Source organism: Carassius carassius, chromosome 19, assembly GCF_963082965.1.
Source record: "Carassius carassius chromosome 19, fCarCar2.1, whole genome shotgun sequence".
Lineage (NCBI taxonomy): Eukaryota > Metazoa > Chordata > Actinopteri > Cypriniformes > Cyprinidae > Carassius > Carassius carassius.
Window position 1 is genome coordinate 20,008,408 of NC_081773.1, and position 144,179 is coordinate 20,152,586.

At 38.2% G+C, this 144,179-nt stretch overlaps 6 protein-coding genes across 9 annotated transcripts in view; 4 read left to right on the forward strand and 2 right to left on the reverse strand.

Annotated features, from left to right (window-relative positions):
• Positions 1–15,845: 15,845 nt before the first annotated feature.
• LOC132095326 (hemopexin-like) lies at positions 15,846–18,804 on the reverse strand. The gene is made up of 8 exons (XM_059500189.1): positions 18,600–18,804; positions 18,181–18,338; positions 17,928–18,081; positions 17,595–17,807; positions 17,388–17,489; positions 16,822–16,946; positions 16,551–16,698; positions 15,846–16,445 (listed from the first exon to the last, which is right to left on the reverse strand). The coding sequence occupies exons 1-8, from the start codon at positions 18,787–18,789 to the stop codon at positions 16,216–16,218; spliced, it is 1,320 nt and encodes a 439-aa protein (XP_059356172.1). The 5' UTR covers positions 18,790–18,804; the 3' UTR covers positions 15,846–16,215.
• Positions 18,805–23,830: 5,026 nt separating this feature from the next.
• Positions 23,831–37,790, forward strand: LOC132095327 (ankyrin repeat domain-containing protein 50-like). Its single transcript, XM_059500190.1, has 6 exons — positions 23,831–24,295; positions 27,098–27,356; positions 28,009–28,730; positions 32,041–32,288; positions 33,173–36,772; positions 37,031–37,790. Exons 3-5 carry the CDS (start codon positions 28,261–28,263, stop codon positions 36,769–36,771), a joined length of 4,317 nt encoding a protein of 1,438 aa, XP_059356173.1. The 5' UTR covers positions 23,831–24,295; positions 27,098–27,356; positions 28,009–28,260; the 3' UTR covers position 36,772; positions 37,031–37,790.
• An 18,267-nt stretch (positions 37,791–56,057) lies between these two features.
• On the reverse strand, positions 56,058–98,349 carry fhip1b (FHF complex subunit HOOK interacting protein 1B). Of its 2 annotated transcripts, XM_059500192.1 has the most exons (14): positions 98,157–98,349; positions 77,294–77,382; positions 76,225–76,683; positions 75,513–75,651; positions 75,138–75,400; positions 74,236–74,466; positions 72,559–72,804; positions 72,239–72,406; positions 72,012–72,091; positions 71,695–71,864; positions 70,280–71,587; positions 69,992–70,170; positions 69,521–69,683; positions 56,058–57,978 (listed from the first exon to the last, which is right to left on the reverse strand). In XM_059500192.1, the coding sequence occupies exons 3-14, from the start codon at positions 76,351–76,353 to the stop codon at positions 57,668–57,670; spliced, it is 3,387 nt and encodes a 1,128-aa protein (XP_059356175.1). In that variant the 5' UTR covers positions 76,354–76,683; positions 77,294–77,382; positions 98,157–98,349; the 3' UTR covers positions 56,058–57,667. The 2 variants fall into 2 exon arrangements, with proteins under 2 accessions (XP_059356175.1, XP_059356174.1); XM_059500191.1 differs by lacking the exon at positions 77,294–77,382.
• Positions 98,350–98,891: 542 nt separating this feature from the next.
• Positions 98,892–104,551, forward strand: cnga4 (cyclic nucleotide gated channel subunit alpha 4). Its single transcript, XM_059500193.1, has 7 exons — positions 98,892–99,094; positions 99,303–99,404; positions 99,658–99,764; positions 99,968–100,637; positions 102,939–103,098; positions 103,272–103,437; positions 103,782–104,551. Exons 1-7 carry the CDS (start codon positions 98,973–98,975, stop codon positions 104,405–104,407), a joined length of 1,953 nt encoding a protein of 650 aa, XP_059356176.1. The 5' UTR covers positions 98,892–98,972; the 3' UTR covers positions 104,408–104,551.
• Positions 104,552–116,979: 12,428 nt separating this feature from the next.
• nhlh2 (nescient helix loop helix 2) lies at positions 116,980–120,177 on the forward strand. The gene is made up of 2 exons (XM_059500194.1): positions 116,980–117,494; positions 118,364–120,177. Exon 2 carries the CDS (start codon positions 118,415–118,417, stop codon positions 118,781–118,783), a length of 369 nt encoding a protein of 122 aa, XP_059356177.1. The 5' UTR covers positions 116,980–117,494; positions 118,364–118,414; the 3' UTR covers positions 118,784–120,177.
• A 3,539-nt stretch (positions 120,178–123,716) lies between these two features.
• vangl1 (VANGL planar cell polarity protein 1) overlaps positions 123,717–144,179 on the forward strand; it is a 32,003-nt gene continuing 11,540 nt past the window's right edge. The window contains exons 1-3 of one of the 3 annotated variants that reach the window (XM_059500195.1): positions 123,717–123,883; positions 134,921–135,136; positions 139,227–139,362. In XM_059500195.1, the coding sequence (XP_059356178.1) occupies positions 135,066–135,136; positions 139,227–139,362 (207 nt within the window). In that variant the 5' untranslated portion in view covers positions 123,717–123,883; positions 134,921–135,065. Of the gene's footprint in view, positions 123,884–127,563; positions 127,818–133,080; positions 133,219–134,920; positions 135,137–139,226; positions 139,363–144,179 lie in introns of those variants that run through there. The other 2 variants (XM_059500196.1, XM_059500197.1) reach the window with 2 other exon arrangements.

Consider the following 144,179-nt stretch of genomic DNA (forward strand, 5'->3'; position numbering starts at 1 on the left):
CATCATCCACCCTGGAATGGCTCTCATGGAAGTGAGAGCAAGGTTTTTTACAAAAACACAAGGATTCACTACAGATGGCATTTTTTCACCCCCTGGAGCAGTATGAGGCACTTTTTATAATGAATGGAAGCGCTTTGTTTGACTACTGTTGAACTGTTTGAAAAGCTTAGAAGAGCAAGGATAATTTTTCATATAATATGATTGGATTCGTCTGAAAGAAGAAAGTCATACACACCTACGATGCCATTAGGGTGAGTAAAACATCCATTTTTGGGTTAACTAACCCTTTTAGAGTCATGCTTTACTCTGGAACATGCAGTGCAACAGTCTATTATTTAAAAGGAATATCTCTTCACACCAAGATATTTTCAGATCATTATTAGATTGAATTGCAAGCAGGCAAAATTGGATCAAGGAAAAAAACTCATAAGTTGCATCGGTTTTGTCACATTTTATGACATTCAGAAATCATGTATAATACCTGTAAAAAAAACAACATGCAACATTTTCCCCTTTTTTAGCCTAGTTGGTTCCGGAGGTGTATTTTCCACTTATTTTCCCATTGGGATTTTAAAGTCTTTGTGTTCATCAGAACATTTGTACAGGCTTTTAACAGTTTCATACAGGAAGTTATTTTGAATGTTTGTAACCAAAACAGTTGAGGAGCACCATTGACTTTTGACTTTCATGTTCGGTTACAAACATTTCTCAAAATATCTTCCACTTGAGGGTGAAGAATTTTCATTTATTGGTAGCAGTCTTTTTACTAAAACATACAACTTTAATAGTTTATGTACATATGTGTGTTCAGTTGTTATAAATTTAATAAGTAATGCATTATTTTGTGTTTTCCCATCCAGTGAAATTGAGGATGTTGTGAAAGAAACTAACAAGGGCATTCTGATTATAACTGAGGAGCAGCAATGTGATGTGCTTGCCGAGGAATAACCAACATTGCTCTCATTTGGACATCCTGTCATCACTGACATCTTGTCACTCTGTCTGGTCTCTGTTTCCCTGAGTCTCCACTAGTGGTCTCACTTCCCCATAGGCACCTCACCGTAGGCACTAAAATTCCCTCCCTCCTGGTCTCTGTGTTCCTTGGTCTCTTCTTGGGTTCGGGTGGAGCATCTGGTAGCTGCTCCGTGGAGGAGGGGGTAATGTTACGCTGTCTGGTCTCTGTTTCCCTGAGTCTCCACTAGTGGTCTCACTTCCCCATAGGCACCTCACCGTAGGCACTACAATTCCCACAAAGCCTTGTCCCTTCATCACAGTAATTGCACTCCTGTTAATTGCACTCAGGTGTCTTCACTTGTTAGTCATTATCCTCCCTATATTAACCAGTCCTTTTCTGTTTGTCTGCATGGAGTCCTTTATTTCCGTAACCCAGTTTCCTCGCCTTCCGAGTTTCGTGTTCCAGTTCCTATTCCCGTTCCTGTTCCTTCCCTGTTTGTTTGTTGTTGGATGGATTTATGGTTTTGACCCCTGCTTGTTGGACTCTGATTTGGATTACCCATTAAAACCCACACTGCGATTGGATCTCTCATCTCCTGTGTTTCCCTGGGTCTCCGATCTTAACAGAAGGACTCCATCCAGAGGCGTCGTGCCCATTCGAAGTGAGGGGGCACGTGCCCCCTCAGATTTCTGAGCCAAGTGGATTTTAAATGCAGCTTCCAAACGAAAAAAAAAAAATTGCAGAATAATTGAACCTTCCAGAGTCAGGTCTAGTCACCGTTGACCTTCCAGATTCAGGGCCAGTCACCGTTGACCTTCCAGAGTCAGGTCTAGTCACCGTTGACCTTCCAGATTCAGGGCCAGTCACCGTTGACCTTCCAGAGTCAGGGCCAGTCACCGTTGACCTTCCAGAGTCAGGGCCAGTCACTGTTGACCTTCCAGAGTCAGGGCCAGTCACTGTTGACCTTCCAGAGTCAGGGCCAGTCATCGTTGACCTTCCAGAGTCAGGGCCAGTCACCGTTGAACTTCCAGAGTCAGGGCCAGTCACCGTTGACCTTCCAGAGTCAGGGCTAGTCACCGTTGACACTCCAGAGTCAAGTCAAGTCACTGGTGATCTTCATGGGCAAAGTCAAGTCACCGGTGTTCTTCATGGGTAAAGGCAAGTCACCATTGATCTTAATGAGCAGAGTCAGGTCACCAATGATCTTCATGAGCAGAGTCAAGTCACCATTGATATTCATGGACAAAGGCAAGTCACCATTGATATTCATGGACAAAGGCAAGTCACCATTGATCTCCATGAGCAGAGTCAGGTCACCAATTATCTTCATCAGCATTTATAGACATTCTGAACTCTATTGTTGTCAGACATGCAAAAGAAATCTAATGTATCTCTTGCTCTGGCTACTGTGTATAGACCACCAGGGCCGTATACAGAATTCCTAAAAGAATTTGCAGATTTCCTCTCAGACCTTCTAGTTACAGTTGATAAGGCGCTAATCATGGGAGATTTTAATATTCACGTTGAAAATGCAAATGATACATTAGGACTTGCGTTTACTGACCTAATAAACTCCTTTGGAGTCAAGCAAAATGTCACCGGGCCCACTCATCGTTTTAATCATACACTAGATCTAATTATATCGCATGGAATCGATCTTACTGCTATAGATATTGTACCCCAATGTGATGATATTACAGACCATTTCCTTGTATCGTGCATGCTGCGTATAACTGATATTAACTATATGTCTCAGCGTTACCGTCTGGGCAGAACTATTGTTCCAGCCACCAAAGACAGATTCGCAAATAACCTGCCTGATCTATCTCAACTGCTATTTGTACCCAAAAATACACATGAATTAGACGAAATTACTGACAACATGGGCACTATTTTCTCTAATACATTAGAAGCTGTTGCCCCCATCAAATTGAAAAAGGTTAGAGAAAAACGTACTGTGCCATGGTATAACAGTAATACTCACTCTCTCAAGAAAGTAACTCGTAGTCTTGAACGCAAATGGAGAAAAACTAACTTGGAAGTTTTTAAAATTGCATGGAAAAACAGTATGTCCAGCTATAGACAGGCTCTAAAAACTGCTAGGGCAGAGCATATCCACAAACTCATTGAAAATAACCAAAACAATCCAAGGTTTTTATTTAGCACAGTGGCTAAATTAACAAATTACCAGACGCCACCTGATTCAAATATTCCACCAACGTTAAATAGTAATGACTTTATGAATTTCTTCACTGATAAAATAGATAACATTAGAAATACAATAGCGAATGTAGATTCTACAGCGTCTAACACTTCAGTTTCATCCATCGCACCCAAAGATAAACTGCAGTGCTTTACAAATATAGGACAGGAAGAGCTAAATAAACTTATCACTGTATCTAAACCAACAACATGTTTATTAGATCCTGTACCCACTAAATTACTAAAAGAGCTGTTACCTGTAGCCGAAGAACCGCTTCTCAATATCATTAACTCGTCGTTATCTTTAGGTCACGTCCCAAAACCATTCAAGCTGGCGGTTATCAAGCCTCTTATTAAGAAACCAAAACTAGATCCTAGTGTACTGGCAAATTATAGGCCTATTTCAAATCTTCCATTTATGTCTAAAATTTTAGAAAAAGTTGTGTCTGCTCAATTGAGCACCTTCCTGCATAAAAATGATCTGTATGAAGAATTTCAGTCAGGTTTTAGGCCCCACCATAGCACAGAAACTGCACTTGTTAAAATTACAAATGACCTGCTTCTTGCGTCAGATCAAGGCTGCATCTCATTTCTAGTCTTACTTGATCTTAGTGCTGCGTTCGACACCATAGATCATGACATACTCATAGATCGATTACAAAACTATACAGGTATTCAAGGGCAGGCTCTAAGATGGTTTAGATCCTACCTGTCCGATCGCTACCATTTTGTTTACTTAAATGGGGTGCATTCTCATTTATCATCAGTAAAATATGGAGTGCCACAAGGATCCGTCCTAGGTCCCCTTCTATTTTCAATATACATGTTGCCCCTTGGTAATATTATTAGAAAATACGGAATAAGCTTCCACTGTTATGCTGATGATACTCAGCTATATATTTCAACGAGACCAGATGAAACTTCCCAATTATCTAAGCTAACAGAGTGTGTTAAAAATGTAAAAGATTGGATGACAAATAATTTTCTCCAATTAAATTCAGATAAGACAGAGATATTAATTATTGGACCAAAAAACACCACACAGAATCTTGTAGATTACAATCTGCAACTAGACGGATGTACTGTTACTTCCTCTACAGTCAGAAATCTGGGTGTTATATTAGACAGCAATTTGTCTTTTGAAAATCATATTTCCAATGTTACAAAAACTGCATTCTTCCATCTTAGAAACATTGCCAAGCTACGAAACATGTTATCTGTTTCTGATGCAGAAAAGCTAGTTCATGCATTCATGACCTCTAGACTGGACTATTGTAATGCACTTCTAGGTGGTTGTCCTGCTTCGTCAATAAACAAGCTACAGGTAGTCCAAAATGCAGCAGCTAGAGTCCTTACCAGGTCAAGAAAATATGATCATATTACCCCAATTTTACAGTCTCTGCACTGGCTACCTATTAAGTTCCGTATCTGTTACAAATTATCATTACTTACCTATAAGGCCCTAAATGGTTTAGCTCCTGCGTACCTAACTAGCCTTCTACCACGCTACAACCCATCACGCACCCTAAGGTCACAAAACGCTGGACTTTTGGTAGTTCCTAGGATAGCAAAGTCCACTAAAGGAGGTAGAGCTTTTTCACATTTGGCTCCCAAACTCTGGAATAGCCTTCCTGATAATGTTCGGGGTTCAGACACACTCTCTCTGTTTAAATCTAGATTAAAAACGCATCTCTTTCGCCAAGCATTCGAATAATGTATCTCTTAAATTGTGAGTGTAGTTGCATCTGCATTTTTATTCTTTAGCTTGGGTTAAACTAATTTTACTTTGTTGGATCAGCAGCTATGCTAATGATGTCTCTATCTTGTTTCTATGTTTTGCCACGGGATTTACATCCCGTGGTAACTAGGATTTACACAAGCTCCAGTCTGGATCCAGAACACCTGAGAAGAGATGATGCTGACCCTCAGAGGACCCCAGATGATCCTAACCTTGAATCAACAAACAGAACTAACAATTATTGCTACATGTGTGACTGCATCATATAATTACTATTAATTAATAATATTGATAGTTCATCATCTAGCTGACTACGTCTTGTATTATTATTATTATTTTTAATTTTCTGTAAAGTTGCTTTGTAACGATTTGTATTGTAAAAAGCGCTATACAAATACACTTGAATTGAATTGAATTGAATATTGGTGTTAGACAACACATTTCAGGACCTACTCATTGTCGAAATCATACTCTAGATTTAATACTGTCACATGGAATTGATGTTGATGGTGTTGAAATTATTCAGCCAAGTGATGATATCTCAGATCATTATTTAGTTCTTTGCAAAATTCATATAGCCAAAATTGTAAATTCTACTTCTTGTTACAAGTATGGAAGAACCATCACTTCTAACACAAAAGACTGCTTTTTAAGTTATCTTCCTGATGTATCCAAATTCCTTAGCATATTAAAAAAAAAATTGCAGAATAATATTTTTAATATATTTGATACAATCACAGCGGTGTGATTAGATCGTTCAGTGCACAGCATCAGCTGCTAAATTCAAATCTGCGTTCGCTGGCTGGCGCTGAGCCAGAGACAGACGCGTTCGTACAACGATTCATGATAACCAATCAGAAACTATTCTGTTGCGCTTATGGATGCAATGGCCAATCAGAGACGTCCAGAAGAGTCATCACTGAAACGCAGTGTTTTGTTCACTTGCTCGCTGACTGAATTATTTAGCGAATTCTCTCATCAGAAACAACAAAAAGTGCATATGTGCGTACGAATGTAAGTAAGATATTCGTTTCATAATGTAAAGTGCTTCAGTGATTTTAATGGGAGTTTTTGAGAGTGCCTGAACTCTGGCTAGACTGAATGAAAATGTTTTTTGATAATGTAAATGTTCTTTACTCTCTGTAAAATGAAAGTGTTAAAATAAGTATCTTACAATATTGTTAATAAATTTACATTAAATGCAAATTCAGTCGTATTAAAAATATTTTATGGCATGATATGGCACTTAAGTAAAAAGTCAGGTTTTTATGTGTAGTTAATAGATTACACTACATTTCCATATATTGATCAAATAGCAATCTATAAAGGTGCAAAACGCGTTTACCTACACATATTTGAGAAACGAGATATTTCCTGATATATTAAGCATGTTTGGAATTGTTTTGAATAAAAAGGAAAAAAAAATAAAAAAAATAAGCCTATATCAGTTATACAGTGCTTTCGTAGAATGACTTATACCCCCCCCCCCCCCCACCACCACCACCAAAAAAAAATATGCCCCCTCAAAAATCATGAATGCATGACGCCCCTGACTCCATCCATGTCGAGATCCAGCGGTGTGGGACTTCATTCTGTTCCCCAGCCAGTATGGCCAAGAGGGCAATGAGGTGGGTGCCATGGCACAAATGTTCTGGTCCCTAGCTGAGGGGATGGGATATAATGATGCGGCCCTAAAGGACACTTTCAATACCGGGCTGGATGACCCGGTTCCTCGAATTGAAATGGAGCAGTTGGACGCCTATAATTTCTGGGAGTTTGTATTTTATTTACAACATCGGTCTCCGTGGAATACCCCTTCCACACCTGTCTCTTCCGGTGGGATGGCCGATTCTAGACCGGGGTCTACAGACAGGAGGACCGCCAGCCCAGCGCCACTGCCCAAGATGGCCGCCGGCCCAGCGCCACGGCCCAAGATGGCCACCGGTCCAGAGTCATGGCACAAGATGGCTGCTTCTCCAGCACCTCTGCACAGGATGACAGCCACCATTGACCTTCCAGAGTCAAGTCAGGTTCCCGTTGACCTTCCAGAGTTGAGTCAGGTTCCCGTTGACCTTCCAGAGTTGAGTCAGGTTCCCGTTGACCCTCCAGAGTCGAGTCAGGTTCCCGTTGACCCTCCAGAGTCGAGTCAGGTTCCCGTTGACCCTCCAGAGTCGAGTCAGGTTTCCGTTGACCTTCCAGAGTCGAGTCAGGTTCCCGTTGACCTTCCAGAGTCAGGGCTAGTCACCGTTGACCTTCCAGAGTCAGGTCTAGTCACCGTTGACCTTCCAGAGTCAGGGCCAGTCACCGTTGACCTTCCAGAGTCAGGGCCAGTCACCGTTGACCTTCCAGAGTCAGGGCTAGTCACCATTGACCTTCCAGAGTCAGGTCTAGTCACCGTTGACCTTCCAGATTCAGGGCCAGTCACCATTGACCTTCCAGAGTCAGGTCTAGTCACCGTTGACCTTCCAGATTCAGGGCCAGTCACCGTTGACCTTCCAGAGTCAGGGCCAGTCACCATTGACCTTCCAGAGTCAGGGCCAGTCACCGTTGACCTTCCAGAGTCAGGGCCAGTCACTGTTGACCTTCCAGAGCCAGGGCCAGTCATCGTTGACCTTCCAGAGTCAGGGCCAGTCACCGTTGAACTTCCAGAGTCAGGGCCAGTCACCGTTGACCTTCCAGAGTCAGGGCTAGTCACCGTTGACACTCCAGAGTCAAGTCAAGTCACTGGTGATCTTCATGGGCAAAGTCAAGTCACCGGTGTTCTTCATGGGTAAAGGCAAGTCACCATTGATCTTAATGAGCAGAGTCAGGTCACCAATGATCTTCATGAGCAGAGTCAAGTCACCATTGATATTCATGGACAAAGGCAAGTCACCATTGATATTCATGGACAAAGGCAAGTCACCATTGATCTTCATGAGCAGAGTCAGGTCACCAATTATCTTCATCAACATTTATAGACATTCTGAACTCTATTGGTGTTAGACAACACATTTCAGGACCTACTCATTGTCGAAATCATACTCTAGATTTAATACTGTCACATGGAATTGATGTTGATGGTGTTGAAATTATTCAGCCAAGTGATGATATCTCAGATCATTATTTAGTTCTTTGCAAAATTCATATAGCCAAAATTGTAAATTCTACTTCTTGTTACAAGTATGGAAGAACCATCACTTCTAACACAAAAGACTGCTTTTTAAGTTATCTTCCTGATGTATCCAAATTCCTTAGCATATCCAAAACCTCAGAACAACTTGATGATGTAACAGAAACTATGGACTCTCTCTTTTCTAGCACTTTAAATAAAGTTGCTCCTTTACGCTTAAGGAAGGTTAAGGAAAACAGTTTGACACCATGGTATAATGAGCATACTCGCACCCTAAAGAGAGCAGCCCGAAAAATGGAGCGCAGCTGGAGGAAAACAAAACTAGAGGTATTTCGTATTGCTTGGCGGGAAAGTAACATATCCTACAGAAAAGCATTAAAAACTGCTAGATCCGATTACTTTTCTTCTCTTTTAGAAGAAAACAAACATAACTCCAGGTATTTATTCAATACAGTGGCTAAATTAACGAAAAATAAAGCCTCAACAAGTGTTGACATTTTCCAACACCACAGCAGTAATGAGTTTATGAACTACTTTACTTCTAAAATCGATACTATTAGAGATAAAATTGCAACCATTCAGCCGTCAGCTACAGTATCACATCAGACAGTGCACTATAGACCCCCTGAGGAACAGTTCCACTCATTCTCTACCATAGGAGAGGAAGAATTGTATAAACTTGTTAAATCATCTAAACCAACAACATGTATGTTAGACCCTATACCATCTAAGCTCCTGAAAGAGGTGCTTCCAGAAGTCATAGATCCTCTTCTGACTATTATTAATTCCTCATTGTCATTAAGACATGTCCCCAAAACCTTCAAACTGGCTGTTATTAAGCCTCTCATCAAAAAACCACAACTTGACCCCAAAGAACTAGTTAATTATAGACCAATCTCGAATCTCCCTTTTCTGTCCAAGATACTAGAAAAGGTGGTATCCACACAATTATATTCCTTCTTAGAGAAAAATTGTATATGTGAGGATTTCCAGTCAGGATTTAGAACGTATCATAGTACTGAGACTGCTCTTCTTAGAGTTACAAATGATCTGCTCTTATCATCTGATCGTGGGTGTATCTCTCTATTAGTTTTATTGGACCTTAGTGCTGCGTTTGACACAATTGACCACAACATTCTTTTGCATAGACTTGAATACTTTGTTGGCATCAGTGGAAGTGCATTAGCATGGTTTAAATCGTACTTATATGACCGCCATCAGTTCGTAGCAGTGAATGAAGATGTATCCTATCGATCACAAGTGCAGTATGGAGTACCTCAAGGCTCAGTACTAGGGCCGCTACTCTTCACGCTTTATATGTTACCCTTGGGAGATATCATCAGGAAACATGGTGTTAGCTTTCACTGCTGATGATACTCAGCTCTATATTTCTTCGCAGCCCGGTGAAACACACCAATTTGAAAAACTAATGGATTGCATAGTCGATATAAAAAACTGGATGACGAGTAATTTCTTACTGCTAAATTCTGAAAAAACAGAGGTGTTAATTATAGGACCTAAAAACTCTGCTTGTAATAACCTAGAACACTGTCTAAGACTTGATGGTTGCTCTGTCAATTCTTCGTCATCAGTTAGGAACCTAGGTGTGCTACTTGATCGCAATCTTTCCTTAGAAAGCCACGTTTCTAGCATTTGTAAAACTGCATTTTTCCATCTCAAAAATATATCTTAATTACGGCCTATGCTCTCAATGTCAAATGTAGAAATGTTAATCCATGCATTTATGACCTCAAGGTTAGATTATTGTAATGCTTTATTGGGTGGTTGTTCTGCACGCTTAGTAAACAAACTACAGCTAGTCCAAAATGCAGCAGCAAGAGTTCTTACTAGAACCAGGAAGTATGACCATATTAGCCCGGTCCTGTCAACACTGCACTGGCTCCCTATCAAGCATCGCATAGATTTTAAAATATTGCTTATTACTTATAAAGCCCTGAATGGTTTAGCACCTCAGTATTTGAATGAGCTCCTTTTACATTATAATCCTCTACGTCCGCTACGTTCTCAAAACTCAGGCAATTTGATAATACCTAGAATATCAAAATCAACTGCAGGCGGCAGATCCTTTTCCTATTTGGCGCCCAAACTCTGGAATAACCTACCTAACATTGTTCGGGAGGCAGACACACTCTTGCAGTTTAAATCTAGATTAAAGACCCATCTCTTTAACCTGGCATACACATAACATACTAATATGCTTTTATTATCCAAATCCGTTAAAGGATTTTTAGGCTGCATTAATTAGGTAAACCGGAACCGGAAACACTTCCCATAACAACCTATGTACTTGCTACATCATTAGAAGAATGGCATCTATGCTAATATTTGTCTGTTTCTCTCTTGTTCCGAGGTCACCGTGGCCACCAGATCCAGTCTGTGTCCAGATCAGAGGGTCACTGCAGTCACCCGGATCCAGTACGTATCCAGACCAGATGCTGGATCAGCACCTAGAAAGGACCTCTACATCCCTGAAAGACAGCGGAGACCAGGACAACTAGAGCCCCAGATACAGATCCCCTGTAAAGACCAAGTCTCAGAGGAGCACCAGGACAAGACCACAGGAAACAGATGATTCTTCTGCACAATCTGACTTTGCTGCAGCCTGGAATTGAACTACTGGTTTCGTCTGGTCAGAGGAGAACTGGCCCCCCAACTGAGCCTGGTTTCTCCCAAGGTTTTTTTCTCCATTCTGTCACCGATGGAGTTTCGGTTCCTTGCCGCTGTCGCCTCTGGCTTGCTTAGTTGGGGACACTTCATCTACAGCGATATCGTTGACTTGATTGCAAATAAATGCACAGACACTATTTAACTGAACAGAGATGACATAACTGAATCCAATGATGAACTGCCTTTAACTATCATTTTTGCATTATTGACACTGTTTTCCTAATGAATGTTGTTCAGTTGCTTTGACGCAATGTATTTTGTTTAAAGCGCTATATAAATAAATAAAGGTGACATGAGCAGAGTCAAGTCACCAATGATCTTCATCATTGATCTTCCTGAATCCAATCTAAACTCTGCGAAACTACCAGAGCCTCTCCACGCCTCTGCGGAACTACCAGAGCCTCTCCACGCCTCTGCAGAACTACCAGAGCCTCTCCTCGCCTCTGCGGAACTACCAGAGCCTCTCCACGCCTCTGCTGAACTACCAGAGCCTCTCCTCGCCTCTGCGGAACTACCAGAGCCTCTTCACGCCTCTGCGGAACTACCAGAGCCTCTCCACGCCTCTGCTGAACTACCAGAGTCTCTGAGTCTGTCTCGACCGCACGGATGTGGTGGTCTTCTGCGCCGCCCTGGTGGGCTTCTGTCTCGACCGCACGGATGGGGTGGTCTTCGGCGCCGCCCTGGTGGGCTTCTGTCTCGACCGCAGGGCTCCAATTCTACCTTGCTCCTCTCTGGATTCCTGCCCTGTCGGTTCGGCCCTGGGGACTGAACGTTATGTCCTTCCTGGACTTGTGTTTTGTTGTTGTTTTGTTTTTGTTTTTGCTCCTCTTCTCTCTGCTTCCATCTATGGACCTGGCCCTCCGTCCCTCCCCCTGAACCTCCGCCGGTCCACCTCCCTCCTGGGCTCCTTGTCTTTGTTTTTCTCTCTGTTTCCCTCTATGGACCTTGACCTCTATGGATCTCTCGTCTCCTGTGTTTTCCTGGGTCTCCGATCGTAACACATCTCCCATGTCCCCAAGGCATTTGGACTCCTAATGGGTCTGTATGTAGTGAACATCCACTACCGCAAACACATGAAATACACCATTGAGGCTCTGCAAAAACTGAAGAACAGCTGCTCCCACCAATGTCCATGATGTGTGCATGGGCTCCACAGCACGCTCTTTCATAAAAAGTAGGGTTTTTAAGGAACTTTAGGTTCTTTTGAGCCTTTGACTACTTTTTAAAATGCACATTTAAAGTTTTTCATGTTATGACTTGGAATATTCATGTTCAACAAATGTTGTTTAATGTCTCTTATACAGTAATGTACTCATTATTCTTCAAATTGACAAGTGCTTTTGTTTTATTTTTCTATCTGATTCTTGTATTATGACCACTAAATTGCATTATGATGGGGGAGAGTTTGGAAACTTTCAAGATCCTTTGGAAGTTAACTCTGAAGTTGTCTGTCATGTTGCGCTATGAAATTTAGAATCAGGCCTTTGTGTTTCTATGTGCATTCCGTTCATATTTTATTATACAGAAGTACAGTACACTTTTTTTAATAACTAATAACTAACCGTGATTGTTTTTGCCTTATATATACATATTTATACAGTGGTGGTCAGTAACAGAGTAGCTTTTAGTAGATTTTTCAAGTAGGTTATCTGTACTTTACTGGAGTAGTTTTATTTTGAGTAACTTTTACCTTTACTTCACTACATTCCAAAGCATAAAATCATACTTTTTACTTTACTACATTTCGTAAAACATATTGTTACTCCTTAGAATATATAATGTGCTCCAACACGCAGAAGAGGTTTCTGATTCATGAACGAACTGATTCTTTTCAATGAAGCCTTTAAATCAGATCACAAATCGCACTAAACGATTCGTTTGATGCTGCTAAAAGTAAGTTATTAATGTCAAAATTTAGTATTAATTATTGTAACTGAAAATCATATTTATTCATAGCACCAAACAATTCGCTTGATGCTGCTAAAAGTGTTATTAATGTCGAAATTTAGGATTAATTATTGTAACTGAAAATCATATTTAGGCCAAAAAAAGTTGTTTGTGAACTAAATCTGCTGTAAAGACTGATCTATTTAAGCCCATTGAAATGCTTCAATGCAGACGATGCAGACACATCAATCAGTGTCTCTACGTTTTAGGTAAAAAATAAAAAAATAAAAAATAAACTTTTTTTTTAAGCATAAAATAGTGGCAGAACTCCACATACAATGCATTGCAATAGTCCAGATGAGACAAAAGGCATTAATATCCTTCTCTAGGTCTTTCCTTGACAGAATAGGCTTTAGTCGAGCAATAGACCTAATCTGGAAAAAACAACTCTTTACTACAGCATTAATCTGCTTGTTAAATTTCAGCAACATATACAAGGAAAAAACGGCCAATAACAGAACCCTGGGGGACCCCACAAGTAACAGGCGCTGCCATTGAAACAAAGTTACCATACTTTATAGTGAATGATAAGACTTGAACCACTCTAAAACTATTCCCACAAATTCCAATTAAATGGGGTAACCGATTTATATGCATCACATGTTGCCGTGTTACCTGCATCTCTGATTATACGGAAGTCATTAACAACTCTTAAAAGTGCAGACTCAATGCTGTGACCTGCCCTAAAACCAGACTGAAGTTTGTGTAAGATCTCATACCTACTTAAAATTGACATTAAACCACCTTCTCTAAAATCTTTTTGATAGGCATTGTAGTTTTGAGATGGGCCAATAATTCTTCAGTTCTAAAGGGTCTAAATTAGGCTTTTTAATAAGTTGCTTAATAACCACCTGCTTAAGGCCTGTTGGAACAACTCCATTATGAGAACTACTGCTAACAATAGAAGTAATACTCAGCCCAACAACATCAAACATCTCCTTAAGAAGATGTAAAGGAACCACATCGCAACCACCAGATCTATGCTTCAAACACATAATTATGTCCATGACTTGCACCAGAGACACCTGTTCAAAGAGCTCAAAACTCCTCACACAAGCTGGTGATATCACAGACTCAACTGAAGATGTAAACAGTCTAGTTCTAATCTTTCTTACTTTTTCCACACAAAAATGTCTGAAACATTTCACATACCTCCAATAAGGGGGTCATCAATTCAGACTGAGAAGTTGAAAAAAAGGCTGCATTATATTTCTGTGCAATGACACTCGATAAATAATTTTACCTTGCAGTTCTCACAGCAGCCTGGTAGTCTGAAAAACACTGCCTCATAAATTTAAGTGAAACCTGTAGCTTATCCTTTCTCCATTCCTGTTCAGCCTTCCTGCATTCCTGCCTCAGAGAACAAGTATAGTTATTAAGCCATGGAGTTGGATTAAGTTTAGGTTTCTTAACTTTATATGGGGCCACTACATCTAAGATATCTAAGCAAACAGAATTGAACAATATCAACAGCTTGTCTGGGCCCACAGAAGGAGAAGGAGACTTAATCTCATTCACAAATGAAGAGGAGTTATATACCTCAGAAAATTATACAGCCATGGATGAAGTAATAAGATGAGAACAAAACACCTGACTGTGGCAAAACTGGTTTTCATGGCATAATAGCATTTAAAATTACAGACATGTGATAAGACAGACCATAATTGAAATGCTTCATGCTTGCTTCTTTTTTGTTTTGTATTCGTACAAAATGAAAGTATTCAATTATGTTTAGAAATAGTTCTGAACAGTTCTAGTTAGTTTGACGTATGCAGCAGTAGGCTACAATAGACACTTGTGTATCGTAATTCTGACTTTTGCCATATATTAACTTGCTACGTGTTCAAATACACCTTAGCTTAAATAACAGGTTCTTTCCAGTGGTCCCTGTAGACCTCTGCAGCCATGTGAAGAGAGACAGATTAATCAGTAGATCTTAATTAAATTCCAAAAGGCTTCTTATCATAGGTTATTTATTATTTTATTATGTCTGGGTTTTTAATGAGAAGCACATTCTCTAAATGTATTTATGACCCCGTATTTAATTGAGCCTACTCCCTTCGAATAAATGAATTCTAAATATTGACTGTCATAGATGCTTCGATCTTCCAAAATGTGTAAGCGAAACTGGACCGCAAGGCACATCTGGTATTTTTGTATAGACTGGAGACATATGACCAATATCTCTTATCTATACTGAGACATAACTTCAGTTTCGATCACAAGATCTTTTGTTTTGAAGGAATATAAAAGAGTCGCAGACACCCTCCCTTTGTCAGACTTAAATTTCTCATCTTTGATTCCTCTTCTCGCTTTTGCATCTTCAATTTACTTTACTTTTATTACGGGCTCACTTTGAATATTCTGACTTAGAACTTTTACAGGTTTATTCAACTCAGATACTTTGACTTTAGATACTTTGAATTTTAATACTTTGACTTTTGAGATACTTAGAAAGTAAATAATAATAAAAAGTACATAAAAATACTATTTTTAACAGTTTGAATGCTTTTTGGATACAATAATAATTTTTTACTAATCTTAGATGGGCACAATCCATCATATATGGATTGCTTTTAAAACTATATTAATTTTGGATTTGTATTTTCTATATTTGAAGCTGATTATGATACTTAATAATTTTGTTTGCAAGTTATGATTTGTAGTTTCATTTTCTATATTTTTCTGAATAAATTTGCATACTAAACCACCACCCACCGTCTGAACTGAACATTAAAGGTGTGTTCATATAAGTCCTTATAAAACAGATCCAGAGCATTCTTAAATATATATCAAACGAAAATATATTCATTGTTTCTACCACCTACATTATGAGAACATCCAGCTGTCCCCATAAAAATAAATAATTATTCATACACTAATTACAAATGCAGAACATGTTCTGAGAGAATGTTGACGAGTGTGGTTAAATATTATTAGTTCAGTATAAAACCATTATGCATATGGAAAAGTCCTCATAATGACAGGTGTACCTGTAACTGTGTTGGAGAGTGTTTTTCCTGTCTTAAAATTGCCATTGTTGTATCTGACAGGGATACAACAGGATAAAACAAGGGAGAGAGGAGGATGAATCATATGCCAAATATATCACAACTTGGCTTTGTTAGCACTGTTTTTAGTGTATGTTCACATCTCTCACACGTGCACACTATAGAATCCACAATGAACAGATCAATGAAAAGTATGAGATTGTTTATTTACCACAGAGTACAAAGACCATGGTAAAATATTTAAGTCTTACATATTGATGGAGCTTCAAAAAAAAAAAAAAGAGGTCGGTGGCAATAGACTCAAATACATGAGTAAGCACATGGTGTAATGGCAGCAAAAGCCAGGATTGCTTGTATATGTTCACATGCATGTGGTGGGATAGATTTTTCAGACAGAACTTCAGAGGTAGGAATTTTCTTTTGAGATCAGGTTTGACAAATGTTAGAGAAAAGTGGATATGTAACTGCTTAAAAATCCTAGTCAGTGCAGTTACTGTGGCTATTTTAAGAGACACAGTCTGTACAGTCTAGGTCACTCCTCTTCTTCTCTGTATGCCTCCCTCTAGTGGTCACAGCCAAACAGCTCCTGAGACACCCTGTGCTGTTCAGGCATTATTTTGGCCATCATCATAATCATGGGACTCCCAAATTGGTAGTAATGGTTACCAATCACAACTGTCACACCCTTGGGTCCACACATTGCCGTATCAATCTTTTTTAAGTGTGCTATGGATCCTTCCTTCACAGGCACGCGTGGGGTGGCTTTCAAGTCAACATCATAAACTGTTTGACCTGAAGTAGAAAAGACAGTAAGCTCTCTGTCACTAGATGACAAGCACTTGTAAGTAGGATAGACAATTTAAAGTATTTTACAGAACAAACATGCCAATGTTATACCTTTGACGACATGAGCAATGTGATGGTCTGCACACACAAAGGCAGCATCTACAGGACCCTCAATTCCCAGGACATCCTTCAGGGGTTTGGGGTAACCTTCCAGGTGTGTGTGTGGCTCTCCAACTTTGTACACAAACACCTCATTGTCCTGCACAAGGCACAGAACATATGAGAAGATAAATGCAGACATTTTCACTTCACTGAGTACAATAGTTTAAGAGACACCTAATATTATAAAGTCTCTTGAAAGTAATTTACTGCACAAATGAACCTTGATCATGTAGAGATGACCTTCATAAGAGAAGACTGCATCCACTTCACTATGCAACTCTTTGAAAGCACTCTCAATTGTGTCTGAATGAAACTTATCACCAGTTATGCTGAGGAAGTGGTGCCCTAGGGAAGAGAAACAAGGATTTGTTTTACAGATGAATGTGTCAGTGAATCTTCTGAAACTGCATTTGTTAAATTAGTGGCTTGCATAGGTATATTGGTATACATATTTAAGGAAAGGACAAGAGTAAAAGGTTGAATATAAGGTTGTGATTCTTCCATAGGCTGCATGTCATCGCAGTCATGCTGCTATTCAAAAGGCAGTACATATGTGATTTTCTTTAGCAAGTGGTTTTGCCAGCTACATTGTCTTTTTACTAATCTTGAATACTGTTTAAGTCAGTTAGCATGTGAATTGAGATGCAGGATCTGCATTTTTGAAGGAATTGTTTGAATGAATGATTGACTCACTTATAAACGCCACCTACTGGCGTAACAATATAACCTGAAAGAGTCACTGAAAAAAATCCCCATCACTATTATGCTGTCTGGATGAAAACTCACCTCGGAAAGCATATATGCTGCCATCATCATCAGATGTAATAGCATCCAAGTGGACCCGGCTGCACTGTTCTCTCTCAATGTGTTCATCAGTGGTCTTTTGTCCTAGAGAGACACCAGACTCCAAGTTCTCCTTTTTTTTTTTTTTTTTTTTGTAATGCTAAATTGCTTTCTCCATCCATATACTTGCATATTCATTTTTGCACTTACCAAAATGTGGGCATTTCATGAAGTAATCACGGGTCTCTTTTGGATATTTGCCTTGGACTTCTCCTGTAATTGGGTCAAACTTGGAGAACTGATGACCATGAAAGCAGTAATAATGATCCATGTAACGGAAGGCTCCGGTGCAATTGGGCATGCTTTTGAATTCCTTTTCATCAACCTTCTTGGTCTTCATATCGAAGTGGTAGATCTCATCACCTTTGGTGAATTATGAAGGAATTTAAAGAAAACAAAACCTTGCATACTTATTAATTTCCTTACAAGTTTTCCTTAACATTTTTACCTATGCAGAAGGTAAAAGACCACAATATATAATACCTTTGAAAAAGATTATGGTGTCATTGGTACAGTCTGATTTTGGACACTCCACTGCAGCATCCAAATGGTCAGGAATTCCAGGGAAAAGTTCAGAGATATTCTTGGGATAGTCCTTCTCCAGCTTGTGCTTATAGTAGCTGAAGACCTTGGTGTCCTTTAATAGTGTTAAAGAAGAAGTTAGTTTACATGTTTGATACATAAAGCAAACATCACAATGGATTAGAAACTGCATTTAAGAGAATGTTAAACTTACCAGGAAGAAGAACTGGTGGTCATGGTGGTCTGGGCTGTCTTCAGAGTGCATGCGGAACGCAGCGTCCACATGTCCCAGGTGATGATGGTCATCCAACTCAGGGAAAGTTTCATTAGACAGCTCAGCCTGGCCATGGAATCCCTTGAACAGGTGGTCGCCTTCAATAAAAAAATCGAACAGAAAGGTCATTATACACACACACACACACACTGACACACGCAGATAGATAGATAGATAGATAGATAGATAGATAGATAGATAGATAGATAGATAGATAGATAGATAGATAGATAGATAGATAGATAGATAGATAGATAGATAGATAGATAGATAGATAGATAGATAGATAGATAGATAGATAGATAGATAGATAGATAGATAGATAGATAGATAAATAGATCTGATCAACCATCTCTCACCTTTGAAGAAATAAGGGATTCCCTCCTCGTTCACAGCAATTGCATCAAACTCCATTCCTCCACAGCGGTCAAGTTTAGCACCATGGTGCAATTCATGCTGATGTCCTTGAGGTTCGTCTGGGAAAAAAAAAAAGGTTTTATCATGAAATATGTCTTTATGAAATCTGAATATACTAATATATACTTTCATTTACTGCCCACTTAGGGAAATTGTTTTAATTTTGCCATTTACAAGACCTACCTTTTTGAACATGGTCCTCCGTATGATGCCTAAACACAAAGAAAAATTATGAAGTGGATGTTAAAATTAGATATTACAACACAATTTTTGTTTTGTAATTTGTTTGGGGAAAAACAGACATCAAGCAGTTCAGGTAATTTGTAACAAAAGAGAATCTTAAAAAATATATGTGTCTGAGATAATTGTTTTAACAATTTTATTAATATACCTTATCATTTAATCTTGCCATTGTGGCATAGGCTACTGAAAACAATGGTTGGCTCATGTGCATTGTTTAATTTGTTTTTAATCTGTAAAGTCCCTTTTGATAAAAGCATATAGTAAATGAGTTACAGACAAAGCAGTCAAAAGTGAAGAAATCAAAATGTTGGTTCACACATAAAAACACTTCAAACTTGCAAAAAATGTTTGCAAAAAAGTAATTATTATTATAATAATAATTATAATAATTTATTACATTTTTTTCCTAGGGACTCAAAGCGCTTTACATTGTGAGGGGGGATCTCCACCTTATTAATAATATATTTTAAAGTTGCATACTCGTAACACAATAGCTATTTATACATTATTTAGTATTATAATTAATTTTAAGCCTGTAAACTATGTGTTGACAGGTGTGTGTGTGTGTGTGTGTGTATACTCACGAGGGAGCAGCGAGACTCAGCGAGAGAGCCAGGCAAAGAGTGAGCATCTGAATGAGCTTCATGGTCAGCAAGGTCCTCTGGTGAGACAGAGCTCAGCTGGAGAAGGTACAGCACAACCTGATGTTCCCAATTTATACCCTCAATCAGAGACTATCTTGCAAGCACGCTGAAGATGACACGTACACCCCCGTTTGCACAAAGCGTAGGAAGGGACATTCAGTTACATGCCCACACCAAACAACACACATACAAATGCACGTTTGCACATTTGACTCCCCCATCCACAAGCTGGTCAAGGTACAAGGAATTTTCTGGTGAGGTATTTGGGTTGATACAGGTAACACCAGTTGAGCAATGCAAATACGTATAATGGTCTAATGAGACTTAGCATGTATTATGAAGTATTATCAGAAACCCCTTGCAGATCAGCAGTCAGTGGCATGATAGTTCATACATGCAGTAGCATGTATTTTTAAACTTTCTTACTTAGAAATATACAGAAGAGTACACGGTATTTCATACTGTATATAGTAATTGCATGCACTCTATTCCTTTTTATTATTGACAAATTCATGTAATTGTTTTTTATTTTTTTAATAATGTTCAAAACAGAATAACATGGAGGCATGTGATTTCCCTTAAGTTTACAATTCTAAATCTTAAAGTCACATTAATGTATGAAGCATATAGTGTAAAAATGATGAAGCTATCAGATAGGTTGGTCACTATAATAAAAAAATATTCAAAAGGCTCTATAGATTTTTGGCCCATTGTTTCAATTTGTTGGGAGATTTCTTACAATTCTAAATATGCATTTGAAAGAACCTAACATTGAAAAGCATGCATAAATTGTCTCTTGCAGTTAGTTTACTGATGTGAACAATTGCTTGCAGAAACAGAATTTACTGATGAAAATGTATTGATAAAAAGATGATGAAAAATCTATGTGAACAAAAATGCTGACCTCTGCAGTTTAGTTTGATATGGTGATCATTAACAGAGTTTTGCTCTGTCAAAATAATCATGGAAGCAGGTACAATAATCACACCAGTGCAGTATGCACTGTATTAAGAGCAAGAGTGTGTTGCTGAATTCAAATTAATACAGAAATGAAATACTTCAAACTGCTTATCAAACTGTTACATCAAATTATTTTGTATTATTTAGTTGATCAGTTTCCAAACGTTATAATGCAACAGAACCCCCAAATGCTGATCCCTTTTTGTGGAAGGAGCGACCCCCTTCCTAAAGGCTATATGTTTTTAACAACATTATAAATACTGTTAATTGCAATGAAATTTCACATATAAAAATCTTGGGGTTACATCCAGACCATCCATGTTTTGTTGTTGTTGTAGTTGTTGCTGCTGTTGTTTTATTCCTTGGTCATTTATTTATGCAACCATTTTAAAATCTAGTCATTATTAATATTTCATATATTTTAATTTGAACAATTAATTATTTTGGAAGATTTCAAGATTTATAACAAAAAATAATATAACAGACAAGTAATTATATTCATATTATTATTATTATTATTATTATTGTAGAAACATTCTACAGCATTTCTGGCCCTAATGAATTACATAAGTGTGACCTTGAACATGATATGCATGTACGTGCATCAAAAAGTATTACATAAGTATAAAACAACTGGGATGTACTTCGCAACATGCATGTTTAGTTTGGCTAAGCCATACTCAAAAGTAATAGATAATTATAAGAGATAAATATAAATTTATCATAATAAGCATTTCTAAAGAAAAAAACTGTAAGTGCACATTTTAGCATAATTAAATATTTATTAACAATATTTTATAATATGAACAAATTTCTTTTGGCAAAATATTTAGTTTGAAAAATCGATATCGAGGTAATGCAATAGTAATCATGTGCACGTTTTAGTACATTGAGGGAACGAATTAGTAAATCGTGCGCACAATTTATTTATTTTTTCTTGCATGTAGTGCGGGGCTCCCGCACATAGTAAATCGTGCGCACTATTTATAAATCGAGTGAACGAAATAGTAAATCGAGGGAACGCAATAGTAATCGTGTGCACGTTTTAGTACATTGAGGGAACGAATTAGTAAATCATGCACACAATTTTTTTTTTTTTTACTGCATGTTATGTGCGGGATAAAGAAAGATAAAGAAAGATCAACAAAAACTTGAAAATGGTTCGATTCCATCTAACATTAGAGTGATTTTAAATATTACCAACACACAGAACAGCACCTCATGCCATCCTCTCTCTCTCTCTCTCTCTCTCTCTCTCTCTCTATCCCTGTTGGTCACATAGCATTGAGCAGCACATAGAGGAGTTTTGGAAATCGTTTTGCCCACCACAGAACCAACCTCTAAACCTCTGGTGTAAAAGTTTGTCTAAAGCATTAACAATGCTGACCAGCGAACAACTGACCAGCGAACGGTGGCTTGGAAAAACAATGGTTAAGAGACTGTGGCTCCCCTTGCTGGACAAAGACAGTTCTGCATCCTAACCAACTGTTTGCTTTGTCACTGCTTGTCCATTGCACAAATGTTCAAATTAATCAATGAAAATGAATGCCCCCAAAATAAGTTACATTAAAGGTAGTATCTACCAAAATATTCCTTCCAAGCCACTAATATGTGTGTAAAAGTCATAAATATTGTTGACTTATTTTTATATATAAAAAATGTCCTCACTGACATATACATTATGGTTCGATAAAGAACCTTTAACCCATTATGGAGAACCTCCGTTCCACAAGGTTCTTTTTATTGAAAAAATAAAAAATAAAAAAAAGTTTTTAAAGACTTTTTTTTAAGTTTACAGAAACATTCTTTGAGGAACCAACAGTTTGAATCATTAATTTTTATTCATTTTTCAAAAGTATAATATTTCATCCTGACACATTCTGTGTAGTGTGAGGTTGTCAAACCATAAAGCAAAAGGCAAGTAATGTAAGCAAAGAGCATTATGCATAATGCCCACTGCAAGTGGTTAAGTAACACACGGGGTCAAGGTTTAAAATGCAAACCAAACAGAGGTTGTGAAAAGAACAGCTTCACATCATCAGTATATGTGAACAAAATGAAGCTAAGTAATAATCTAGCAGAATAAAAAATCATAGATACAGACACTGTGCCATCTGCCCTATCACTTACAGCTGACTCCAGAAAGCTGAAAGCACCTGGGGCACAGAGGGTAAAGTCGATCACAGAAGTGACACAACTGTGTTTTCCTGACATGGCCAGAGTGTATTACAGCGGTGTCTGGGCATAACAACAAAAACCCATTGGTAAAATTACGTAACATTATCATCCCCTGCAGCCTTGAACTTGCCTCAGTGCTCAGTCACAGCATCCAGAAACTGTTAATGCACAATCTCATATCTGGCATGTCTGGACTTTGTCTGCTCAATGTTTACATAGCCTTGTGTTACACAGAATGGTCACAGATTTGATCCTTTGTGAGGTGAACCATCTCTGCTCCATTCTCTTAAGAAAATATATCTGTTCTAGTTGTAAAATTGAGCAGAGCTCCGCAGGCAACAAATGCAAATGCAAAGTTATAGGCTTGTGTGGGAGGGAAAATTGATTCATGCGAGATGGAAAATAGCTGAATGCATTGCTCAGATCCAGATGCAATCATTTTAACATCTTAGATCAATTTCAATCTATGTTTCTCTGTGTGCATTATATATCTTCCTTGCTCCTGTTAATTACAGCATTAAAATGGAATCTGCTGTAGCCTATCTAGAAAATATAATAATTATAATCAAAGTGACTGAAAACTTTGTAGACATTTTTCCACAGTTTGCCAACTGTGAAATGAAAGAGGAAGAAAACTTTAGGTGCAGGTGTGTTACTGTCAGGAAGCTGGCTGTGAATGAATTATTCCAAGCATTATTCTCTGAATTCCTGGTCCTGCCTTGCAAATGCAAAAATCACAGCAGAGGATTTCCGATGCATCCCAGACAAAAAAGAAGACTATTGTAAAGAATAGCCTGTGCCAGAAAGGTCAAAACATTCTCAGCAGGCTACATAATTCTCAACAGAAAGGGAAAAAATGTCACAATTTGTGTAATTAAGAGCTGTCAGGATAAAATGATATCCTTATATTTCAACAACTCATTTTAGTAAACAAAGAAAAACATTTATGTGAGTGAATTTCACACAAACGTCCGGCTCTTATTGTAACCACCCAATTATATGTTTCTATATTTGTGTCTATTTATATTTACAATATTACCAATAGGTTTACCATTATGAATTATAACGGCATTAAACTGCTATCTCGTACTTCTTAACAAACGCGCCCCCTCGTGGACTGTATGTGAGATCACGATCGGAAAAAACCAATCAAGATGCATGAAAACTTAGAGCTGCCACAGACTTCCATGGTGGGAGCAGCGCCTGATCTGTTCTGTTTTTGCGGACATTAAGTCATTTGCCTTTGTGCAAATCTTCAGGAATTATCGACGAGCACGACGTAGAATGACATCCCGCTTCATGTAACCAAACACCCACCGTACACTGTACAAAAGCAACGCGTCTGAGTGTGTGGATTCGACCACAGATGTGCCTTGGAGCGATATTGTGGACACGCGTGGATCTGTTTCCATGCTGACGAAAAACGAACCGGTTATTCAGTTTTCCCGTTGTGTCGTGAAGGATCCAAAGGCTTAGGGTTCCTGGCTGCTGTCCAAGTAGTGCGGCGGTGGGCGTCAGAATGATGAAGATGCGGCACCTGTAACCTGCACTGAGTCTCCAGTTCTGGTGAATTAAACGCTATTCAGAACGCTGGAAACGAGTGTACAGGTGAGGTTTCTAAATCTTTTCATTGCGATCAACTGTGTTCTTATATTGCTTCCTGGATCATTTATCTCACAGAATTTAGTTGAACTTGGTGTAGTCTAATGGATAAAAATGGTTGGTTCTGAAAGGTGAGAGGTTCACCTGTAGAGGTCAACTAGGTTTTTTTGAGATGCGTAACCTCAGATTACTACAGGAGGGACTGAACCTGCCACTTTGATAAAGACTTCATCTAAATTATAAGAAGGCTGTAGCATAAGTACTGTTCTGCGTTTTATTCCATATTAGAAAGGCAGAGTTTGATTATCCTGATCAGCCACGGGCAATAACACTTCAGCTGTTATTGCCCGGGAATTATGATGCATTTCTCGTAACACTGTAGGCTATGTCACAAAACTTTTTACCGGAAAGGCTGTCAGATTGAAACTTGTCATTAAACAGCCTCTTTCAGCAATATTCAAACAGCAAAGCATCTATGAAACATTAAACAATTCCTGAGACAGCAAAATTTTAAAAAGTATAATAAAGTGCATACATGCGTAACATTAAAACATGTAACAACTTGCCTCGCCCTGAAAAAACCCTTATCTGAGCACAGTTCAAGTAGGGTTGCAAGGTGTGAACATTTTTCAATACACTTCCAACAGTTTAAAAAATTTCTGGTATGTTTCTGAAAAATTTACCAGAAATGTTCCACCTCTTCGCAAACTTAAGTTCAATAATTCAGTCTTCATATTTTAATAACCATTTTTACTTAAGATGCCATGCCATTTCTGTTGATACATGTAGTATGCCACAAGACAGAACTATGCTGTCACTCCTGGGGTTTACATGTCAACTACCCATCTAATCTAACACAAAGAAAAATACAGGAGTGTTGTTTGTCACAACTGTAATTATAAACAGGTGAGGGATAGTAAGTAACAGCTATATATCTGTCATATATAGATATTTAATGAGTAGGGGTGTGACGAGACACTTATCCCACGAGACGAGACACGATTATTAAATTTTTTTGAAGAAATCTTCAATGATTAAATATAGGGGAAAATAGTCTTTTATTCAACTGAAAAACACAAAAAGCTAAAAATGTATATGCATTTTGAAATCATCTTGTACTTTATGAAATTAAACTTCTATTTTAATGAATTATTTGCAGCAATAAACAACATGTAAATATATATTAGGCCTATGAATTGGAGATCACGATTTCTCATGATTCTAAAGAAAAAAAGATTAGAAGAATAAACAAAATTAATTATTTTTTAGTGGTTCTGAAAGTCTTTTAAATATATATATATATATATATATATATATATATATATATATATATATATATATATATATATATATATATATATATATATATATATTAATTTGAGCAAAAAGTGTCTCAATTCATAAAGTTCTGTTTCTTAATTACAATCTTTTGAATGAATGATTCAATGACAAATACTTTTTTTAAATGGTTTGTCGCCACCTCGTGGCGGAAGAGGATATTGCGTTACAATACATGCACGTGTTAAGATACTTTCGTTTTAATCGCTAATGTAGAGAGAATAAGTGTTATAGCCAAATATAAACGTTTATCCCAGTACTTCTGTTATCTAAATGTCTGTAACACAGAAATAATGATGTGTGGTTGTGTTGCTCTTTCTGGATCAACTGCAGCATGAATGATTAACATGGGCAACGACAAAACGTGCTTCTCGCGCTCCACTGACACTTGCGATGTGAAACATAAAAGACATAGATGAATCGTTGTAAATCAGAAATAAGATTGCGTGGGTGTTTGAATTGAGATCGCCATATTTAAACGATTAATCTTGCAGCTCTAATGTAAACACTGCAAATTGTTTTGCTAGGATATCATCACGACACATCGTCTCTTGCGAGAATCTCAGACTGAGACTGATATACAATATAATATAGATATTCATATTATATATCTTATTTTTTAAATATTTTATATATTTTCACACACACACTTTTTCGTGTGGACAAGTGTAGTGCCGAAATTTGGACCCTGCCAGATTATGCACCCCCTAGTATTGGTAGGTAAAGGAGTATGTGTGGGGGAAGGGTTAGGATTAGGATGGAGTGGGGTTGGGTTTAGGCAATCAGGTAGGGACTTCTATGAGGGGGTGCATAATCTGGCAGGGGACACTCCAGGGCTGAAAATGAGTCCCCCTCCCTGCATGCTGACATAGTTAAAACACATATTTTACTTAACTACTTATTCATTTGAGTAATTAATCCAGAGAAACCCTCAGTACAGTAATTACAGGGAGAGTCCTCCAGGAGCAATCTTGGGATGGGTGCTTCCCTCGAGGATGCAATGGTTAGAGGATTCATGGATCAACCTTAACAATTTGATCCTGTGACCTCTAGGCAGACAGCCTGTATCTTCAACCATTACACTGTCCCACCCCCCCACCATATGTTGTTGATTAGTTGGTTGTTGATTTAGACTGTGTAAAAAAATACACTGTCAGCACTGCATTTATTGTAATGAGGTTGCTTTTCACTGAAGGCACTGCTGTTTTGTTTTATGGCTTCTAATAAATTGCAGACATGTGAGGTATATTTAGAGCAACAATCTGGATCCTGTCCATGAGTTCTAGCTCTCTTCAGAGAATGGTACGGACAAAGAAAGCAAGAAGGAAAGAGAAACACTATATGATCTTGCATCTGTGTTTAAACTTTGACCCCAAAGCCTAACTCCTCCCTTACTCATGCTCTCTCTCTCTCTCTCTCTCTCTCTCTCTCTCTCTCTCTCTCTCTCTCTCTCTCTCTCTCTCTTTTGCAGTCAGCTATTTCACTTCATGCCCTGACATGTTAAGGAGCAGGAGGGGAGGAGATAAAGGACTAGAAAAACCGGTAAGCAGCTGGGAGCCGAGAAGAATATGTGAAAGGAGTAGATTTCAGTCTCTCCATTAAAACTATAAGACCTGTGAGCAGGAAGAAAGGAGCAACAGAAAGACGTGAAAAGAGAGTAATACATTTGAGGCGAGACTGAACACAACCATGGAGAAAACATAAAGGAAAAACATGAAACCGCACATTTCAAAGGTAAGATTTTGTGTTGTCTTTCTCTTTCACTCAGTGTCTTTCTTGATCTCTCTTTAACTTTATTTCTTTATTGCTCAGGACAGTTTGAGTTGAGGGTTGGGTCAGCACCTTGACTCACGTGCATATCCGAGCTCTCGCTTTCATGGGAGTTTGACAGACATGTTCTACCTCTATTTCTATTTCTGTTTCCATCTCAACCTTTCCTTCTCACATGTCATGGCTGAGTTAAATGCCAAGCTTTCATTTAAAGGTGAAGTGTGTAATTTCTGTGCCGCTAGCATCACCAAATTGAGTAATTAATGATTGTGAAAATAATGATTGTTTTCAATCGGTAAAAGCTTCCATGTTTTTGGAGCATAATGGCTAAATGCAGCACCACCGTATTGCTTGAGATTTACATTAAAAGAGATCTACACTACAGTAGACTATGCCAAGAAAACATTCATAAAGTAAGCCACTCAAAAATGAATCTCTGTGAATGTTGTAAACACTTTTTTTTGCTGACCTCTGAAGCAATTGGAGCTCCATTTTATATATGAAATATTATTATTACGACTTGTGTCTGCATATTAAACTGGGTTAGGAGAAAGTATTTAAACATTGACCAAATTACACCCTTCTCATCAAGCTTTATGTTTGTTTTGTCTTACAGGGCTTCTGACTAGCAGCATGACTTGGACCTACGCGATTGCAAAATACAAACACACCTGCAGCCAGCAGTCATCTGAGGACACTGTCTCTGATTCTCCATGCCGGAAACCTTTCAGTAGCGAACATTTGCATACAGCCCAACCAAACCCCACTGCTTTTTGTCTGTTAACATCAGTGCAAGTTGTTTGAAGAGATTCCAAGAGCCACCTGCTTCACTTGTTCTGTTGGGGACTATGGAAGAAGGTAAATCCTCATGGTCCTTCCCTGTTCATCTCCTGAGGACCAGATGAGGAGCATGTCACCCAGCTTGTTACGGGGCCAACGGTTCTACTGCCGTGAATGGGCCCTTGAGAAGCTACAAAGATGCCTAGAGGCGCGAGACTCCACCAAGAGCACGGAGGGAACAGCCCGTGTCTCTCCAGGGGTCCTAGTGACTGGGGGCCCGGGCACGGGTAAGACAGCCCTCCTCACAGAACTTGTTTGGCCTCAGTCGGAAGCATGCAGGGCAGCAGGACTGGCATCACGGTGTTTGTCCTGGCACTATTGCCAGCGAGAGGATGCAGGCAGTATTGAAGTGTGGAGATTTGTCCTGGGACTGGTTGAACAGCTGAAGGAAAGTCCACTTCTGGGACCGAACTATGTGAAAGCGATAAGCAGTGCTGCTATTGCTGCTGTACTGGAGCCCCTCCACTGCCAAAGAGAACCTGATGACACTTTTAAAAGGTTGGTTTATACATCACAATGTCACTTGCCATAATTGGATAGAAACCAGAGTTACAAAGCTAGATTTCTTTAGATAGCCTGTTTCTTCTGAACTGTAGGAAATTATGAGAATGAACACATAAATGAATTATATTTAAAGTTAAGGAGTAAATACAGTGCGATTTTTATTAGAACCTGATCTATCAATGCAATATCATGAGGAGAAAATATATAATAAATATATGGCATATGTAACTCTGCCATAATAGTACTACAGTACTTTTACAATACTTATTTTTCAGTAAGTACTTAGTTTCTTCTTGAAAATAGTTTTATCTAATGTACAAATTACAACATTTTAATATAGATGACAAAACTTGAAATTCACTATTTCAGTATATCTAAAAAACACTTTCCTCTCTCTGAATTTCTCACATTTTTCTCTTGCTTTTGCTCTGCAACAAATCACTCACCGTTCAAGATCCCTTTGAACTCATTTCTGTCAGTCTTTAGTTCTCCAAGCATTTCATGTTTGCTCTCCAAGCATTACTCCTGTGAGAAATCCCAGATGTTTCACAGCTAGGCCTTTGGTGTACCTTACACTCTCCCTCTGTATTTCACATTGTTTGTGCAAGGAAAATGACACTTGAGTGGGGCCTTTAAATGACTTAGACATTTTGCTGTGTTTCTTGTCTAACACAGAGTCAGGCTCCAGAACATTTTAGCATTTAACATGGAATTTTTAGATCAAATAATAAATTATACCTTCAATTTGTGACATTTGTGTAACAAATAAAGCGTCATTGCAGAAGACGCTTGTTTTGAATATAGTCCACACAACTTTTTCTTAGTCTTTTTTTAAAAGACAAAAAATGAGTGCATTTTGGTCTGTGATATTTGGTTGTTTAAGCCAAAGGGGAAAAAAACGTACAATTTTAAAATCATGTTAACACTTTTTCTTGCATTTTCTGGTTATTCATAGTAAGCTGATGTTTTTAGTGTTTGTTGTAAATGCACTCAGTGACATTTTGCTTGAACAAGGTTTCTTTTATTGTTTCCTATTAAACCCTCCCACCCCTTATATTCTCCTCCTTCATTTTCGTCTGATACCCCTCAGAAAGACTTTGTCAAAAGCAGGAAAAGGGGCTATTGTTCTGCTTTTCTGCCACATATATTTATTTATTTATTCCTTTCGTCGCAATAATGATGCCTATTCACAGTTATCACAATAGCCCAGCGTTCAGTGCAGATGGATGACGCTATTTACAGCCTTCGGGGGAAAAAAGGGGGTGAAGACCATGAGTCGTGCCACTATTTTGTGAAGTTTGTGTCCTTCGGTGAGGTCGCCACACTGACAACTTTCTCTATTCTATCTATCTTCTTTCCGTGTTTGCTCTTTCACTAGTTCTTTCAGTTTTCTCTTACAGATCTGACGTACAGGCACACATTCCACATTTGCCTTACACATGCTGACAAACTGTTGTGATGTTTTTCTTTGGTCCTGGCAAGAGAATGTAAAAAGGGCTCGTTTAGGAGTTAAATGCGAGCATCAGTCCCTGCTGTATTCAACATGCTCTCTGACGTAAATAAGTTATCATTAACATTGTTTATTGAAAAGGCAACCAATGATGAGGACAGTTTATTTTATCAGGACATTAACTTCTGTCATCAGGAAATAATTATGACTTGTTCATAATTTTGAAGCTCTATAGATAGAGATATGTTTGTAGTAAACAGAAAATTATTTTAAGAATATTGTATTGTAAGTAGATTAAATGACTAAATGTTTTGCCAAGCAACGGTAACCTATTCTCAGTTCAAGTTTGTACTTCATCTGATTTTGGCAGTGAGGAGTTGCAAATGTTTCCAGCTGAAGCAGTGGTTGGTTGTAAATCCTGTAGCCTAACCTTCAAGTTGCCTGGCCTTGGCCAAAAGCCTTAAACCTCCCATTTTGTTCACTATATAAAAAGTTTCACATAACTCTTCTTTTAGGTTTGATCTTTTAACCCTTCTCTGTTTGACGACTTTAACTTGCATGACCATTCCTGGGGTCAAGACAAGCCCATAGCTTGTCTTTGTAGACAGAATGAGTCAGGAAGAACATTTATTAGGTTGTTCGGCTCAAGCTGTGATCTGTGAGCATGTTAAAAGGGCATTAGCTCAACAAATTGTGTGAGCCCACGTGTTAGAGATAAGGAACCGATAAACACGGCATGCTTATAACTATGTATTTTATGGTGGATGTATGAGACGGGAAGTTCGATACTGAACCATTTAACCAAAACAGACAAAATAAGGTGTGCTGTTTAAAATGCTATACTATTAAAGAAAACAAGTGTTGATATTAATTATTATCAGAACTATGAGCTATGCTGACTCAAAACAGAATGTAGTATTTCCATTAGGCTGAGTATTATTTTAATTCATTTTCAATAAACTAGAAAAAAACAGGAGTGTTTTTAAAACAAAACTTTTCCTCATTGATTATGAAAATAGTATATTTTACATGTATTGGAAAATATTAAGATGAAAGATGTTGAAAGTTTAAATAGATTCATTATTTGGCTGTATCATGATACTCAAACTAACAGAGTACCTTGGTGTTTTGGGAAATCAACCTACAAGTTGTTTAGTTGCCTGCATATTAAGCTTGGAAAGATGAAAGCATATTATCATAAATCATATCACATTTAAGTGTTGATTAAAAGGGCAATCATACCAGAGTCAAGTGGGTCAGTGATAAGAGCAACACATATATGTGAATGTGAGTTTGATAAGGAAGCAGCACCTTCACACTGTCTGTATGCCCTGGAAGCAACAGGAAATCACTGAGCTTCCATAACACTGAGTCACGATGCCTCTGGAACCACACCTCAAGTCAGATAAAGTGGCCAAAAGAAAAAATGCTGAAGAATAAGACATCTTTGAAAAGCTGGGAGTTCATTGGATGGTTTTCCAAGGATGTTGTATATAATTCCAAATAAATCCCTCTCATAATTGCATTCTGTACAAAACAATGCCACATTTGTGCACTTGTTTCCTTCTCGGATAAGCTCTTTTTTTAGGTCTGAATTGACTTTCATTCATATGTGATGACATGTCTTTCATATTTCTGATTCTTAAAATGATTGAATTCCTCATTTACTCACTGTTGTTGAGAGAAATATGTCCCTCCTTTCTTCTCCTTCTTCTTCCTCCCCCCTGGATTGACTTAATTTAAAAATCATCTGTCTGTGTGGTTTAAGATGAGATGATACTAGCAGTGGTAACAAGGTTATGCACTTGTATGCTTTATTATTTTAAACACTTTCTCCTTTTCATTTTTCTTTAGGGCAGTATTAGAGCCCCTCTTGTCCTTGACACCACCAGCTCACAGTGTGTTTATTGTGGTTGATTCACTGGACTCGGGGTATTGTGGAGGTAATGGAGTTGGAGAAGGTTTAATATCAGGAGCTGCGGCCACTCAGAGTTCCTCTATTGCAGAGCTTCTGCTAAAATACATACAGCTCCTGCCCCCCTGGATCTTGCTAGTCTGCTCTGCACGCCGCCAAAACAAAGCCATTTGCAAGATATTCTCAGGTACACTCTTAGATGATGCACAAATCACTTCATAAGCACAGTGAAATGTGAGATGGTTAGCTTTATTGGTTTCTTGAAGTGTTGAGCATTGTTTATCTTAGTTAAGACTGTGTACAGGGACTTTATGTTCTGTGTTTAGAAACCCATTAAATCACAAATGAATAATGTTCTCCACACTTGTATGGCCACCCAAACATTCTGTATTCCCAAACATCAGTCACAACAGCTTGTGTCTCATTTTTCTTTGCTTTTTGCTTATAGCAATATATTATGGCTTTGTAGTACTTTGTTTTTTACTAGATTAAATGACCTGGTCTTATGAGATGAGGGTCCCACACACTCATTAGCTCTTGTGGATGACATCTGAATTATAGCGTTAAGAGGCTACAATCTATTGTGCACTAGTTATGTGGATATTTCTGCTTTCATAAACACATTTGAATTCAAGGTCCTTAACTTTTGCTTGGAAAGCCTCAAGAGCCATCATGTTTTACCTCAGCCTACGAGATGAAAAGACTGGAAAACAAATAACTGCAGTTCGCTAAAAAAAATATTGAAATTATTCTGACAAATGGTTTTGTTGTTCATTTGTATAGTAACTTGAAGTAGCAAAAAAAGGTTGGAATTACACAAATGTCAAAAAAATTCAATGAACTAGAGTAATAGTACTGCATTCATAATGCACATTAAAAGTAATCAGATCAGTTGTGTGTAGCCCACCCATACAACTCAGAGACATGCTGCCGACTAAATGTATTTAAAATTAAATCACAGCTTTTGTTGTATAAGGCAATCTCAGGGTTAATTGTGCAACCGTAAAAAATCATTGTGATGCTTTAACAATTGTTGTGTCTTATTTTATCTCTTTCCTCTATACCCTGTAGGTTTCAGGAGGTTGTGTCTGGATGACTTAAGAAAGCCTGCAACTGTACGAGATGTACAACAATATATCCTTCGCAGACTTGACCAGGATGGGGCTTTGAGAAGACAACTTACACCAGAGACAGCTGAAATGCTTAATCTTTTGCACATCAAAAGCGGTGGCTGTTTCTTGTTTCTTGAGCGAGTACTAGATGGTGTTGCACATAGTCTAGTAGGACTTCGAGAAATTCGGGACATTCCTGGCACACTGAATGGCCTCTACCTTTGGCTATGTCAGCGCCTCTTTCCTCGAAGGCTGTTTGTCCATATTAGGCCTTTGCTGAATATCCTTTTGGCATCCCCACAACCACTAACAGCTGAGCAGCTCTACACTATTGCCAAAAGCCGTGACTTCTACCTTGGGATTGGAGACTTCCAAGCACAGATGGGGGCTCTGGCATCTCTGTTTGTAGATGGCCCTGAGGGCAGTAAACTCCTCTTTCATAGCAGTTTTGCAGAATGGTTAACTGATGTTAAATACTGCACACAGAAGTTTCTGTGTTGTGTGAAGGATGGTCACCTTTCTTTGGCCATGTCCCTCTCTCTTCGAGCCAGTAGTCTGGGTACAGAGGACACTTGCCAGCTGGCTTACCACCTCCTCAACAGTGGAGTCCATGAAGGGGAACCAGCCCTCCTGGCACTCTGGTTGCTATGGACTGGAGTTCCAGCACTTAACGGTGCCAAAACAGACTATTCATCTAGTCATACTCCTGCATTAGTTCAGCAAGATGTACTACAACTCTTAATGAAAAGTGGAATTCACCCTGCAAGCTGTTCAACTGACAATAGCTCCAGTGTCAGGGTACACTGTGTAGGAGGAGGCGGCAAGATAGTTCGGCGAGCATTACAGGGGGAAGACTCTGTCAGAGCACTTCTTGACAGTGGAATCAGTGTGAACTGTACAGACCAATCAGATGGACGGACTTTACTGGCAGCTGCAGCCCATGCTGGACTTGTAGATGTAGCAGCATTGCTGTTATGCCGTGGAGCAGACCCTTTACTGAATGACAACCAGGGGCAGACTGCACTGACGCTTGCTGCCAGACAAGGCCATGTTGGTGTACTGCTGGTTTTGCTAAAGTGGGTGCAGGAGATAGGGGCCAAGAGTCCTGCAGCACAAGCCCTGCTGGAGCATGTAGACAGTGAGGGATGGACTGCTCTTCGCACCGCTGCATGGGGTGGCCACAAGGAAGCTGTGCGTCTACTTCTGGAAGCAGGGGCAGAGATTGATGGCTGTGATTCAGATGGCCGGACAGCCTTGCGAGCAGCAGCATGGGGTGGACATGAAGAAATTCTGTTGACCCTTCTTGATCATGGTGCTGAAGTAGACTGCTCAGACCGTGAGGGACGTACTCCACTAATAGCTGCAGCCTACATGGGTCACAAAGAGGCAGTGGAGATCCTTTTGAATGCTGGGGCCGATTTGAATTTAGCGGATGGGGATGGACGAACCGCTCTGTCTGTTGCTGCATTATGTGTGCCATCAGCAGCTGGAGGACGAGGCCATGGAGAGATTGTAAGCCTTCTGTTAGAGCGAGGTGCCAATCCAGAACATAAGGACAGAGATGGAATGACACCTTTACTACTGTCCTCTTACGAAGGGCATGAGGAAGTGGTTGAACTCCTGCTGGAAGCTGGAGCAGATGTAGATGAAAGTTCTGGATCACATCCATCTGCTATCACTCCTCTTCTTGCAGCTGCAGCTCTGGGGCATGCTGGCACAGTTAACCGTTTGCTGTTTTGGGGGGCAGCAGTGGATGGCATCGACGGAGAAGGGCGCACTGCTCTCTGCTTGGCTGCAGCCAAGGGTAGTGTTGAAGTTGTAAAAGCACTGTTGGACAGGGGTTTGGATGAGAATCACAAAGATGACCTGGGCTGGACTCCATTGCATGCTGCAGCTTGTGAAGGTCACAAAAGTGTGTGTGCAATATTGACAGAGCAAGGTAGCATGGCACGTGTGGGTGAGCTTGATGTAGAGGGTCGGAGCCCTCTAATACTAGCAGCACAAGAAGGTCACTGCAGTACAGTCAGGCTACTTCTAGAGCGAAAGTCACCCATTGATCATCGTGCATATGATGGACACTCTGCTCTTAGTGCGGCTGCTCTCCAGGGTCATCGGGAGATTGTGGAGTTATTGATGCGTAGAGGGGCAGACACTGATGTCCGTGATGCTGAAGGAAGACCTCTTCTTTATTTGCTGGTCCTGGAGGGCCATTTAGACATGGCAATGCTGCTCATTGAAAAAGGGGGTGTCCCTCTGGAGTCAAAAGATGCAGAAGGGCGAACTGCACTACATGTAGCAGCTTGGCAAGGAGACCTGGAAGGTATTGAACTGTTGCTGAAGTATGGTGCTGACCCAAATGCTAGAGATCTTGATGGTCGGCCTCCTTTGCACTCTGTGGCCTGGAGAGGTAATGCAGCTGCTGGTAGGCTGCTGCTTAGGGCTAAAGGTCTTAATGTAGACCTGCCTTGCAAACAGCAGGGTGCCACAGCCCTTAGCATTGCTGCTCAGGAGGGGCATGCTGAAATTGTGGCCATGCTTTTAGAGAAAGGTGCAGAACCAGACCATGTGGACCGTTATGGCCGCAGCCCAGTCAAGGTAGCAGGAAAACAAGGTAATTTCACAATTGTGCGACTTCTGGAGAGCTATGGCGCAAAGCCCTTCTCAGGTCTCATACCGTTTACACCTAGTGGTCCTCCCAACAATTCTTATCTTTCAGCCATAGTCAAGACCCAAGCATCCATTAGTTCAGGAGAAGTGGGTGTTGATGGAGTCCCAGCCACATCTTCTCCATCTTCGACCTCAGTTTCTGCCTCCTGTTCCCCAGCTTCCACTGCAGAGCGCTTTCATTCCATGCCTGCCTCACAGACTTCCTCCTCCACCTGCCACTCCCTGGCCACAGTACAGACTGTGCCTGCTGACAGCCTAAATTTCATCCAGCAAATTCAACAACATTCGCTTCCTCGTTGCCGCAGTCGGCCATCCACATTGCCTCTACCTGGTTCCAATCTAGCCAGTCTTCAGGGCAGAGCTTCTAGGCACAATCAAAAAGCTGTTCCCAAGAGCAGTCCCACAAATGAACAGTGCACACTCTCTGAACTCCTGGACTCAGACAAACACTTAAAAGGGCTTGGATACTCGGGGAATGGCAACTACCTCTTAAAACCTAAAACTCCTTACATCATAGAGGATGTGATGGAGAAGAACCTCAAACAAGCTGGTGGAGTAGATCTAAAGTGGAACTCCGTTATGGCTTCCTTAGGGGTGATGCCAAACCAAGAGGGCCCAATTCGACAAACAAAAATTGGGGAAAGCCCCCCTTTGGGATACCCACATTTTCACTTCCAATCCCATGCACAAAAAGAGGATTGGGGAGGAATTCAAATGACATCCAAATCTCCAATTGACCTTTCAGTTATTTCCCCACATAGTGCCTTATCTAATGAGTCTGTGTTTAACATGACAACTACTGATCCCCAGCTGAATCACAAACAGGCAATTAAGCTGCAGTTTGAAGGGCCAACCAGTGCAGCACTTTACAAGCGGGAAACCCCTCTCTGAGGTGAGGCATTATGTTTCTCAAAATATAGAACATTAGATTTGTCTATATTTAATTCTAATTTGCTGATTGTCTTGTAAATGTAAAGTTTATTTAATTGATCAAAGACAGGGTTATTTCTTTGAATGTCCATAATGTGTCTTATCAGGCAGTTGTCAGATATGCCAGATGGAAGTGAACCACATTTGACTTTTAAGCTGCAGTCTTTATGATTGTGACTTGGAATGTCTGGAATTCTAATGACAACTTTGTCTTTTGTAGGCAAACTTGGACATTTAGGAATTCAAGGAGGTGAGGGTGGTGTGGGTAATCACTGTACTGTGTGTGGGAGGAGTTGAGAGTAGAGGAAGATGGCAGATGAGAGAGTCGTAACACACTGACTTCCACCTCTCTTTAACCCATTGACCCCAAAGCACAAAAGAAAAGGGAAAGACATAGGGAGCATAGAGGAACCGGAGTTCAAAGGCTCAAGCTGTGTACATTCCAGAGCTTTTCCTCCTCATGCTGTCACAAAGGGGTCAGCTGGCACTCTCTCATACTCTGTCATACAATCACAGGAAAATATTTTTACATTAAGATGAACACATATGGATATTTGCTCTGCTTGTGTTATGCATTTGCAAAAGTCAGCATATTCATACCCCAGGTATTTTTGTGCACATAACTCAACATAAATGACAACTTTTCATAGACTAATGAGCTATTCACTCTTTCATCTTCTTACACATTGTGGCTCAGCAGTGCCATCTTTGTTTTTATGTTGGTGAATTATAAGAGCTAATAAGAATGCTGTTGAAATTGGAGTGCATCTACATTCAGAACAGTCTTTTTGGGTGACCTGCTGTACATTGCTCAGACTCCCAGACTTGGACTTGCTGGGCCAAAAAAAAGGCCTTTTCAAAGCACCACTGTCACTTAGTGGCTTTATACTCCAGATATGTTTTCATGACTAATGGAAGTCATCAGCAATGTTTATGTCTTTTAAAGATGTGCTAAATTAAATATACTATTTGTTTCAGAACATAGACGTATCCATAATTGCAATTCCTTATTTATGTTATTTTTTTAAAGGGGTCATATGATGCAAATAAAATGTTTCCTTTATCTTTGGAGTGTTAAAAGCTCTTGGTGCATAAAGAAGATCTGTAAAGTTGCAAAGACTAAAGTCTCAAATCCACAACTAGAAATATTTTAAGTAGTATTTACAACACTCTTCCAGAATAGTTCAACCCAAATATTCAGATGTGTGCAGCGCATTTTATGGTAAATTGTTTCCTGATCCTGGGAGAGTAGATTACAATGGAATGTTCTGACTCACAGACTGTAAGTACGTTTACGTATTTAAAGCATTTGCCACAGATGATTCAAACGCAAGTTTTGAGCAGTGTAGAGTAGCACTTGTTGTTTTTCGTTTCTACAATCAAAAATGCAGACATGGTTTTATGTTTACGCAGCGTGATGCAATGCAACACGTTAAAAGACTGTATAAGTCAGCGGTTCTCAATTTCAGTCCTCATGTCCCCCGTTCAGCACATTTTGTATGTTTCTCTTATCGCTTCAGATGTTTGTTCTATTTAAACGCAAGTGCCCTGCGAAGTGGACATCACAGGATATTCCTCTATGATTCCATTTCGAAGCAAATGTATATATTTCATTCAAAGTGCATTGAAGTGTGCGAGATGTGAATTTGAATTGTATTTATTTACAGAGGTATATGATGTCACACTTGTCCATGTGTGAAGACGTTGCGCAACGCAAATCCGTGAATGAAAGTTCCGAAGTGAAGTAAATTTCAAACAGATTTCCCCTGCTCAGGAAGGGAGCAACGAACACAAGAGGACTGGAATTAAGGACTGTTGGTATTGTCATTATAATCTCTAATTATGTCCCCACTGGATGCAACAAAAGCCTTGTTTTTAATGGGTTTTAATGTTTTTATCTCGGTTTTCCAGGACACACGGCATCAGAGTATAGTAGGGGCGTAACATTTCTGTCACATGCTTGAAGTATTCAGCCAATCACAACGCACTGGATAGCTGGCCAATCAGTGTATACCTCCCTTTTCAGAACGATGAGCTTTATAAAAATCAACTCGTTTCAGAAAGGTGAGGCATAAAGGAGAAACAATAATGTACATTATGTGGAAATTAATGTTTTTTGAAAACGCCTCCGTCTTTCCATGTTCCAGTATGTTCTTCCCTCATCTTAGATGAGTTGATACGTACCTCTCCCATCCTTGCGCATGAACTCAATCGCTGTAGCATGCGATTAGGATCCAAACGGATAAATTTAGAAGCTACGAAGCACTTCCATGTTTTCCCTATTTAAAGACAGTTACAGAAGTAGTTACACGAGTAAGTATGGTGACACAAAATAAACAGCAGAAGAGAACTTCGCAGCACTTTGACCTCGGCGCAGTAATAATCACTCCTGAAAACTCCCCCTCTCCCTCTAACTTCCGTCAATACAACCATCATGAGGAGTTTTCAGGATTGATGATATTACTGCGCCAAGGTCGAAGTGCTGCGAAGTGATCTTCCGCCCATACATTATAGTTATAATTTTTTATCCGCTTAGAAAATCACGACGTTTTATTTTGTGTCACCACACTTACTTGTGTAACTACTAATGTAACCGTCTTTAAATAGGGAAAACATGGAAGCGTTAGGTGGCTTCTAAATTCATCCCTGTTTAGATCCTAAGGAATGAATGGTGCTAAGCTAAACGTAGCATAGTGGCACGGTGCGCTACAGCGATTGATCAATTTGTTTAATTTGAGGGAAGAACATACTGAAATATAGAAACACGGTGGTGTTTTCCTTTAAACCGCATAAACCCATTTCATTACACCAACTACACAAAATAATGTTCTTTTTAGCAACATCATATGACCCCTTTAAATTACGCATTATGTCATATTGTCAACAGCGAACCAGTTGACCTATCACCAAGGCAAATTAATATTTTAAAGCTTCATTCCAGTTGAATTACAGAAAGAGATGGAAAAAAGAAAGTGAGAAGTAATGTTCTACAAGCAGTTATGTAGAAAGATATGAGCTCCCATACATGCTCATCAAAGGATGACTAAATTTAAGTGGAAAGTCTTGAAAACCGTAAAGGAGGTGCAACAGGAGTCAGTGATGTGAATTTTACGTTTTGCCATAGGTAATTTAAAATGTTTATACTGTTTTGTATGTTAAAATTTATTGAGATGCACTAAATAAACCTCTATATGATTTTGTGTGTCTGTGTGCAAATTTGTGTTGGAACAAGAAAGAAGCAAACCTGGCATCGCTTTGGTTTACATGAAATGGATCATTTAGCACCTTTGTCCCTCACATTTATTCAGTACTCACATAGACACAGTAAAGACACTGTCAAAATCTAAAGTTGAGCGGCTTCTGTAGATCAGCTTCAGCAGATTTTTTAATTTTGTCAACTTGTTGTTTTCAGTTTATACAATAAAAATTTGAGAAAACTTAAATATATCCAACAAAAACAAGTTGAGCAAACTCAAAAATCTGCTGAAGCTGATTGCCTTAAACTTTTGCATTTTCTCAACTTCAGATTTTTTACATTTTGTATATGAGTTTACTTGACGCTATGGAATTAACATTTGTGCATTTAATTTTTTTTCCAGCATTTGTTAAAGGGATACTCTACTTCAAAAATTTGTTATTAATTACCCCCTTGGCGTTCCAAACCTGTAAAAGCTTAATTCATCTTTGAAACACAATTTAAGATATTTTAGATGAAAACCAGGAGGCTTATGACTTTCCTATTGACTGCTATGTAAATTACACCATCAAGGTCCAGTAAAGTATGAAAGACATCGTCAGAATAGTCCATCTGCCATCAGTGGTTCAACCGTTAACATTATGAAGCGATGAGAATACTATTTGTCTGTGAAGAAAAGAAAAATAATTACTTTATTCAACAATTGGTCTCTTCTGTGTCTCTCGGCATCAACGTGGCACCATTTTGGAGAATGAAAACGGCGCATCCGTGCAGCGTGGCTGACACAGAAGTACATACGCTGCTTGCGTTCAGCTCATATTCTCCAAAATGGTGCTTTGGTGATGTGGAGAAATAAGCTATCATTATGTTATATTACGAAGTTACATAAATAAAGATTAACAGTATGTATAGTTCATCCCAAAATATTATTCAGTCATTGTCATGTATTTGGAAAGAAGCATGGTGTAAGAAACTATTTAGACGCAGACTAAAAAGTTTTTGTCGCAATTCATTCTAGAAATTACTCTGTGCAAATATGGTTGACATGTCTCTTGAATGAGCCAAGTTATAAAGCATGAAGAATGAATAAGCTTTGAAAGGAAACATTTTCAGTTTATAATGACTTCATCTCAGTCACTTTGACAGATATTTTCAAGGAAAAGAAAAGCCTGAACATTCATGTTCAACAGAAGAGGGGAAAAAAAAGGTTTTGAAAAACATGAGGGTGATGATGGACACTTTTGGGCCAAGCCATTTAAATTTAATCTATGGGCTCAAGAATTCAGTTTTCTGTCCTTTTGAGTTAGTGTAGCCTATATTTTTCCCATACTCTAAATGTAAAAATTGTGCACATTCTTCAACAAGCCTTCCCTTATTTGTACATTCTCAGTAATGGCTAACATTTGTCGTGCCAACCGCACCCCCGCCCCCCTCCCCTATTTCTCTCTCTCTCACACAAACACATACACACACACACACACTCACTCTCATCTCTCGCTGTGAGGGGTATTTTTTATTGCTCCTCTAAAGTTTACTTGCTACTTCCATAAATCCCCTCAAAGCAAACAACCGTGGCTGTGTGCAACAACATGCAAAATGCCACTCATTTGGCATTTTGCCTGTTGCACATACAGGCAAGCCGGCACAGATACAGACATTGTACATACTGTAATATACACACTGTAACCATATGTACAGCACGAAACACCAACACTAGCCACCCATATTTAAGAAACTTACACAAAAACACACACTGCAAGGAAATATTTATTTATTCTTAGATTGAGGAAAAAATGGTACATTTCCTTAAGACATGCACAATACAAACAATTGAGACATCCTGCTCCATATTAATAATTATTTCTTATCCATAAGCACATTATTATAGGTTGCATGTGGATCTCAAATATGCACTTGTGGCAAAACTGTTACTGTTACAACAAGCTAGACCTCAAAAACTCAATATCAAAAGGTTTACTATGTCATTATCATATATTTTAAATTCTCAGAGACATTCTAATTCCTCAGACTGCTGAGACGTTTTAAAGCATATCATTTTCATTTTGAAAGTAGGTTATCTGTGTGTGCTTTCATTTATTTTATTTTTTTTCTTCAAGACATAACTAGTGTTTACCCTATCTGGGATGATGTGGTTTGGGGTTTGTAGATAAACTGCAAACTCAGGCATTCCTCTATAATGAAGGACAACTTACACCCAGTTCTTTTATGGGTGTTTTTTTCTCTCTCTCTTGTAGACACTGCAGGATATATTTTTATTTGAGATTTTTAAGAGCCATCTAACATTCCTTTCTGAACATCATTCTTTACTAGAAGGCTTATTCATTGCAACCATTATATGGGACCACACAGACAAGATGATGGTTTTAAACTATTCTTCTTTTATACCGGTTTAATATAATAATGCACACCAGATTATCTTTACTAAGATGGAATCTAGCTTTACAAAAAATTCAAAGCGACTCAGGTTGCATTCAAAATATACATTTGATTAGTTAATTCATTCCCTGTGAAATCCATGACCTTGGCATTGCTAAAGACATGATCTACTATTTTTAGCTACAGGAATGCAAGAAATGTTACCTATTATAATGCTTATGGTTAAATAGTCAGTGTAAAAGGCTGATACATTTTAGCCTTTTAACTTAAAACAATTTAAGAATGGAACAGGTAGAACGGGTTTCTCTTTCTGGGAAGTTCATCTGCCTTGTGTTTTCTCACAATTCCACATCCCACACTATTGTGACCTGACTGTTAAACTACTGTTACTACAAACTACTGTTAAAGGTCTTTCATTGCACATGAGGCAAAAAAGGAACATGTGGAATTGTAATGAAAACCTTAGTTGAATTAATTCCGGCTTCAGTCACACACAAAGTCAAAGACAAGGCTCCACTTCCTGACCGACAAGGAGACACCACATCCTCTGACAGCATAAACAAGTGAGAGGAAAACCTTTCTACTGAATAACAAACCATTTTTAGGACAGAGGAAGGATATCACAAAAATTTCTATATATATATATATATATATATATATAATGTTATGTTATTTAAATGTCTGCATGTTTGTGTTGACCTCTCAAGAAGTGAGCAGAAGTAATTTTGATTAGATTATAGCCATCCATTTTGGGACCAAGCCAAGAGAATGTGTTCTAAAATCAAACTGAAAAGGAATAGCAGACTGGGTGTGTTAGTCAACATTCCTTGTTAAGCTTTGAGAGACTCTCACTCATGCAGCAAGTCATTACAGAACTCAGAGGATTCTAGAGCTAACAGGAAAGAATTCCAGAATTATTTAAAAGATTCCAGCAGTTCTGGTTCATTTTTTAAGATTTCACAGTCATACCAAGAATGTTTCACATTCAGTAGTTACATTCCTGTTGTTATACAAGGGCCAAGTATACTAATGATGAACAGAAGTGCTCAAATAGAAAAACTTCTTTAATGTTGTTTTAAGAACAGTCAAAGACATTTACACATATAAATTTAGATATTTTAGAAAGCATGCTTTTCAATGAACAGGAGGCTTGTCCATTATGTGTTGATGTTAGGAATGTTTTTATTTATTTGAGCATTATTATTATTATTATTATTATTATTATATTTATTTTTATTATTATTTTTCATTCTCGAGTTCACTGATGAACAGTTCCTTTCCAAATGCATTAACATGTTGATGTATCATTACTGCCTCCTGCTGGAAAGGTTAAAAGTCAAACAAGTGCGGTATAAAGAAAAATCGCCAGGGATTCGAAACAAATGTCAAAGCACAACACACAAAATTCTAGGTTAGTCAGCATATGCATTCAGTCTGACTTGTCTACAAGTAAATAAAACACACTTTTGTGACTATGTGAAGTGTTTTGTGAACCTAGCTACTATATGTACTGTATACAAACACATACACACAAACACACACAAATATATATAGTGGATTGCAGTGTAAGTAAAATTGATGGGTAACTATAAGACTGTATTACTGAGGATTACATTAAGCAGTTATTTGGCATGTATATTTGAGGGATTTCAATGCTTTTTAAATAAACAACTTAATACAGATATTACTCATCTCTACTACTATTCTTGCTTATTGTAGATTGTCAACCATTGCTATACACTATGCAAGATTGTATTGTACTGGCAGCAAATAGTAAATGAAATATATATTATATAATAATAATAATAATACATAAATACTAAATAATCATCTCATTAAGTGACACTTTATTTTAAGGTCCAATTCTGCTGATTATTATTAGTTAGCAATGTAGTTGTAAAATTTAGGTACTGAGCAAGATTAGGGATGTAGAACATGGTCATACAGAATGTGCTTTGTAAGTACTAATAAACAGCTAATATGTTATCAGTAGGCCTGCTAATAAGCAACTAGTTAATAATGAGAATTGGTCCCTATACTAAAGTTTTACCAGTTTTTGAATTTTAAGCTTTGTGGTAACTTTTCATTTGTACTGATACATTTTAATGCAGTGGTGCATGCTATCTGACACAACTAGGAGATCATTAGGTAAAAGTGCAAGGCCACGAGGGCTGCTCAGTCCATCAGACAAAATCACTCGTCCTGCCCCTTCAGAGGGATATAGAAGTACCCGGTGTTTATCTCCCCAGTCTGCCACCAAAACAGACCCATCTTTATCAATGCAGAGGCCCCAGGGACAGGAGAGTACGGGTCCTAAGCTAGAACAAACACCCAGGATTCGTAGGGTGTCCCATCCTGGTCCTAAAATCTTCACACAAGGTTCCTGCCCCGTTTCACTGCCGCGCTCAGATGCTGCAACCAGACCAGAATGCAAGCATGCTGCGACTAGATAAGGCCTGTGGAAACCAGTCACCACCGTGCGTTCCAATCTGGAACCAGTTTTAGGTTCGAGTTTTAGTGCTGTAAGAGTACCCTTTCGTATATCTGCAACTAGGAATTCATCTCTTTGGGTGACTGTCACTCCCCTCGGTGCTTCCAACTCATCTCGAGGTACTCCTGCAATGTAGGGTCCTCCTCCAAATGTTTGGAGGAGACGCCCATGCCGACTAAGGATCAGGAGAGCCCTTTCAGCAGCACAGCTCAGAGCAATCAAACCCTTGGCATTAACAGCCACATCAAAGTAATTGCGGCAACGTCGCAACGAGCCTCCCAATTCATTACTTGGAGAAGTCACTTGTTGTAGGACATTGCCATGGGCATCCGTTACCTGTACACGAGCATTCCCACAATCCACAAGGAATAGTTGACCTTGCGGGGTTGCATGGACACCACTGGGCAACGTGAGATCAGCACGTCCTGAGCCTTGTTTACCAAACTGACGAATAAGACGCACTTCTTCTCGTCCCAATGATTCGGCATCCTCCTCTAACTCTAGAAGAGCTGGCTCACTCCTTTCTCCACACAGTCTATTCTCATATAGAGAATTCTGCCGTCCAGATGTGAAGTGGTTCAGTCTTTTCTGAGATGAGTTATTGATAACAGACATAGAGAGTGAACGGGACACTCTACTGGAACAAGAAGCCTGCTGTCGGGTGTTCTTTTGAGATAAGTTGCCATGACTAGGGCAGGATTTAGTCTGTGATACCTCATTTAGTTTTCGGAAGTTTGGGTTTGAGAGTGAGGACATATGACTCTTAGTTACACTCCATGTGCTTGACTGGTGTGTTCTGGTTTCACTGAGGGGTCTGTTGCAGTAGGAAAGATCAGCAGCTGATCTGGATAGGCGGGCAGTAGGACGCAGGGAGTTGGAAAAATCTCTGGGGGAGCTGACAATGAAAGTGTACCCAGAATCTACACTGTCTGCAGGGGATGGTGCACGATTTAGTGGGTGGTCATCTGAGGATGCACTTAACTGAGAACAAGACCTGCCACGAAGGAAGTGGTTATTGGTGCCTTGACTAGAGCTGATCTCTCTGGGGCTCTGCGGTGATGTAGATCCAGTGTCTCTGGCATGATTTTTATGGTCAAAGTGATGCAAGAACCAGCCACCTTGGTCACCTTGTTCTGGAGATGGAGAGAGTTCGTGTTGCTTTCTTGCTCTCTGTGAAGCACACTGTGCGATTGATCCATTTTGTATATGGGCAAAATCCTCACCCTCTGACTCACCATGACTAAGTGGTGGTACAGCCAAAAAGAGCTCATCTCCTTTGCATTCAGATGAAGGAGATTCACACTCATCCTCCTGTGATGAATCCCGTTCGCATGGGACTTGTTTAGGGGAAATGTGACGCAGTTGTGGGGACTGACACTTCACCTCTTCCCCTGATTCTTCATCACTTCGGGCTGACAAACGGAGCTTCCGGACAACCCTCAAGTTCCCACTACTAGTTGATGAGTGATTTGGATTAGGCACAGGAGATAGGACTTGGTTTAGCCCAGGACTTGTTCCATCAGGTGTGCTTTGGCCCTCTCCAATGACATGAGCCCCACAGCGTGCTTCATTGGCATGGAGGGAACACATTTGCCCCTGCGACCCACAGCCCCCAACAGGAAAATGGACATTGTGGTCTTGTACTTTGATCTCACCAAAGGTTACAGTGTTTGGTTGAGCACTTGGTTTAAAAGACACACGTTTGAGCGCAAGCGAGACTTCCCAAGGTTGGACTAGTTCTGCAACACCCTTAAGAAGCTGGTCCCGCTTCAGATCCCCCTCTCGATCTTTATTACCATCACCACCACCACATATCTTTATTAGCTCTCTAAGTTTAATGACTTTATATAGCCGCTGGTCAACCAATCTTTGTCCAACCCTTATGGCTGCTCCATTGTCCCTCTGCACCTGTTCCAGTCTGAGCTGTAGGTCCCTGTGATCCTGCTCTACCCTTTCCAGTAGACGGCGCTCCTCCCTTTGTGCTCCAAGCAGTGCACGCTCCACTCTTCGACTTACCATCTGTGCTTCAGTCACTTGTTGCTCCCTCAGTCGCCTGAGCTCTGTTTCACATCTTGCTAAATCACATAGGGCCTGGGTAGCCCAACACGGTAAGGAAAACGAAGAGGCTGCAGGAGTAGGCTTTGGGTCTTCATGACCTTCTATGTCTGACTGTGCTAATGGTCTTAGTGCGGGCTGTGGAGATGTGCTAGGGGAAGTCTTGTTGCTCACTGGAGATCCAGTAGACATCTTTGCAGATAATTTGTAGAGGCTATTTGAGAAGGCTTGTATCAAGACCTTTTTGGACCTGATAGGAGAGGTATAGAGAAAAAGGGTTTAATACTGAGGCCATTTGAAAAATGAGCTTCATTGCACAAATTTGTATTTAATGTTAAGGCATTTACAATAAAAAACGTACATGGTAATGACATAAATTTAATCAATATAATTGAAAATATCATATTATGACATTAAAGCACAAGACATACAGGTTATGAAAACTCATCGATGCTCTCATTTTGTTAATGTTACTGTCAAAAAGGTTTCACATCAACTTTGCAAACACTCAAATTGGCCAACATTTCTAAAACATTCAAGTGGAAAAAGTACATAAGAAATCCAGCTTGCAGTTGATGTGCTGGAACACATAATCAACATTTCATGAAGCATGTCAACGGGTATCTTTTGAAACTGACCTTTACAGTATATGGCACCGCTATTACTAATTTATACTGTATTAAGTATTCTTGTCATATTGGAGTCTCAAAGTAAAAAAATAAAATGCAAAGACCTACTTATGTGAATAAAACACCTTGTCGTGCATCATCAATACTCTCATTACCGTTTAGGAAAAAAGGAGATGCAGTTGCTTTGCTGCAACCACAGTCATGACAACATCAGCCAGCCATGACAACAAAATACCACAGTAAAAATAAATAAATGTCACCCTGGACCACAAAACCAGTATTGAGTGTAAATTTTTCTAGATTAAGATTTATACATCACCTGAAAGCTGAATAAATAAGATTTCCATTGATGTATAGTCTGTTATGATAGGACAATATTTGGCTGAGATACAACTTTGGAATCTGAGGCTGCAAAATATTTAAATACTGAGAAAATCACCTTTAAAGTTGTCCAAATGAAGTTCTTAGCAATGCAGTTGACCAATCAAAAATGAAGTTTTGATATATTTATGGTGGGAAATTTACCTAATAACTTCATGGAACATGATATTTACTCAATATCCTAATAATTTTTAGCATTAAAAAAAATCTATCATTTTAAAATATATTTGACCCATACAATATATTTTTTAGCTATTGCTACAAATAAACCCCAGTGACTTAAGACTGGTTTTGTGGTCCAGGGTCACAAATAACAAATACACCAATTAAATAATTGTAATAAAATTGTAATAAATTCACTTTTTATAATTAGCATAACATATAATTATGTATAATATAGCAGTAATGAGATGTATATTTTAAAATAAGTATTGAGGTGACAGTAGTGCTGGAATAATGTAAGTTCACTACGATACAGTTATTATCCAAATAACTTATGACTGTTATCACCAGTTATTACATCAAAATATATGCTGGATTATAACTTCAGAATTATTACAACATTTAAATAAGTATATCTCAGAAGTCATTTCATCTTACCCTTTTTTATTGTCATAGCTAAGAAGTTTCTTGGAGATAACAACACAACACTCAAGCCATTGTTTCAGGCTGTTGAACTGACTGAAAGTAGGAAACCTTAAGCGGCTTACTTCTGGAATTTGATATGGTTTGCTGTCTTGCAGAACAGTTGCCGAGCACATCTGAGAGGGCAAACAAATTTAACAAGACCAAAGACCAAACAATGCACTTTTTTGTCTTTTCTGACTGCCTTTATATTACTGGTGTATCAGCTATATATGGAACATTTTACTTTGCTACTGATTATTTATTTTTATTTTTAGTGTTAGCATTATTATTACTTCTTTTTTATAACTTTCCATGTTTAAGAGATGCAAAGAAAGTATCTCTTTTCCACTGTACTGATATGCATGTGATAAACAAAGCTTTGACCTTGACTGACAGATAGAAAGCCGAGAAGCTGACAGAATTGATGAATCGAGGGAACCAAGGAATGGCTAGAGGAAGACTACTGGAAAACACACAGAGAACGTGTGGCAGACAGACAAATGTGAGCAAAGGAGAGGGAGAGACAGTTAGAAGAAAGAGAGTCAGAATATTTCTAGCACAGAGGAGATTATTAGCATTTCAAATTCAGGCAGGCAGGCAGTGAACGAAGGAGGACAGCATATATGTGGGAGGCAAAAGATAGACTAAAAAGAAAAAAAAATGTCATCGCAAAACTGAGAAGTGCACTTGCTCTCCCTTGCTCACTTGTATTCTCACTCTGTAGCCTTCTATCTCAGCTCTTCAGGCCCAGTATCACATCAGGCTACACATCAGCACAACGCTCGTATACTTAATTCATGATTAAGTTTAAAGCAGTCGAGTCCATAGTGTGCATGTGTAGTGGGAGGAAGAGATACTGCAAGTAAAGAAAATTAAGTTATTATCAGAGGACATGAATATTCATGCTATGAATATACTATTTGATAGTGCATACTTGAGATGCATGATAAACATAATGCAGCTGCACTTAGATTTGAAAACTATAAGTAAAAACCACACTATAAGGGATAAATAGCAATATACCTGAATCTAAGGAAAAGCTTATCAGCAAAATTGTGTAATGTAGTATAATATTTCCATTCTTCCTATCCAATTTGAGATAGAGCCTACTTTATGCAATAATATTTTACAGCACTAGACCTGATTGGTTCAGTTTGAGAGACAACGGTAAAAAAAAGAGAGGAGGGACAAGGTAGAAATATAGATGTCAGCAAGACATGCCAAGCAGGAGAATATTTGAAATAATGACATAAGGGACTGTTTCTAGTCACTCTATTTGCCAAATCAGCAAAGCTTTCTCTTTTTTTAAGAAAGTGTGCAATTGTAATGGCACAAAGAAAATTCAGTCAAAGATGATTTATAAAAAGAATGTCAGTGTTGTCTATGTTTTCCGAAGTCTTGGTACTTCTTTTATATGCGAATTTAGAATACTGGAGCCTAAACTATTGCATCGCAGCAGAAATGTGAATAGACATTTGCATGAGCATAACACTGCATGCGAAGTCATTTGATATGCTGCATGTGTTTGTGTGTTCTCCTGTGTCTTTTCTGTAGGTATCCTCTAACATTACCTCTTACATTATCTATGAGGCTGCTGCAGATTAACTCTGCGTATTGGCTTTGCACAAGAAAGCCAGTGAAGAAAAGCAATTAACTATTTTTAGCATGCAAAAAAAAAAAAGTTATTATACCAAACTAAATCTATCTTTATGCAAAACAATTAACTATAAATATCACTCCACTTTACAACTGCAAACTGGCAGTGACAGATAACATTATGAATAGTTTCCAACTACTTATTTATAACCAAATAAATGTAACATAAGTAATTCACAAAGATGTTCATTAACTGCTCTTTAAAAATATTGTAAATCATTTAAAACATTGTTTGTTTGTTTTTAAACACTTTAAAATGGCCAGAAGAAGAAAACCAAAAGATCAGCGTATTTCAAAAGCAGTGTTCAACACAAAACTAACCAGAAAAAAAAAGTATTTGAATGTATAATACAAAATATTTGGTCTTTAATTCTAGAAACTGAACTGAAGTTGAAAGTCTTACCTGTGGCCGTCACCTCCTCCTCTGTCACTAAACTCCTCTCCCACAGGCATGAGTTTTTTTCTCTTGCTAGTTGCCCCAGTGTTGCTAGGAAACGGTACAGAACTAATTTACTTAACTACCAGTAACCTTGGTGTGTGTGATTATGAGCTAAACTGAAACACAATTTTCATTAAGAAGGTATTTTTTTGTCACCATGTAAAATTAAAAGAATTTCAGGACCTGCAAGTTCTACACTCCTCCAGCACCTTATATGTTCATTTCAATAGAGCAAACAAGCACTGTGTTAATTTTGCTCTGGCTTTATAAAATATGCAATTTATAAAAAAATGTATAAAGTTGAATTTGAGAATTTTCTACCTTATTAACTTTTGAAACAATTTAATTATGAATTGATTTGCATAAAAAAATTAAATAAAAAGCAAGCACTTGTAAACCTCTAAATATGCAAATCTCGTTAACACTTTCAGCTAGCTGACTACATAACAGAGTGAATCTGAAATTATAAAAAAAAAACTAAACAAAGATCAGCTATTGGATAAGCAGCTCCATGTCTAATCAACAAGATGGCAATCATGTGGGAGTTTGAGGATCTTTCACATATCACAGACACTGGCTGTAACTATATAAAAGTGTGCTCTTCACACTGTATATCTCTGAAGTGCATTTAACTAATCAAGACATCTTATGAAGCCCAGAGACTGTAGAAGATCACAGTATCAATGTTTGCTTCTGCAGGGGATCTTGAAATGAAATGGCTTCTTGTACATGCCTATGGCACCTCAGGAGGCCAAAGATGGCAGAAATCACGCACATATTCACGCACATATTCATTTATCTTTACAATAACTTAAATAATCATGTGCTTGATTGATATTTCAACATGAAATAATAGTGAACAAAGCTGCAGCCTCATCAAGTGCATGACAGCTGGAGTCATATCTGAATAATGGCCACCTTAGATATTGAACATACTAGTAATATTTCTGAATAAATTGGCTCAATTACAAACCATGTGAAGCGGCACACCATATGACTTTGACCACATTTAATAGAGTTTAATTGGGGGGGTGGGGGGATTGCACCTCACTGGATTTTCTATGAATCTAACTCCATCCAGTCATTTCAGTCAGCATGAAACTGGGAATGTATGTAAGAACAAAAGTTGTGAAGGCTTGATGGTTCAAGTGTTTCATTCAGATCAAGGCCAGTTTGCCACATCTTTGTTAGAGAACCTATTTGATTCATGATCCTTCAGAGATCTTTCTTATATGCTGATTTGGTGCTCGATACATTATTATTGTAACAAACCTCCAATTATTTTAAAAGAGGTTCAATCAGACATATATGGAGGAAAAAGGGTGCACCACGCCACATAATTGATAGAAAAAGCTTACTTTATTGACAATGCTATTCAGGAAAAGAGAAACATTATATAAATAACATTTAACTAAGTTAATCAAACATCAACTTGTAGGCCTTGACTAGGATAAACAGCGATAGCCAAGTGACACACAGCACTATACTGCATGCCACTCTAGTGATTACTCCCTGCCAGTGGCGGACTGGGACAGTAAATCAGGCCGGGAATTTGACTCCACCCCAGGCCACCTCTGTTGCTGCATTCACCACCACCCACCCAATTCATGTGTCCACCAGACTGTTAAACTCTTTGGCTCTTTCAGCTGTTGGGTTATAGTTAAAAAATAAATCAAAATCCTTAGACTGTGGACGGGCAAAATAATCAAGTGAAGTATCAAGAATTATCAAGGCATTCCCTGTCTCTATCATCTTTCCCTTAATCCCCCTCTCTCTCACTCTGCACACTGAGTTTCTCTGCAATATGAAATAAGCACTTTCAATAATCTATATTAATTATGCAGCCATCAATTGTATGTCCCAATGATCACAGTCCTACTACTGATGATCTTATAAATCTTAAAAGCCCATATTTTTAAGAGTATAGCCAGCATGTTTAGTTTTGCTAATAGCTTAAACTTTACTTGAAGGTTCCTGCTCTGACTCAAAAGCTGAACTGTCCACCCCATCTTGTTCAACAGCAGGAGCACTTGCAGCACTAGTGTGTTATAGAGTAATAGAGTAGGGAGAAAAATAAAATAAACTGACTTTCAGGTTTTTTTAAGAAGGTCTTGCATTAGTTTTTAGGTACAGGAATTAAAGTAATCAAATGTAAAACAGCATTGTATTTTGGACTATAAATTAAAGATTATTCTTTGTTAAAGTAAAAAAAGCTTTTTAACCAAGAGCAGTGAGTGATTTCTTTGTTGTTGCTGTTCGATTAATATAAAGACTGTCACTTTAAGAGAATGCACTGATAGTGTTCGAATTAGTATTGAACAAGAGTGAATGATTTGTAGAGGTTTTTTTTCGTCGCTGTTGTAATGTCTGGGAATCCAGAATGCGCATGAATCAACAGAAACATATATTATTTGAACCCTGTTTGTTTTACGTGTTATTTATAGTAAACCATATTACAGATGCTTTGTCAGATTTAAGTTGAACAGCGCCTCAGCGCTCTATACCTACTTGGTCTCAGATCGTGACGAACCGTGTGTGGTGAACTGAGCGGAAAGGTTTTTTCAGTGAACCGTCCCATCCCTAGTAAATATAAATGTGTCATTTTCACTCCGCGATCGCCTGATTCGTAGATTCATAAGACCGTCAATTAATTCGCAGTTGCATACCAGCCTATTGCACGTCAGCCTGATTGACTACACAGCGGCAGCAGGCAGGCCAGAATGACCGTCAGGCCGCCGGGAAATGTCCCGGTGCTCCCGATGGCCAGTCCGCCCCTGCTCCCTGCCCAACACTTCATGCTCAAAATTGTGATCACACAAATCATTTCAGGTGGTGGAAAGTTCGACCAAAGGTTTTGAGAATGACACAAATATTATATTTCACAAAATCTACTGCTACAGTGTTTTTAGATCTTTTTGTCAGATGTTACTATGGTATGCTGAAGTATTATTACAAGAATGCCATACGTTTTAAAGGCTTTTATTGAAAATGATATTATCAAATTTGCAGTGTTGACCCTTCTTTTTCCAAGAGCACTGCAGTTTGCCCTGGCATGCTGTCAATCAATTCTACGCCACATCCTGACTGATGGCAGCCCAGTTCTTGAATAATCAATGCTTGGAGTTTGTGGGTTTTTGAGGATTGACCACAAGTTCTCAAAGTAAATTTAAAACTGTGGAACTTTGACCAATGAGAGGACAGTTTACTTGCATGTGACTTGTAATAACAATTTTGGTCCATTTAGAAACTTTGCTAAGTGAAAGCAAACTGCACCAAGAATAAAAAGCAACACTGTAATAATTTTAATCCCTGTTTCGGGACAAAGTGACAGCTGTGAAAGCACCATATGGCAACATGCATTTACTCATTTCACTCGAACAAAAACAGATTAAGTATTCCTCAAAATTAATAAAAACAGGCAAATGCAATAAAAACAGGCCAATGCAAACAGTATATTATACAAACCTGAAATAATTAAATAAGACAAATTTGTATTTATTCCCATTTTATTAACCAATGTCTTTGCTACTGACCTTTGATGATCCAATTCAACCATACAAGGCAAAAAATAAATTTTTGTTATTCCTGAATAATGTTGAACTTTCTTCTCCTGCGTCATATTCTTCGTGCAATTTGTTTGAGCTGCACCATCTACTGTACAGATGTAAATTTATATTTCTTTCAGCCCGAGGCGTACTCATTTCACTTATGTTGTGAAAAGGGTTTTTACATTTGTAAAATAACTTTTTATATTTAAAACAACCAAGCAAGTCCTGCCCAGATTTAAGTAACTCTAAGTAATGTAACGCATTAATTTCTATAAAAATAACTAACGTAGTTACTTTTTTTTTTTTTAGGGAGGAATGCAATATTGTAATGTACTACTTTTAAAAGTAACTTTCCCTAACACTGATTATCAATGTTAAAAGCACTTTTTGCTGCTTAATATTTTTATTAAAATTGCTGCATTGTTTTTTTTCAGGAAAACCCAAAGCCGATGAAAGACATGAAATCTTTGTTCCTTACAGCAGCACTGTTTGTGTCAGATCCTTACTCAAGTGAAGCACTCTATCAGAAGATTAGGAAGAGATGATAGAAGAAGGGAGGAAGAGAATTCCAATGATGAGCATGATGGCTCAGAGTAAACTGGGTCATTTTTCTGACAAGCCAATATTTAAGGTGTCATATAATCTTCAGCTTAAAACCAGTCTACGCACCAATCAAAACACAGTGTCATTTATTTTTAAAATCATGATTCATCGAAGTCCAAGCAACAGATCAGAGAAAGTCTAAATTGTGTATTTAGGATATGTGATACTTTTGTTTCCATTTCACATGCATTTTTTAATCATTATTTCTAATGTATTTACAATCAACCACATTTAAATTAAAACAAACAACAAAAGGTCTCACCTTTATAAATTTCTCCGAAATAAAGACAAAGAAGCCAAAGGTATTGCCAGGTAAAACATTTATAAATTAATAAAAACAATCCCTTTTAGTGTTTGTCTTTGAAGGTTTTATCGTTGATTTAAATCTCCATTCGGTTCCACTTTCCTCCTCCATTTTATATATAAAAAAATATTTTGATAACATTCATAATTTTGCATGAGATTCCATACAGTCCAGTAGATTACTGAATCGATGAGGGATAAGTCAATTATTGAAGAGTGGGGTTCCGGATTGTACATTTAGTTTGTGTTTGTCCCCAAAGGTTTAACCATCTTCACTTACTCAGAAACACGGAAACCAGTTTGCATAGATAACAAGCTGCAGAAGTCATTTCATTCAAACAAATGGAGAGTGAAAGAAAAATAAAGAGAAAACCAAATACAGATAAATCAACTTAAAAACTGTGCAATGTATATTGATCAAACAAACAATTTTCAATAAGCATACACAATCAATGAGCTCCTGGTTTTTCAACAACAACAACAACAAAAAAAAAAAAAAAAAAAAAAAACCGTTCCTATCTGCTCCACATCAAGCAAATAATTGCATCATAAAAACTGCATTTTTTTGTGCATTGGTATCTTATGACACATCAATTGTATAGGCCTTTTTGATTTCTAACTTAGAAACTGAAAAGAAAGTATAATAATCACTGTCTCCATAGAGATAACTGAACCCTAACATATGTACCGTTTCGTCATTCAACCTCTTGCTCTTTATCCTTTCCATTTCATCTCTCACCCACACAGTCATCAGAGCATGTTTCAAGGAAAGCACAAACTATTTTTTGACACTAACATGGTCTACCATTATCCTTAAATATGGAATTTACTTGCTAAACATTTCCTATTTCAAATAACAAAAGCAGAGACGCATCAAACTAATGTTCCATACAGACCCTCTGTGGATGGGTGGATAGATAAGGAGGGGAAAATGGATGGATTGAAAATTTAGCAGCTAGAAAAATAATATAGAACCGCCTTTCAAATTGTCTGCTCTTACATCTAGAAGAAACTGATCAAAAAGCATATTTGATCAAACTGAATTACTGAACTAACACAAGTGAAGCAAAAAAACACTGCAATGAAAGAAAATTAAGTAAACTTGTGCAAGGCTTGTGCATGATAAAAGCTCTTGGATGGATGATTTCAGATCAGCACTGCGTTTAAGACACAATGGGCAAAAACGATACTGAAAAAAAAACAAAAAAAAAACATGCACACTCACTGTTAAAAACACTCACAGATCTGGTACACATGCATGTTCCAACTTCCATTCTGAAAATTTAAGTGTCTAAAGTATTTTGGCAATAAACAAATTAAAAAGTGCCATGGCGTTTCCACTATGCACACATCACGGATGATACTTCATAACACTAGCAAAATCAAGTAATGAACAGAAACAAAACACTGATTCAACACTAAGATGGCTTATGATTTACATAACTTGGCTCACTCCTTAAAGGGAAAGGTAATTATTAAGCAAGCTTCTCTTTGCACATACCAGTCAAATATTTGAGACATTAGCACCTAGTCAGACGGCCAAAATGGACGCTAACATAGAGTACATGAAATCTTTGTGGACAGAAAAATCAGTGCCTTTCCCAAAAAACTGTGTAATGTGTAATGTCACGCTAGATGAATGTACCATTTGCATTTCCCTAAAACAGCCAGAAACTCACCCTAAAAAATGTGCTGCTGCAACTCGACATGAGAATGAAAACAAAAACTTTCCATCTAAGCTTAATATGTCAGGTTTTTATTGGGACGGAGTTTAGGAAAATGAACCCTCTCCCCTCTTTATGGGCTCTAACGTTTTGTGCTAGATTTGTGCTAGAGTTTGGCAGAACTTGAGCATTTTGTCACTTGTGGAGTTTTCAGAGATGTCAAAAATGGGCAAATTCTGTTGCGATAACGAGGACTTATTACCCAGCTTGTGATTGGTAAACAGTCTCTGACATCTAGTCCTTTAAAAAAGGCCAGATAATTATTTCAGATTTATCCGGGTGTGAACTCTTAAACCTATATTTCTATAAAAGAGAAAATAACCGTTCAACATTGCTAAAAAAATTTAAATGGCACTTCCGCACCCATAAAGGTTTAAAAGAAACATGTGTGGTGAGTCTGCATTAGCTAGTCTCTGAAGTGACTTAGAAACGTAGGGAGTGCAAGTTTACGGCCAAATTCCTCCAGCTTAAAGGATGCAAGTCTCTCTGAGTGTACAAAAATCATTATACACATAGATATTTTATATAGACTATATACAAGATTTATATGCACAATTTCCTAAAGCTTAATGGATAAATGGTCCTGTACAATAATAATAATAATAAAAAAGACATTATGAACATGAGATTATTAACAAGAGAGGTCCTCTCTCTTTACCTTTATGATCATCTTTGTTTTCCGGTTTCTTTGAGTGCATTATGTCCCTTGAAAAAAGACTGTTTGAAAAATCTCAGGGATGTAATGGTCTACAGTTCAGTGCCAGGTACAGTGGATAAAGCAAGTATGGAGGAAAATTTTGGCCTGGTGTTATTCCTCAGTGCCTTGACTAGGTGGGAAGGGCAGGGCTACAGCATGCTCCTGTGCAAGAGCTGCTAGCTCTTTGAGAAATTCGGAGAAAATAACAGAACAGTAGACTGCGTTTTTCACCCTTAGTGCCTCTGCCTGCTTCTCCAGGCCAGAGGCCCCGCTGACTGCACCACCCCGAAACAAAGCACTGTGCAGAGACTGCCCTCCGTCTCTCACATGGGCCAAGGCCAACTGAGCTGCATGTCGAGCTCTCGTAGGACTGTTGGTGTGCCTCAGTATAAGATCGCCCAGAGATGGTTTTCGGCTTTTAACTGTGGAAGAGAAAAAGAGACAGAGAAAAGAAATAAGTTAATAAGTTTCCATGTGCATTATAATTCCTCTTTAGGCCATTTCACAAACGACTTGAAAGGTAAGTGAAATGTCTCCTTTAAATTGAATGAATATAGGGCTGTAGCTATCGAATATTTTAGTAACCGAGTATTCTACCAAAAATTCAATCGATTAATCGAGTAATCGGATAAAATGTGTTTTTGCTTAAAGTGCAATATTAATTTTGCAAGAGAAAATAAGACTCCTGGGTCTTGTGACGGTCACGGAGGGACCGCACGTTCAACATGGACTTTAATACGCACACATACGCACAAACACACACCGAGACTGTTTGGTGATACAAGAGATTATTGTAATTATTGATCAGAGTGTGAATGAAATACCTGTAAACTATGTGTATTGTTCCCGTGTAGCATTTGTCCCGTGATTTTTAGAGTCCTGGTAAGAAACAATGCTAGGAATTATTGGTTCCGCTTAGGGTGGGAATCTACCATGTATTAATTGAGCGTGGGGGTTTCAGGGGCAACGTGGCCGAGTTGCTGCTGTTATTTCCTGTTTAATGTGAACGAATTAATAAAGTAGATTTATTAAGTAGAACATCATGCCAATATGTTTCTTTCAGACTCTGTTTATTTAAGGGAACATGTGTACAGTGTTTTCTGTGAGTTTGTACCTCCACATGTGGTAATGGTGTTGGCCTCCCGTAGAAGGTAGTCTGTTTGTTTCTGTAGTGGAGAGTGTGGCCTGAGGGTTGCAGGTATTTTATTAACTCTCTGATCAATAATTACAATAAACTCCTGTATCACCAAACAGTCTCTGTGTGTGTCTGTGCGTATTAACATCCATGTTGAACGTGCGGTTCCTCCGTGACCGTCACAGGTCTCTTAAAATGAACAACTAAGTTTCCTTTTTTAGAAAAAAAATATTTTTATTTTTTAAATGCATAGAATGCAATGCATACATCAAAAATAAACATTTAATTATTACCCATTGTTTCTCTGTACTTGTACTGTGAACAATGACAAGAAAGTTGACAGATGAATTAAGTTCATTTAAGTGCCATTCAGTTGGGGTTTTAAATAAAGCATTTTCTGAGATGCACATTAAACATTAAACACATAAAACATTAATTTAATTTGTATTAATTATTGAAGATTAACTTAACTTTTTGGTAAACAAAGGGGATTTACTATTAAAAATAAAACATGGAAGAAATGTTGTGTGATTAAACCTTAAAAAAAAATTTTTTTTAGTGGTAGGCTATGTACATTCTGCTGAACAATAGTCTTTAACCGGACTTTTATTTTGACGGGTTGACGTACCTTTACAGTTCTGTGTATGTGACGTGATGCTAGTTTTACTCAAATCAAACGGTCAAATGCTCATAAGGTGACTGTCAGAGCAGTTCTGGAGATGTTGTTCATGTGTTCACGTCCTTATTTAGTGAGACAGCAGACGCTGTGAATGAATGAAGACGCGCCTCTGCTCCATTCATTAACACAGACACGCAGAACATGCAAGATTCATATTTAAATAGACTGTTCAGGCTTAATATTTACTGTTATTAGTCCATATCGTGATTTGATGTAAGTGCAATGACCTATTTTTGATTAATTCATTCAAAATTTGGCAAATTCCATGCCATTCCGCCTTTAACTGTAAATTCCGTTTTTATGACTGGATTCCGCGTTTTCTGCATCGCGGAAATCATAGGGCCCTAGTTGTGGTATGCCAGCTCTATTTTGCAATGGATACACGCCACGACGTTCTCTTTACGTTTGCACACGCTCTCAAATCAAAACACATCTCGGTTACGTATGTAACCACAGTTCCCTGAATAGGGAACGAGATGCTGCGTTGACGTCACCGTATGGGAACGAATGTCTGAAGCCCTATACCATCCAGCCAATCCTATTGGCCAAATAGCGCTTGGCATCGCCCTACGCATGCGTACGCATCGTATACCTGAGTGCCGCTTGCTATTTCGCTCAGATTTCATTAACTGAACAAATGCTATCCAGGTACGGAACGGCCGGGACCGCAGCATCTCGTTCCCTATTCAGGGAATCGTGGTTACATACGTAACCGAGATGTTCCCTTTCATAGGTCACTTCGATGCTGCGGTGACGTCACCATATGGGAACCCTATACCATAACGCCTGACGTACCTGATAGTTGGAATCCAAGGAAAGCATCTGCTCAAGCGGAGAGAACCCGGGAGCCAGGAGCCATCCTTACATCCAGACTGTAAAACTTGACAAAAGTGCTCGGTGAGGAACATCCTGCCGCAGCACAGGCATCATATATAGAAGAACCACTGAGAAAGCTTGTGATGAAGCCACTGCTCTCGTGGAATGAGCTCTAACTCCTAAGGGCGAAGCGAGTCCGCGCGCCTCATAGGCTAAAGATATAGTCTCCACCAGCCAATGGGACATGCGCTGCTTTGTGACAGCATGGCCTCTATTTTGTGTCCTAACAGACAAAGCTGGTCGGACTCACGCCATGGAGCTGTTCAATCAACATAAGTCTTCAGCGCTCTGACAGGGCAAAGACTCAGATCTCCTGACCCCGCCTGTGCAGGGGGTAAAACCTCCAAGACCACTTGTTGAAAGTGAAAAGGGTTCGAAGCGACCTTAGGGACATAATTAGGCCTCGGTCACAGCAATACTTTCACAGAGCCTGGTGCAAAATCCATGCACAAGGGCGAAACAGAAAAAGCCTGTAAATCCCCAACTCTCTTGAGGGAGGATAAAGCCACAAGAAGAACTGTCTTTAAAGTCAGGATTTTATCCGGTATAGTTTCAAAGGGCTCAAATGGATGCCCTGATAAACCTTGCAACACAATGGATAAATCCCATGAAGGAACTCAGCCATCGCGCACCCTGTATAAAACAAGAGACCAGCGGATGACGGCCCACTGAAGCACCATCTATATATACGTGGTTAGCTGAAATGGCTGCCACGTAAACTTTCAGAGTGGCTGGCATTTCTCCATAGAGAAACGGTCTTGAAGCCACTGGGCAGTAAACCGGATCCAATTACGAATTCCACACCAGGTCGTAAACAGTTTCCATTTGAAAGCATATAAGCGTCTCGTAGAAGCTGCCCTAGAATTCATTATAGTCTCGGTGGTTTCAACAGAAAGACCGGGACATATTAACTCACTGTGCTCAGAGGCCACGCCCACAGCTTCCATAGATCTGGCCTTGGGTGCCAAATCATTCCCTGTGCTTGCGATAGTAAGTCCTGTCTGAGGGGAATCTCCCATGGAGAGCCCGCTAACAGACTGACCAGGTCCGCAAACCACGGCTGTGTGGGCCACCATGGAGCCACCAGCAGCAGCTGCTCCACTCTGTCCAGCCGTATCCTGGATAACACCGCTGGAATTAGACGAATCGGGGGAAAAGCATACAAGCTGGATAGCAAATCCACTCCGAAGTTCAAACGTCCGGGGACATGAACCACTCGGATCGACAGAAATCTGTTCTGAGACCAAAGAAGAATATTTCTCGCCAGCCTGCACATGGGGCGAAAGCGTAATCCTCCTTGATGATTCAGATACGACACAACCGCTATGTTGTCTGGCCTGAGTAGTACATGACGGTCGATCAGCAGATTCGAGAAATACTGGAGAGCTAGAAAAAACGCCAGTAATTCCAACCTGTTTATATGCCAACTGCGTTGTGTCGCTGTCCATACTCAGTGAGCCGGGCGCCCTTGACAAACAGCTCCCCAACCAGTCAAAGACGCGTCCGTCGTGACAGTCTCTCGGGAAGCACAAATCCCCAGCCGAACTCCAGCTAGAAGGAATTCGGTTGACATCCATTGTCTTATTGACATAACACACCTCCGTGTCACCAAAATCGTCCGATGCGGAAGACAACGGGGTGAAATTTTCCGGCTTGTCGTCCACCACTGAAAAGAGCGCATATGAAGTAAGCCCAGACGGATTACAGGGGATGCCGCTGCCATTAGACCTAAAAGTCTGAGGCACAAACTCACCGTCACTGTGCGACTTTGAAGTGACGCACGCATGACGCAAGAGACTGAGCATGCAGGGGAGATAGTCTTGCTGTCATCGCGCGAGAGTCCAAGTCTATTCCTAGAAGGTTATCTGCTGAGAGGGAATTAAAACACTCTTCTAGAAATTCGTGCATAAGCCCAGGCTGTTTAGATGATTCAGCACAAAATCCCGATGGGAGTGTGCTTGAGTCTGCGATTGTGCCAACACCAGCCAATCGTCCAGGCAGTTCAATACACGAACGCCCTGGAGCCGCAACGGGGCCAGAACTGCGTCCATGCGTTTCGAAAATACTCGATGAGCCAAGGCTAAGCCGAAAGAAGAACACCGTATTGATACGCTTTGCCCTCTAAAGGGAATCTGAGGAACTTCGTGTGTCTTGATGATCTGAATATGAAAATATGCATCTTTCAGATCAATCGTGACAATCCAACTGTTGGTTGAATCTGAGACAGAATAGACTTTACCGTTAACATCTTGATTTTGCTATCTTGAATGCAAGATTCAAACTGCGTAAATCATCACTTTTATTTATTTTACCAAAATAGCGGCTGTAAAACCTGACTCCATCTGAGAGGGGTCTACTTTTATAGCCCCTATTCCCCGCAGAGATGCTCCTGCCGCAGCACCAAGATTTGGTTAACAACCATGGGAGATATCCACGGCAAAAAGGCGGGCCTTTCTGAACTGAATGGTGTATCCGTGACGAATTGTGCGTAACACCCATAGTGAAAATGTCGGGCAAGCGATACCCTGCGGCCCATAAAACGTAGTGGTTTCCAAGCCTCTGTTCCCACATGCATTAACGTCCGAGCACGGAAAGCTCACAGCGTCCGTAAGCAAGGAAAGCGCATGTGTAAAAGTCACTACGTTTCGTTGTGTCTAATCCTGAAGCGTATCCACGGCAGAATTAAATCCAACAAAATGAACATCGGGCCACGCCACTAGCGTGATTACGGCAGCTGTGTGAGCCGTCATAAACAGGCCATCTTAGTCAGCCTCTTGTGCCGTCCCTCAAACTCTGAAGGCTGGATTGTGCAGAGTGTCTGAGGGGGCGCTCAAGTGATAGCTCGATCCAATGATGCTCGAGGTGCCTTTGCTGCGAGACAGTCAGTGTTAGAGCATGGGGACTGCAGTGAGAGGGTTGGATGTGCATTAGCGGTCCAACAGCGCTCTCTAATGGAGGGCACAGTCCCTGACGAACAGGAAGGGAAGCGCATGCGTCAAAGTCGCTGCGTTTCGTTGTGTATAATCCTGAAGCGTATCCACGGCAGGATTTAATCCAACAAGATAAACATCGGGCCATGCCGCTAGCGAGAACGCGGCAGCTGTGTGAGCCATCATAAACTGGCCGTCTTTGTCAGCCTCTTGTGCCGTCCCTCAAACTCTGAAGGCTGGATTGTGCAGAGTGTCTGAGGGGGCGCTCAAGTGATAGCTCAATCCAATGATGCTAGAGGTGCCTTTGCTGCGAGACAGTCAATGTTAGAGCATGGGGACTGCAGTGAGAGGGTTGGATGTGCATTAGCAGTCCAACAGCACTCTCTAGTGGAGGGCACAGTCCCTGACGAACAGGAAGGGAAGCGCATGCGTCAAAGTCGCTGCATTTCGTTGTGTATAATCCTGAAGCGTATCCACGGCAGGATTTAATCCAAACAAGATAAACATCGGGCCACGCCGCTAGCGAGAACACGGCAGCTGTGTGAGCCGTCATAAACTGGCTGTCTTTGTCAGCCTCTTGTGCCGTCCCTCAAACTCTGAAGGCTGGATTGTGCAGAGTGACTGAGGGGGCGCTCAAGTGATAGCTCAATCCAATGATGCTCAAGGTGCCTTTGCTGCGAGACAGTCAATGTTAGAGTGTGGGGATTGAGGACGAGAGGCTTTTTGCCGTCCAACTCAGGTTTTTGTAATGTCGGCGAGATTAGCCAAGGTGGCACTCGACCGTTAACATCCCGTCATAGAACAATTCACTGCTCGGGCAGTATGTTTGGTAGCGCTTAGCGCCAAATCTGTTGCCCCCGCAGCTTTTTCACAGCCTCCGGTAATATCTTTCTCGTTAAGAACCGCCATAAAGTGAAGTAAATTTGCAGAGATTAGACGCGACTCGACACGCCTTCGACGAGACTTTAGGCCGCGGCCGAGTTCGGCGTGATCCGTTCGGCTAGAGAGTTTGTCCACAGCGGCATCGCTGTATAACAGCAGTCCACCATGTCAGCAATGGTGGCGAAACCCGCGGCGTTCGTTACGTGCGCTGATTAAGGCTGCTTCCAGGACCTCGAAACCTCTTGGTGGAGGTCCGTGAAGAAGGGTAGCGGCTCACGGGGGGGGATAGTTTATCCACCACGCGGGTAACCACATTCAACAGCTCACTGAGGAAGGGGAAGCGCGTTTCTCCTGTCCGCTCGGAGGGAGAGAACCGCATGTGCCGGCCAGAGCCTACTCGGAGTCTGAAGCCGCGGTGGACAAACATAGTTTGTAAAAGCAAATCTGCTGATTAACACACTCGAGTGGGGGAGAGCGAGCAAAGTGGAAAAAACTCCAGCGCATCACTGTATTCATAGTCCAAGCCGCACACATCGCCCCAAACCACCACCTCGTGCGGCGCCTCGGCGACCGCAGAAGCGTAACGGTGGGGGTTAGACGCGAGGCGACCTATAGAAAATACACTCCAGAGCGCAGAACTGTAGCCGCAGGCTATCATGGAGAGAACATGTAGAGAGGCTGCTAAATGAACCTCTCATGAGTGCCTCCCCGTGATAAACCCATTATACGGCTCTTACCTTTCGTCGGGTCATCGCGTCCGCGAAGAGGAGTTGACACTGCTCGAAGAAAAAAACGCTGAGTACGCGAGATGGTTTCCTTAGGGCACAGACGATTTGCTTTCCTGAAGGAAATGAAATCTGAGCGAAATAGCGCGCGGCACTCAGGTATACGATGCGTACGCATGCATAGGGCGGTGCCAAGCGCTATTTGGCCAATAGGATTTGCGGGATGGTATAGGGCTTCAGACATTCGTCACACCGAGGGGGTGTTCCCATACGGTGATGTCACCGCAGCTTCGAAGTGACCTATGAAAGGGAACTGCTGACTCCTTGGAGTTTGCGATTTCGGACGCAGGCACGCCACGCTTGTGTCTCCTTCCGCTTTGTGGGTGACGTAAACGCGTTGTGTCACATTAAGAATCATTAGAGATTTAAAATAAATTAAAAGAGGCTTCGAGGCAGAGGAATTTGCCTCGATCATTTTTTGTAATCGAGTTATTCGAAGAATCGTTTCAACCCTAAATTAATATAATGACAAAATCTCGGGGTATATGAAGAGTTTTTAAAATCAAATGTTAGACTTCAATACCTCTTCTTAGAGAGGTCTTCTGCACAAATAAAATGATGTGCGTTTATACAGAGCAAATACTGAAGACATATTTTATTCAAAAAACAGTATACACATGTAGTGACAGGTTAATGTTCTAATATATTAAAATTACTGCTGTCGAAATTAGCGTTAAAGGCAATTATATAAAAAATATATGCAGGGGCAGAGCTAGTTGGCTACCGAACTTACAACTGCTGCTTCGGTGTCTTTTTTCTTGACAAGAACTGCATTTATTTAGACGTGGAACATATGTATGTCAGATCCACGTCATGTTTAGCAGTGGCAACTCTTAAAGTAATAGTAGCCATAATAACCTAATAACCCAGCTGCTGAGATGTCTGTTAATCAAAGAACAAAAGATCAATAACTGTTGTAGCTTTAAGGATTCTTCCATATTTAATTTAGAATTTCATGTTTTCATAACTTTATTCAGTTTTTACGGGCTCAAGTAAATTCTAATAAATGTTGAAATTGATAGCTCTCAATTATACTGTAACGTTGAACGGCTATAGTCAATGGTTAAATATTATGGGGGGAAACTATTTCCTAGAGACATCTATAGTATTTGTATCAGTGATACTGGCCTTCAGTCATAAAATAAAAAGATGTCATTGAACAAATATTAAAAAATACTATATGTTGTTTCAACATTAATTTGAAGACTGAATGTAAAATTTTTGCAATAAAGTAAATTTAAAAACTCTTCGGTTGGATTCACTGCGGTTGGAAAACAATTTGCAATTAAGGGGTTAGTTCGCCCAATTTGCAAAATTATGTCATTAATAACTTACCCTCATGTTGTTCCAAACCCGTAAGACCTCCGTTTATTTTTGGAACACAGTTTAAGATATTTTAGATTTAGTCCGAGAGCTCTTAGTCCCTCCATTGAAGCTGTGTGTACAGTATACTGTCCATGTCCAGAAAGGTAAGAAAAACAACATCAAAGTAGTCCATGTGACATCAGAGGGTCAGTTAGAATTTTTTGAAGCATCGAAAATACATTTTGGTCCAAAAATAGCAAAAACTACGACTTTATTCAGCATTGTCTGCTCTTCCGTGTCTGTTGTAAGACAGTTCAAAACAAAGCAGTTTGTCATATCCAGTTCGCGAACGAATCATTCGATGTAACCGGATCTTTTTGAAACATTCACCAAATCGAACTGAATCGTTTTATACAGTTCGCGTCTCCAATACGCATTAATCCGCAAATGACTTAAGCTGTTAACTTTTCTGTTAACTCTCGGCTGACACTTCCTCTGAGTTCAAACAAACCAATATCCCGGAGTAATTCATTTACTCAAACAGTACACTGACTGAACTGCTGTGAAGAGAGAACTGAAGATGAACACCGAGCCGAGCCAGATAATGACTCGTTCACGAGTCAAGAACCGTTTCTGTCAGACGTGTCCGATTCGAGAACCGAGGAGCTGATGATACTACGCATGTGTGATTCAGCGTGAAGCAAACCGACACACAGAGCGTCTGAACTGAACTGATTCTTTTGGTGATTGATTCTGAACTGATTCTGTGCTAATGTTATGAGGCCAGGTAAACCGAAGGCTTGCAGTCATCGCCAATGACGCCATTATGTCGAGCACAAAAGAACCGGTGAACCGTTTTCTTCAACCGGTTTATTGAATCGAACTGTCAGAAAGAACTACTGGTGTTTCGAAAACCGATGCAATCGGTTCTTGACTCGTGATCGAGTCATTATCTGGCTCGGCTCGGTGTCCATCTCTCTCTTCACAGCAGTTCAGTCAGTGTACTGTTTGAGTAAATGAATAACTCCGGGATATTGGTTTGTTTGAACTCAGAGGGAGTGTCAGCCACATTAAACAAGTTAACAGCTTAAGTGATTTGTGGATTAATGCGTATTGGAGACGCGAACCGTTTAAAACGATTCAGTTCGATTTGGTGAACTGTTTCAAAAAGATCCGGTTACAGCGAATGATTTGTTCGCGAACCGGATATGACAAACTGCTTTGTTTTGAACAGTCTTACAACAGACACGGAAGAGAAGACAATGCTGAATAAAGTCGTAGTTTTTGCTATTTTTGGACCAAAATGTATTTTCGATACTTCTAAATATTCTAACTGACCCTGTGATGTCACATGGACTACTTTGATGATGTTTTTCTTACCTTTCTGGACATGGACAGTATACTGTACACAGAGCTTCAATGGAGGGACTGAGAGCTCTCGGACTAAATCTAAAATATCTTAAACTGTGTTCTGAAGATAAATGGAGGTCTTACTGGTTTGGAACGACATAAGGGTGAGTTATTAATGACAATTTTCATTTTTGGGTGAACTATCCCTTTAATTTTTTGGGGGGCGGGGTGGCTTATATGTATGCACTGTGCACTGTACAGTACAGACCAAAAGTTTGGACACACCTTCTCATTCAAAGAGTTTTCTTTATTTTCATGACTATGAAAATTGTAGTCACACTGAAGGCATCAAGGGCTATTTGACCAAGAAGGAGAGTGATGGGGTGCTGCGCCAGATGACCTGGCCTCCACAGTCACCGGACCTGAACCCAATTGAGATGGTTTAGGGGTGAGCTGGACCGCAGACAGAAGGCAAAAGGGCCAACAAGTGCTAAGCATCTCTCAGGGAACTCCTTCAAGACTGTTGGAAGACCAACAGTCAATATTTAAGGTGGACTTATTGATTAGGTGCAATAGTAGTAGTGATGGTTAAAATAATAGATTAATGCTGAAATAGTAAATTGAGCCTTGTTTCTAGATGGACAGAGAGAGGAAAGTAATAGATCAAATGAGGAGATGGAGATAGAGGAAGAAAAAGAGGGAAATGTAGTGGCACAAGTGACAGAAAGAGAGCAGGTAACAGCAAGCCAGGAGACAGAGGCTGGTGAGAAAGAGGAAAATGTAGAGGCAAGAGCGTTTTCTATAGTTTTTACTATAACCGCTGTTCTTAATTATTCTGTAAAACAGAGAAGAAAAAGCCATCAGGTTGGGACAATTTATGCATTTAGCAGATGCTTTTATCCAAAGCGACTTACAGTACATTCAGGCTATCAATTTTTACCTATCATGTGTTCCCAGGGAATCGAACCCCAACCTTGCGCTTGCTTGCTTGCTAACGCAATGCTCTACCAGTTGAGCTACAGGAACACTGTATTAAACACAATTTAATACTTTTCAGTTTCTAATCCCAGAGCTATTATTATTTTAAACTTAAAATTGTCTTCTCTATTGTTTCTTTTTCAAAACTGCATCAAAGCATTTGCTGCTGTATCAATACATAATCATCCATATCAATATGCGAATCAGCAAGGAATGCATCACAATATATTGCTGTATTGATATTTTGAACAGCGCCATTTAAAGCCTTGTTCCATGTGCCCCTTTTATACTTTGAGCACCTGCCCCTCCAAAGGTCTCTGCACGGCCCTGTTCAGAGGGAGTGTCAGCCATGTTAAAAAAGTTAACCGCTTAAGTCATTTGCGGATTAATGCGTATTCGAGATGCGAACCATTTAAAACACCAACCCTTTAAAGTTTGAGCATATTGTTTGCAAAGTGGTTGAGATGCTGTGTTGTTTTTGTTGTTTAGTAGCAGTAATATGCAGTTATTAGCTGTGTCCACTGTATTTTTTGTTGGTTTTCATGAGACCCCCCTTGAAATGACCAGGACCCCCCATTGCCCCCCCAATCAAAATTGTCTGGAGCCGCCACTGCCTATAAGGTAAATATTGTTTTTAATTCACTGAAAGCACATCATAACCAATTGCATAAATGCAAGGTATACATTGACTGTGAACTGCTCTGAAAACACAACACTGTAGAATGCTCAATAAAGCCATATTTTGACTTTGAATGTGCAGCCATCAGAATAAATTCAATCATGAATTTTTATAATTTCTGCTTTCTGTTCCCAGATGATTTAAGACCCCTTTAAATGTTAATTAAGATTTCTGTTATACTATTTATTATATTTAGGTCTAATATATTTAGATTTTCACAATATCCTTCAAGGCTTATTTTGTGATATGACGTGTTAGTGTGTATTATCCTTTACAAAGCCAAAAGTCACAAAAACATGTCACATCAAAAAACATGATCTCTTGTTTTTGTTCCTGAGAAAGTTAATTCCCTTGAATCCACCTACTTAATGAGTCTGAACGACGGAGGTTAGGCACTCCCATGGGTGAGTCCGACCAGTCTAGCTTTCCTCTTGCAATCAGAAAGCGGCGAGCCTTTCTTAACATGGCAGGGAAATCCTCGTGTGCTGCTGCAAATGCTTCAATGCGATTTTTTACTGATCCTAGCACCTGAAGAGTAGAAAGAAAAAGGAGTCAAAGTTGAACAACTATTTTTGATGTAATGCATTTGTTTATAAACTGAAGCTCAAATTTCAGATTAATTGCTTACTCCAACTTTATTCATACAACATTAAGCAGTTTTTGTTTTTTTTACGATAAGAGCTCAAAAAAGTGTTAAGTAGTTCATATATTTTGATCGGAAAATATACAAACCGACAAAAAGAGCAACTGAAAGTGATTCAGTCTTTGCATATTTTATATGAAGCGGTCACACAGATGGATTTGTCATATTTCTTCACTATACATTGCTGCATTACCTGAATGAGTGATTTAACACTGGGCTGAAACACCATGTTGGTGTTGAGGAGGAAAGAGCGGAGGAGGGGCTGAGGGTAACAGGCCAGCTGGAACACAACACCCGTCAGCAAAATGTTCACATATAGGGAGTTCTGCATCATACTCTCCAGTTTACTGAACAGGACTGTTATAAATGGACCTACACAGAGGAAGAAGTGGAACCAGTGACTAATGGTTAGCACTTGCTGAACTTGCAAAATTAACATAAGCACTCAAATCTTTAATTTGGTCATCTCTACATCGAGAACCTGTGTACGGTTGAGCAAGAGGTTGTCCGAGGGGTCGTGTGGGGCTTAACACCCCAGGGGCAGAGCTGTCAGGCTTCGTTTCACTGGAGCGCTGCTCAGTCTCCACTGGAAGACAGTCCTCATCTGTCAGGCTGGGAGCAGTAGCAGTGCGAGATTCCCGAGAGGACTCCTCCGAGCTGTGTAAAAGAACTCTCCTCTCCCTTACACGTTCCTCTAGCTCCCTCAGCTCCTGGTGAAAAGCCTCAATGCTGATTCCCTGGCACTTCGAGTCACCAGACAATGGCTCCGACGGCACCCGCTCTAGCAACTCCTCAATCAGATGCTCAACGGACTCGGGACTCCTGCTTTCACAGGGAACTGTGGAAGTCTCGGTTAAGGCAGGAACAGGAGATAATCTCTGGCTCTCACTTTGCAGATACTCTTGGGTAGAAGAGGGCACGGCGGTTTGATGTTGCAGATGTGGCTTCACCTGCACCTGAGATGATTTAACTGACGATCCTACATGGAAATCATTGTAGTCAACCGGGCACATACCCATCGACCCGTTCATCCCTGACTCCACCACGCTGTTATTTACATCCGAGTCCCTTTTCACTTTCTTAACATCCATTCTCTCATCCACACTGTCTGTGAGCTCCACCTGCCCCATACCATTATAGAGTGCTGGATGAGGTGCCGAATGAGAATGTTGGGATACGGTTTTCACAGCATCTGTTTTTTCTGTAGAGACTGATGTGGAAGAAGACTGAAGAGGTATAGAACTGGGAAGAAGGCTGCGTTTCTTACTGCGGGGTGTGAGACTGATGCAGTTCTTGCTGATGGTAACATCCCACTCTCCACTATCTCGATCTGAACTGCTCCACTCTGCACGTGCTGCAGCCACCACTGCTGCCCTCTGCTGAGCGGGGTCCATTATGGAGAAATGCTCTTGTACCATACTGAGGGAGGGGTTGGACATAGGAGGGGGAGGTTGAGGAAGAGCAGAGTTTGGAGAGGGATTTTCTCCATCGTAAGGGGCTGACCAGTCTCGACAGGCCCAGGAGCAGAGCTCAATACCCTTCCGAGCATCACGCAGGTACTCCAGGTAGCCAGTCTCTCCTTCTGAAGCGTCTTGGAGTTGGTGCATGGGGCTGTCAGGAGACAGCGAGGAGGAAACAGTACCACGAGGAGAAGAGGGAGCGTTCTCCGAGCCAGACGAGGGGGGATTGGTTTGGCCTCCTGAGCTTTGCTGTCGAATAAAGAGAGCGAGACGTGAAGGAGTGCTGGGTCTTGGGTGAACCGGTGACTCTGAAGTGGGACTACCTAACACTGTAGGAAAAACGGAGAGAAAATACATTTCGTAGGCATGAACAGCAGCAAAGTTTTTTCATCGCAGTCTAAAAGCACATCTGTAAATGTGCCCGACACAGACTTACCCTTTCCCCAAAAGGCAGGTTCATCATCCCGCTCACTAGAGGGCGCTGCAGCGATTTGGCAGCATTCTGGTATGAGGGAAAGGAACTTGTCAGCTGATTTGCCATAAAGGTCTGTTTCTCTGACTGCCCTTCGCTGACTCAGCATTACATGTGTGCATGGCAACAGATACCTAGAAACGAACATTAAATAAACTTTCAATTTTTTTACACACAAATAATAATATTTATTTTTTTGTCCAAATCTATAAACAGCCAAAACTTATTTTGTAGGCTTTCTTGACTGCAAATTGAGACACACACCCAAGCACACAAAATACCTGAGAACAAGCTGGAGCATGAGATCTTCACAGTTGAGACTGAGCAATGTCTTGAACAGACTCAGAGAGACCATGCACAGCTTCAAAGAGAGGAGAAGAAAAAACAATGCAACTTTAGGTCACTCCACATTCCCAGGAATATACTGCTTCCTAATGCTAAGTCTACAGCACTGACAAAACAGTGTCATCTGTACATGCACCCTAGTTGTAGCGTGTGCCAAACTAACCCGTGAATTGCTGCTGATGCGTGTGAGTAGTGTATCAAGGATGGTGTCGTTGTCATGGCGATGCAACAGAATGAAGCGCAGGAAGGTCTTCAGAAGGGAAGTTTCTGTGATACTGCGTAAAAACAAATCCAGATATGCTGTGCTTGCTATCATCTCATCCACTGACGACTGACAGAGGAACCATGAGAGAGAAAGAGAGAGAAGAAATCAAAATAAGAGAAAACTACTATTCAAAACATTGTTTTATAATGAGTGAATATGGAATCTGCCATCTATGCCAAATATGGCTCACATCTTCAGCCCATTTCTGTGTGGTTCACCTTGTGAAGGGCGGGGCCCATGACTGGAACCAGGAAGCCGTTGTGGAGGTAGTCAAGCAGTTGGCAGCGCACAAGAGGGTGTGCCACCTGTACTACAGCATTACAGAATTCAAGACTGTTCATGAAAAGCACTAGAGAGGAGACGCCCATCCAGTCCTCCCTCTGCAGAGTGTGCCAGTCATCGCCCCGTACCTCAATCTTCCGTGGCAGGGATGAATACAGTCCACTCAGCCCTGTCGCTAGCACCTGGGAAACAGAACAATAGGTGCCAACATTATTTCATAAAGTTCACCTATTTCTAACATACACTGAATGAAAAAATATGCAATATGCACATCTGAAAACACAAAGCAAATGAAGCCTATAGATTTGACAAGTTGCAACAAATCTATTTGATTAATGAACTGTAGAAACTGTAAATAAACGTATTAAGTTCACCGCTTCCTCACCCTTTGCAATAACACATTATGGTAAAAAAAAAAAGGTTTTGCTCAACTAAAACAAAAAGTACAGTTCTTATTACAAGACAGGTGTTGTTATTCCAACATTTTAGCAAGGAATAATGACACACTCACTTTAATGAAAATTGAGCAAAATGTTGTCTCCAAAAATGAGACTAATTTGTAGGGCTGGACCAGAATATTCGATTATTCAAATATTGGTTCGGTCAGTTGGCATTCGATTTTCAAATCTGAGATTCGAATATTTATTTATTTTTTTCCAACAGAGATTCTTGCCTTTATTACGACAGTTGTGTTGTGCCGCAACAACTAAAGTCTGTCTACACTGGATGCGACAAAGTGACTGTTGAAAATAATTTGAAATTTGTGTCAGTACGTCATAAATAGAACGCAGCTGCAGTTTACTGTTGGGATTTTTCCGCCGGGCCGCAACCAGTGTAGACAGCATAATAGGTTCTACTGTATTTTGTCGCATCGCGCTGCTTATGTCCAGTGTAGAAATGGTGTTAGAGAGAAAAATGTTCATCCCGCTCCCTCCGAAGCATGGAATAATTGGTATTGATTACTATCGGATCTTCGAAGCTCAAAACATGCAGAAATTTGCAATTTCCTAACCATAAGGATTTTTATTTAAATTACTGGATTGTCAAATGTGAACATTCACTGAATAATGGTTAAACCCTTAATGCTCAAGTATGGTGAAGAACATTCCCATCAGGGCTAATTTTATATCTAGAACTTCAATTCTCCTAGAGACACAGAACAGGCCACCAAAGAAACTGCCAGCAAACCTATGCATCTCTAGCATAAAAATAGATATATGTGGCACAATGTAAAAAAAAAATAAAGTGAGAGAGGAAAATGTTGAGAGGTACTGCAGCAGCATGGAGTCCTAGATGAAACCTCCAGTAGCATGTGTTAAGTGGGTCAGATGAACACTCATATATTATTCTCAAGAGAAAAGAGGACAGAGGAGAACTGCAGATGACAAATGGCCTTTTCATTCCACAGTAGCCAATGCAACCCAAAGAAAATACTACAGGACTTTATATCGTCACTGAAACAACTCCAAAAAGCACTCAAAAAAAATTAACAAGCAACATTTAAATTGCATGGCACAAACAAAAAAGGTACATCATAACATGAACAGAATGGATATATTAATAAAGACATGCTAAGAGAAAAACAGGAGGATACACAACACACTCATGCTTACTGGGCAGAAGTAGGAGTTCTCTGCGATGTGACGTGCAACAGCGTGGTTGCTGGCAGAGGTTGCCATGACGAGCAGCAGCGCATCACGGGCCTGCTGCCCCAGAGAGCCATCTCGATGAATAAATGGCACCAACAGGGAGAAGATCAGCAGATTAGTGGAACCCTGCTGTACCGGTCCACACCTAAATATCAACTCCAAAACTGCAGTTTCCTTCGCCATGCACACACATACCTTACACAAACAAACATTATTTAGCTACAAATTAGGAAAACGCATTCATATTCAATTATGCACAAAATCATTATACATCACAGCTGTATGCACCCTTCATGCTTGAGCTCATATGAAATTTCTCACCTGCTTTTTCAAATAACTAATTAGAGCATTTCCATTTGAAGAAAAAAAAACACAGAGAAAATTGCAACTAATTTAAATAATTAGTTTTACATTTGAATGGAGAACTGTAATATAGCAAGGATGGTTTATGTCAAGATCTGTCAAATATTTTGAGTCTTGAGAAGACCAACATGGAGTTTTGTAACTGTACTGATTGTAATCACATATTCACATTCCTGTCAGAAAAATAAGTTCTAACCCAATCCAGACCTCTAACCCAAAACTTAACAATAACCTAAACATTCAATTACAGGGGAATGGGGAACAAGTTGTAAGCTCAATTTGATTGGTTGTCATGAATGCTGTTCCAAAAATGTTGACTCTGGAACTAATGGAACAAAGACCGGTTCAATGATTGTAATCTACAAAATTCTGTGGAATCAATTTAAATATGGGAAAATGCACAAATGCACAAATGATGAGTCTGCAGAGCAGGTTCTGTGCAGGCGTGGTCATGACTAACAGTAAATGGTTCAAACAGGTGTCAGCATCTGCCTGTCAAACACCTGATTTAGCAGCAGTACAAGGCTGGACTCCAGGGCAGCAGAGCAGCCCAGCTGGGGATCCACACATGCTCCCAACAGGCTTAGGAGCGGTTGTAGCACTGCACTGTGCAGGAGCAGGGGCTGATGTGACTGTCCAATCAGCATCTCAAACAATTTCAACAGCTCCAGCTGGCTGTCTGGATCCAGACCACGGCGCAAATGCCATTGAACCAACTCATCAAGGATGTTCTCTGCCACCACCATCTCCAGAATAGGACCCATTGCTGCAGACATTTCACAATCCATTGTCACATAAAGCAGTGTCTCATATATTACGATAAACTGTGAAACAGCACAAATGTATGCTCCATGCAGCTCACAGGAGAGTGTTTTAACCTGGTGATTCAATGTCTCCCCCTGCTGGGCTCTCTTCAGCTAGCAGGCACAGCATCTGATCTGTGTGATTGCGAACTGCAGTGAGATCATCGGCATAACCGCCCACTGAAGACTCTCTCAGTTTCAACACCCCGGACACCTGACAAAAAGACAAGGAACAGTTAAATTCTATTTGTGGCAAGGTCAAAGAGGAATAGGTGTCCATATTGATGTAGTAGAAAACAATCCAAATAAGAGAGCACTGACATACACTAAGGAGCAAAACCTGATGATGTGTGGGAGTACCTACTGTATGTATTATATTTGAGCATAAAAGGTTACTGACATGCCCTAAAGACATAAAACTATAAAGGTGTTTGTTTTCACACAAAACACACATTTCCAAATTACAAACCAAGCAAATAAGTGATTTTGACTTATTAATATGGAAAGACAACAATGAGCCTTTTAGTAAGAGCAGCATGCAGAGCATTCACTTCAACCCTATAAAGCCCACATCATCATGTTTAATAGATGAATTCAAACTGTTTTATCAACAATCAAAAATTTGCTGTAAAACCTGTTGTACACAATCTACTACGTGCCTTCTGCCCCCTGACTGATAGTTCATACTTTTAAGTAAAAACACAAAATTCTATTTCCATGATTGCAGTTTAAAGGAGTTTATTTACAAAACTGTTATGAAAGAAAATAAGAATATGCTGTGTCTCACCTGTCTCCAATGATTTTCAAACACCATAAGACAAGTCTCAGGGTCAGCAGTGCATGGGCTGGATGGGGCTGCATGTCGACCGGTCCGAGTGCCTGGACCTCTTGGATTTAAACGACTCAACCAACTCATCTTAGCATACAGGTGATCCAAATTTGACCAAAAGGTCAACAGGGAAGAAAAAAGGAGAGAAAGGGAAGAGAAGTGTGGAGAAGGAGAGAAAAGGGAAAAGGGGAAGGGGAGGTAAGGCTGCTCACAAAAGGCGTCCAAAAAAATCAAGAAATTAAGAATCCAGCTTGAAGAAATAGAGGTAAAATCATAGACAGGATGGAATCCTGGAGCAATAGTCACTGTACACCAGTGATCAGTGTGTGAGCATGCAAGGGTAGTCTGCACTTTCTGTCATCCAGTTTGCTGTCAGCACTATACTCCATACCGATACATAGACTCCTCCACACACACCTGCAGGGACAGAAAGAGAGCGAGAGGTCACTGATGACACATTCACACCTGCAGGTAAAAAGAAAAACAGTACAGCCAGTCAGTATAAAGGTTAGATTCTGAGGGAGATAGAAAGGGCAAGGCACATAACATAAATTCTATTAGGGCAGCAACTATTTTGAGAATTGATTAACATACATATTAATGGGATTAATATATACACTAATGTCAGTAATGTATTGTGAAAAGTCAGCTTTGCCATCACAGTAGGGGTGACCCCAAATAGTCGACGATGAGCGCTCAAATGTCTTGTTTCACATAGAACTTGCGGTTTTCTCCCAATAAGTTAATATGCAGCCTATTATGATTAAGCAGTGAATAAGAATCTGAAAAGAAAGAAGCTTCAAATAAATATTCTAAAGTGCGTGAATAAATCCAACCACCCCTATAGATTTATGTTTCACTTTCCATAATCCGTGACGGACAGAGGAGCATCTTGGCGGCAGGAATTTAAAACTTTACCAAGACTCAAACTGACACAGACTGAGACTGGATTTTTTCAATAAGGTAGGGTACAAGTGATTTCAAAACATTTCAGCCGGTGTATATATATTGTGGATAAATTATTTACTTGATATAAGATGCATCTGGTTTTGAGTCAAGCACTTCATTGTAGTACTACGGTGATATCTCTGCAGCGCACAGCACGAGCAGGTCAAACTAGAATGCAGAATGTTAATAACTATGACTGGAACTGTCACACCCATACCATGAGAACACCATTATAATAAAACGCTGTGAGTTTAGCTGCTGTGTTTCTGCACATTGTTTTGTGAATAACGCGTCCATAACATGAGTTCATTCAGAGCACAGCAGATATGTTCATGTGCATTCGGGCACTTTTTGCAGATAGTCTATAAGTCTTAATATTAATGTTTTGTATAAATAACAAAGCATATTCTATATGAAATTATGAGTTTAATCCCATTGCTTAAAAACTTGCTATCAAATGCGTCACTCTACTGGTCATCTTAAGCGCGTGCCTCTCAAAACAGAAATGCAGAACATTAATAACTACCATCATATAGGCTAAGTTTATAATGAGAGCACTTTTGTAAAAAATTTTAATTGTTAGGATTTTGCTGACGTTTAGTGTTAACTATCTTTTAATCCAAACAAAAAAATTATTTACCCCGTTTGTATCTGCGAGGCATTTGTTTCACATTTTCCCTGTGTGTTAACATCAGTAGTTATGGCTGTTGAATGTCTGAATTGACTATGTATTTTGCCCCGCCCCAAACATATGATTCGACCATCAGTCGAATATCAGCAAGATTAGAAAATTCCAATTCAACTATGAAAAGCCTTAGTCGGGGGACACCCCTACATCACAGGATTAAAAACATTTTTTTTTTAATTCCATGAGGGCTGCAACTATTTTGAGAATCAAAACATATGTGCTAATATGATTAATATACACTCTACTGTTCAAAGGTTTTGGATGAGCAAGTTCTCATTTAATTGATCAAACATAACGGACTGGAGTAATGGATGCGTTGCCACCAGAGGCAAAAAAATATATATATTTAAATATACTATAGAAAATACTTGTTTTAAATGAAAATTTCAATTCACAATATTAATGTTTTTATTGTATTTGTGATCAAACTAATGTAGCCTTGGGGAACATAAAAGACTTTAAAAAGTTTTTTTTTTTTTTTTTACTGCATAGACCCCCAACTTTAGCAGTGTACCATACAGTCTTACTTTAATTAAAAAGCCACCATTTATTTATGGAATTTTATTAAAGGGGTCATAGGACGTTGCTAAAAAACAACAACATTATTTTGTGTAATGAAATGTGTTTATGTGGCTTAAGGTTAAATAAAACAAACATTATTTTCCACTAGTGTTGCACAGTGCACTGATACTTCAAAAGTATCACGATTCTCGGAAATTAAAAACGTCACGATTCCTAAATTTATTAGTATCGATACCTCAAAGAATGACTGCGTTCCAGATTAGTAAGAGACGTATTTCATGTTGGTGTGTGCAACGCACGCTTCCAGTGCCTCCCTATGGACGTCTGTGTTTTTTCTCCTCACGCAAGCAGCAAAAAAAACATAACAGCGAGATGGCTGCATTAGTGGCTTTACTAAACTGATTTGGCTTTACTAAAATGTGTGCATAAATCGCATTGAATAGTTTAAATAAGTTGTTCAGATAAACAAAGCACGAGGTTTTCTTGCATAATTAACATTTTAATTGTTTGGTCAGTCAGTTCATATATAATATTCACATTAATCGGGGATTAAACGTGGAGTTATGTTCTGTATGCTAAATATGAAAACGAGCGCATCTGCACAGCACCTATAACTGCGCTTTGTATCTGCTGATTGCTGATCGAGATTTACATGCTTGGCTCACTGACCCTGTATACTCATTCATTTCGTTCATAAACGAGATGTATCAGTTCATTCAACTCGTTCACGAATGAGGAGATCTCTCGATCTCGTTCAGTGAAGGGCATATGGGTTCACTACATTCAACAAATCACATATTCCGTCACATTAGTAACTCTTTGACAGGATGAAACAGTTCACAGAGCTGTTCACAAGTGCGCATGCGCTGCTAATAGTGCCGTGCTCGCGCGCTGCTGTGGAGCGAGGAACTTCAGTGAACGAGAAATATGAGTCAGTGGATTACCTGAACGAGAACGATTCGTTCACCCTAAAAGATTTGTTCATGGATGAACCACCACTAGTTATTTGCGGGAAATAAAGTAACTGTAAAGTAACTGTGCTGTTTATCTGGGGCGGGCCAAATAATTTCATAAAAGCGGGACCCGTGGGTTGGAAAAAAACCTTACCCGCGCATCACTAGGCGATACTGTGGCAGCAGGTCCACGACTTGTAGAAAAAGATGAAGCTCACTAAAGCTCACTGGCTGAGTTTTCTCCTCTGAAAGAAAAGGTTGCACAACTGACAGAATAAGTTACAATATCTGAGATATTGCTTTTTTTTTTACTTGAATTCCATTGCTTAAATTGATATTATTTATATTTTGACATTTAATCTTCTTTTCTTTTCATTTAATCTTGAGTTCAGAAACATTGTTTAATATAATCGCTGTTCATATTTTTATTCAAGTTCAGAATCAAGATAAATTTATTACTCTGTAAAATTTATTTTGATATTTCATATTTTGTTCAAATGTTTAATATATCTGCTGTTCATGTGTTCATTTATTAGTGTGTTATATGATTAGAATGTTGTCCCGGGTTTAAAATAAAGCACAGCAATGATATTTGAGAGTGTATTTTCCCTTTTCAGGAAAAGTATCGAAAAAGTATCGAAATTGCAATTCTTGACTAGGTATCGTATCGAAACAATTTTGGTATCGTGACAACACTATTTTCCACATACTGTACACTATTGTTTCTCCTATTTGCCCTGCCTTTCTGAAATGCATCGATTTTTCCAAAGCTCATTGTTCTAAAAAGCAAGGTGTGCTCTGATTGGCCAGCTATTCAGAGTGTTGTGATTGGTCGAATACCTCAAGCGTGTGACGGAAATGTTACGCCCCTCACATACTGTGTGATGCTGTGTCCAGAGCGACAAAAAAAAAAAAAAAACTATAAAAGAGGCATTTGTAGCATCCAGTGGGGACATAATTACTGATTATAATGACTAATGACTATAATGTACTGTCTTTTTTGTCTGTTTTTACGCGTTGTGTTGCATCACAAGCGCTACTCTACACTGCTCAAAACTCGCATTTTAATCAAGTTGTAAAACCTTTAATGCTGCTTCCATTAAAATGTATTTACAGACTGTGAGTCAGCTTTATTTGTCAGAACACTGGCATTGTAGGCTACTCTCCCAGGAAACAGCAACTGTTCAGGAACAGTGTTGTAGATACAACTTAACCACTGATTTCTAGTCGTGTCCTCTTTTGGAAGACTAAAAAAAGTAGTTTTGCTTTCACAACAAAACACACAGCATCTCCACGACATGGCAGCTGTAGCAACAATACTACAGCAAGAATAAAAGTTAGGCATTCTTTCTTTTTGTGAACATTTGGCAGTGTTATGCAAATTAGGGATGGGCATTTTCCACAAATATCACATTCGAATAATTGAGCTCACAAAAAACGAATATTCGAATATTCGTTTATTTAAATTAAGTTTAATGAGTCAGACGTTATTTTTCAGCAACATTTGTTTTCGTCATTTTGAACAAGCTTACAATAAGCTTGAACATTACACATCGTGTTTTGTAGCTGAAAACCTTTAACAATGCGTGCAAACAAACAAAAGTACAGATTAAAAGCAAAAAAAAAAAAAAAGTGAACAAAGAAAAAATGTAAAGCAGCCTGCAGCAATTAGGCTATTGAACAGAATGTAGCTTACACTTAACTTTTAAACTGTCAGCAAATCTTTTTTTCTTTTGTTTCAAATGTTCTTGTTAAGAAATACGGGCATGTAAACATGATTGGGGAAAAGTCGGCTCCATAGTCTGTTAACAATAAGGCCGGCCACGGAGAAAACGCGCTCTGATGGCACAGACGTTGGCGGGACTCAAAAATAACGGTGTGCTAAGCGAATACGTTTTGTGAAGCGCTTCGTGTTTTCGTTTCACCACTGAATGGGATCCTCATCTGGTGAAATACATGGCTCCAGCAAGAACTGTTCCCACTCGTCTCGGCTGGACTCTCTGTAATCATCGCTGGAGAATTGGCTCAGCCTTTTCCGACGAGTGGGCATTGCATTCTTCATCGTGGCGACTGCATCCGCACCACTCGCATCAAGGAAAATGTTCTTTTTTTTCTTACTTCTCTCATGTTTTCATCGAGAAACCTGAGATGTTTGTGCCGAGGGTCTAGGGCAGTCGCGAGAAGAGGAGTTTTCACTGCATTCTCCAAGTTAGCTGTGTTTATTCGTTGCTTGAGAGATGCTGCAACAATGTTCTTGGATCACTTTCTGTGATTCTCCACAGCATATTTGAAGTACTGTAGAAGACCGCAGTTCTTTTAGGGGGCGTTCACATATCGCGTCTTTTACCATGCTCAAGTTCGTTATTTCCTATGTAGGCGCGCGGTATGCGCGCTCATAATGGAAGCGACGCGGTCGCGATGCGCACGCGGTCCCGTTTTTTCCAGTCGCGTCCGCACAGCATCGAGTTAAAAACATCTCAACTTTCAGAATGCCACAAGCGCACCGCAGGTCATGTGACAAGAACTAAACATTCAGCTTCATCCTTTCCTGTAACAACGTTGAAAGCTCAGCCAAGATTAAGGAACAGCTGATCATAGCTATATACGGATTGCCATTTTGAAATAAATTTAGTAGCAGAGCTACTGAAAGCGATTTTTTTTTGTGCTGCAAAAAATTTATCCTTTGCTGAAATTTCCGCGTCTTCATGGAGAGAACGCGTCGCCTCAGGAGCGCTTCTGCCCGAGCGCTTTGGAAAGAAGGAGAAAGCGGTGCGCATAGCCCTTTCCACGCCTTATTAGGCGCGATATGTGAATGGCCCCTTAATCATTCATTAATTATTTTTTGCTTGCATACACCTTCAAATATGCCGTGGAGAATCACAGAAAGTGACCAAATTAAGTTTTATTGTGAACTTTTTTTTTTTTTTTGCGAAATTCGAATATCATTTTTATTTATCGAATAATTAGAGCAGAACGAATATTCGAATGTTCGACTATCCGTGCACATCCCTAATGCAAATGTCCCCACACAATGACGTAGACATGTGGTGGCGTGTCTAAACAAGGCATTTTAGGAGGGCGTGGACGAGTCTTAACTTTTATAAAGAATATCTCTTTGGGTTTGAGACTTAAGTCTTTCCAACTTTATGGATTTAATCTATTCACAAACATCTTGTAACACTCCAAAAAGAAAGGAAAACTTGAAAACTCATCATATGACCCTGTTAAAAAAAACTTTTATTACAAATCTTGCCCATTCCTCACATTTGCAAAAAGCAAAATGAACAACAAGACTCCTTGGATCTGTTCATTTCATTTTGCCGTTTGTGACAAAAACACATCATGCCTGCATGTTTGAAGCAAAGTTATGGTACAGGGTGTGAATATTAATCGAGTCATGCAGATGTTGCAGTAACACTTTACTTTGACAGTCCACTTTAGACATTTTACTAACAGTAACTAACTTTGCAACTGCAAGACAACTAGCAGTCATTAAAGTATTAGTAGTCTGTTTAATATTCTCTAACACTTCATTTTGACGAGTCTACAACATACAAATAATTTGTTTGCTCCTAAACAGAATTTGTTTGCATAGCACCCTGATATAAATAATTAATTCTTAAAAGCAGAAAGGAATGAAAGGTTTAATCATAAATAAAGAGCACTAGTAGAATGCAGCACACCAGATCTCCATATCAGGTTCACCATCTAATCAATATGGTGTGTCCGGTGAAACAATTGCACCCATAATACAACAGGCAGAAGCAACTCACAACTCTAAATACTGCAAGTGGAAGCCTACTGTATATTCATCTATGCATTTAACTGGCATTTCTGAAAACCTACAAGCAAAAAAACATCTGCAGCAGTAGTTTTTTGTTAGGTTACACACGTCTTCCTGTGGTCTTAACTAACGCAACAACACTTCCTGCATTATCAAAACCAGTGACACTTCATATTGTTTTAGTATTTGAGACTTTAATTTCAATACAAACAACAAGGGAGGAGAAAAAAAGCAGACTTGAGAAATGGGTCAAAAAAATGCAAACAAATTCAAAAGCCATTTTCAAGGAAGCACCAAACACATACAGACACTCCACCCAGCCATTCATTAAAGAAAAAAAGGCTTCCTTCCCTACAAGAACTCCCTCATCCCAAGAAAGACAGTTCACAATTCCAATGACATAATGCTATAGAGGCTGTCTCTTTGAGGAAAGGCCCCTGTACAAGGGAGGAGCCATGTGTCACAAACTCAAGGGGATACAAAGGCTTCTTGGTATTGTAAATTGGATGGTATGAGTCAAGGACAAATTCAACTACAGCAGTGTCCAATGTTGCAGATCAAGTCAAACAACATCTACTTACAAGTGCACAGTTTCTAGCCAGCAAAGAGGCAGTACGACAGCTCCTTTAATTAGTTTAGTGTCTCTCTCATAGTTATTGCTTAAGTCAGTCACTCACTTGTTACATCACTGCGAAATCATACTTTGTGGCAGCAGCAATGACTGTTATTATCAACTAGGGTTATGCCAGTTTAAAATTTTCATGTTGCAATTAATTGCTAATGCTTTTATCATGGTATACGGCAGTGGTTCCCAACCTTTTTTAACTTTTTGGGTTAATAAATTAGTACTCAGAAGCTAGATGGTTAACTGTCTTTATTGAATGAACTGGCAATGAACAGAAAATAACTCGGGCTGGCACCGCTTGAAAAACCACTGGTATTACCAGTTGAAACCACTGGTATATGGTATTATTACAATACTGAAATTTAGTTGCAAAAAAGTGTTATCATAATACAGTATAACAGGTTTAATTTTAATAACAAAAATAACTGAACATTTAAATAGGTCTACATTAAGCAATACACACAAAAATGTATAGACTTATTTTACACAGATCAAAGTGCAAAGAGACCAATACAGTATGTATCACTTTACAATAAGATCTCATTAGTTAACCTTATTTCTTCACAATGAGAAATACCTACATTTGCAACAAGTTATTAATCTTCATATTTTAAAATAAAACTCAGTTCATGTTAGCTCATTAAATAATACAGTTGCAACTTTTGATTTTAAGAATGGGTTATTAAATATTGGAATTAACTAAGGCTGGCCACACACTAGATGATTTCAAGGCCGATTTTAAGGCCGATTTGCACACCCGAACGAATTTCTTAAATTAAATTATCTTTTTTGAAGTTCTTCCTATTAAGTCTAAATATTTAATTATTTGACACCTGATTAACACCATAGTGAATGCAAAAATATGAATGGCTGTTTAAATAATTTAAATGCCTTTGGGGTTTCTGGGGTAACGGCTGCATTTCTGCAGTTTAACGCCATCTGCTGTCGGAAAGTGAATGTGCATTTTCATCCAGAGCATCTCTCACCCGCTCCACCATATGCTTCTCATTGTGCTTGTTTACATCCGAGTGCACTGCATGCTTCTGTGATGCAGAAGAAAGCCATGCTGTGCATTGTGACCAGTTGATGGGAAAAGTATTCTTAAAATCAATTCAAAATTTAGAATCATTTTTAATATATAATTATTCTCTGCATTTTAAAAGTGTCCACGATAACAGTATAATGCATATTTATCACTGTGATATGATATTGGCATGTCTATTATCAACACACACATTATATTCAGCACAATTCAGCTGCAAAAACAACAGTCGTATAATGACATTCATAGTCTATAATAAAAAATGTCACATTTAAGTAAAAAAGTAGTGGTAGTAGTAGCAGTAATATAAAAAAAAGATTCTCAGCTTTTACTCTCAAGAACATTATGAAGCAGTTTCACAATCAGAAATTTGTGGTTTCAGATACAGGGTTTCTGTAAGTGTTAATAAGGGGGAAAAAAGTAAGAAAATGTAAGGCCCCGTTTAAACAGGTGCATTTTCATTTTAAAACAGCACCTACACTGGTGCTTTCACAGTGTTTCAGAAATAATCTCCGTCCACACTACACAACCGATAATGTGTATCACATGACCATTGATGCAGGTACAAACTAAGTGACGTGACATACAGCCAAGTGTGGTGACCCATACTCAGAATTCGTGCTCTGCATTTTACCCATCCAAAGTGCACACACAGAGCAGTGAACAAACGAATGAACGAACACACACACAGAGCAGTGAGCAGCGTTTTATGCTGCAGTGCCCGGGGAGGAGTTGGGGGTTCGGTGCCTTGCTCAAGGGCATCTCAGTCGTGGTATTGCCGGCCTCGAGACTCGAACTCACAAACTTATGGTTAGGAGTCAAACACTCTAACCACTAGGCCACGACTTCCCCCTAAAGGTTGCAAAAAGGTGGAGAATTTCCAGTAAATTTCGGATTTTGAGGGTCATCTTAAGTTAATGTGTCTTGATTAAAAGATATTTTTACTAGAAAACAAATACTGTGAAAGATATTCATTTATTTTTGAGTTTAAGACTTTAAATAATATTAGCTGCCACACCAATGCAAAGAATAATTTGTGTGCTTCGTTCTGGTCTTACCTTATTGACACTGTCACTCACCTGTTTCTCAAATCCCAAGATACATTTTTGGCAACTCACGGAGACAAAGTGTTTTTACAAATACTTTGCTGGCTACAACAATCCAGCATAACACAACTAGTGCTGCTGTAATGGGACTAAACAGCAGCGATTATGTGAGCAGTCCAGCTCTGCCTGCTTCCTGACTGCTTAATGCCCCAGGGAGAACAGTCAGCTCCTTGTGTTTCACTGTGATTTCTTTATCGACCCTGCAACCACAAACACCACAGATGCACACTACTGGCATATCAAGATTCACATCTATGTCTTTTAAAACATGAACAAATACAAACAGTTGTGACTCACCACAGGCACATGCAAAGTGTTTCAGAAATTGCTTTTTAGAAGTAATCAATATATCATTGGAGAGGACAATCATGCTGAACCAAAAGATCATCTCCCAGGCAGTAATGACACGCAGAGGAAACATCTGAATCATGTAGGGCCCTATGAAATCCATTTGATTTTTTCCTAAATTCCATAAAAAAAATTAAATCCAAATTCCATTTTTTTTTCTGTTTCAATTTTTCCAAATTCTGTTTTTATCCGTTTAAATTTTCTCAACTCCTTTTTAATAACTAAATTAAATTGTATTAATCAAAAAACATAAATCATTAGGGCTGCAACTAACGATTATTTTGATAATCGATTAATCTGTCGATTATTTTTACGATTAATCGATTTATGTACTTATATTTTTGTTTTGCCCATTTTCCCCCCCAAGTAACTTATTATTAAAGAGTCTTTATCATTCAACAGACTTTTTAGAGATTTTAACCATTTTGCATTGTCATTTCCTCATCAAAAACATACCTGGAGTTGTGTTTTATTATGTGCTAGTAATCCTTTGTCGAACTCTTCTGCAATCAAAACACTGACCCATACGTACTCTAGCAAATTTCACAAGGAGATTTCAAATAATGTTTTTACCATGGCAGTCCTTAGGGCTCCTAAAGTAGTTTAACATCCCGAACAAAGCTTATTAACCCTTAGGGTACTAAGCCCTTTTTGGTCTGTTTCTCTATTTTTACATTTCGGCTTATAAACCATATGTAATGATGATGGACCACCATGTATTTGGTATCGATGGATTCAGAAGACCCTAAGCTACCATAAGCATGCATGCAATATGTTTATAAAGGAAGTATGAGTGAAAAATTGTACAATAAACTAGAGAATTTCAAAACAAAAATGAGATTTTTGTCATTTATTACTGAAAATCCTACCTCACACAACAAAAGTGAAAAGTTTTTGACCCAAAAATATATTTTTCAAACCCTTTGCTTGACAGAAATGGTTTAATGTTCAATCAAATGTGTAAAGAACAATTCAATAATTAACTTTATTTACAAACAGTCCTAGGCGTTTTTTTTTATTTTTGGGACTAAGCCCTTTTTGGTCTGTTTTCTCTATTTTTACATTTCGGCTTATAAACCATATGTAATGATGATGGACCACCATGTATTTGGTATCGATGGATTCAGAAGACCCTAAGCTACCATAAGCATGCATGCAATGTGTTTATAAAGGAAGTATGAGTGAAAAATTGTACAATAAACTAGAGAATTTCAAAGACGAAAATTAGATTTTTTTTTGTCATTTATTACTGAAAAACACACAATATAGAACAGTTTTTGAAAAAAAAAAAAATTTTCAAACTCTTTGCTTGACAGAAATGTGTTATTGTTTAATCAAATGTGTAAAGAACAATTAAATAATTAACTTTTTTTACAAACAGTCCTAGGCATGCCAGTGAGCAAAGCAAGGCCAGGAGGTCTTGTTGTACACTTTGCTTGCCTTGCAGTGCTCACAGTACTTTCTGACATCTGCAGGCTTGTGTGCAGGGTTTGCTGGGTCCAAGGGACAATGGGTAGGGGTGTGCGGCGAGTTGTCCTGTCTGCATCCTGCATCAGAGCAAATACACAATCAAACTGGAAGCTTTTTTTGTGTCAAAATTCAATGTAGAAAAAATAACTCCTATAAACTCATGTAACCCTATGAAACTCCACTGTTCACTAAAAACACATTTCACCTCTCTTGACCTGAGCAGTTTACTTAGTTGAGTAAGTCAGTCTATTGAAACAAATTGCACACCACTCTTGAACTGAGTTTACAGGGAAAGAGTAGTATGGTACACTAAAACAAATATGTCATGCCTCAATCGCTATCTGACTAAAAATCCAAAACATATACATACTCAAGATGTATGATATAATAAATTATAATGATAAAGAGGTTATTTGAAGTTACATACCAGTCCTCAAATGGATCTTCCCCATCCTGGTAAAATACTTCGTCATCTGTGTAAAAGCTGTCTGCTCCAGATTTCCCCTCGTCACTTTCCAGTAATTGTTCCAGAGCTTGTTCTGCCCTAAATCTTTTACTGCTTGCAATTTTGATAAAACAATTCTGTAATAATGCTATATCTCTCTCGAATTTATCTCTTTGTGCTCGCTAATACTCCGATCATTCTCTGTAACACTCCGATCGCTTTCTGCTTTCTCCACCTCATGCTGATTCTCCGATCGGTTATTGATTACACCTGGCTGGAGGTCGTTTTACTATAGTCCAGCCCAGCTTTTACAAGGCTACAGCAGAGCTACAGAGTCCTCTGAATGGCTAGAATAAATCATGGTAACCTTCCTCTGATTGGGTTAGAAAAATATTCCTCCCAGCGGTTTTTACATTGGTTGTTGCGTGTTGAATCTGCCTAACATAATAGTTTTCATTGGCCTGTTTACGCAGTGGTATTGCGCAATAAGGGAAGCGTGTTTAATATACAAACTGGATACCGCTGTTTTCAGTGGAATCTGAGGAAGACGGCAAAAAAAACCGCATCTCTCTAGCATTAATAGTTTTTGAGATAACTACACATTTGTAAAAGTATGCCATTTTGGGCGGTACCGCCCAATCCGTCCCCAGAGGGTTAAGTAATCTTTCAGAACATATTTTCACTAAGAATAAGAATAAAACAGAATAAAATTGCAGTACATTGCATTTTATTATTATTTTTCTTCCTGTAAACACACAACTTATACCTGGGAAACAGCTTCATAGCTTATGCTGTGAAATTGTAAACAGTCATTCGAATAAAGTGCCAATGGCATGAAACCTGAATGGAACTCACATTTTAAAGTAAAATCCATCATAAAAAATGTATTGAAAAAATATGAAAAAAAATGGACAAAAAAAACTTGCTGTGTGAAAAAGAGCAGTGAATACTTAGGAAAAAAAAGTGCATTTCAAATACATTTAAACATTTACTTCTCTCATTCAGTCATAATTAGGCTGCAAGACTGAATTATGAACTGGTAAACGAAAAACTGATCACAGAACATGTTTGTAAAGCTTTAAATGTTAACTGTTAAAAAGCAATGTTATCAGCTTTTACGACTAAACATTTAAACATTTGCAAACAACATTGTACTGGAGAATCTGAACATATAAAAGTCAGTTCAGTAGTGCAAAGTTTAGAGGTTACTCTTTTTTTTTTGAAGGCTCAAAGTAAAGTACTCCCACACTTTGGATGACTTCGTTCGATTAGTTTTATCTTCCGCTTTTTTTTCTTTCTTTCTCGAGCTTACTCCACTGCCGTCTGCCTCCACCATCACGCTGAATGCTGCAGAGACGCTGTTCGGGAAGCACGTGACATAAAACGAGGCCAGCTATTGGCTATTCACTACTTCTCCTGCTGTACTGGCTGAGTAAAACCTCCGGTGACTCATTACTGCCACACTTTGGTCACCGCAGATTTTAAATAAGCATGAAATGAGCCACTTACGGCAAATAAAAGTTATTTAACAACTAATCGATGACTAAATTAGTTGACAACTATTTTAATAATCGATTTTAATCGAATATTCTTCGTCGTCGTCTTCATTGTACACCAGACATATATATATCAGTTCAAAATATCTGTATCGGCCTTGAAAAACAGACATATCGGTCGACCCCTAAAATATGATGCGTGATGCTTACTTTGTCTGGAGATGTTTGCGCACGAACCGTTGGTATCGATCCCTCTTTCAGAAGCAATCTTTGCACAACTCCAGCCCTGAACTGACCCTCGTTTGTGAGGCCGGTGTATAGGACTTTTCAGTTTTTTTTCTGGGAAATTTCCTTTGAAAATAAAAGTCAGCGGTCTATGGATACGCCTATGTTTGTTGGTGCATCCCAACACACAACACTTTTAGTGGATCTTTGGTGCTTGCATTGTACCTCCAGCAGCTACAGCAAGAAAAATTTAATGGCTGACCACAGCTTCTCACTCAGGGCTGTGTATATGCTAATAGGGCAGAGAGCTTCACAAATGTGCGGGACTTTCACATACTATGTCATCATAGTCTGGAACTGCTCGTGTGGAGAGACAGTTTATGATTTTTTGGGATTATAAAAAAATTAGTGAGTGGATTTTTACCATTACAGGCTGGTTGTTTGCGGCCACACATCGGTGTTCAAACACCTTATAAAAGTGATTTTTGCAATATATAGCACCTTTAATGCATAGCCATAACAAATTTATTTGAAACTGAATAGTGAAACTGAATCTATTGCAAGATATGCCATACAAATAAATTTGAGCCTGCATAACACTCTCATTCACCACAAATGCAAGTGGGTTTGTGCATGTTTTGTATGCTTAACATTAATTATATTAATTAATTGCTCATTGACTTGCTCATAGCTCATAGACTTGCTCATTGCATGATTCTGATATTTAGAGCTGAAACAACTAATCAATTTAATCGATTAAAATCGATTATTAAAATAGTTGTCAACTAATTTAGTCATCGATTAGTTGCTAAACCACTTTTATTTGCCGTAAGCAGCTCATTTTGTGCATATTTTAAATCTGCGATGACCAAAGTGTGGCAGTAATGAGCCACCGCAGGTTTAATTCAGCCAGTACAGCAGAAGTAGCGAATAGCCAATAGCTGGCCTCGTTTTATGTCACGTGCTTCCTGAACTGCGTCTGCAGCATTCAGAGAGATGGTGGAGACAGACGGCAGTGGAGTAAGCTTGAGAAAGAAAAATAAAAAAAGCGGAAGATAAAACTAATCGAACGAAGTCATCCAAAGTGTGGGAGAACTTTACTTTGAGCCTTCAAAAAAGAAGAGTAACCTGTAAACTCTGCACTACTGAACTGTTTAAGACTTTTATTTGTGCAGATTCTCCAGTACAATATTGTTTGCAAATGTTTAGTCGTAAAAGCTAATAACATTGCTTTTTAACAGTTAACATTTAAAGATTTACAACATTTTCTGTGATCAGTTTGTGGTTTACCAGTTCATAATTCAGTCTTGCAGCCTAATTATGACTGAATGAGAGAGGTAAATGTGTAAATGTATTTGAAATGCACTTTTTTTCTAAGGATTCACTGCTCTTTTTCACACAGCAGGTTTTTTGTGTGTGTCAAATTTTATTTTTTTTCTGGACAACCTTCTGATGGATTTTACTTTAAAATATGAGTTCCATTCAGGTTTCATGCCACTGGCACTTTATTCGAAGGATTGTTTACAATTTCACAGCATAAGCTATAAAGCTGTTTCCCTGGTATAAGTTGTGTGTTTACAGGAAAAAAAAAATAATAAAATGCAATGTATTGCGAATTTATTCTGTTTTATTTTTATTCTTCGTGAAAATATTTTCTGAAAGATTCCTTAAGCTTTGTTCGGGATGTTAAACTACTTAAGGAGCCCTAAGGACTGCCATGGTGAAAACATTATTTGAAATCTCCATGTGAAATTTGCTAGAGTATGGGTCAGTGTTTTGATTGCAGAAGAGTTTGACAAAGGATTACTAACACATAATAAAACAAAACTCCAGGTATATTTTTGATGAGGATATGACAATGCAAAATGGTTAAAATCTCTAAAAGTCTATCTTGAATGATAAAGACCCTTTGTTAATAATTTAATTGGAAAAAATGGGCAAAACTAAAATATAAGTACATAAAGATTAATCGATTAATCGTAAAAATAATCGACAGATTAATCGATTATCAAAATAATCATTAGTTGCAGCCCTACTGATATTCTTGTAAAGATTACAAATTATTGGTATGATCACCCGTAGCGGCTGAAGTAGGGATAAAATAAAAAATAAATTCTGTGTTGGCATGGGTTTCGAACACGCGTTAGGGGCCATTCACATATCGCGCCTAAAAACACGTGGAAAACGCTAGTCGCACCGCTTTCTCCTCCTTTCCAAAACGCTCAGGCAGTTGCGCCCCTGGGGTGTCTGCTGTTACTAAGCAACCATGACGTGCTCTCTCCATGAAGACGCAGAAATTTCAGCAAAGGATAAATGTATTTGCAGCACTAAAACTCGCTTGCAGTAGCTCTGCTACTAAATTTACTTCAAAATTGCAATCCATATACAGCTATGATCAGCAGTTCCTTCATCTTAGCTGAGCTTTCAACGTTGTTACGGGAAAGGATGAAGCTGAATGGTTAGTTCATGTCACATGACCCGCGGTGAAAAGTAGAGATGTTTTTAACTCTAACTCAATGCGGTGCAGACGCGCCTGTTTTCGCGTGCGCGTCGCGACGCTTCCATTATGAGCGCACATATTGCAATACATCGCCTACATTGGAAATAACGAACCTGAGCGCGCAAAAGACGCGATATGTGAAAGGCCCCTTAAAAGACAGCGCCCCGCGAGACAACAGTCACAAACCACCGAGCTACCCCGAATCAGCTCCAGATCTCTGGAAACCATGATAAGCCATAGCAGAACCCTGACTACATTTTATGGTTTGTGATGCTAAAGAACATTTCATGACGTCTCAGACAACTGTAAATTTGTGGCTAAATTATAAGCGCTATCGTAAACTCATATTTACCATAGTAAAATAATTTTCTTTGTCTCTTTATTTTTGTATACTGTAAAAACTTCAACCACATTGGTTGAAAATGAATAAAGGTTGAAATATTATATTAGAAGTTGTACTTATATTTTTTGTAAAGTTATCCAAAGGATTCATTAGCTAATCAAAAAAAGAACATTAGATTAATTATTTATTGTAATAAAAATAATCGTTAGAGTAGTCGACTAATCGAAAAAAATCGTTAGATTAGTCAACAGAAAAAATAATCGTTAGTTGCAGCTCTACTTCATTTGTGCAATGATAACCTACCATCAATGTTAAGATGATTTTTTAAATATATATTATTATGAGTACAATATAAATTTATTAGAATGAGTAAATTATTATTTATGGGCTTAAAAACAAAATGCAAACAATCAGAATGTTGTACCTGGTGGGGAGTGCACAATGTAAACATTAAACATATGCCATTACCTATATAGTACTTTGGTACAGTTATGGAGGCCCTTCATATTGCATAGATCAACTGCTTATAGTTAGCACTTGGCCCTAAAGTATGCAGTGTTTCATAAACATAAAATTCTACTGAAGTAAAATTAAGTACAGTCCTGTATCGTGATATATAGCATATCGTAGCCTCTGTATCGTGACTTTGCTGGTGGTACACAGCCCTAATGTGCACATGTGCATCAATTAAAGCATCGTTTTAAAACTATTAAAAAATATTCAGAAACTATTTGCATCAAATTGTTTTTTTATCATATCATTAAAAAATGTGTATGTACTTTTTAATTACAGAATACATTAAAATGGGGGAGGGGTGTTGGCACAGTGGGTAACCAAAAAAAAATTCAAATGGCACTTCATGCCGGAAAAGTTTGCCAACCCCTGCTTTAAACTTTAAACTCATGATTTTGCACAAAACACAAGACATTGCACAAAACACACTACATGGCTCCAGAGTGCGACCAATTTTGGTGCGACTAAAAAAATATCATAGTTCAGACCGGTGCGACCAGCCGTTTGAGGGGGTAAAAAGTCTCCCTGTGGTTCAACAACAGACACTAGAGCCCTGCATTTCAGCCCGAATCCGATGGTCCACCCCCTTTTTTTACGCCACTTGAGCCGGGCTTTTCACGTCATAGTTCAGATGCAGCCTGGGCCTCTCGCCTGCTTTAGACTTCTCCTTACTTTTATATTTTAGACATCCATTAATTAGTGATGAAACAAAATTGCCGCGCTGGTGGGAACAACATTAGACCGTGCTACCGCGACTGTCAAGAGCGGCTCGACAGTGTTAAGTGTAATTTTGTTAATATTGTGAGTGCACACAAATAAAAGTAAACCCTTTGCAGTTACGAATGATGTATTACTCTTACCTTTATGGGCAAAAATGACAGCGTATCCACTGAAAAAATGCAAGGGATCCCGCTGGCATCTGTACTGAAGCGTCTTCGCAAAAACTATTGAATATAGTGCACATTTATCTGGGTCTAACGTTTAAACATTGTTATATGCTTCAACTATTTTATATCTATTGATTTTATTTTAGACAAGTCGTGATGATTTTAGGGACTGTTTAGCTGTTCAAATCATCCTTCATTCAGACACAGTGAAGATCTGATCAGAATCAGTGTAGAGGGGCCAAGTCTGGAAGATTTTGCTGCTAAAGAGAGTGTGTCCAGCTGGTTTAGCCAAGGGCAAAGATCAAGGCCAAACTACAGGAGATGGGCATCTGAAGGGCATGTGACTACAATCGAGGATAGTCCATAAGACATCAAGCCATGAGATCACTTAAAACACTTAGAATTTCTTTATTACATTTATCTTGAGATGTTTTAAGTTTAATTTTCAGCTCAGTGAAGCACTTTAAGCACCAACACTTTTTCAGTAAGTTACCTTTCTTGTAGAATTGTGCTTCAAATAAAGAACTCTATGTTGACCAGATTGTTAGTTAATCATTTAGGCTACATGTCAATATTGTCTATATGGACAGCGATAAAAAAAAAGAAAAAATGTGAACTTGTAAAAACGGAGTGTTAAATGCGATGCGGTCAAAAATTTAGGTGCACCAGTGCAGAAAGCTAGTCTAGAGCCCAGCACAACCTCTAAATATACAGTAGTGTGTTTAAACAAAGAAGCTTTCTACAAGATTCACATTACCCTGCAAATCTGAGCCAAGGTTATTTAAAAGAAAGGACATCTGAAACGAGTCTTTACCACCAAATGCTTATACTTCCTTATGACCCAAGTTTTAGGCCATGCATTTACTTCTCTTTTGGCATGCTTCATATTTATACCAATTGAGGCAAAAATGGAAAAGGTAAATCATACAAAACTATAAATGACTAAATTCACTGGAATCCCAACTAGAGAGTGTTGACCACTGGCGGTTGGAAATAATAAGGAGAACAACAGAACAGAGCGAGAGAGAGAAAGAACGAGTGCATTCCCTGGGTTATAATCACCAAGGGTTCAAAGTTCAGTCATTCTGACATTGAAATTGAGTTTAGGACTGCTGCAGCATTTTCTGAACACAACAGGTCAAAATGACTCCAGCAATTGTTTGTATGTGTCTGTGCAGCAGACGGGGTGAAGACAGACAGAGAGTTTGAAGTACATCTTCACTAGAGCACAAAAGTTTATATGATTTTATGGCACAGAAATGGTGCTCTAGTGGCTGATGTTATATATAGACTTTATGGAGCAAAAGTATGATTGAATCAGAGCTACTGCAGACAACTAAAACAATAAAAAATAATGGGATTTGAAATAAAATATTTAAAAAAAACGTAAACATATTATACTCAGCTAGCTGCCATTTTCATTTAGTTTGAGATAAATGTTTTTTAGAAGAAAAAAAGTATAAAAAAATATATGGACATACAAAAAGTGACAAAACACATGCAACAAAATTACAACATGTTTAACTAAAAAACAGAAACATGAAAAAAATATAAATATATTATTGAAAACCTCTCAATTATACTAAACAACACTGGTCTTAATCATTATAGACATCAGCTTTTCCAAGTAAATTTTTTTTGCAAAAAATGGCTTAACACAGAATTTGTAACAATAAGATTAATGATTAGAATATCAATCAATATTGTCTTAGATAAAAAGTCATCAAAAATGAGTAGCTGAGAGGAATCCCAGCACCTACACCTAGGGATGGGTACCGAAACCCGGTATTAAAATGGCCCCGGGGCTAAATTATGAAAGACCGTAGTATCAGTAAGATCAGACGGTATCGGTTCTGCTTTCGGTACTGGAGGGGAAAAAATTAATGTACTATGTATTTTTGCTTAATAATGTCACACACACACACACACAACAAGAACGAGTGCGGCGCACACACACGCATAAGGGGCCGTTCACATATCGCGTCTTTTGTGCGCTCAATATCGTTATTTCAAATGTAGGCGCGCAGTATGCACGCTCATAATGGAAGTGACGCGGTTGCGACGCGCACGCGGTGCGACGAGCTAGTTTTTTCCAGGCGTGTCCGCACAGCATCGAGTTATAAACATCTCAACTTTTCAGAATGCCGCAAGCGCACCGCAGGTCATGTAACTTCCTCACCTTTTCCGTAACAACGTTGAAAGCTCAGCCAAGATGAAGGAACAGCTGATCGCTGTATGTGGATTTTTAAATTAATTTAGTAGCAGAGCTACTGCAAGCAGTTTTTAGTGCTGCAAATCCATTTATCCATTGCTGAAATTTCCGCGTCTTCATGGAGAGAGCAGGTCGTGGTTGCTTAGCAACCGCAGACTCCTCAGGAGCGCAAGTGCCCGAAGGCTTTGGGGAAAAAAAATCAGAAAGCGGTGTGCCTAGCGTTTTCCACGCGTTTTTAGACGCGATATGTGAACGGCCCCTTACAGTACGAAAACTCCTGCTTAATACAAAGAGTGACGATGGCGGAGACAGCAAAACGTTCCAAAGTGTGGTTATACTTCACTAGAGTGGATGCAGACAACGCTGGTTGTCATAAGTGCAACAAAATTTTTCATGTAAGGGTGGAAACACAAGCAATCCGTCAAAGCATCTTTCAAATGTGCATTATGTGCAGACAGAGAAATGCAAAGTTTTTGACTGCCTAACACAACACAAAGTAACACAAAACAAAGTACCGATAAGAATACAGTTAAAGCACCGGACCGGTAAGCAGTATCGGTAAGAGTAGTAATACTGTTAAAACCTTAACGATACCCATCCCTACCTACACCTGGAATAATGAAATACTAAGCTTAAACATGTTAAACATTTAATACACTATCAACAGAAATAAGGCTGAGAACCTACTAGAGCATCATTACTTTTCTGCAGACCTCTCAAAAACTTAATGTCCACTCAAAACCTGCCGTTTTATCCTATTAAAAAAAGAGAGCATATGATCAATCCAGGGATCAGGAAGACTGTCTACTCTCACATTTATTGATAAATACAGTGACTTCATGCATAGTCTTCATAAAATGCTCAACAGGCTTTTATATGATTGACACATTCCAACTCAAAGGAGCAACTTCCCTTGCTGCCACCCAGTGTTGTAGCCATAATCATATTCGTGAGATTGTTTTCAACCACAAATCACATCCGAGGGAATAAACTATCATAATCAGACTTAAGGTTTGACTCATTTAAAAACAGGTTAGTTACAAAGGACAGACCACGTGATTATATACGATTTGTATTGAAATAATGCACCATAATTATGACCTGCCCCACAGCCAAGTGTTGAGCAACTTACTCAGGTTACACAACAAAGTAAGTCATTTTGAAGCCTATGGTTCAACATTTATGACAACAGAAACATTTTAGAGGTTAAAACTGGAATCACCACACCATTTACAATAATCATGAAGGTCAAGGGCCACTTATTCATTTATTCGTTTAGCTGACGCTGACTTAAAACAAAATCGCTTTAACGTTAATTGTTCATACCAAGAAGCTGACCTACAAATACCTAACCAGCTACCAATCATGTATTGAAGTTCATACTTTCAGTACGAGAACGTTACTTATGTGTCACGCTACACATTCCCACGCAGTGATGTGTCGTTTTAAACACATAACGTATAACTAGAAACCGAGCGGTTAAGAACCGTTATTCTGTGTGGTTATGTCAAGTGGATAACACAAATCAAACCTAATTCTTGACGCTTTCAACATTAGCATGGCTTATAGTGTATAGTTTACGTATATTTTCTTCCACTGCCAGTGATGTTTTTCTCGTCTCATCTGTGTAGAGTTTCACCGTTAGCCGCACAGTGAGCTCGCAGCGGGTCAGATCTAATTTGACGCTGTCCGTTGAGCTCGCTAGCCGAGCGGGAAACAACGAACGGTGACGAGACCACACAGCGCGATTCGACAGTTAAAACCTGAGCAAAAAAACACTTACGCAAGCGAGTGTTCTTTTCCGCTTCGTCCTCCGCCGTAACCTGTCTATACTCAAACAGCGAATCTCAGATTTGTCAACCTCTCCCTTCGTCCCGCAGCCATCTTTCTCCTCAGATTCCACGGACACACCCACGCGCACGGGACGCTGTGACGTTACGCCGGAGGGTGGCGACCAACCCGAGAAGTCTTTTGTTTTGCTCGGAGCGCCACCGCCGGGAAAATTGGAGAATTGATAAAGTGGTGCATGAATATTTATAAGATTGTGATGACGTAGCGTTGGTTTGTAACCTTTAAGAGGCGACCAGACACGGTGCGTAATTAATATTCATGACTTGGCCACGTGGTGGATAAAAATGCGTCCACCGCTGTACATTGCCGAGTGGCAATATGATGTATTTTTCCTGTCTGATACCAATACAGTACACTGAAAAAAAAAAATACTATGCTTACACTGCATATATTATAGTATTCAGACATAATATAGCTATTTTTATTTTTAGTTTGTAAGCTGAAAGATTTAGGTTTTAGACACTTGATGGATCTTTTTAACTTTTGTCCATTTCAGTTTTGAGTTTTCAGAAATCTGATTGGTTCACACAGATTGCTGAGCCAGGAAGAACCTGCTTACCTGTCCCGCCCCCCAGAGGAATGGTGTCATGGCAATAAGCATCACATAATACCTGTGTTATATGGGTGGGGCTGCTTGTTGTTATGATGGCACAGCTATGTGGTCAAACAATGGTTGTGTTTTCTTCATCTGTTTTGTAATGTTGTTATAAACTTGCTTAGCTTCATATATTCTTGGTAAATACTAAATATGAACATGAATCGCTGGAAAAGGCTTTTCACATGGCAACGCATGAACAAGAATGGTGAAGAGGAAGAGAATAAGGAACAAGAACCAAAAGAGAGGAAGAAAGATGAGACTACAAAATTTAAGTGAGTTTTAGTTCAAATGTTTAGTTGTCAAATTTGTTACTGTTATATTATACTGTAAAGAATTTGATGAGTTTTAAGTTTGACAGCAATGCTCCAAATACACACACGTACACACAATTACAGTTGTTTGTCATTTTAAGGGGTTTGGTTAAAAAAAAAAAGTACACTATACAAAAAAACACTAACACAAAATTTTGTAATCTTTCAGCTGGAAGGAATGGATAATTGATCCATCTGAAGAGTTTTATTATACATGGTTACAAATTATGATACTCCCTATCTGCTACAATTGGGTCATCATAATATTCAGGTAGGAAAACACTGAGGTTTTACTGATTTTACTGGTTTTACTACATCTGTATATGATTTAATAAATCACTTATTTATTTTTTACAGCATTTTAGAAAAATTTTGTATAACTGATTTGAGAACATTAACAAAGACACTAATATATTAGTTCTTAAAATAACATCAAATTTGCAGAGTCCTAACAGTAGTTCATTTGCTACATTAAGTCAACATAGGTATGAAAAATTGTTCAAATATCTGTGTATTGTTCAAAGGACATGCTTCTATGCAATTGAGGAGAAGTTTGTGGCAACATGGCTTACCTTGGATTATATTTGTGACTTGTTCTATGTGCTTGACACAGTTATTGGGTTTCGCACAGGTAAGTGTGCATCTTGTTGCTTTATTTGTTTGTCCTATCAGTCTGAATGTACTTATTTAATTTTCAAGTTTGCTTGAATGACTTCACATTTTTGTCACTTTATAAATGAAAAGGAACTTGATGCACCATTTGTGATTCCTCAGATCGCCACTGGAAAACCTCAAGACACAATATAAATAATAAAAGGCCTTCCTGTTTTACAGCTTTTCTGGAGCAGGGGATCCTGGTGCGAGACTTGTCCCTTTTAAAAAAGCGTTACATGCGCTCTTCTCGATTCAAGTGGGACATTGCCTCCCTGTTGCCCACTGATCTACTCTACCTGAATCTGGGGATCCACACACCTCTAGTTCGGGTCAACCGCTTCCTGCGAACGGGCCGTATGAACGAGGCCCTGGACCGCATGGAAACGCGCACATCATATCCAAACACCTTCCGCGTCGCCAAACTCATGCTGTATATTTTCGTGCTCATCCACTGGAACGCCTGCGTCTACTTCTCTCTGTCTAATTACATAGGCTTTGGTGCGGATCCCTGGGTCTATCCCAACATCTCTGACCCGGACTTTGCTGCCACGAGACGCCAGTACTTCTACTGCTTCTGGTTCTCCACTCTCATCCTCACCACAGTGGGTGACACTCCGCCGCCTGAACGCGAAGAAGAGTATCTGTTTTTAGTCGCAGACATGTTGATCGCCGTGCTAGTGTTTGCTTCTGTCGTGGGGAGCATGGGGGACGTGATATCAAGCTTGCGTGATCGTGACAACGTATTTTTCCCCAATCATGAGCTGGTGAAGGGTTACCTACGCAGCCGGCGCATCAGCAAAGAGCTGCAGAAACGCGTCAACGACTGGTACCAGCATCTCCACATCAACAAGTGGGTCTTTCCTTTATAGTGTGTGGGTGAATGTGATTTCACCAAGAAACATGTTCCTGGAACAACATCCCAATCAACCACCCCTGTTATTCAGCTACCATTTCCCTCTGATTTTTGTGATAAATTATGGTTAGGGTTAGGTTTAGGGGTAGGGATAGAGTTAGGTCTATGTTATTGGACAGTAATGTTGTTTCCAGGATCAACAAAAGTCTGACTGGCAAAATCACAAACAGCAGAATTTAAAGACACTCAAGCAACATCAGATTTAGTGAAAAATAAATATATTACATTTACATTTATTCATTTAGCAGACGCCTTTATCCAAAGCGACTTACAAATAAGGAAAGTGGAAGCAATCAAAAACAACAAAAAGAGCAATGATATATAAGTGCTATAACAAGTCTCAGTTAGGTTAACACAGTACACGTAGCATGGGCTTTTAAATAATATAATAAATAAAGAGAAAACATATAGAATAAAAAAAAGAATAGAGCAAGCTAGTGTTAGAGGTCTTCACACACACACAGACACACACAATTGCATTATAAATGAAAATAAAATAGAATACAAAAAGATTAGAAAGGTAGTTAGATTATTTTTTTTTAGGAATATAATTAGAATAGTGAGTGTTAAAGTTAGAGGGTCAAATAAAGATGGAAGAAATGGGTTTTAAGCCGATTCTTGAAGATGGCGAAGGACTCAGCTGCTCGGATTGAGTTGGAGAGGTCATTCCACCAGGAGGGAACATTTAATTTTGAAAGTCCGTAAAAGTGATTTTGTGCTCCTTTGGGATGGCACAATCAAGCGACGTTCACTTGCAGAACGCAAGTTTCTAGAGGGCACATAAGTCTGAAGTAAGAGATTAAGGTAATGGGTGCAGAGTGATAGTTTTGTAGGGAAACATCAATGCGTTGAATTTTATGCGAGCAGCTATTGGAAGCCAGTGCAAATTGATAAACAGAGGTGTGACATGTATTCTTTTTGGCTCATAAAAAATTAATCTTGCTGCCGCGTTCTGGATTAATTGTAAAGGTTTTATAGAACTGGCTGGAAGACCTGCCAAGAGAGCATTGCAATAGTCCAGCCTGGACAGAACAAGAGCTTGAACAAGGAGTTGTGCAGCATGTTCTGAAAGAAAGGGCTTGATCTTCTTGATGTTGAATAAAGCAAATCTGCAGGATCGAACAGTTTTAGCAATGTGGTCTGAGAAAGTCAGCTGATCATCAATCATAACTCCAAGGCTTCTAGCTGTTTTTGAAGGAGTTATGGTTGATGTGCCTAACTTGATGGTGAAATTGTGATGAAACGATGGGTTTGCTGGAATATTAAAATGTATTTGAAATACATTTATTTTATGCTAAGTATACTACATTGTGCTTAAAAAAAGGCTACTCTGCAGTTGTAATTGTGGTATACTAAACTGGTGTACTAAAAGTCTGCTAAAATGGAACAACTAATTTTGTACTTAATGCACTTTAATTGTGCAGAAGTAGTGCTGAAGTCCAACTTAAGATATACTGAGTATATCTGTATATCTGATTTTGCTGAAGTGGAACTATTCCAACTATAGTACACTTTAAATATCTTGCATTTAAAGACTGATATTATTCAAAGATCATACAGTCCTCATCAATGGTGTTACAAAACACATTTTAGGCATAATATCCAGAAATGTGCATTGTACACAAATAGTACTTCAAATAAAGATTCATTATCATTTTTATATCAGTAAGTCTCAAGCGATGCCAAGTAAATATGTTAATAGATTTGAACTATTCTTAGTATGAAATAAATGTATTTTAAATACTACTTTAGGGTACATTACCATTCAAAGATTTGGTGTCAGTGAGATATTTTAAGAAATTAATACTTTTATTCAGCAAAATGCATTAAATTGACCAAAAGTCACAGTAAATATTTTGTTACAAAAAACTAAAAAATGCTCTTTAAAAATGTAATCATGAAAATTAAATTCAAAATATTATTTTAAATAATAATAATTCACAATGTTAACTTTTTACTGTATTTTTGATCAAATAGATGCAATTGGTGAGAGTTCTTCCAAGTCCTATCCAAACTTTGAAAAGCAGTGTAAATGTAAAAGATTGCTAAACTGCAAAATAAAGCAAAATATTACATTAAATGGCAACTGAAAAAAAAAACATGCTAGCTTTTCTCAGAACTAGTTTTAGCCATTTTCTTTTATGACATGCCATTAAATCCCTTAAAGCTGTTCCTCTCCCATTATTAATATCATCTAAATGTTTGTTCCTACCAAATCTTCTCATGTGTCTGGAACAGAAAGATCACACGGGAGAATGAGATTCTTCAGCATCTTCCAATCACACTTCAGACAGCAATTGCAGTGAGTGTGCATCTGCCCACTCTGTCCAAAGTCACCATCTTTCAGAACTGTGAGACCAGTCTGTTGGAGCAGCTGGTACTAAAACTCACCCCGCAGGTTAGAAAACAGGTGGCACACCTGGACAGGATTAAGTCTAACACTAGAGCCAGTTGAACTGAGACTTATACTTTACCTCAGCAATGTTATATTTATAATGTTGTTATTATCATATGGTATCATTTGTTAGCATATTTTCCAAAACATACACTAATCATTGCTATGCTGTTTAGGTGTATAGCCCAGGAGAGTATGTATGCAAGAAGGGAGATGTAGGTCATGAGATGTATATCATTAAAGAGGGGAAGCTGGCAGTGGTTGCAGATGATGGAGTTACTCATTTTGCTGTTCTGGGGGAAGGAAACTTCTTTGGAGAAATCAGTATCTTGAACATCAAAGGTAGGAAATGATAAAGATGAGTAAAGTATTCAATACATAAAGTATAACTGCATTCTTTATATTCAAAAACAACATACAGTATTATCCATCATCATGGCAATGGCAACATTTTTTATAATTTCCATCCACAACAACAACTAAAATGCTTTTAATTGTTTTGTAAATATAAGAATTGACTTCTTCTGTCGTTTGTGGTTGTGTTATGCAATATAATTTTGCTACGGAGACCTTTGTGTGGATGGAAAAACACCATCTGCTTTTGTTGTATAAAACAATATTTAGCTGTATTTAGCTGTAAACACATAATGAATCACCATATATGACAAATTCTCATTAATGTACAGGTAACAAATCAGGAAATAGACGAACAGCCAACATTCGCAGCATTGGTTACTCAGATCTCTTCAGCCTATCGAAAGAGGACCTGACTGAAACACTACTTGAGTACCCTGCAGCCAAACGCCTGTTGGAGGAGAAGGGTCATCAGATCCTGACAAAGATGGGGATGCTGGAAGAGACAGACGAACGGGAGGGAGAGGTGGAGAAAACGGAGGACAAGGTGAAGCGCTTAGAGGCCAGCCTAGAGGCCCTGCAGACCAAACTGGCTCGGCTGATAGCTGAACTGGAGTCTAGTGCCCGGAAAATGATGCAAAGAGTGGAACAACTGGAACTGCAGACCAAAGGATGGGAAGGCATTGTGGCCGAGGGTGCACAGGGAGAAATAGAAGAGCGGGAAAAAGTAAAAGAGAGGGAGATTGGGGATGGGAAAGGGGAAGGGGAAGGGGAAGGGGAGAAGGAAGATGAAGAGGAGACAGTAGTGGAAGGAGAGAGAGGAGAAGGTGATGGAGGAGAGGAAAGCCTGGGAGAAAAGGAGAAGAATGCAGGAGGGAATCAGAAAAGTGATAAGGAGAAAGAAGAGACAGGGGAAGAGCAAATAAAGACAGAAACAAAGGATCAGAAAAGAGATTAAATGTAAGTAGATGATATTTGTAAAATATTCAAATATATGTAAAATATACCGTTTTAATGGTTGGGGTACATATATAAATCATGGATTCATTAAAATGATCAAAAGTGACAGTAAAGCCATTTAGAATGTTACAAAAGATTTCTATTAATTCAAACAAATAATTTTGCTAAAAAAAAAATCCACTTTCTATCCCTGGAATAAATTAACCTACATTTTTAAATATATTACAACAGTTATTTTGAATTGTAATAATATTGCAGAATATTACTTTGTATTTGATCAAATAAATGCAGCCTTGATGAGCAGAAAAGACTTTCAAAAACATTTTAAAACACGTTTGAATAGTGTCATTAATGTAATTAAATTGTGGCTTGTAGATACAGATCTGTACTGTTATGAGTGCAGATTTATGAGATACATTAAAGGAAAGTTAATTACACTTTGAGAGTATTTTTTTTTCATTTAACAAAAAGATAATAGTTTATATATATACCACCACCATATATATATATATCGCCACTGTTAGCGTTTAGTTGTAGATGTGAAACTCTATCGAGACGCTGGGTGGCAGCACATACTCCACTTTCACAGTTACCAGAGGAAGGGAAGTCAGATTGAAGGTAAATGCCTCATACAGCTGTGCTATTAAGATTAACTATAGGTTGTTTTTCTTAATTCCAAAACAACTCCACAGAGGAACAATAGAGAGAAATCCAGCAACTTTATAGTCCACCCAAAGATTCCTGTGGCCCAACTGAGCTGTTGCCAGGCCTGGTTTTCATAGTATGAATTTTCCTGCCATGCAGAATTCATTATTTGTTAGTCTCCTTACCACACTCTTGTGTTTTGGTAAAGAAAATTACAAGAATGTAGGAAGTCTTGATTCTGTGGATTCAGTGCTGTTTATCTTTGCTCAGTGTGCATCTGTGACTGCAAACTCCATTCGAACAGGAAATCTGCTGTCAGCAATCAATATACTGCAGTGCAGTTTATAATCATCTCAATCTTAATTGAGTAAGTCTGGTAATGATCTTCTTCAATTAAGCAAAAAATGAAGAATACCAATTCACATTGGCTCAACCAAACTATAATGCATGCCTAAATATAGGCTTATCCTTTTACATTGTTAGAATTGTCATGATTTTGAACTTGGTCCATGAATTGGCGCCAAAGTGAAAACCCACTCTCCCACTCCTGCTTTGGAGTCTGACACTCTGATGAAATCCTCAGAGAGTAAGTGTGTTTGTTTTGAACACATCTCAGAGCATGTGCATGTCTTATCTTGCTTAATAACAATTCAAGTAATATTGAATACAGAAACAGCTTCTTCTCTCTGTTTGTCTCTCTGTGTGGTGGTGGTGTATCAGGGCCTGTCTCAACTACATTTTTGCACCGGGTCCTGCTGTGGTAGCAAATTACTGGGCCTACCACTGGGTGTATAGTGTTACCCACTAGTGGTGATCGCCGTTGTCCTCAGGTTTGTCTCGAATGCAAAAAAAAAAAGAAAAATAAGAGGCTTTATTTCTCATCTAGCTGAAAAACAGCAAAATAAATCATTCAAATAAATGGATTATCAGAAAATTTATAATAACTATCTGCTTTGTGTTTAATGTAAGAAGAGACACAATCATTCGTAACTTGAATGGGAAAGGCTTCTGGTTTCATTTGCTTCCAGTTAATTTACCTGTTAAGATTCTTTGTATTGCAAACTGATATGTTATCCTGTGAATTTAAATTATTATCACCACCATAAACACAGTGGTTTTCAAATAGCTTTAAAGTTTACTGCACTTTATTCTTCTAGTTCAGCCTATAGTGGCTAATAAATCAGAAGTTTTGCGAAAAAAAAATAAGCAAACAAAATAAGGTGGAATATGTTAGAATTCATTCTTAGGATTCCTTATGTAATGAATGACTTTTGAACAACAACAGCATTTATAATATAACAATAAAAATCGATTTGTACTTCTTCCCGCACCAAAGAGGAAAAAATTACATATTCAAATGAGATAAATTCAATATGTTCATACATCTCAGTGAGATTTCGCAGGTGTTTGAGATACAAGCGTAAATGTTGCCGTTATTGCTGTAGATGCCCAGATGTTCACTGCCAAAGGAGGCTTGATATCCAATAAAACTACAATTACAACAGAAGACGCAAAACCATGGAAAAGAATGTCAAACAAGAAAAATTTCCCAACCTGTCCATAGAATAGAAATAATAGATAGCGTCATGTTCATGTTGTGTCTTCAGTCTTGGCTGATGGTATGCAATCCAGGTGTTCGTTTTACTCTTTGAAAGTAACTGACCCCTCGCTTTAGCCATATGATTAATTCTGCGGCCGCCAATCACAATCTGTCATGGATTATGTCAATTTAAAGCGCGTAATTCTACATCAACAACCTGAAAAACAGACACAGACTAGAGCAGATGGCACATAATTGCCTTGAGGTGGAAACTGGGCGTCCATTTTACAGGTCTCGCGGGACTCGGTCGCACTTCTCCTGTGAAAATACAGGTGCGTTTATTTTTTGTTTATCTTTCTCTCTAATCAAAGTATTGCCATAATCATTGGAAACCTGTCAGTTTAGTGTGTCCTAATTCACAGCTAGGGACATCAATTCAAGCGCCACTTATACTGGGGACCTGGGACGGTTAACCCTCTTCATAAACACCTCTTTGTGATAGATGCATCATCTGCTCCTCAGATTGGAGCAGGAGATCTCTATAAATAGCCAATTGCAAGTTGTGATCATAACAGCAGCCAGAGCCACAAAGGAGCAGGTGTGCAAATGCTTCAAAATGAATTTTACGCAGCATACACACAGCTTTGGAGGTGTAATATGTTCTATAATTTCATTTATATATGTGTAGTTCTGAACTGATTGGCAAGTTTGCGGATGTGCATCTGCTGCTAAGACAGGAAATAACTTTTCTGGACTTGGTCTCACTAAAGAACAGTTTTACCATATGATGGTGCACGAACGTTATCATATAAGATGTTTGTCTGCTTGTTTGCACTTTGTGGTGGATTGTGGGGTTTGTTATGTATAACTTGTTCCACGGCATTTCCCAGTAATTAATTATTTAAGCAGGGACACGTATCTGACACTCAGGGGAGGATGACAGAAGCTTTTAAACAAATCCCTGCGCTTCTCTTCTTGGCTGTCTGTCACCTTCAACACTCACAGATTGCATCTGTGCACCTTCCCAAATGCCAGAGTATGTGGCTTTCTGGCATTTCACAACCATACTGCTTCCAGATCCCTGGCACTCTTTCAAGGAGCATCTACACATACGGCCATTTGCGCTGACCAAACGGCCGGAAGTCATTCATTTTCAATGAAAGTTGGCGATTTATGGTGACAACTGTTGGTGATATCATTTTAATTTTAAAGTCCCCATCTATTAAAGCAAGTCAGTCCACTCTGCAGCCATTTTGGCAACACCCTCTGGCAGTTTATTTTTCTTTCTGGGCAAGTGTGGCTCCTCTCTATGGAAGCATACAGTATTTCTACCACATACGAAAACAAAAAATATGCGTTGGTAAATCACAGTTATGACAGAGTGTTATAATTATGACATAAAAAGTCAATTATGACATCATAAGACAAGTTGAAATATTCAGACAAAAAGTCATAGTTATGACAAAATTAAGGTAAAAAAATACATAATGTGACATGAAAGTCATAATTAAGACATAAAGACAAGCTGAAACAGATAAAAAGCTATTATTATGACAAAATTTAGATAAAACGAATCAGTGAATATTGCGTGATTAAAAAGTTAATTATTATCCAAAAAAAAATCATAATTACGACAATTAAGTTCATAGCTATCACATAAGTAAAAAATTTCTAAATTATGAGCTAAAAAGTTATAAATATGACCTACAAAGTGACAATTATGACATAAAAAAAGAAATTATGTGATTAAAAAGCTAATTAAAAAGACTTAATTATATAGCATTCATAATCTTGACAAAGTCATAGTTATGGCATAAATAATTTGTACTTTTTTATGTCATAATTTCAACCTTATATGTCATAATTATGATTTACCAAAGCATTATTTTTTTTCTTATCATTATTATTTATTTTTTATTGTATTGTATTGTATACATTTTTTTGCGGCAGAAATAGGCTTCAGTGTCGATCGCAGACATAATATATTGATTAAATAAATAAATAAAAAATTGCCTCAAAAATCCCTTTAAAAACCCTAATTCCATTAAGCTACAGCACATGTTGAATCTACAGGGCTGGCTGTCCAAGCCTAGTGTGCTTTCTTCCAACTGAATATGCAGAAACCTGGCTCAGGTGGTCAATTTGAAGATGAATGGCTCAGAGATGCCGCAAGGAATGCACCGGAAATGGGATAAGGCATGAATTCCAAACAAGCTCTGTGGAGATTGGCGGTGCTGTATAATACCTTTCTCTTTTTTATCAAACTAATAAATTACAGCCCTGCTCTCTGATAACTAGGAAGAGAAAGTGCTCGATTTAGACCCCAGATGTGACCCAGGGTTACCTGGCAACTGGACAAACTCAGGAAGAGGATGAAGAAAAAAATTAAACATTGAGATATCATTGGCTGCTTAAGAAAAAAGAAACAGAGTGTGGGAGAGAAAAGTAAGTACACAGAAATGACCTTTCCCCTTCACGACAATCTTCTCTTGCTGACATTTCTGTAGATGAAATGAGACAGATTTAAATATGTGTGTTGTTATATGTGCCATTTTTTACATGACAATATGGTTATGTTGTCTAATACTTTATTTCCAATGTCCACTGAAAATAATCATATTTCTATCCGATTAAAATCATGCCAGTACTTTAACACGTGCAAGTAAAAATGTATAGTTTTTATATTCCTTTCCTCTTCCCGTTTCTCCCCTCTCAAAAAATGCATTACAGTATTTGGTGCTGTTCATATCCACTGGTGCATGTTTAGTTATGCCAGAAATTGCAGTTTCTTTGTTATAAGTACACATTTTGCCTGCAGCCTCCGAGAATAAAAAAGCTTCCCAAACATGCAAGCTGAAGTCCACTGCTATTTTTTATATTGTTATTTAATAATTGTATATATATTTATATATAAGTGAAAGCGGTAAATAAAAATGTTTTACAAGGGAAAATAAAGAAAAAAATTGACATATAATATTGCATCTAATAGAATGGATTTCGGTCTTCTTCTTTTTTTTTTACCTTTTTCTAAGTATTTATATTCAATTGTTTATTTTAATTAAGCATTTATAAATATGGTTAACAATTGTTTTTTTTTGTTTTGTTTTTCTGAGGAAATAAATAGGTATAAATGCAAGTGAGGGTGTTTTTCCAATTAACCAGCAGTCATAATCTCAAGAGAGAGCCAATTAAGTTTATGGACTTTGAGCAGTCATGTCCAGACATGCTGTATAGTCTGACTGTATCATAGGCACACAAACACACTCGCACAAAAAACACAGGCCCTGTTTTCTCTTTCATCTGGGAAATTCAGCATCTTAGACCCTGAGCGCCTGCAGGACATGACCCCTCTCTTTTTTCACTCTGTCTGTCTCTCTTACTCTTTCTCCCGTGATACACTGTAGATTTCACTTTACATTCTGTGATGATCACCCAATTTACATCTTGCCCCTGTCCCTTAGGCATCATTACCACAGCAACCTGTCCCCTCAGAGACAAAAAGAAAACAAGACTCATATATGTCCATCATAAATACATAAAAAACACACACTCACACAGTGTTTCAGTTATGGCACATCCCTCGAGGGGGTCTAAACTACAGGGAAATAGCCATGTAAAAGTAGAAAAGATACTCCAGGCCAGTGCAAAAACCAATCACGTGACAGCTGATCCATATTATATTGCAAAATAGAACCAGCAGCACCCAATCAAAACACCCAGTCACCTGTATAAAAAAAAGTGGACAGACAGTAAAATTGGGGTTGGGGAGAGAAAGAGGAGAGAAAGGGGGGGAAGGGCCTTCATCATAGGGATTGCCACTCTTCATTATAGGGATGATTATGGTCGTAGAGGAAAGGCCCAAGGGAAATAGTGTGATTTTTTTTAGGTGAAAGAGCCAAATGAAAAAGAAAGAAAGAAAGAAAGAAAGAAAGAAAGAAAGAAAGAAAGAAAGAAAGAAAGAAAGAAAGAAAGAAAGAAAGAAAGAACGAAAGAAAGAAAGAACGAAAGAAAGAAAGAAAGAAAAATCAATGAATGGGCAGACAGACAGACAGACAGACAGATATACAGACAGACAGATAGATAGATAGATAGATAGATAGATAGATAGATAGATAGATAGATAGATAGATAGATAGATAGATAGATAGATAGATAGATAGATAGATAGATAGATAGATAGATAGATAGATAGATAGATAGATAGATAGATAGATAGATAGATGGGCAGGCAGGCAGGCAGGCAGGCAGGCAGGCAGGCAGGCAGGCAGACAGACAGACAGACAGACAGACAGACAGACAGACAGACAGATAGATAGATAGATAGATAGATAGATAGATAGATAGATAGATAGATAGATAGATAGATAGATAGATAGATAGATAGATAGATAGATAGATAGATAGATAGATAGATAGATAGATGGGCAGGCAGGCAGGCAGGCAGGCAGGCAGGCAGGCAGGCAGGCAGGCAGGCAGACAGACAGACAGACAGACAGACAGACAGACAGACAGACAGACAGACAGACAGACAGACAGATAGATAGATAGATAGATAGATAGATAGATAGATAGATAGATAGATAGATAGATAGATAGATAGATAGATAGATAGATAGATAGATAGATAGATAGTCACACTGGCAGCTGCTATTACAGCTCTCCTCAGGCAAGGCACCAGTTCCTCGTATCCATGTGTCCACTCCACTCCCATCATCCACAAACACACACGGCCGCACAGGCATGACAGAGACGAGACATGATGTGAATGCAGAGAGAAAAGTAATAGAGTCTCATGGACAAAGAAGATGAGGCCAAGTCCACATCAAACACTTAACAATAACACAGGTAGTGAGGCACAGACACATGTATGTGCTTGTAAGAATCTGTCACTTTGCTTTAAAATAATACCGATCTGTCCTTGCATCACCTTTCACTCTGTCTGCTAGTTTCTCACTATGACCATTGCAGTTGTTTTTCCTTCAGTTCACTTTTTTCAAGGCTGTATTCTCTCTCTCGTAGACTAGTCACCGTGATACGACATCCGATCGATAGGATACAGTCATATTTCAAACACAGGGAAGAATATTACAGTCGATGGTGACCAGAGTTTGTGTTTTCTGTAGATTGTATATGAATAACGCATGCATTCTACATGCAGTAAGTAGATAATGTACAAATATGTACATTACTGGTCAAATGTTTGGTGGTCTGTAAGATTTTTTGTAATATAGTAGGTGTAATGAGAGAGCAGTCCTGTTGGTGGTAGGTGGAGTGTTGAGCTTTCAATGGAGAGATCAATCTTGATCGTAGAGCAACAACTAAGACAAAACACTGCCTTTATGTAGGTTATGTAGGGGTGAAAAAGTGATCCTCAGTAATTCATCTCGTAGATTAGGCTCTGATGGGATATTAAAAAAAAAAACCCAGAACTGTCTAACTCTAAACATGCTAATGACAAAGCTACATCTAAAACGCAAGTTTAACATCTTTCATTTTCATTCTGTTTTCTCTCTTTATTGAATATAATATCAAACAACTGTGTATAGCAGAAGCATGCTCTGACTTTAGAATACAATAGTATGACATTTTATCAGACACATTTTTTAAATGCTTTCGTCAGTTTCCCATCATACCCTCTAGCAGCTTTGAAGCTAATAAATTATTCAATTGAATAATTAGCATTTAATAGAAAATAATTTGCATTTGCAAAACCACCATAAGGGTTAGAAATTGAGTTTCACAAGTGCTTCGTGGCTTTACTCTTTCATATTAAACAGGATTCATGCCTACTTAATGTTCAGTGAAATCTGATACTTCCTATTGTGCTCCTAAGAAGTTCAGCACATGCATTCACAGACCTCTGTAAAAAAATAAATAAATAAACAAAACTAATCCTTTCATTATGGCAATGCCTGCGCATATGGTTCTCCAGCACTGTCCATGGTGCTGATTCTTTCACATTTCTTATAATATTAGAGGCCTGTAAAAGCAAACACTTTAATTTAATCACACACACTTTGAACAAACAAAACACACAAAAACATTGCTAAATTACAAAAAGAAAAAGAGAAAGCTTGTTAGAGAAAAACAGATGGTCTTTAAATTCAACAAAGTACCCAAGGGAACAAACTCTGGGTGCAGACATGACCCACACTCCTTTAGTGTACATGTGCTTATATGGGGATGTATACAAGTATGTATACAATGTACACTATTTACAAAAGCAATGCTGCATTAAAAAAAAAAACATAATAGCTTTCTTCTCATGTGCACACAAACAAACACTCACACTCACAAAGCAGAATTAAATGAAAGTATTTGGGGGTTCCATTCTGTCACATTATAGCAGATGGTGTCCAGTTCAAGCCAGGCTGGAACAGTCCCTGGAGACGAAGTGGGAGGGAAAAAGAGAGAGACAGAGAAAAGCAAAAAGGGAGAACAATGTTGGGTACTCTCTTAACTCCCTCTTTGTCTCAGTTATTTACACCTCAAAGATTTTTCTTGGGGGGAAAGGACTGACCAATTGGTTCTTCCCGCCCAGGAGTGCAGCCACACATCCAGCACATCTTAGATGTATCATGAAAGCCAAAGTTAGGTTGTTGCTGTTTTTGATTTCTGGGCCTGTCAACCTCTTCAATCTTCTCTGTGCAGGTGCAGAGATGGACCTTTCCAATCATATCCATGCATCTATAACCAGATTTGCCTCCAGGATCTCTCACAGGTGCAACATTGGCCCCCGGCCGGCCTGGCACCCTACCGTCCTCTGCTCATCAGCACCACTACCAAAACACACACACACACACACACACACACACACACATAAACCCTCTGCCCCCCTTCTTGAAGGTCCAGCTGATCCCCACCTGATCCCAATTCATGGGGGAGGAGGAGGTGTTCTGATCTGGGCTCACCCTGGAGAGGTGAGAAAGAAGAAAATATATGCCATCGCTCATCTTTCTCGTCTCTCTGTCTCGGAGAGTAACTCTTTGTGCTCCTGTCAGATTAACGCCAACAATAACCCCTAAAACCATATTAGATGGTGTCCTTGAGAAGCCTATGCATGTATGTGCATGTACATAACATTGTGCTTCTGTGTGCACCAGTGTTATTGTGTGTAAAGGGCAGTATGTCCAAGCAGGGCTGAGCTCAGGTGTCCTGTGCTGATGAGCTGCAGCTGGCTCTCATTGGGGCTGTAATGGGTGCTATCCAGTGCCTGGGTCAGTCACGCAGCTGAGTTTAGACTACCCTCGGTATAGCAATCCTTGTTCAAATGCATTCAGCCTCCTAAAAGTAAAGAAGTTACGTACTTATCTTAAATTAAAATTCAATTTAAATGAATTTGTCCTCCATGACAAGCTATTGAGATCACCATAGTACTATGAACAGGCATGCAAACATTTGCTTAATCAGGTGTAGTATTTCCACTGAATGCCAAATAATAAGAGATAAGTCCCACATTATACAGTTAGTTCCAGTTCTCAAATGTGAAGCAATGCCCTTTTGGGTTCCCCAAAGAACATTTCAGTGAACAGTTCTCAAAAGAACCACTTCTTTCTCAGTATAAAAAACATTTTAGAATTCTGAATAACATTCTTCCATAAAGAACCTTTTTGTAGAATGGAAAGGTTCCATGGAAGTGAAAGGTTCTTCACAAAACCACATGTGCCACATAAGAACTGTTTTTAAGAGTGTGGCTGAACGGCATATTTAGAGAAAAAATATTTTTAAGTATGCTAATATGCTATTTCATATTAATTTATACAGTACAACATAAATTATGACTTTTTATACAGGCTGTCAATCTGTGCATTAGTGGTAAATTGACTCTTTCTTGAAGAATACATTGATATGCCAATCAAGTGACTGTCTTTAGGAGTAAGTCAAGGTGTCATTGATTCAACCGATTGTTTCAAAAACACTGATTCATAAAGGAATGAAGCACCTGTGTGTGTTGTTCAGAGTCGCATTACAGTTAATTGTGCACTAGCTGCTTAGTACTGTTTTGGTGGAACAAAAAATATCTTCCTATTTTGAGTCTAAAATGTAAGTTAGTCAATATATCTACATGAATAACAGTTTATATGAGCTATACTTGGTGTTATTGATTTTTTTTTTTTTTTTTGTATGCATAAGGGATAAATGTGGAGACGATGCAGATTGGGAATATTTTGCACTACACACCACAATAAAGCATTGGAAATTTGTTTTATGTGATTTAAATAAACATGCCTCACAGCTTGGCCCGGCAGAAGGTATTCTTATTGACGGACTGAATTAAGCCATGAAATGAGCTGCAATCCATTGTTCTTTAACCATGAACAACAGAGATCAATACTTATGATCTCCACCAGCCCTCCTAAAACTAAGCACACAGGATAACACATGTTTCCTTCAGTGACGGCACAATCTGACTAAACCAAATTATACAAACCAAAGCCTTTACAAAGAGATTCATGCCATAATATTGCCAAAAACACATATGATCTTCACTTGACTCTTTCCAGTCAAAATATCCCATCCCATTGTCCCAGTACTTCTCTACCTCCATGTCCTCCCCTCTGTTTTTTCTCTTTCTCTGTGTCTTACTATTTTCATACCCCTCCACTGGCCCTGGGTCAGACATCCTGCCTCCATCCATCTTTCCATCCACCCATCCATCTTTCCATCCTTCCAGCAACATCAGCCAGCTGCCCCAACACACACACACACACACACACACACACATAGAGTAGACCTTAATTCAGTCAGTGAGGTCTTTGCCCCCTTCCCAAAGCAATGCCCAGATCTGAACACATGCACCAGGCAAAAAAGGGCAGCAGAGGGGGGATGGGTGACACTCGAAGCCATATGCCTCTTTCTCACATTTGACTCTGTGTATTTATATGTGTATGTGTGAGGAGGGGAGGGGTGTGTTGCAGGAAATAACGGACCAGCTGACTTTATTCACAAACAGAGGACAGAAATAATAGGTTTTAATGGAATTTAATACATCTCATCAGTCATGATCAATAATAGTCTAAAACATAATCAGTCTGAGGATGATTTGTGGATCCTGGAGAATTCCAATGATTTCATTTTCTATTAAAGTCATCATACTTAGTATTGAACTATACATTAATTTTACTGATCTTTACTAGCTGGATCTATTTGCTATTGATATGATAGAGTGAAATACTCTTTACAGGTCTTTCACAGGAAGTTTGGCAATAGATTAAACACCCCTGTCCCCAATCTTTTATGAGAAATATCTTTCTATGAGAAATGAGAAATATCTACATGAGAAATATCTTTGCCAAATCACTTTAAGGCCGTATCTCTACTCATGTAATCACACAATCTTCACAACAAATCATTACTAACGTTCTCTCTCTCACACTCTTTTTTTTTACTGGAAAATTAAAGAATTTATCTTCGAAAGATCATGGGTTGATGTTTACTCAAAGAATATTTGTACTATACTTTTTAAAAAGAAAAAACTTCCAAAAGGGGGTTTTGCAGTGATGCCATAAAATAATTATTTTTGGTTCCCCAAAAAGAATCTTTCAGAAAACAGTTAAAAGAGCATTTTTTTGTGTGTGTGTGAAAATCTGAAGAAACTTTTTTCCCTATATAGAACCTTTTGAGTCCGTGAATGTTAAAGGCTCCTCGTGGTACCACAAATGCCAATAGTAATAATAAACATTTATGTGTGTGGCCCATCAATGCTTAAATCATTATTGTGACTTCAGGCTCAGATTTTGTTAAAATTATAATCTTCATGAAATTCATACTATCATTTAAGGCAAACAAATGTAATAGTTGGAGCCAAAGTAAAAAAAAAAAACCTTTGTAAACAGGTAGCTAACATTTAAAATAAAATAACATTTCTTTTTCCAACCATCGTTTTTAGATTAAAACTTAGTTTCACGTATACTATCACATGCCAATTTCCTTTGAAATTTACACCATTTTAATTATCTTTATAGCCTTGCTTTGTGACAGTTCATTTTAATATCCATGTTGTATTACGGATAATTTGTTAGTATTTTCCTCAAATATGTCTCTCAATTTAAGTCATAAAAATGTATAAGAATTTAAATAAAGCTATAGGCTTCGCGATACTCCTGCCATTCAAAACGTCACCCTAAAATGTATTTTCTTAAAATATCACAACTTACCACTTAATTTAGCTAAAATTTTACAAAAAGTTTTACAAACAATTGCACCACTTTAACACAGGCGTACAACCCATGCGTTACTGCCAAACATTTGCGTCCAGCTCTAGCCTCAGGCGCGCCTTTCAATCTGTTCGAGAAAGAACTCGCTGAGTGGAAGGGGAGAGAACAGAGGTGGTGGGACGGAGGTGTGACTGTCGTGGATAAGTGCATAAAGTGAATGATTTGTAAGAGCGAGCGAGAGAGCAAGAGAGCGAGAGAGGGAGACTTTAAAGGGAGCCAGCGGAATGTTATCTCTCAAATCATCAGAGGCACGAGGACCAGCACGCGTGGCTGTTAGGATGACTGGAGCAATGTTGTCCTAATCCACGGGAAACAGAAAGGACAGCCTGAGACGATACTTTCGTATATCTAATCGATCTTATCTGAGGACGCGTTTCCATTGTTAGCCACACACGGGTCAGAGGGCAACACATCTCCGAGCGTGCGTTACCGGTCCTGATATTTATATCCATTCTGTAACTCTGCTTACGGAAATTTAATGATATATCAACACAAATCATCGTTGCCGACTGCGAGAAATTAGTGACGAGGAAAGTATTACTAAAGTATGCTGTTGCTGATGCTGAAATAAATATTCAGAAAGCGCAATGGACAGATGAACATGAATCAGTGACTGAAAACAGACTTGATAAAAGGGATTTGAGGGAATAAATTGATTCTCATCCAATTAATCATCAACAGAGGTGAGTTTCAAATCAATTTCATAAAATGTTGATTATACTTTTCCCTCATCTTCATGTTGTAAATGCCATTATATTGAATCATTAGCTATAGCAACAGTCTATAAAAAAGCAGCTCTGCAAAACAATTTTGTACAGTGATAGGGCTACACCTTTTTATGATAAAAACATCTTTGTATTCATCCGTTTAACCTGTCAAAATAATTTCCACGTTTTTTTAAGGATTTCAATTCGATCTTCCATATTTCAAATGGTTAAACAAGTGTAAAGAACTAATCACTGCAGGTTGTCACCTTTGCACTGCTTTGATTTTTTTTCTTTCAAAATTTAAAACAGCAATTAAAATGTAATTTTTTCAGTTGTAATGGTTAGACATTTTACAGTGTAAAGTATCCTGAACATATAATATACAAAATACACATTAAACAAGTCAACCATCTTATACCTTTTTTCTTTTTCTTTTAAATATTCCTTGTGATTGAATCTATGTCTTGAGATTCATGCACCCTTGTGTCATCTGGAGCTATAGGCTTTGCATTTGCATTTGCGACAGATGGTCAGCTATGACTTTGGTTTTATGACAATAGGCTACTTGATTTCCATTAACTTTTGCATGGAACCGGTGAATATTTATAATCATCTACTGAGGGTAATGTGTGCTGAGTGAGCTAAATTGCAAAATGCACACTGACAACCATTCACCAACATTTAGTAGCCACTGAACTGTTTTTAAAGTTTACAATAATTTAGTCATTTAGTCATTTCATGAGATATAACCGTTGGATTTGTTGAATATATTATAATATGTAGGCCTACAGATTAATATTTATATTTATAAAAAAAAACAAATTATTTTGTGTCTAATTCACCAGGGCAGTTAACAATCAGTGCACCACTGAAGCCTTGATCAAACGGATCTGAAAATGATGCTGAGTCCCGATCAGACGGATCCTGACCTCACCTGGACACAACCGGACGAGGAATGTCTGAACGTCATGAAGGTGGAGTGTGTGGCCCACGAGCCCTTAGAGGCCGAGGATGGCAAGACTCGTGCACTCGTGCCAGCCGCGCTCACCAGAGAGGAGAAGAGACGGAGGAGGCGCGCGACTGCCAAATACCGTTCTGCGCATGCCACGCGCGAGCGCATCCGAGTGGAAGCGTTCAACGTAGCGTTCGCTGAGCTGAGAAAGCTGCTACCAACACTTCCACCCGACAAAAAGCTGTCAAAAATCGAAATACTTCGCCTAGCTATATGTTACATTTCTTATCTTAATCACGTTTTGGACGTTTAAACGAACATTTACCAGTACCTTATAACAAAACCCTACAAATGTACAAAAAGAATACTTTTATAGACATTGAGAAGTTGCATATTCCAGCTTTCACACAAATAGCCTATTAAAAGAGAGAGAGAGATAATTAGTAACACTTTATAATTACTTTCAGAATAGGCTATGTTTTGTTGTCCGTCCCCACTAATTACGAAAAGGGAAATCGGAACAATGGGATGGGAGAAAGTCTTTTAATTAGGCCTTCTATAAAACATTAGCTACCGAAATTTTACGTGGACTGTCGCAATAATTGAAGCTTGTTGTTTTTGATAGCTACTGTAGTTTGGATAGCTTTTCAAAGATTAGCTATCCTGTTCAACATCCCACATCATATGAGCACGTTTGTGGCAAAAATTAGTTATGGAGAGATTTGACTTGGGTTGGATCTCATTAGGCTACATCAAATAAAACAAATAGTTATCTTTCGCAAGCTTGTTATAAATCAAGCTGATTTTACAGGCTGCCAATCGTGTGGAGAAATGTAGGCTACTTCTATGTGCTGGAACAAATCGTAACCTTGTTGGCTGTTAATTTTTATGTTCTTGTTTATTTATTTATGAAGTAAATTAAATTATGCGAGTGTCCTTAAAATAGCATATCTGAAGTGTTTACGTATAAATGTAAATATTTAATGTTTTATTATTATTCCTATTTTAGACTGATGTCGCAGAGTTTGGGTTTACTGTTGCTTTTCACTTGCACTTTTCATTGGCAGTTTTCTTAAGAGTAGGAGGGCCTTCGCTGTGTGTGCACTACAGTTATTAATATAATGGTGTTGATGTTGATGTCCTGTCCTATGATAACGAGAAGCACTTCCCATCGGATAGGATCTAATGCTGTATTTTTTATTTTGTTTACAAAGTGCTCAGAGATAGCGCTTTGGGTACCCGATGACTTGGGGTGGTTTAAGAGACAATTACATTCATTTAAATACATCATAATCAATGCCAGATAAATAATTCGTCCATAGACATAAAAAGCGTGTTGCCTGCCTTCCAAGTCTACAAGCTACCCATCGACGCTCTCTTTGCTGCGACCAAAAATGATCTCAAAGTAGTTTTATTTTTCTTTTAGAAACTATTTATAGAGATTATTTGTTTACGTGATTCTTGTGAACTTTTGGGGAATTTTAAAGTGAACAAATGATCTCACATCTGCCTCATATCCAAAGATCACCCTGTTAATTCAGGGTTTTGTTTGTCATTTTGTAGTGGAATAGCCAGTAGCTACACTGGTTTGTATCGCAGTTTTTCATAACTATTTTAGAATAAATAGTAAACATATTAATTAAGCGCTGATTCGTCTGTTGTAGTTTTTGTATAAAACAAAATGAAATTAAAGATATTGTGCCAATATGATGTTCTCTGTTCATATACTTTCACGCACGTCATTTCAGACAACTGAAATGAACGAACTATAGGCTCACATTATGAAATTCACTGTCAAAAAAAAAAATGTTTACCTATTAAAAAGCAATGAAAAAAGACCTTTTCATGCTGTCACACAACACATTCAGTCCGCTCTGCTCACGGCCCAAAGGCGACTTTCTCCCAAGAGGGGAGACAGGTGCTTGTCCAGACGGGCCAAGGCAACCAAATTACGACCCTTCTGCTGCGTCCCGTGGGAAAGAGCAAGAGAGCATGTGCGCGTGCGTGTCCAAGTACTGGTCATATTTCACATTAAAGATTTTTACTCAGCCGATGATGATGCAACTTTAAGGGTTACAGTCGATCTCAAATTTGATTGTTTCACTCAATCAGTAAAGAAATTGTTAGTTTGTGGAAATTTGTTTAGATGATAACAAATATTTTAAGTTTAGTAGCTATGATACACTCAAGATCTAGGCTACTAAACACATCCCAGAAGTTACATTATGTTCCTCGCCCGGGCAAACGGGCTGATCAGTTTGTGTGCCTTGGACGTGAACAAGTCTCGTTAGTGGATTATGTAATGAATGACCCTCAGCCCCGCTGTAACGCCATATGTCTGGGTGTATGTCACAGAGAAGGGTCGAATACATTGGCCTTAAACTCAGGTAGCCAGATTAGACTTTGACGCTTCATGCAAAGAGCCAATCTGCCGTCTCTACAAGTGTCTTAGATGATAAAACAAAAAGAGATCAAATCCTGATCAAATAAAATCCACGTATTAACCTATACAATATTTTCCCCATCTGTTACTGAGTAGTAAAAATCTATCTATCTATCTATCTATCTATCTATCTATCTATCTATCTATCTATCTATCTATCTGTCTATCTGTCTATCTGTCTATCTGTCTGTCTGTCTGTCTGTCTGTCTGTCTGTCTGTCTGTCTGTCTGTGTCTATCTTTCTATCAGTCAGTCTGTCTGTCTGTCCCGGGTCAATCTGTCAGTTTGGTTAAATTATTTGTGGCCAGATGGAAACGGACGGATGAGAGGAAGACGACATTAAGGGTGTTTATAAAGAAAAGACTAGAAAAAAAACGCTTAGAGGGGAAATAGAGAATCAGTCTGTTCTCATTAACTAGCGCAAAGTGTCACACTCAGAACAATGCGACCCGGCTGCGCGCGCACTGCCGGACCATCTGTGCACGCGTCAGACATACAATGATCAGATTTTCATCACACAATGACACACTGACATAGTCAGTGCATGAATTTGTTGATGCATGCATTGAAGATTACAGATTTGTAACCTTCTTTTGGATATTTGCACAGGATCAAACAGACTAGTTTGCAGGGTTTATTGTAAGAGATTTTGAAGAAAAAATAAATAGACTTTCAAACACAATAAAGTTATTTTTTGTAACATTAACTATTTGGTAAATGTACGAACGCTATTGCGTTTGAGAATACAATATTAAGTGCTTTTTATTTATTTATTTATTGTATTAACGGAGTGGATTCAAAGTTGTATTTTATTATTTTTTTTTCAAAACTGGAGAACCCCCAACACTGCACGTTTGTTGTCTCTCTTCTCTGACACAAACATTTGAGGTCTCGGAGTCTTCACTGATGAGGTGATGAGTTGAATCAGGTGGGTTTGAATAGAGAGGCATCTAAAATGTGCAGTGTTGGGGGTTCTCCAGGACCAGGATTGGGAACCACTGGATCAGATAATAGGCTACTGGAGATATACAAAATGTGCAGTAATGCAGTCAGTGGTTCAATCCACGGGATTAAAAAAAAGAAAGAAAAAAAAAACACACACACAAATGCCACCTATCGGAAGGTGCTCGCTAGTGCTTCTTAGTGGACAAACCCAGTGTCACTTCATTTATCTGATAGGCCTGTAAAATGGTAACGATAGCAAATTAAGATACATACATCACATATTATTATTTTTACATATCAACTTTATTTGTCATCAAACAACTACAGTGCTTTTGTTTCAAATTGCTTAGAAGTTATAGAAGTTCAAGTCTAGCTTCCAACAGTGAAATAATGTATAACAAAACTTTGCTGCCCCCTATTGGTCAATAATGAGAAGTAATAGGCTAGGTTTTTAAAAGAGTACTGTACACTTTCTCTTCAGTGTAGAGTACAAAGTTAAGAAACACAAAAATGACAAGACAAAGAAGTAATTAAGATAATACAATTCTTCTGGGTCATTAATTAAAAAAGCAAAAGTGTCCTTTTTGAAAGGTACTGCCCCAGTGACAGCTTTTGTACCTTTATTGTGAGAGTGTAAAAAAAGAATGTCAAACAGATGCATTTTCTAAAACGTTTTACATGAATAGCACAAAATATTGCAAGGACTGATTTAAAAGGCTGTTTCTGACTGGGAAATAGGAGGCACGGCATTGAAGTGTATCAATCAAAAAGCAAATACAATTGAAAAAGAGAAAATGATTTGTTTACATATCACTCTAAAGGTTCTCAGTACAAGTCAACTTGTCAGTCCTCACATATATTAGTCATTTAGCAGACACAGTTATCCAAGATAACACTATTACACATACACAGGCCTATAGGCAATGCACAATTCTAAAGTAGGTTAATATGTGTATTTGCAGACATTGTACAATGTACAGCCTATATTTTATAATTTTCTGATTATTTTCTGAGATTCAGGACCATCAGTCCCAACAACATTATTTTGGCAACCATTGTGAGTGAACACTGAAGGAAAGCTTTAAGTGGCATGAGCAGTCGAGAGAATATGTGGGGGATGGAGCTATATTTAATGGCTCTCTCTGCATCTCTCTCGCTTCATCAGTTTTATGGAGTATGATAGCTGGATGCAATCATCAGGAAGTCGGTAAAAACTACAGACAGGAAGATGTAAAAACAGAGAGAAAGAGAGACAGGCAAAAGACATGGACAAGATTTGACCTGATTAATACATATCAAATTGTGTGCTATTGCTGTGAGTTTATTTGTATATAGGCCGTGAACCAACAATTATGATTTTGCCTTTTGCTTTTAGTTTTAACAAACAATTAATATAGAGTACCCTAACTTAAATCTTTGACACAACTGCCCTACCCAACCATATTTCTCAGAACAAAACACAGGTAGCTATAGTTCCTAAATGAGTCACTGTTAACCGATTCATTGCATGATTAACTGACTCACTCAAAACGAAGGTCATTAAATTAGGATATGTGTTTGAACGAAGGACTTGAATGAATGATTCAGTTACTCACATTTAAAGACAGTAACTTGTCTCCACCTACTGGCGGAACGATTTGAACAGCATAATTAGCTATAGGGGATTGAAAAAAGCCTATACTGAAATCAGGAAAAATCCTCTCCAATGCATAAATTATTTAGCAACTAGTGATTCAGATTCATATAGCTTAATTTGCATGGTGAAATGTGAAAACACACACACACACACACACACACACACACACGTCTTATTAGAGGCGATAACTCCCCCTAGCGCAGCACACTTGTAATGAGTCTCAGTCGGTCCCTCCACCTCCTCTGTAGAGGTGCATCTCCTGTGTACTCCGCCTGTAGAGGATACTTCCATTACTGCCGTCAGATTGGTCGCAATTCCTGATAGTGGATACATTTGGTTACAGTATTGATCATCAGATCATTTTATCGGGGATGTTGGCGTAGCCGCCGGGTAAGTTTCTTATGTACATATTGTCTGTTCTTTTGTGCTCACTGCATTGATCTAAATACAAGTGAACACCTTGGAAGACCCTGGGATACATGCATGTTGTTAAAGTTCTCACGCCCAGCTGCTGTCTGTAAAATGACAGATTAAAGTCATTGCAGCTCCTAGAGTATTGATTCTAGTCTTTATGAGAGGGTTACAACGAAAATCATTATTGATGCTTCCTGACGAGACGTCCAAGAAGCCGTAATTTATAATGCAATAACATTGTAATAACATAATGTTTAGATACATTTTATGTAATATGTCCATAAACTGGTTGAAAAACAACATATTTTTTCCTTACGACTCCTTGTGATCATTAATCTCGTGTCTTGTGACTTCGAGTCGCCTTCAGAAATGCTGCTGGGATCATGCGCGCACCACGTACATGTACATGTTTATTTATTTGCTGATGTGTTTATCGGATGTATTAGAGGCAGTGATGCCCCTCTTTAAAGCACATGGTTGGTATTCCCTTGACTTGGGTGGTGTATCCATGCCTAGATGTCCGATTCGCAATAGAATCATTCTTTTGAGCCGGTTCGTTTTAATGATTCAGTTCTCGAAGCAGCAGAGCAAAGGAATTCACTGACAGAACATTTCATAAAGAAGGAACTAATTCTAGCTTACAACTGGGTAAAGTAATATAATATATTTTATAAATGGAGTGACCATTGGAAAACATATATTAGTCAATATTCATATAATTTTATTAGCCTATATTTTAAACATGTTTTAAATGTTAAAGAAAAAAGGGCTAATATGGAATGTATTACTATAAAATATAGACCCCTTAATCGCCTACGTCACCGTGACGTCACCGCTCTAGCTGGAGGCAAAACATAAGGAAGAACCATACAGTCTATGGGAAGAACTCATACACGGGTTTCTTGTATACAAACAATACCGGATGCGCGCGCATCCAGGAGGCAGAAAACCGCTATCTGTTATGCCGAGTTCAGTAAAAGAATATTGTAATTAACGTAGATTTCGCATTGTTTGTAATTTCTTGTTGACTCAATAATAAATTGCAATTTCAGAGTTGGATCTGTTTGTTTGTGTTTCATATTAATATATTATTAATATAACATTATGTAAAACGTCCAACTGTAAAAAAACCATGCTTCCCCCTAGGCACGTTGAACATCTGACACCCAGCACTGGCTCGGTTGGTACAATTGACAACGCAACAACTCCTTGGCATTTTGACTAGCGACAACACCACCACCTAAACCATTTACTCCGGTACGAAGAGTGCGGGTCTTTTGCCTCTTGGTTGCGTGCGCAAGCAGTGATGACGTCGCCGAGAAATCCATGTATAGCAGGCATGCTAAAAGTTTGAGGTTTTGACTTTAAAATGTCGTCTTGTTGTGTTTTTGGCTGCCAGAATAGAAGGAACAGCACTTTTGGTTTAAAACTAAAGTTTCACCGGATCCCGGCCGACATTTCTTCACAGAAATCAAGAAGACAATTGTGGTTGAATGCAATACGGCATACAGACTGGACGGTGACGATCATAAATAATGCTAGTGTTTGCAGTGCACACTTCATATAAAATAAATCTATGCATATGTACTGGTGTGGCCTTAAAATAATCCACATTGCTAATCATAGTTAGCCCAGCGATAGGTTACATTAGATAATGAGCCTTGACAAAATTCCCCAAACCACCCGAAAGTAATTCATATGTGTTGTCTAGGAAATATCCAAAACTTGGTAAAAAAAATTCCCAATGAGAACAATATACAAGAACAACACCAGGTTTAGCTAAAAAAAAAAAAAAAAAAAGTAGGCTACTGTAATGTTATCCACTCGTCATTATATTTTGGTCAGTTAAACAGTTTGGTCAGTGAACTGAGTGATCAACTGAATTAATTGATAAATGTATGCTAACTCCCACTTTTTTTATTATTATTATTTTTTCACGGTCCCGCAGAGTCAGTTACTGTACATATTCGGATAGTTCCGAACCTTCTTCTGCATCCATGTTTAATAAATCCCTCCTAAAACGTGCTAGTTTACGCTTGTCAACATTGCGTCCGCGCCTCTTTTTGCCTCCAGCTAAGCCCCGCCCACCCGGAGACGTTGCAATGTTTACAAACTTTTAAGGGGTCTATATTACAGTTTTTACATTTCTCAGATCAGAATTGAAATTCTCAAAACTACCTGTTCAATTCTCACATCATTGTGTCACTTGTGCACATCAAAAAAGCAGTTTCTCATTTCTTTGAACAAGTTGCAAATGCTTTGGTCAATCCATGCAAATGATTATGTACAATTCTCTGTTGTTTCCTACATTATCAGTTGCCAATGTCATGTTGCTCAAAATGTATTATATAGTTTTCTGTGCAATAGTCTTACCCCCCAAAACATCGGGTCTTTAGTTAATCGTATAAGTCATTAAATGCAAAATGGTTAATCTAGTTGTCATAAACTGCCAAGCACACTTTTTTTTTTTTTTTTTTTTTTTACACATTATTATTAGACTTTTTGTCAATTTGGCATGAATTGTGCAAGTGAATATTTAATAATGAGGAGAATGTAGATGATAAACCAATGATAAACCATTTCTCTGAAATAGCTCAAAGGTTCATCTCATGAATTTTCAGTTGGAAAGCTTATGCTGTATAGACAGAGGACAACACAAGAGTTACACATTCTGACAATTGACTTATTTTCATCTTTGTGCCCATATTTCTTTTTCCTTTTCTATATCACAATGACATTGTAAAGGTTTTTTTTTTTTGGCTAGACCACTAGTAAAAGTGTAACTGGGAATTCTATCCAGTCTCTTTCAATCAATATCCCACATACAGTAATGTGTAAATTTGTACTTTTGAAATGGACATATGGCATACATAAGCATATTGCATACTGTTCAATACAGTAACTGTAACTGTCATCCAAAATGTTGCCATAGTTTACATCAGAACATCTCTCCAGAGTACACTGTTATATTGACAACATGACTAAGCAATCTGACTGTCTTATCCGTAAACTATGACACAAGGACTTGTCATTCGATGGCACTGACATGTTCATTGACACAGATATTTATTTTTGAGAGATGAACTAAGGATTTTGAGCAAGAGACTGGCTTTTGCAGGTTATCCATGGTGTTTTGCTATTTGTACGAGTTGTTTTGAGAAATGCACTTACTGTTTTGCAAATTGTGAGTTTGATTCGAGAAATGTACCAAAGCGACTGAGAAAAACTGTATCAACAGATAAGTGACACCTTTCTCCATTATTTATTTTATTCTTCTTTTCTTTTCTTTTCTTTTTTATACAATCAAAACTTTTTTACAGTTTCTTATTATTTTAATGTTTATAACATTTTCTAATATTTTATTTATTTATTGTTTCATTTATTTAGAATATTTATTTTCACATAACACTACCATTAAAGTTTGGCTACAACAAAATTACTGGCAAACAAAAACATCATTATGTATATAATTTGTTGGAAAACATAGTAATATAAACAGCATTTAGCCAAATATGTATTTATCTACAAAAAACTCGTAAACATCGCGCTAGGGCTTTCGAAGCACTATAAGCTGTGAAACGAATTGGTAAATCGCCTTGACTATTAATATGAGAGATCCGAACGAATCGATTCTAGAATGAACCGGTCTTCCCAACGCTATCATTTACGCCCATGAGCTACACGCAATTTAAGACCTCTTGCGGTTCCCATTTCTTTCCTCACAGACTGCTCTTTGGCTGAGGGGGTTGCTCTCGCATTATTGCAAACAGAAACGGACATGTTCAATGTCAACGCGGATTTTTTTTGTTTTGAATAGCTACCTGGTCCGCATGGAAACAACGGACGGTTTGCAGGAATGACAGATCATTTGTGCGTTTTCACATTGCGTTGGATTTGATGCAGTCAGAGGGTAAATGGATGCTTATGTTTAATTTTAATCATCATTGACTAATTGTCTTTCTTTTGTTTATACATAATCATTCATGACAATAATTAAGGTGGTGGTGGGGGGTGGGGGTACCATAATCTTGATTATCTTTAAAAAAGGCTATTTGGGGAATATTTTTTCTCTTCTTTTCTATGCATCCTCTTATCCTAATGATCAGGGCCGGCCCAGGCTCTGTTGGTGCCCCAGGCGAGATTTTAGACCACCTCACCTATAAACAAAATCTGAAAATTAAGATTTTTCAAACCTTCACTATAATAAAACATAACATAAAATAAATATAAGCATAAACTTAAACAAGTAGCAAATAATTTGTGATAATAAAGAAATGTGTCTCATAGTAACCTGAGGAGTGACACAAAAATTTAATTACAAATTAAATCAACAAATAATTGCCAAAGAAAAAAACTATTACATTTGTACTGTAGGTATTTTCTGATTGAATCTGTTAAAATATCTAAGAGACCAGATGAGCTATACTCCCAAACAGAGAAATGCAACCCACAACTATGCTAACAGTGACAAGTACTTATTACAACAAAAAGTAATATGAGAAATATTGAACCCACAACCCTAGTGTTAGGAGTCAAACTCTCTAACAAAATTTAATTTTTTCACAATTTTTTTTAGAAATGTTCCTTTCAGAGCACACAAATGTCAAAACTATTCGTGCGCCATGCATAATTCAAGCATGATGATGTATTATAATTATGTCATATCGACGCAGAAAGTGTTTAAATTAGTCCAACATGAAATGTTCTCGAATCTAATGATTTTTCGTCTATGTCAATTTTATTTGATTCTAACATTATTTTTATCAGTTTGATGATCGCTCAGTACAAATATTTTAATTGTCAGTATTTGCTTAATATATGGGTGTAGGAGCGCACGATAGATCACAAATGGCACACAGTGGTTTTGCAGAGAAAAAAACTATACCTATGTCGCCTATGCCACGGGCCGGCCCTGCTAATGAGGATTTCTGGCTGACTTCACATTCTTGACTTCCTCTCTGACTCTTCTGTAGCCTAGTAAATGCAAGTATGTATTAAGGTCAGTGTACTGTATAGTCGCATAAAGCATATCTTCAAAATTAAGGTTAGGTGAATTAATTTTATTGAACATACACTTACAGTTTCTTAATATACATGTGCCCTAACTTGCTGTGAATTGTTAAGGACCACATTTTACAATAATATGTTCATTCTGTTGGCTTGTACCACATGAATGAGATTGTGTCCATCATGCTGTTCACACGGACTAGTTTCTTGTGCTTCTTGGTCTATTTAGGAAACTACTGCCAGATAATGTAGGCTATATAATTTTTTTGGACTCTCTGTAAGATGTCATGCTTTTCAGGGAAGATTGAATTATGAAAACTAAAAAAAAAAAAAAAACACATAAGAAAACAGGTATTTTACCAGAGCATGTGCACCTCAGCTACAGTATGTATTGTATGCTGCGTGGTTTTGACTGATAAACAGTGGAAGCGTGCATGTTTCTCCTCACTAGAAATAAGTAATGAGACAATCTTTCTTGTAAAGCAGACATTTTATGTCTTTTGCACATCAGAAAACAACCGACTTGCAAACACTGGCTTTTAATCTGTCAGTACAACTCTTGCATTTTATATCTGACAGCACATGAATTATGCATTGACCTATCTAAAAGTTTTACGCTCTCATGCACTAAAATAACACTAAACTTTATCTCAAGAACATCACGAAGGAACAAGGCTCCCACATTGTTGTTTGGGTAACTGTAATGTATTTATAAACACACTTTCTATTGCTACACACACATTCAACACGCTCTATGCATGTCTTGAAAATGAGATCTTTCTTATGATTAATGTTTAATACTTTAGTGTTTTATTTTTGCTTAAATAAAACCCTGTATCACTGTTCAAAAAAACATTCCATGGAAGAACACAAAATGGCAAACGGTGGAAATGGTGAGACATTCAGAAACTATAACACACTTTTTGTTTTAATTTCATAGTATCTTATACTGTCTATCACAACATATAGACCTTTCAAAATGTAGTATCTTAGTACAGTAACACTAGTATCCCTTGCCTTCTAGCAAAGGCTTCCTTAGGCAGCACCCAGGGAAAGGAGTGTAACAACCCTTATTACAGTAAAACTGCTGGGAGGCGTTGCTCTAAAATGTGTCAGTAGAGCTCATGTGCTGGCCCTGGCTGCACTCACTATGCTAACCACATAAGCTTGTGGTGTTTTTATTGTGAGATGTAGAGATGTAGAGCGATGGGAAAAATGGTGGGCATCAGAGGCCTTTATAGGCAGTTATATGAACAATTTTATACTTGAAATACTTCAAGAGTGCCGTGTAGCTGTTTCTCTAGCATGTGAATGAAACACTTAAGGATTGAAAGCCCGTCTAGTAAATAAGGAATACACTTTGTTTTTTGTTTTTGTTTTTAGTACAGAAGCGTTTGTGATGTTTTTGTTTGTGGGTGTGTGTATGGTGGTTTTTCCACATCTGCTCCTTAGATATGGACTCCATTCCACTGCACAGCTGGAGAAAGAGAGAGTTCAGGATAGTGTTCTGTATGGGGCTGGATTGTCTTGGCTAAATATAGAGCTACCAATGTTTCTGACACAATTATTTAATTTCCATCAGGCCTCAACACCCAGATTAAAGAGAGCAAGGCTCTGTAATGCAGTTTTTCTGTTGCGCTGTAACTCGCTGTCATTCTCTCTTCCTCTCTCCATTTTGGAATAATGCACACACACACACACACACACACACACACACACACACATGCTGTTTACATATTTGTGATTTGAAAAACTTCTATGAAAATGCTGTGGTAGTCTTGGAAAAGAGCCAGGGTGAATTGAAGACACGGCAAGCGGAGAAGCTGATAATTGTGTAATATTTATTGATTTATCTTGGAGTTTTTGCATTTTTACTTGACATAAATAAAAATAATGTCAGGAAATTATTATGAAAAGTAAGGAATGTCATTAGGATATATTGCAGGCTAGAATCAAACCCGTGTGACCAATATAAGAGCACTATACAGTCATTTGGGATATTTTTTGAACAGTGCAATATTAAATTTAAGACTTAGCAATATCATTAGTGCATATTAATATATAAATAATAAGTGTATATATAAAAGGCAGACCAGTATATGTATACAATTAACCATAATATTTGAAATATTTTACATGACTTAATAATGACATGGAGATATAATTTTATACACATTTTTACATTATACCTATTTTACAATTTTATTATAGAGAGAAGGAAATTATATAATAATGAAAATGTAAAAAAGTATATGTTTGTATATGTTTTTAAACAATTTTACTATTACATGAAAAATATATTAGTTAAATATAATTAATAAAATACCTGCGTTTATACAAAGACATGCACACATATTTATTGTTTTTAAGATATGACCATTCAAAAACTACATTTTTTTTAATCTTTCCCCATTCTGTTCCTTTCACTCTCCCTGTCCCTTCCCCCTCTGCTCTTGTTCTTTCTGCTCTCTGATTCTGTCTTTCTGCCTGTGTTGTATTCTTGTTTAGTAGGTGAAGAAATGTTATTGTTCTGTCTTTGATCATCTATGACTGCACCAAGGGCAAGGCAAATATGAAAGTCTTGCTTGTGCATGTGTGTTTCTACATGAGTGTATATGATATGCATTACTCAGCGCTTTGAACATATGTAGGCTTCTTTGGCTGAGTGGGCCTCTCTGTCAAATGATGTGTGTGTTCATGTGTCTTAGCTTTGTAGGTGTAATGGCTGTGAAAATCTGAGTTTTGATGGCTAAATGTAAAAGCCTCCAGGGACTCTCCTGCTCCAGTTAGCACTACATTCTGACTATATGCTCTAATAGCAACTGTCCATCAGCTCATGTTAAAATAAGCCACTGTTTCCTGTTACTGACATCCTTTCTTCAGTGCAACATAAAAGGGTCATAAAAAAAAGCACTGGTTGCTCATTTCCAAGAAAATTATAGTTAATGTGGAGCTTTCAGAAGACACAAGAGTATTGCAGATGTGGCTCATACTCTTTCAAGTATTCTGAGACCAATGCATGACAAAAAGACAGAAATTTAAGGTCAGTGTTAACTTCTACATTGTGTGTGTTAACTTCTACACAAGTGTGTGTGTGTTAACGTCTACATGTATTGCAGCATTGACGACCAACACTAAGCTGATTTGAAAAGGGACTAAGTAGCTGTTCAAGCCATAAAATTCTTTGAATGAAATGTGAAGATACTATGTCCATCTGTAATTATCCCCATAGTTTAGAAATAAAATGCAGTCTGAGACTGTTAGCCAAGACCCAGATCTACAACAATTTTTTTATTTGAGATTAGTGAAAGTTAGTGGAGTCCTACACAATATCAAACCCTGTTGACTTTCATTGTATGAAGAGAAAAAAACACAAAATATTCATGTGTTCCAACCGTCAGAGAGGTTTGGAACAATAGGACTGTGAGCAAATGATGCCAGAATTTAGATTTTGGGTGAGCTATCCCTATATTAACAAATAGCAGAGAGATTTTATTTTCTCAAATCAATGTGCAGTTTTTCTGTGTGCATACTGATAAATACTATTCTAATGTGTATGGTGAACACGGATATATAATACACACAGTATCTAAAATAAAAGTTTAAATCTTTATATATTTTTGAATATCAATAAAAACTATTTTTAAATTCCTATTTAGAACTCTGAAAACTGATTAAAGTCCACAGAGAAAGCCTGGGAAGATTAGAAAAACGATTCACTCTGAATTGGGAATCTGTAGAATTAATTTTGTAAACAGATTTCAGTTTTCAGCCGCCTCTAGACAGTTCATCTAGACAGATCACATATCAAAGTCTATCAAACCTTGCATTCCTGCTTCAACAAAGAGATTTATTTGGCCTGTGCTGCCCTGTGAAATATGCAACAACCTCTAAATTGTCTCCAGAATAGTAATGGATTGACACACAGTGCCAAAACTGAGATAAGAAGAGTGAAATCTGTCTGATGTTATTAAACGTTTGGCAGTAATAGCTGTCGTCTCCTTTATGATGGGGTGTAATATCATAAAAAATACCAAGCCCCCGGCCTCCCTAACATGATACACTCTGTGAGTGCATATGAGTGTACATGGGGTAACTTTAGAGGAATTCTTTGTGTGTGTGTGTGTGTGTGTGTGTGTGTGTGTGTGTGTGTGTTTTCAGGGCACTATGAGGTAACCCCAGAGGAATGCTATGTGTGCTTGTCCAGGTCAGATTTCTCCCATTGATAAGAGAAATGAAGACTTGAAAGTGGTCAGTGCTATCTTGGCAAACTCACATACCACACGCTGATCAAGAACATACAGGTATTTACCAGTATTCTTAGATAAACCAGCAATTGGTTCTAAATAACCACAAGTTCAAAACATGTTTGTCTGTTTTTTTTCAGAGTGCAGAATGTATATCATTCTTGTGATTTCTAAAGAATGGTTTGAATACCTACATAACATATATTGATGTTGATGGGTCATTATTTTTGAAAAGTTTCTATGAGAAGTCTTTAAGAATACAAATATTTACAGCTAGAGTGAATATTTGCTGTCAGAGGGAATAAATGCAATTTTAGTTTGAGCAATTTTTATGTATATGTGGTATATGTAAATTCCTTTTGAATCACAAAAAGAAAGACTTTTAAAATGCCATTGTTTGAACAAAACATAAATTATTATTATTTATTATTTTTTATATAATTTAATCTACAAAATAGTTTGCCACCAATTAATTAATTAATTGAGGCACCCAAACCTTCTGTGAATGTGGCAGGGAATGAGAGGCAGAAAGTATATTGCAGAATTTAATTCCATCATGGTTTAATACGAGTGACTTGTGATGGAATAAATTTGCCCATGCTGTGATCTAATTTTTAGACCTGTAAATCCTCTTAAAGGTGTGTATTTGTGAATGTGCTTTGTGAGTGTGTTGATGTGTTGGTTGCTTGGTTTGAGATGACAGGTGGCACTAGAGCGTGAGTGCATTCCAAATTAGTAATTTATGAGCGGATAAATCAATGCACAAGGTCTGTGCTAGAAGTCTCAGAATAAAGCCTTGATACTCACTGCTCGCTAGCCTCATATGACTCTTTATGACAGTTGACAGTTCAAAGACTTTTTTTCTCTAAACTCTTTATGTTATTGTCCAGGGCTTATGAGTCACATCACTTTGATATGCCCTATTCTGGGTGCTTAATAACCAACCAATCCGAATACCGCTTTGGTCCTGCAATCTGGCATGTCATTCAAGTTTTAGCAGCTAAGAAAACTATAACTAGCTAGTAAGCTTAGTCTTAATGTGTTTGAATGCTGTGGGAGAGTGCATTTGTGATTTGAAAGATCTGAATTTGAAATTTGAAAGAATTTAAAGTGACACCATAAAACTAAAAGCAGGCAGAATTCTCTGAAGGTGGAGACCTGGGGGCCAAAAAGCTAAGAAAAATAGGTTCCACAACAGCTGAAGTGAGAGGGTTCTGTGGGCATAGTGATGAAAAGGAATAGCTGAGTACTGATAGTGAAGTACAGTTGATATCCTAAGGACCTTCCGTTCTTTAATAAATTATCACCGGCAGATATATTCGAACTAGGAAGGAGGAAGTGGAAGGCAAGCAAACTACATTTATTACATTAGATTCTGTACTGGCTGAAGATGAGTAGTACTGAAACAAATGCACATTGATCTTGCCAGCAGAGGTGCTTTACAGTGCTTTAGGCATCGCTGCAGTGAACTCTTGATGCTGATGCCTGCATTTGTTGTCAGTGCATTGGAGAAAAGCTGTGTACATTTACATTTATGCATTTGGTAGATTCTTTATCCAAAGCGACCTACATTGCATTCAAGGTACACATTTTTATCAGTTCTTGCTTTCCCTGGGAATTTAACACATGCCTTTTTTGGACTGCTGCACTGTATTTCAGTTATTTTATACTGACATGAAATAGCCCTAAACCTTTTAAAAGACTGTGTTTGTCTATAAAGAGTTTGTTTTAAAAAAACTTTCTTTCTCTCTCTTTTTAGGTTAATGTTTGATAACAGGAAGCCCCTAGAAACGAGCCTGTCGTCTTGCGAAGCTTCATGTATGTCCTGATCATCGTCAGCACTTTAACTGTCTCTGCATTCCTCCCTCCGCTGTGTTAAACCAGTCACAGCACGGACAGACACAATGGACACAGATTCCATCCACTCTGGTTTTTCCCACCACTCCAACAGGTCACGGGGGTCAAACAAACAGAGGTAAAGGGCTGAACTGCATGAGCACATGCATGTACAGTACACCATATCTCTCTCCTGAGGATTTTCTCACATTTCCTCACACTTATTCATGCAGAAAATGAATGTTTTCACTATGAAAAGATTTTGCATTTATTTAGAGCTTCAATTATTCTGTAAAATTCTGTTGCTCATTAGTGACAGGATGTTTACCGGTGATTACTTTCAGATTAAATTATTGAGAATATTTGAGTATATACATTTAGAATTATTACTTTTAAAAGGTAATCAGTGTCATTAAAGAAATGTTCTTGTTTAAAGGTTCACTCAGTATTTTTGAGATGAGATGAAGACATTTTTAGTGTTTTTTTCTTATTTTTTCCTGTATTTTCTTTTTTTTTAAGTTTGGTGACTACATGACCAATATTGCATTTGTTGTCAACATGCTTTTTCATCTCTATATCATTTTCTATTCCTTTCCATTGCTGCTGTAAGTAGTTTCTTATTGTATAGAATTGTTTGTGCTTGTATGACACTTTCTGCTCATGATCACAGATTTGGTCTGGATTTTCAGCTGCTGTGATCTGAGCCAGAGATTTCCAACATATTATCCCAGCTCTCCTTGTCAGAACGTACTGATATACACTTGAATGCTATTAGACTGTGTTGACCCCACCCACTGTAATTAGGAAGTTATTTATTGAGCACCGCTATTGTTTGGTTTCCTATAAAATCTCCAGTGAAAGGCCCAAACAGGCCTGAGGAATTCCAGAATGAAAGCAGAGAATGTATGAGTCTTCACTGAGAAAGCCACAAATGAATGTCCTCTCTCTGTTCGGCTGTCAAACTTCCTGCCACTTTTCACTTCATCTCTGTTTCTTTCCATTTGCATTATTTTCAAGTAACTATTTTTTTTGGATGGATTAGGTTATGCATCCTATCCTATAATCTCCATATCTTAACATAATTGTGTCTGTTCAGTACTTAGTCTAGTTTAACTTTTTCTAGACATGGAAAAAGCAAAACATGTCTCTAAAAGATGTGCTAATGAAAGTTAAAACAATGATCATTTAAATATTTACTAACATTTTTCACACACCACCTCTTTCTGTCTGTATCTACAATTGTTAGCATACACTCATCTAGCCAGTTTCCCTTGGATCAGTGGGCAGGCTCTGCTATTTCTTTCTTCCAATTTTAAAATGAAGTTGAACTGCAGTTTACATTTACATACATTTATAATGTCTGGGTGGGGACGGACACCTCAATGTTTCACCTGGGGCTATTACACTGCCTCTCCCATTCAGCATCAACACCCAGTTTATATAACTTCTAATTACAATCCCATGCTTGCTGCTGGGTATTTAGAACACTGGAATACACACAGAAATGAGTAGATCTGCACTGCTGGGAAAAGGGGCTTTGTTGTTTTATTCATTGATTGCATTTTTTTAAAAAAAAATCTCTTTGGGAATTCAGTGCCAAGAACTTTAGCACTGTTAAGAGCAAAGAAAATATGTATTCTGAAGGCCATTTAGATATTTTTAGACAGTGATTAAAGAAAGAAGAATGAGAGAATGTGGCGTGGTGCAGCAGTTGAATATGTGGTTGTGTTTTGAACCCACTTCAGCAGGACAAAAAAAAAAAAGAAAACTAGTGCTAGAAAATTTCAGGTAAAGTTTTCGTTATTTTTTTTTTTTTTTTAGTTAAAAAATATATTGTTAAGATTAAATGAATTTTAATGAATATTATTATATTGACTCTTACCATATTAATTGTCTATCTACAAATTTTAACCTTGTACTTTGCTGTATGTTGGAGCAGCTGTTAGGTTTAGTCTCTGTGACTCAGCTGTAGACATGTTCTATAATATAACACAAATCCCAGAGTAGCCAGCGTTCCCACTCTGCCCAGGCTTTCCAGGATTAGAGTAAAGCAACAGAGGCTTGACATATCTGATGACTTACTGTAAAAGAAAAGGAAGTGTTTTAAAATCATAAGGGTGGTGTTTTAAATCATAAGGGTGGTATTCAAATTGGGATTGATCAAAGCATGTACCTTCTAGGCATATGACTGGATGAAATGTTCATGTTGCGATTAATTGCTAATGCTTTTATCATGGTATACGGTATTATCACTGTATTGAAATGTTGTTGCAGTGTTGCAGTTGACAGTGTTGTCATAAACTATAACAGGTTTAATATTTTTTTTTCTTATAACAAAAAGAACATTTGAGCATTTATATACAATAAAGTAATACACATTTTCTTTTTATAAATTAAAACAAATTCACAAAGATTAAAGCACAAAAGAACTATAAAGACCAATAAGTAACACTTTACTATAGATCTCATTAGTTAACCTTAGTTAATGCATTTACAATTAATAATGAGCCATAGCTACATCTGCTACTGTAGTTATTAATCTTTATTAAAAAAAATAAACTGTTAGTTCATTAAATAACACAATTGCACATTTTGATTTTAACCAGGATCCTTGGTAGGCAGCCTTCGTTTTGTGTCCTTCATTCAGCTGAATTTGAAGGATTCATGGGATGCTTCCTCCACGACCTTCAGTCACCCACAATCCTTTGTACCCATTTCATGAAAATGGAAAATGATGGAAAACGAGTCAGTACTGAGCTTGTCTGAATTTATTATGCAATGTAAGACAAAAACAATGTTTTCAGACATGAAAGGATAGATGTTATCTAAATGCTAAACTGCCAATAATTTAAGCCACAGCCAGGGAGACTAGACGACTGTGATTCATTGTATTGCATGAATAGAAAGCAAAATAATATAAAGATTTGTAATACAAAGTATTTTAACAAAACTTAAGTTTTATTAGTGTTTTTGTGCAGTGACGGTGAGGGCGAGAACATATGTGACGTAGCCACATACACTTACTAGACTGTCTCATTGTACCATCCAATTTTAATATAATCACCACGGGTAAACACAGGACCTTAGAAGACATTTAATTCAATGAACCAAGGGATACAAACTCAAGAACTCAGAAATTACTTTTAACAGCGAATGGTAAATAAGGGGCAGAACACACTATAAATATACAGACACCAATGGGACACACCTGGGAGCAAATAAACGAAATAATCAAACACAGCTGGAAATGAATAAACACAACAAGGACTGAAACAGGAAAGACCAAATCAGGAAAACGGGGGAAAAACAAGACCACAACACTGACACTGACAGGGTCGTGGACTGCATACAAAAAACAATGCTTGCTAGTACTTACTAAGTGTAACTAAATACATACATACATACATACAGCGGGTAAAATAAGTATTGAACACCGCCATTTTTCTCATTAAATATATTTATAAAGGTGCTATTGAAATGAAATTTTCATCTGATGTCGGTAACAACTCATGTAATCCATACATACAAAGAAAACAAAACAAATAAGTTCAGAAATTAAGTTCTGTGAAATAAAATGGAATTATTCAGGGAAAAACTATTGAACCCACTTACTGAAATGTATTTAATACTTCATAAAAAAGCCTTTGTTGTTAATGACAGCTTCGAGGCACCTCCTCTATGGAGAAACTAGTCGTATGCATTGCTCAGGTGTGATTTTGGCTCATTCTTCCACACAAACAGTCTTCAAATCTTGAAGGTTTCATGAGCCTCTTCTATGAGCTCTGATCTGTAGTTATTTGCTGATGTCAATAATTACTCAGAGCGAGATGTCTGATGCTGTTTGATAGTATGTGTGTTTGAGCGTGTGTGTGCAGTAGTGCTTGTATTTGTTTGTTTATCTGTTTTGTTTTGTTCTAAGGCTTGCCAGGCATTGGCTACGATGACTAAAAAGACTGAGCTAGAGATAAAGAGAACAGAGAGAGAGAATGCTGTGTTTGGATTAGGGTCGTCACAGCTCACTGCATCTAACCCAGTTTACACCAGATGCTCCAGCTAGGGCATGTGCGAGACAGTGCTAGAGGAAGCCAGCGCATGTCAGCGAGAGGATGAAGAGGGAGAATGATGATGGTGGTTATCCTGTCATTAGTCTGAGTGTGTTTTCCCGCTCCCATCGCCATGGCGACAGCGTTTCCCTCACCTCCATCGCTGTGTGTGTCTCTCTCGTGCAGTGAACGCAGCAGCAGGGATCGGCACAAATCACACAGCCGAGACAGCAGCAGCCGCTCAGACAAAAATGTCACCATCAGTGCATCATCAGCTCAGCCACAGCAGCCGGATAAGAGCTCCGCCCCCACAGACGCCCAGGTGAGTCAGACACTGAATAGATTTGAGGGCCACTGATGTAGATTCACTAAGTTACTCCAGGGAAACTGAACCTTTGAGTTGCTTGAATAAAACACTTTCTCAGAAAACACTATACAGACGGATGAGGATTAGAGTAAAGCAACAGAGGGCTGGGAGCTGATGACTGTGACGTTTGGCTAAAGAAAAATGAAACGGACATACTGAAATACATTTTTTAATATTTAAAATATTTTAGCAAATCGAAGCATGTTGCGTTTTACATGTAAACCAGTCTCCAGATTTAAAGTTAATAATATTTTCAATATTATATAAAATATTGATATTCTATATAATATTAATATTTTATAAAATATCTATTATATTTTTTAGAAAACAAATATTACATTAATATTACACTACTATTCAAAAATTTTGAGTTTATTTAAAGAAATTACTTTTTTTTTAAAGAATGCATGAAGTTGATAATTTAGTTATTCTATTTTAAATAAATGATGATCTTGTAAACTTTTTATTCATCATATAATCCTGAAAAAAAAAACATAAAAGATGGAACATATAATATATATATAATAAATATTTTTTAAGCAACAAATCATCATATTATACTGATTTCTGTAAGATCATGTGCCACTGAAGACTGGAGTAATGACTGCTGAAAATTTTGCTTTGACATCACATACTAATATGTATTTTTAAATATATTAACATAGAAAATAGTTATTTAAATTGTAATAATATTTCACAATATCACTGTTTTATTGTATTGTGATCAAATACATGCAACCTTTGTGAATCTAAGAGACTATTATGTTTATAATATTATAAACATTCAAAAGTCTTGCTGACCGCAAACTTTTGAACTGTAAGATGATATTTTAATGATATATGTGTATATAAAGTAAATTTCTTATCCTTATTTCACTCATTGTAACATTGCAAACCAATTGTAAATGCTTATCATTGTATACTTTACATACAGTGTAGATGCACAAATACAAACATTCTTGCTGTATTTGTATTCTTGCTGTAAATGCTGCTCTGCATATGCATTTGTGCAGAATGTATGTGATGAGACTGTATGTGATGGGGTGAGGGCGTCATCCTGACCGCAGCTCATAGTTAACAGAGTAAAGAGGATAACAGGGATTTCAGAGAGTGACATGCTCCAGAAAATAGAAAAATGCATTAGATTTATTGAATGTTATGTGCTGCAAGAGTAACTCATTTGTGAAGTGCTCAGTGTTTTGACAGATTAAAGCAAAGAACCTCAAAGAAAAGAAGTCATTTACAGCTTAACTAATGAATATTATTCATGTATATAGTCCTTTATCAAAATCACAAGCTTCACATTTGTGTTTTTTTAAGCCTCCAGACTGCTTGCCTGCTAGCACTACATTGTAAAAAGCAAGTCCCAGATGTGGTTCATGCTGTTTCACACCGCATGCATAAACAGCACACAAGCGGTGCTGCAGCTTAACTGCCAAAGCAGGCTCACATTGTGCTTTCACACTAACTGTATTTCTGCTGCATAAAAGAGCTTCAGCTTTTTACTGAAACTAAAGGGATTTTTGGTTAACCACAATTGGTATTAGGTGTGTGTAATTGAGAATTACAGTATGTGATTATGAGCCTGGTGGATCACATTTACATTCAAATAGTAATTTATATTCAATTGAACCCAATTCTATAAACTTCTTTAAATTATTTGGATTGACTCTGATTTACTGATTTGCGGTGTTCGGGTGTCTGTCAGTGTTTAAACATAATGAAGGCAGATAGATGTATTTTTGTGAAATGTCAAGTAGATGACTCTGTTATTTTGTGTTTCTTTATAAAAGCCAATAATGTAAAATGTGTTAATAAAATGCGTTATATTGTTTTTAATGTATTTTTGCTGCACTCTTAGAGCACTTAGAAGTGGAAAAATAGGCTCAGAAGTGAAACTCTATGGGCAAAATAAATGATTGCTGCTATGAACCCAGTGTGAAACAGGCCTTATATATGTGTGTGTATATATATATATATATATATATATATATATATATATGTGATGTTGGTTATCATTGGTTATATTCTGGCATATAGCTGCATTTGAGTTATATAAAACACATATTTAAAGGAAACAGTCAGGTCACAGGAAAGGTGAGATGACTGTGCTGGAATATTATCAGAGAGACAATGAAAAAGGTAATGACAGAATATGAGGGTAAAGTGTGTGTGTGTGTGTGTGTGTGTGTGTGTGTGTGTGTGTGTGTGTGTGTGTGTGTGTGTGTTTAAGAAGGGGGTGTGTTTAAGGATGGGGTTTTGTGGTATAGGCAGATATGGAAAATAGGAGTGACATACATCTCAGTATGAACGGACGCTGCTTTGTACTTCCTACTGGGTCTCAGTTATTCTGACCTACTTGGCTCTCCCTCAGGGGCAAAAGGCACACAAAGTTTTTATAGGTCCTCATGTCTGTCTACATTCAGTTGTGCAAGTGTGTGTCTGAGTGTGTGTGTTTAAATACTGTACATTTCTGCTTGAAAATACTTTGGAAGAATTCTGATTGATTAGATCTAGTTAAGGATTTTAGTGCATTATATTTTATAAATTAATACTGAATAAATTGATATTCAAAGCACAGTTCAAAAGTTATGCTGTTTATATATATATATATATATATATTTCTAGTCAGCAACTTTATATCTGTCAATAACCCTGGGGAAAAAAATTATCATGGTTTCCACAAAAAGCAGCATAAACCTTAAAAAAAAATGACAATAATAAGAAGCATTATTAACTGAGCATCAATGATAATTCATAATAACTGAGCAGCAAATTAGCATATTACAAATGTTTTCTGAAAAATCGTGTGATGGTGAAGACTTGAGTAAGGGTTTCTGAAAATTCAACTTTGCCTTCAAAGGAATTAAATACATTTTTAGACCACAGTTATTTACAATTTTTATATTTTTCACAAAATTTATGTATTTTTGATCAAATAAATGATCGAACTGATGAGCCTAAGAGACTTCTTTCAAAACATTAAATCAAATATTACTGACCTCAAACTTTTAAACCGTAGTGTATATGAATAAATAAATAAATGAATCTCCCATCTTCATATGCCAATACCAATATTTCATATTCTTTGAACCGGTTTCATCTTTGCATAGATCATTTGAATTAAAATGGCAGATGTCTAATTTATGAAGGTGTGAATATACACTGGTATATTTGGTTAAAAATATCATATAGTAAATTGAGGAAAGCCCCTGGCACCGCTAAAAGGTTAATGCCATGCCCTTGAACGGCTGTCAGGTCTATTCTTCCCTGAGTCATTTCATCATGTTGGCTCTGATCTTCTTTCGTCTTCCTGTCATTCAGTCCGGGCCTCTGGAATGTTTTCTCCAGTGAGGAAACTTTAGACGTTAGTGAACAGAATGACTTGGAATAGCAAACATGTTACTTGCTAAAGGGTCTATATTTATGTTTGCTAGTTGTGCCCTTGTTTGAGTGTGTCTTACTTGCTAAAGTCAATTTTATTTATAAAACATAGCTCTGGCTTTGTAATTTGATTGGCTGAATTTCAAAGGCTGCATAGATTTATCCATTGTTTTGGTCTTTAAGCCTTTTCAGTATTTTTCAGGCACATGATGATGTTGTCTGATAATATAATACCTCCACAGAGTGCTGCTATGATGATGTATCTTTGTAGGTCAGTTCTGAAGTTAAATAATAAAAAGAAAAATTATAATAATAATAATAATTGGATTGTTCCATTGGCTATTGGAGTATTGCAAAAATAAGTTCTGTGACGATGTTTATGATTCTTACACATTTTGTTCATCATGATAATGTTAAAATATGAACACAATTTTTAAATAATCGCCAGAAAAAAAAGATAAATGTAAGCTTAAACTATATACAAACTACACCACAGTCCCATGATTTGAACATCACCAACATTTAGCTTCTGACAATTCTTTCAGTCTTAACATTTTTTTAAGAATTTTCCCTAAGAGACTGAGTTAGAATAGTTTCCAAAAGAGTGATTGTAAACAAAATGAGGCTGTAAAATCAGAGTATTAGATAAACTAACCTGTTTGTCCATGACAACCTCTGTAGTCTCATTTAACCACTTAAGTGACTAAGGTCTAAGTAATCGTTTTTAAAAAGCGCAAGTGGGTATTACTGAGGTATTTTATACAATAAAACATGAAAATGTCTTTAGCTTGTGCTAATCACAGACCTCATTTCATGCATTTTACAATAAACTCACTCAAGAAAAAACAACAACATAGACTTCAGCACTCAACGTCATCACCAATGACAGATGTCTATTTTAGTTCCTCCCCTTCCCCCCAACTTACTCGCTTTGATTTATCTCGCTTCTCACAGAAGTTAATAGCCCAGAGTCATAATGAGATATGTAATCCTTATCTAATGCAGCTTCTAACTTTTCAAAGGCAGCCTCTGTTAAAAGGAATGTCAGTGGTTCAATACAAATTAATTCGAAATCAAGTTAGACCATGTTAAAAGCTGTCAGATACTACGGAATATTATTTTAAATCATTGTGCTATTAGTCATGTCTGTAATTCATGTCCATATTCATTATGTTCATTTTCATTTGGAGTTGTGAACATGAGAAACACATCTATGCAGGTTTATTTAGGAAAAAACAAGTGGAATAGGACGGAGGGTGGAGAAGAGAGAGATGTAGGAGTTTCTCACACTTGTTTACCACTCCCTGGCTTCCTGCTTTTCTTTCTGTGGTACAGCTCAGACTCTGGCTCTGTGGGAGGGAAATGGGCTGTACTCGAGTCAAGCAGAA

Bases quoted from the DNA above. Each gene is read 5' to 3' on its own strand.
- LOC132095326 (XM_059500189.1), bottom strand. From the start codon at position 18,789: ATGAAAGTATATATTAGTATATTCAGATTTCATAAAGACATATTTCAT. The intron at 18,082-18,180 runs GTAAGTTTAACA...ACACTATTAAAG, and splicing joins ACCACCAGTTCTTCTTCCTG to GACACCAAGGTCTTCAGCTA. The intron at 16,947-17,387 runs GTGAGTTTTCAT...TCTCTTCCCTAG, and splicing joins CAGCATATATGCTTTCCGAG to GGCACCACTTCCTCAGCATA.
- LOC132095327 (XM_059500190.1), top strand. From the start codon at position 28,261: ATGGTCCTTCCCTGTTCATCTCCTGAGGACCAGATGAGGAGCATGTCA. The intron at 28,731-32,040 runs GTTGGTTTATAC...ATTTTTCTTTAG, and splicing joins CCTGATGACACTTTTAAAAG to GGCAGTATTAGAGCCCCTCT. The intron at 32,289-33,172 runs GTACACTCTTAG...TATACCCTGTAG, and splicing joins CATTTGCAAGATATTCTCAG to GTTTCAGGAGGTTGTGTCTG.
- fhip1b (XM_059500191.1), bottom strand. From the start codon at position 76,353: ATGAGTTGGTTGAGTCGTTTAAATCCAAGAGGTCCAGGCACTCGGACC. The intron at 74,467-75,137 runs GTGTTTGACAGG...TGTTTGTGTAAG, and splicing joins TTGTACTGCTGCTAAATCAG to GTATGTGTGTGCATGGCGAA. The intron at 72,805-74,235 runs GTAAGCATGAGT...TCTGTTTCCCAG, and splicing joins AGAACTCCTACTTCTGCCCA to GTGCTAGCGACAGGGCTGAG.
- cnga4 (XM_059500193.1), top strand. From the start codon at position 98,973: ATGAACATGAATCGCTGGAAAAGGCTTTTCACATGGCAACGCATGAAC. The intron at 99,765-99,967 runs GTAAGTGTGCAT...CCTGTTTTACAG, and splicing joins AGTTATTGGGTTTCGCACAG to CTTTTCTGGAGCAGGGGATC. The intron at 103,438-103,781 runs GTAGGAAATGAT...ATTAATGTACAG, and splicing joins CAGTATCTTGAACATCAAAG to GTAACAAATCAGGAAATAGA.
- nhlh2 (XM_059500194.1), top strand. From the start codon at position 118,415: ATGATGCTGAGTCCCGATCAGACGGATCCTGACCTCACCTGGACACAA.